General features: G+C 34.9%; 7 protein-coding genes across 7 annotated transcripts in view; 2 read left to right on the forward strand and 5 right to left on the reverse strand.

Moving 5' to 3' along the window:
• Positions 1 to 19, reverse strand: part of Smp_194920 (T-cell immunomodulatory protein) — a gene marked incomplete at its 5' end in the record, with an annotated part of 24,682 nt that extends 24,663 nt beyond the window's left edge. Inside the window, one exon of the mRNA XM_018789930.1 lies at positions 1 to 19. This exon is cut by the window's left edge and continues 423 nt beyond it. Within this exon, the coding sequence (XP_018655324.1) occupies positions 1 to 19 (19 nt within the window).
• Positions 20 to 889: 870 nt separating this feature from the next.
• Smp_194930 (TBC1 domain family) lies at positions 890 to 12,175 on the reverse strand (the record flags this gene model as incomplete). The annotated part of the gene is made up of 5 exons (XM_018789932.1): positions 890 to 1,246; positions 5,199 to 5,442; positions 6,835 to 6,926; positions 8,767 to 8,942; positions 12,001 to 12,175. The coding sequence occupies 5 exons, from the start codon at positions 12,173 to 12,175 to the stop codon at positions 890 to 892; spliced, it is 1,044 nt and encodes a 347-aa protein (XP_018655325.1).
• A 14,958-nt stretch (positions 12,176 to 27,133) lies between these two features.
• Smp_142320 (hypothetical protein) lies at positions 27,134 to 71,776 on the forward strand (the record flags this gene model as incomplete). The annotated part of the gene is made up of 10 exons (XM_018789933.1): positions 27,134 to 27,138; positions 33,126 to 33,757; positions 36,898 to 37,607; positions 39,059 to 39,286; positions 42,839 to 43,279; positions 58,338 to 59,217; positions 61,638 to 62,077; positions 64,783 to 65,126; positions 67,670 to 68,280; positions 70,464 to 71,776. The coding sequence occupies 10 exons, from the start codon at positions 27,134 to 27,136 to the stop codon at positions 71,774 to 71,776; spliced, it is 5,604 nt and encodes a 1,867-aa protein (XP_018655326.1).
• A 14,629-nt stretch (positions 71,777 to 86,405) lies between these two features.
• On the forward strand, positions 86,406 to 87,560 carry Smp_037380 (hypothetical protein; the record flags this gene model as incomplete). Its single annotated transcript, XM_018789934.1, has 6 exons — positions 86,406 to 86,508; positions 86,543 to 86,746; positions 86,788 to 86,883; positions 86,918 to 87,011; positions 87,043 to 87,113; positions 87,192 to 87,560. The coding sequence occupies 6 exons, from the start codon at positions 86,406 to 86,408 to the stop codon at positions 87,545 to 87,547; spliced, it is 924 nt and encodes a 307-aa protein (XP_018655327.1). The 3' UTR covers positions 87,548 to 87,560.
• Positions 87,561 to 91,186: 3,626 nt separating this feature from the next.
• Positions 91,187 to 100,456, reverse strand: Smp_142340 (hypothetical protein; the record flags this gene model as incomplete). The annotated part of the gene is made up of 5 exons (XM_018789935.1): positions 91,187 to 91,359; positions 93,149 to 93,405; positions 95,919 to 96,069; positions 98,860 to 99,145; positions 100,451 to 100,456. The coding sequence occupies 5 exons, from the start codon at positions 100,454 to 100,456 to the stop codon at positions 91,187 to 91,189; spliced, it is 873 nt and encodes a 290-aa protein (XP_018655328.1).
• A 471-nt stretch (positions 100,457 to 100,927) lies between these two features.
• On the reverse strand, positions 100,928 to 102,628 carry Smp_142350 (hypothetical protein; the record flags this gene model as incomplete). The annotated part of the gene is made up of 2 exons (XM_018789936.1): positions 100,928 to 101,170; positions 102,503 to 102,628. The coding sequence occupies 2 exons, from the start codon at positions 102,626 to 102,628 to the stop codon at positions 100,928 to 100,930; spliced, it is 369 nt and encodes a 122-aa protein (XP_018655329.1).
• Positions 102,629 to 104,168: 1,540 nt separating this feature from the next.
• Smp_037400 (putative cell division cycle) lies at positions 104,169 to 119,148 on the reverse strand (the record flags this gene model as incomplete). Its single annotated transcript, XM_018789937.1, has 9 exons — positions 119,126 to 119,148; positions 115,577 to 116,390; positions 114,743 to 114,898; positions 112,161 to 112,410; positions 110,570 to 110,727; positions 109,517 to 109,753; positions 107,642 to 107,903; positions 106,317 to 106,396; positions 104,169 to 104,606 (listed from the first exon to the last, which is right to left on the reverse strand). The coding sequence occupies exons 2-9, from the start codon at positions 116,363 to 116,365 to the stop codon at positions 104,169 to 104,171; spliced, it is 2,370 nt and encodes a 789-aa protein (XP_018655330.1). The 5' UTR covers positions 116,366 to 116,390; positions 119,126 to 119,148.
• Between the last annotated feature and the right edge of the window lie 25,031 nt (positions 119,149 to 144,179).

The raw sequence follows: 144,179 nt of genomic DNA on the forward strand, positions 1-144,179 counted from the left end.
AATATAATTCGGCCAGCATGATAAATGATGGGATACGGATTAATTTTATTGCCGTATGAAGCAAAATGTTAAAGTTCACTGGATGATTAGACAAATCTAGGGAAGTAAATAAACAATAAATTACTTTTAAGGATAATAGCAATGAATTTGTGTCAAAAGATGTGTAAACTAGTAATTGTCCTGAATGCCAAAATTTTAAGGGTATTGTAATCCCTTGATTTTTCTAAATTTGCGATATTTCCATATTTACCATACATAATCATATGAATAGATAGAGGGATATCTGTCTTGTTAATTAACTGGGGGATATTCAACCAAGGGATTGAATTCAATAAGCTTACGAAATTCGCTCGATTTACTCCTGCATCATGAAGACAATCATGCACTTCACACTAATAGAATCAACTCTAGGGGACATCAGTTTTGAATGTAACAGTATATTACATTCATTTAATAGGCAGAACAAACTAGTAAATTAATTGAAACAGTGTGTCTTTTATCATATCAGAACAAATATTCGTTCCATAAATTTATTTATCAAAAAGAAACAAAACAATCATAATAAAAATAAATAATGAAATTATTATCATCATAAAGTTTCCTAAGGAGAAAAACAAACAGATTCCTTTTTCCCCTTACAATTCACCAACAATAGCATATAAACATAGAATATTCATAATAATAAAAAACATAAAACAAGATGAAAAAGAAGGGAAGAAAGATTTCTGAAATAAAAGAGGTGGACATACTTCATACATCAGCTTTTGTTGAACACATTCTCAAGAAATAATAACAAGTTGAATAAAGTATTGACAAAATAACTTGAAAAATAATCAATTCTATTACGTAACTATGACCAGTGATAATTAGGTCTTTTTACATTTTTTTTCTAGTCTTTTAAACTTTTATTTAATAAATAACTAATGACAATGACGATAAAACTAAGAGAAAGAATAGTTCTTTGATGTTGTGTAACTAATCCCCATAATATATGTTTATTTGTAGATTTTGAAAATGGTTGACGTATTACTGGTGATCGGTTTAGTAATTTTTGTTCACGATATTTTAGAATACGTTTATTGCCTAATTCAATCAATTTGTCTGGTTCTAAATCAATGTAGATTTTTAAAGCTTCACGGATAAGCTCCTCAACAGGATGTAGTTTAGGTAGACGTGCAAGTGTTTGATACAAAAGAGCGAAATCCAACGGTGTTGATTCCACTTCTTTGGCACTGATAGTAATAATCTATGAAAAGGGGGATAATTTTAATTTTTTTTTATCAACAATAGTACATTAGTTATTAAAGAGTAAAAAGATAATCATAGAAAGTGTATAAAACAAAAAAAGTAAACAACATACAATCATTTAGTATTCTTGGTATGTGTCCAGTAGTAGAATACAGGAGGTACGTTCAATCGCATTTTGGATCCATTAGCTGGATGTACTTGGACTTCAGTATTGATGTGACATAACGGATAAATAAAAATCTTTCCTCTCGTTTCACGGTATACTACGATAAGACTGGTGACTGAGTTTATACTAGCACTGGATTGGATATTCGATTTACACGTTATATACAGACTAGATCACGTTATACCCGATACCCGAATCACGACCGAAAATAGAGAACCAAATTACGTCTAGGCAATACTTTATTCCGCACAATTACAAGGAATCACTCTCCGTATAAGAATTTTTTGTATCAGTATTAACTTCGGACACTGCTAGTCATAACAGTGAATATCGATGAATTCCAAACTCATGAGTTTGTGTACATCAACCTTATCGATCACCAGCCCAATGTAACTGATCTATCCTCTCAGGTGAAAATATTTAACACTATTATACAATTTACATGGATCTCACCGAACCACACCACAGAGAACCACATAGATCATATTTGTATCAACAAAAAATTCAGAAGGACAATGGAAGATGTGAGAACCAGGAGAGGAGCTGACATAGCTTCAGATCACCATCTGGTGGTGGCCAAGATGAGACTGAAGCTAAAGAAACACTGGACAACTGGACAAACAGCATTACAAAGGTTCAATACAGTCTTCCTTAGAGATACTAACAAACTCAACGAATTCAAGATAACTCTCAGCAACAGGTTCCAAGCTCTACAGGATCCACTGAAAGAACAAGAAACTACTATGGAGGACAACTGGAAAGGGATCAAAGAAACATTAACTTCAACATGTCAGGAGGTTCTGAGCTGCAAGAAGTATCATCATAAGGGACGGATCTCTATGGGAACCCTGGATAAGATTGAAGAAAGGAAGAACAAGAAGACAGCGACTAACAACAGCCGAACACGAGCACAGAAAGTCAAGGCACAAGCAGAGTACGCAGAAGCAAACAAGAAAGTGAAGAAGAGCATTAAAGCCGATAAGCAGAAATACATGGGAGAACTGGCAACGACCATGGAAAAAGCTAAAAGAGAAGGAAATATGAAACAACCATATGATACAACGAAGAAACTAGTAGGGAGATATAGTAAACCAGAGAGACCAGTCAAGGACAAGGAAGTAAAGATAATCACGGAGATTCAAGAACAAAGGAGATGGGTAGAATACTTCGAGCAACTGTTGAATAGACTAGCCCCATTGAATCCACCGGACATGGAATCAGCACACACAGACCCACCCATAGATGTCACTTCACCAACGATGGAAGAAATCAAGATGGCCATCAGACAAATGAAGAATGGGAAAGCAGCAGGAACTGACAATATACCAGCTGAAGCACTGAAGTCAGATATTGAAGTAACTGCAAACATGCTTCACTTTCTATTCAAGAGGATTTGGAAGGAAGAACAAGTGCCATTGACAGATTGGGAAGAAGGACACCTCATCAAGATACCAAAGAAAGGAGATCTGAGCAAATGTGAGAATTACAGAGGCATTACACTGTTGTCAGTACCACGAAAAGTCTTCAACAGAGTGTTGCTCAACCGGATGAAAGACGCAGTAGACGCCCGACTTCGAGATCAACAGGCTGGATTCCGTAAGGATCGGTCGTGCACAGACCAAATTGAGGCACTACGGGTCATCGTGGAACAATCAGTTTAGTGGAACTCGTCACTATACATCAACTTCATTGACTATAAGGAGGCGTTTGACAGTGTGGACAGGAGAACATTATGAAAACTTCTTCGACGCCATGGAGTTCCTTAGAAGACTGTCAACACGATCCAGAATTTATGCGACGGAATACAGTGCAAGGTTGTGCATGGAGGACAGTTGACAGATGTATTTCCAGTAGGGACCGAAGTCAGACAAAGCTATCTACTCTCCCCTCCCTCTTTCTTATGGTGATTGACTGGATTATGAAGACCCCGAAATCTGACGGGAAGCACAGAATACAATGGACATCTCAGAATTAATTAGACAATTTGGACTTCACAGATGACCCAGCCCTCCTATCCCACACACACGAACAAATACAGACGAAGACAACATATGTAGCAGTAGCCTCTGAATCAATAGGCCTCAACATACACAAAGGAAAAAGCAAAATCCTCAAATACAACATGGAGAACACCAACCCAGTCACACTTTATGGAGAAACTCTGGAAGATGTGGAAACATTCACGTACCTGGGAAGCATCATTGATAAAAAAATGAGGATCTGATGCAGATGTAAAGGCAAGGATTGGCAAAGCAAGGACCGCATCCCTACAATTGAAGAATATATGGAACTCAAAACAACTGTCAACCAATATCAAAGTCCCAATCTTCAATACGAACGCCAAGATATTCCTACTGTACGGAGTTGAAACGTGGAGAACTACTACAACCATCGTCAAGAAGGTGCCAGTACTTATAAACAGTTGTCTACGCAAAATACTCAACATTCACTGGCCTGATACCATAAGCAACAGACTTCTGTGGGAGAGGACAAACCAGCTTCCAGTTGAGGAAGAAATTAGGAAACAACGTTTGAGGTGGATCGGACATACATTTAGGAAATCACCAAACTGCATTACGAGGCAAGCCCTAACTTGGAATCCTGAAGGGAAGCGGAAAAGAGGAAGGCCAGAGAACACATTGCGCCGGGAAATAGAAGCAGATATGAAAAGAATGAATAACAACTGGAAAGAACTGGAAAGGATTTCCCAAGACAGGGTTGAGTGGAGAATGCTGGTGGGCGGCCTATGCTCCTCTATGAGGGGTAACAGGAGTAATTAAGTAAACAATAACGATAAATTTGAAAACTAAGCCTAAGTAACTCTAAAGGTCATTAATCATAGTCATTACCATAAGCAAAAACACTATCAATCCATAATTGATTTTGATTAAAGGTGTTAGCGGAATAAACATTGGCGGCCTGTTTAAACATCTGGGCTACCTGTTCCTGTCATCTAGACATTTCAACAAGTTATCTAATTTCGTTTGTTTTAATACATCACTATGCCTATTAATCGCACAACCTATCCAGGTGCGTTTCTGAAAAGTGTAAGACCTTTCGCTGTAAAGGTTACAGAAAGCCTAATCAGAGATATAGTGGTTGCTGGCAATATGCAGAGAGAAGAATGTACATTATCCAGATGTCGATTGACTGGGCTGCTAACGTCTAACTGGCGATCACTCAATATTTATTGTCAGGAAGGACGAAGAAGTAAGAAACGCAAACTTGTTGAAGTACTTTGTGCTGAGAATTCTATATTGTACCAAAAATATAATATTGGATAAAGCTAATAATAACAATAATAACAAGAATAAGAATAAATAAAGATTGGATTAAACACGTTCCGTGAAGGATTATGTTGGGGCACGCTGATTGGTTATTTCTTAACCAATCAGTGCTAGTGGATACTTGGAAAAGACTAGAATCTTTTAGTGTGAAAAGTATAAATATACTAACGTTTTTCTTATTGTACTTCTTACTTCCATCTACCCTCGTTATTTGGAATATAATTTCTTCCTGTTCGACCGTGTTCTGATTTGGGGACTTGTCGAGTGAATTGGTGTCCAAGATTACTAAACAATAGGAATAGCTGGGTCGTAATAAGAGATATTATAACAAAAGGTCATAAGGTAGTATGAGGTAACTGTCCAGAATAGAAACCATAAAGAAAATTCTGGAAAAAGATGAATCAACTTTATATTATTCACCCTTTTAATATCCTATTACATTAAATTAGTGAAATCTTTTACGAAATCCCATTTTTTTCAAAATAATACAAACTCACAGCAACTGAAACATAAACCAACATGATGGGATCTGTTGCTAAAAATAAATCGAACAGGCGTCTAACATCATCCATATTAGGTAGAACATGCGCAAACCAAGTGATAATCCAAGCAATAGCGAAATCTGGGCCTAAATCAACAGATTCTATACTATTCAGTACAGAAGTTGAAACATGTTCTAACAAAGCGAATATCAATTGCATGTATTCTAGAGTTACATCCATAGATTTCTGCATGAATAAACTATGAAGAATGTGAATTTAAAACAAAAATTATTTAATAGCTATCTTAAAAAAGAAACTCATAAGATATTTAGACAAATATATGACATTTAGTTGACTTATAATCCTAGCTATTTAAGGCTATTCTGCAAGTTTATTTTGACAAACGTTACTCATATATTAGAAAAATTTTTACATAAAACTATAATATATCTGCTTAATTAATCAACAATGAATTAATCAATTTGATTTAGTTATGGTTAGCGAGTTGCCAGTTATAAGCTTTGTACATTTTCAAAGTTTAAATTAACCAAATCGTTAGTTAATATTGCTATGTATCATCCTCATGATTTGACCATACTATTTCTAAGTTCTGTAAGCCTATTCAAAAAGTATCAATAGTATTCAAATGAATTTCTCATTGACTCTAGGTTAATGAACACCTTTTACTCATGGCTAACACTTTGACCTCAAAAGTCTTTATAGAGGTCAAGAGATAAATCAATCTGTGTCTATAAAGTATAATGATAGAGCTGACCAACCAGAGACATTTCAGTTTCACACTAATGTCCTACATCTGTACATAAAAGTGCTTCAAATAATCTGGGTTCCAAATTCTGAAAGAGGTTAAAACATTTTATTCTTATAAGACTTATGATTGATGGACAGTAATGCTTTGTAGACATCATGAATTAATTCAACATCACTTGAAAAATAAAAAGCCCGAGTGAATATTTTCATGTGTTTAACAATACAACTGCTTTATTCCCACCTGTATCCCTTGGGTGTTTCCAGGAATTGATGTTTGGTACGGCGTGGTCTCCAGTCATTAGGTTAACATATATGTAATTATAAGACTCAATCTAAAGGCTAATAACCTTCACGAATTACTTTGGCAATTTATTTAAACCTATGTAAATGGTTCCCCACCATTACCACTATCAACCACACCCCTATTTTATTCAGCAAATAAATGTCAGGTATCTAAATAGCACGAAAAAATCTACGTTTCCTTAAAGTATGTATACCATAAGACCTGATAACCATATAATTAGTTATTGATATATTGTAGTATGGAAATAAGAGGATGATATAAGCCGTTTAAAAAATTAATGTAATATCTTTGTACTTTAAATACTTAACGTTATTAGGAATTATTAATCCGCATATGTATAATGTTATGATATTCCAATGTCCTACTCTGAATAACTTTAGTTCACTATTCAAATTTCGCTTCTCAGTGTTCATATGAAGTATGATAAATCGCTACCTGTTACGTATTTATTTATGATATCAAATCTGAAACACCGTCATCCTGTATCAAAACTTGTCCAGACGTCGCAACAATACAAAACATTTAGTTATTGAGGAAGAATGGAAAATGTTTGCAATAATTTTCTGTATGAATATTTACCTGAAATGAGTAGGGATCAATTTATTTAGCAACATTCGAGATTCTTTTTCACCCAAAACCGAAAAGAACACATAACAAATATCATGGAAACCCTTGAAAATAAAGACGATAATCAGAGATGAAAAATGGCAATTAAATGAATAAATTCTATTATAACATTAAAACGAAGTGAATAATCAAAAAAGCGTTCAAACATAATTAAAGTGAAAAACATGTTGAATGAGAAACATTTGATCGAAATTTGTCAACAACAGTCATTATAAAAATCATGAAGTAATATTGTCGTGTGGTCTACTTATATCTACTTATCTCCTGCTTCAGTCTGGGAACCTGGGCAGTATCACAGCCCTCACACAAATCAAATGAGATTTGTGAGGCGCATATTTATCTGGTGCTTTCTTGTACCAATATTTATGTGTTTAAATAATAGTAAATAATAACTACTTATATCTATATAAGTAGTATATGGCGATGGTCAGACATAGAATGTATTTTGGCAGAAGACCGATAAGGAAAGAACTGAAATGAAGCGCAATCGGTAGGAAAATGCATGAACAATGAAATTAGAGAAGATGAACTGATATTAACAGAAGGAACAGTGAAGATTGAGACAATTGGTTGCTAATTTGCAAATTAACTGTTTGCTGCATGGTTATCAGAATTTAGTGAGATAGTCTGTAATTTGTGCTTAATTACATTTGATTGTCCCCAACAGTGTTCTGTTCACTACAATATCATACATAGGTAATTTTATGAGAAGGATAAATCATTTCCAGAACTTACAACATACTTTGAAAATAATCTGTTACATTCAACGATTTTTTATTGTGGTTCTATTTTGTTACTGATAAAACATTTAGTACGGTTGGAAATTTATAGTTACAATTGAGTCATAACATATGCCTTCTCCGTGTATTCCTATTTATCGTAAAATAATATCTTGGAAGAATTAACTTCATCGATTCAATACTAGTATGCTAGTGGTAATAATAAATTTGATATTATTAATAGGAACAGTATAAATTTTCACCACTCGCTGTCCAAAATGCCAGTTTGGAAATCTTACCGAAGGCTGTAAAACTCTCCACTCTGAAACTGTGTGTTAGCTTTCAACTTTTGGTCAGTAGAGTTGATTATACAGTTGTTTCCAAGATTTAATTATCATAAAACCATTTCTATGACTAAACTTTTATCCGAAATGACTGATTATCACTATCAAATCACTTCTAATAAATAAATTTACTAATTTCATTGTAATCATCATTACTGTTATGACAGTTGTACAGCTATATTTTATTGTACTTCTAATTGTATGGCCCAGAACAGACAAACTATTATGGATCAAAGAGACAGTTCAGAAGGAGTGAAATCAATCTTTTGCTACAATTACTTGCATATTACAAAAAAACTCAAAGTACCAAGTTCAACAGAGAAAATAACCACAAATTGCTGAAATATGATGGACATGTTGTAGGGACAAATGAGATATCCCAACGATACTAAAGCAATAATTACAACAAGTTAGATTTTAAGTTGAGGATTTGAAATATATATGATGAGACACTGATGAAAACCTCATTCTTTTTTATGGCAAAAATCAGGAAATGTAGTGCATATTGACAGTATATAATCCTAATTATGAGGTGGTTAGAAAGCAATAAGTAAAATACATGTAATTAATTTAATGACCAATAATATTTTTGGATTGTAACTGAAGAGGAAAATAAATAAGAAAACTATTTAATGGGTCGTGTGTTAAAAACAAATTGTGATACACTTAATATTTGATACTGTCAACTACAGTTAAAGGAACATATATTCTTAAAGATGATATTTAATGAAAAATTAGTGTAAAAACTGGTAACCAATTAGATGTAGCAGCCTTAAATTGAAGCAGCAAAGACCAATATGCATAGATATATTTACATGTACCTGATAATAATGTAAGGAAGGATTATCCACTAATACAGATATCACTAGACGAGTAACAATTCGTTGTATGCTTTCGATTTCTTCAGGATTTAAGTTCTTAGGCATTAAACTTGTCATACGACATGTGTCCAATTCAACTTGACGATAGCTTGGATGGTGCTTTACCATTTCAGGATCTAACTTTGAAAATTAAAAAAGATGGAACAAAAGTCATACTTATAAATCTGTTCTACATATAAGGTGCATGTACTTGAACTAAATGATTGTAAAAGTATGACAAAATGGATTATTATAATGCTAAAGTTGATATAATGGAAGAAACTTGTAAATCTTTCTCAGCATCGTAAGCGTCTATGGATACACTGATTCCCACCATTGAAAAAATAATAAAAAAGTAATGGTCTACAGTAAACAACCAAGAAGCATGAGCAGTAAACAAGGATAATGAATATTTACTTTGACAACCAAATATAAATTAATCTGCTAGTTTTAAACTACAAATACTACCAGATTAACCAATTTAGATACATGGAAATAAAGCAGAGCCTATCAACTTTTAACTAATTATTGTGGGGACTTCAAATTCATGAGATAAATATATCAACAGTACTTTCTCAAATTTGGAAATATTCACTTAGAAAAACCAAACATATATAAAGGTATTTTACTGGTTAAGTATCATAAAAAACTGGAGCTGCAACCCATCGGTTTAAGTTTTTGAAATTTAACCGGTTGCTGACAGATTCCAGTTCTAATACCTTACTGAGGGATGGAGGCATATAACTAACATGAAAAGATGTCCTTACAAGTAACTACCCAAATATACTTCTCAAGTTCCTGAACGAGACGAGAGTGGAAAAACTGTAGTCCACCAAAAAAGAAAAAGGAACTTCATCTAATGACTTAAGTTTCACTTGTTGTGGTGACGTACATCATAACAATGGGAATGACACTCTGATCCTTGAACTAACTAGACCTTAATTCAATGAAATAATGTCCCATTAGTTTTGAATGAAGCGACTTTCATAAATATTTTTAAAACGCATGATGTATTCCGCCTGAAATTCCCCGATGAGCATGTCTAATATCAGCTGCGTTTCAAATAAAGGTTTTCGCCACACCCCACCATTTCTAAAGAGCGAGAAACTGACCTATAAAGAGTAAGTGAAATTTCGCCTATGTCGTGGATGTATTGATCGTTTTTCCAGCACTAGTCGGGTGCCCAAGCATAATCACACACATTGGAGGTCAATAATTGTGTTTCACGACACAACGGATAACTTCAAATCACAGTGCGTGGTTGTGTACCCGGATTGTCTACTAAAGGTAGCTATGGTAGATAAATGTATTAACATTGCGAGGTACTTTTACGAAAAACACATCATGTGAGACGAATGTAGACAATTACTTCCCTCCATTGTTGCAAACGAACATTTGTGAAGTAGCCTGAAGATATTTCAAATCATCGAATCTCAAAGTACAATTATAAGGCCTGGTGTGTAGCGATGAATAAATCCTGCAAATCCTTGACATTCATGCTGACCTCATTAGTTTTATTAGACATACTCTAGCTGAAGGCGCTCGAGCACGCATCCGCACCAGATCACGAGTAGGTACGTCGTGCTACGTATCCTTTGCAATTACTGACCAACTTAGACCAAACGCTTTTCGACATATCGATGGTTTTCCAAATATATATTCGAACCCCTTCATTTCTGACTTTGATTATAAAGGCATAACATGTAAAGGCGCTGTCAAACTCCGAATACCTGTGACGTATTTAAGCGTGTGTACAACCACTAAGCCTAGGACACAATAAGTCAAGAAGTTCCTGGTTCTGAGTAGTTATAAATCTTGATGATGATACAAATTAATAATCTCCATATACCGAGCCAGAAAGGTTAACGCCATTATTCCCCATCGTTTGTCCCGGTTTCTTCACAATATTGTCATGTCGTTTCCTACAAGAGATATTCTGATCTGTTGTTCTAGCAAGTATCTCTTGAGTCATAAACAGGAAAGGAAAATAAGCTTCGAATTTTGAAACGGACAAATGATTCCAACAAAATCATTCTAACTGATTTCTTATTCCTTAACAATAGCTTAGTACGAGGGAATTTCAGAACAAGTACGATTTACTATCCGGTGAATATCAATGACTCAGAATATAAGTGACAATCTGATACGATGTGCGGACACTAAAGATAATAGTCTAGTCTCAATCGATTGGTGAATGAATGAATTACAAATCAATTTCATCTAATCGCTTATAACATTCTTTTATGTTTATTTATCATTCATATTCTGTAATACAAGCATGTCATTTCACTACATGAAAAACTATTCACCTGGCTAGTGGTTTTGTCTTTAATTTCTAATCACTCAAGTGGCTTAAGTTAATAATATGGTCTCGTGAACAGCCATCACTCGGTGACATTATATCATTGCGTTCATCTATCCATTAGCATTCTGTCCACTGATTTTAACAACCAAAAAGTTTTCATCTGGTCAGAAAATTTCCCTCCACAAAATATTCACACGTCAGAGTAAAGGTAGTGGCGGAGTAAAGATTTCTGTTAAGGAAACTACATATGTTGATGTTTTATCCCTCCTGTATTCATCAAATTTAGTACCATTGTCCTAGGTTCCTGTGTTTAATAAAAACCTGTACTCGTATATGAGGAGAAATTGGGCTCACTACATACGGTCTCCTTAGCTACAGGCCACTTTTATGGAAATTAGGGCTACCAGAAGACTGACATTTGTCTCTGAACGCGATAAGATAATTGTGATAGACTTCATTGCTAAAGTATAGTCCTTTTAACGTTTCAAGGCTCGTATGTTGTAATATGGTCTGGACCATTTTTCTTGAGTAAGAGGTACTAAGCAGCAAGTTACCACTAACACAGACAATGGTTATAGATGAAACCCCACCGAAGTTGATGACAAAACTTCCAAGAGTTAAATCTCAGGAAATCCGAGGAAGTTCTGATCTGCCAAACGCTGACTGGCACAGAGACTATGATGTATTACAAAATACTAGACCACATGCTAACCACAATGTTAAATATACTTTACTTTTCATTAAAATAAGGGTTAATAGGTAGTCACCTACGATTCGAGGCAAAAAGTGAACAAGTTTAAAGGTTCAAAGAAAGAAATCCAAACGAAAACTGTTAATATTTCAAAACATACATGACATGATATGGTTTACACACTGAGTATTGACTTTACCTATATCTGGTAGTTCGCGATTTCCTCTCACTAAGATTGGCCATACAATTTTTCTAACATCATCATCTACTAACCCATATCGACTGATTGAAAAGTGCCGCAGTTTCTTGTCATCTGCCTTTTTATTTACGCATTCAAGAATATCCTCTTTTTTGAAGAAGCCTTCGGAGCGCATGATACAATTACGGCGCCTCTTACGCTCTCAAGACCTAACCCTTCCAACCTCTAGTTCCAAAAATCAGGTTTCTTATGTTTTATGCTTATGTGGTAACTGATCGTTTTTGGTTACTTTGGTTATTAAATGGAAGATCCCTCCATGTACATAATGGGTCTTTGTCTTACTTTTCGTTTGTTCTTTCTCAGATACTTTCACTCATGTTCTTCATGCTCTCCCCTTGGAAAACAGTGTACCAACAGGCTGAACGCAAACCTACCAGAGGTCGAACATGTCTTATCTTCAGTTAGAAGAATTACAGATCGGTTAACTTCAGATAAATTTTGATGCCAGCCGAATTGAAAATACAGTGAAAAGATGCCACAAGTATTCAGAGTTTTACAACGCTTCAACCGGTAACAACTTCTATAATCGAAACGTGCCAACCTAGTGAGATCAGAAGTCAGAAGCGAAGGGGCTCAAAGACATATTTGATAGAATATCGATACAGTGAGAAGTGACTAGTGTAAGCTGGCTAGCGGTTGCAGTAGTGAAGCACGGCGTACTTGCAGTGACCTACTTTGATAACGAGAACGCGATTGGTATAATGGAAACAATTATTATTATAACCAAATGTGCCAGTGATTGTTTTACTGTACTAGTTTGTTTAAGTGTACCAAAAACACACATTGCCTGTGAATTTGTACGAACTTGAGTACGCTTGGTATTTCCGCTTGCAAACTTTGGCAAGATCTCGGTACTCTTTCGACGCCACGAGATCGCCGACAAATAAATCTCATTGCAACCGACAACAGCCTTCTATTTTTGGCTTGCGGAGGGATCCAACCTAGTACCTGGCACGTAATCTTTCTGTAGTGGTGACCACAGTCAATCGGGACTCCACGCCAACTGCATACTCATGATATTGTGCGGACGCGTGACCGAGCGTCATCACCTAGGTGAGTCCATTAAAACTGATATGGTCATCATCAAATGTTCAAGACTTACAGAGCTACTGATTTTAGGGGTTCATGTAGGCTACGGATCAATCTCTCACCCTAGTGGGGAACTGATGACCGAAAGACGTGGCCAGACGGACGTTTCAACCTAACGAGTTTGTCGTTAATAATCACTCTTCTAGTAGCTTGTTATGTCCAGCAGCGTCTGGTTGTCTTTCCTTACTATAAGGGGCCATGTGTTACAATACAATAATAAGGAAACAGGTACAAATTTCGTCGTTGTTTTCGTCTTTTCCATTCGTCCGGAGAAAGAAGAAAGAGGGATGTGTAAGTGTATATCGAATGACACTTGTGAAGATATAGAGCGTGCGAAAAAAGGAAAATAAACACATACATGTGTTTCATAAAAATGTAACACCGTAAAAGCGATATTTACAGAATTATTTATTTGGCTTTTAAAAAAATTTAAATATACGTATATTGTCGAGCATATTAGCAAACGAAATAAATTTGTTCTTTTGAAATAAAAATATCAGTCTTCAGTAATAAGGATAGTATGTTGATGAACCTGTAGTGATCCTCACAGATTACCTTCCAGTGAAGGTTCAGCTTCTTGAAAATGTTCACTGATGGTGCTGATACCACTTGTTCTGATAATGCGTTTCAGTCATTGACCACTCGATGAGAAAAACGTCACCCCATCTTTAGTTTATTAGATTGCAGTTTATGAACCTTCTTGCTATGACCCCGGAGATTATTAGTGCTGGAGGGAGCAAAAAGATAAGACATATTAACACCCAAATCATAATTAAAGATACGAAATGCCAGTATAAGGTCACCTCGTATCCTACCACAAGATAAGAGGAAAAGGTTTAGACATTTCAAACGCTCATCGTAAAGGAGTTTAAAAAGACCATTCACTAATTTTGTTCCCACATGCTGGACACACCCAAGTGATTTAGTATCCTTTATCAGACATGGGCTAGCTCCTTGGATACAGTATTCTAAGTGTGGCCTTACATAGGTGGGATATAAAATTCGAAACATATCCTCGTCAAAGCATTTAAATGCTCGGCGAAGTGACTATAGCTCACGACAACCTTTAGAAGCAGCCGCATTGCAGTGCATAGTAGTTTTCAAGTCGTGACCTATAGTTACTCCTAAGTTTTTATGTTCTTGAACGCGTAGAAGAGATGTACCATTAATAGAATAATGGTAACTGTTACTGTGCCCAATGTGTATGAGCATACTCTTCCTGGAATTAACTTCCAAGCCCCAATCATGAGCCCATCTAACTAATTCGTCCAAATCTGCTTGCAGATGACAACGATCAGCCTCGCTTCTTATTGTTCTCCAGATTTTGACATCATCCGCAAACAATAATCTGGACAACTTAAGTAATACATACAGAAGGAAAAGTAAAGGGCTTAAGATAATGCCTTGGGGTACACCACTTTCGACCGGTTTCCATTCGGATAGCGTTCCATTGACCCTCACTCTCTGTCTGCGGTCACATTAGAAGCTTCCTATCCATTCCTGTATAGCACATGTTATTCCAAAGCTCGAGAGCTTCTGCATACGACCTAAGTGTGAAACCTTATCAAACGCTTTGCTAAAATCTATGAATATCACGTCGACAGACGGGCCGTTGTCTAGGACAGCTGTCCAATCCTCTCTCGCAATGAGTAAGTTAGTTAAGCATGAATGCTTGTTACGAAACCCATGTTGCTCAGGAGTTAACAGATTGTACGGATCTATGTGACTCAGTAGCTTAGCCCGAATTGATTTTTCAAGTAACTTAACTACTATGCTGGTCAGGCTAACAGGCCGGTAGTTAGATACGATCCGTCTCTGACCATCCTTAAATATAGGACTAGCTATGGCGTCTTTCCAGTCTATATGTAGTTGGGCGTTTGAAAAGGACATGTTGAAGAGCGTCGCGAGCGGTCTTGAGATAATGTCCGCAAGCGATGACAGCAAACGTGGATGTAACCCATCGGGGCCCGGTATCTTACAAGGTTTGAGGTTAGTTAGCAATGGAAGGACAATATCCTCGGTCACGTGTATAGGTCCTATGGCTGGTATCTCGTTGTCAATGGGACAAGTAGTTGTAACACTACACGTGGAGTAGACTTCACTGAAATAGTTTGCAAATGTCTCAGCTTTCGCTAGATCAGATTCAGCTAGTCAATCTGAATTTTCGTTTAACAGTAAGGCGGGGATACCATCACTACGTTTCGTCCACCTTTTAACGTACGAAAACAGTCGCTTCGGACAGGTTCAGCTATCGTATGCCAACTGTCGTTCGTAAGCAGTACGGGATTTAGCTATGGTCTTTTTACATATATTCCGGGTTTTTTTATATTCTCACTTAAATGATGCCTGTCCTCTTGACAAGAATAGGTTCCAGAAGCATTTCCTACGCTTCAACAGCTTCCGGGTTCCCTTATTAATCCATGGAGGGCAATGTGATAGCTTACGTGCTGACCATGGGATAAACGGTTGAGTTACGGATTCGAACGTAGACTTAAACCTATTCCATGCATCATCGACCGATCCATCAGCATCGACTGACCAGTCAATCGAGATAACACAGTCCCTGATTTCCGGAATATTAGCTCTCCAGATATTAGGACGGGGTGGAGCAGATGCAAATTCTATACCATGTATCCGGAACTTAAAGGAAAGTACGACATGGTCACTATTCACCAGTGGGGGAAGGTGTTGAATGTCGACGACATTTTCACAGTGGTGTGTGAGGACAAGGTCTATCAATGACGGATTATGTTCCAAGTCAATATGTGTCAGCTTTACGATACATTGTACAAGTGCACATTGAATAATTGATGATAGAAGGAAGCTATCGAAACCCCCACCTGGAGCTGTGAGCTCTATCCAGTTGATATGGGGTGCGTTGAAGTCTCCAACGATGAGACAACATTCTGCCTTACTCCAAGAACAGACGTGTCTTAGGATAAAGTCGTCAGCGAGACAACACGGACTACGATATATTCCTTCTATAGTCATTAACCCGTTTCTAGACCTAATTGTTCAAAATGCTACCTCACACGTACCACTTACATGCGCCTCCGATATGATCGAGTGTATGCGAAAGTGGTCCCTAACATATAACATTATGCTTCCTCCCTTGCGACTTATATCTCTACCACTTCTGATACAGATGTAGCCTGAAATGGTGGGTGAACAGTTTATATCTACAGTGAGCCAAGTTTCGGTGACAACAATTATATCGGGATTTAATTCTTCCACCATCAAACTTAGCTCAGACATCTTATTCCGAAGACTACGGGCATTAGTGTAACACACATTTAAGGTGTTTTTGGAGACATACGTTTTACCCATACAGGTCTCGGAAGCATTGGCTTCCAAGACCTGACAACCCGAAAACCCTTAATCGTAAGGTTCGTTTCGCCGTTTAGCTTTCGAGTTTTTAACTCTGTCAAGGCATTCTTCCACTTGGTCCGATCCTCAAGTGGCCAGTCAGGTCGAATACGAATGTTTGAATCACGAATTTTGCGTGCGTTATTCAATACTACGTCTCGTTCCTCGAAATTACCGAGTACTAATTTTAAGACTCTTCTTTGTTGGGTCTCGCCTCCAACATATCTACTGAATCTGATTACTTTCGTGATATGTACCCATGAGACCTCTTCGGGTAGTACATTTCTGATGATAGATCCCACTAACTTCAGATCGTGGGCATGTCTCTTAGCAGGGTCGGTGTCTTTCGATTCTTCTAGATTCCAAATGATTACACTAGGGAATAAGTTGTGTTCACGGCTTTTGATCGTGATGTCAGATCCTGCATGTTAGCTACAGGCTTCTTACTGTTAGCTTTCCTTTTAACAATGTCGTGTGAGTCGAGCGAGTGACTCACAATAAAATTTGGTGAAGCCGAACTGTTCCCATCCACGATAGGGCTAAATATTTACTTACTTTTGAACTTTGGCGGAGTAACCTGATACTCAGGACGTGAGTCCAACACGGACTTGTCGACTATACGGGCGCTCTCTTTAGGTATCTTTCCTTCTCTTTAACGTTTCCGCGTTATCCATTTCCCACCAGTCTCAGCATCCAGATTAGAACACCTCAGGATGGTAGTGGTTCTAGCCGGGTCATCAGTCGCTGCTAAAGCAACTTGTCCATCAATATCTAATGGCGTGTCTCTCATTAATTAATAATAATAATAATAATTTATTCTCAAATAACAGATTGTTACATGAGGCATGCCGGTTTACAGGCAAGATCAAATTGTTAAAGCAGTTACAATTTTTACTGTTGAAAATTACTCAGCTGGGTTGATATTTCATAAGATATGAATGTAAATGTATTTCGTAAGAAACATATCAATATCACACTTGGCGCACTTTATGGAGATAGCGTTGCAACATACAACTGATAGTCGAGAATAGATACATGCGAAGTTGGGGGCTTTTAGAAGTTTCGACGTTATATCCCTCCGGAATATCGGAAGCTTTAATGACGGTGTAGGACGAAGTCACCCGTGCCATATCTGTTTTCGGTGGAGTATCTGCAGGAGGCTGAAAAAGGTGTAAGAAAAAGGAAGGACGAAAAGCAGAGCACACAATATTCATGGAGGAATAGTTAATGTATAACCATTTAGTCTATTTGTCTGTTACTGAAGTATTTATTAGGTAAGAACATACTAATGTGTTAAAGAAAAATAAGTGTGGGCAAGGTATGAGTGGGTAAGGAACTGTATAAATGAAGGTAGTTCAGAAGAAAGTATGGAATTGTGTAATTATAAAATAAAGTGCTGAAAACAGTATTCCGATACAAATGGCTGTCTCCCTTTTTTCGATTCTGTTTGAACCCTCTTTTTTGTTTTTAGATTTTATAGGGTATAGAGTGGGCTTCGTTTTTAGCCAATTGTCTAGTTTGCTTGTAATAGGATTACTCGGTAGGAAGTGGAACCAATTTAGCTTTTTTTTAAACATGATTTAAAGTGGTATTTTGCATGAATAATTTCGCATCAATACCATTGGTTCGTGACATTCCACTTGACATAAGGAGCCGTAATTAATATGTTCTGCCCTACAGACACGGGTGCATTGAAGTTATCTCCCCACCATCATGTTTGCTGGTCAGTAACGCCACCCACCCTCCTTTTATGATGTTAGGCTCTCTTACGTTTGTGGTCAGTATGAATATTGCTTTAATCAAGGACCATAGTTTGAATACACTGTCTCTACAAGTTCCATGTTACAAGCAAATCAGATGGTAATAGCATTTGTATTATGGGTTAGATATCCATTAAATATATCGTACTTCTATGAATATAACTAATGGTAAAGGTTATAAGAGACAAGTCAGATTATATGTGGTTATGAGATGGTAAGGACTAATAGCAAACCAGAGAATATGAAAGAGAATATTGTAAAATTTTCAGGGTAAGGAAAACAAAACATTGAACAACTCACAAGAATTTAGGACATTTGAGCTTCTTTTGATCGGCCTTAGTTGGTCAGCATCCATAAGATTAGTGAGTTATCTGTCTACTTGTAATAAGAAAAATAAAAGGACATGACACTTAGGAAGAATAATTTGGTTTTAACCATTAGAGAGATTCGGAAACTGAAAATGAGGGTTAGGAGCAGAAGGCCATGGTCAATAATCAATAAATAGTGGGGGAGGATAAAGCATGTTTTCTTTAGTTTGGCTATATTCAAGCTAACGACAATGGAGCTCGTTATATTCTTGTTCCGTCTAGATATTGGGCGGTCCATAATAAGGTGCCTCATTGGTAGGCGGGAGTTCGAGGAATAGTTGGTGAAGTTCTTTAGAGTTTAGTAACAGGGTTATTAGCCTTTTAAATTTGGTAAAGGTGTCACAGTTACGGATAGGTATTGGCAACCTGTTCCACAATAAACTATACCGAACTGTAAAAAACCTACAACGCATTTGTTTTTGATGTTTTTCGGTAAATAGTGTATATGCATTGTTTCTTAATCTATAGGCTGGGTTATTGATCGTAGTTTCGGGGTAGATAGTTCTGCTTCGTGTTGCACCATTGGGTGTCTGGCACATGCCATGGCGACATTTACGACACTGATACAATCTTCGTTATCAGTATCCATGTTGCCGGTACGGCCCTCGTCGACCTTTTTGTTAGCTAAAGCTAGAAGGCTAATTGCTTCTTGAATGAGTAATGTTTTGCTTGAACAACAAAACATAGAGAGCCAATGAGAATTAGGCTTCGAGCACCTTTTATAGGCAGTAGGACTTAAGCGGATGCACATTTTGTGGAACCACTTCTTACATTCATCACAATGCATCCCTTCTTCCACAAGGAATAGGCATTATGGCTGTCCACACTTGTGTGCAGAGCCAACCATCTTAAAATGAACCAAAAATGATAGACAAGATGGATATGTTAGACAAATCACAACCTTGATCAAATAAATCAAACCGAAGTCGACCAAGAATGTTTTGATGCAGTCAATACACAAAAGCAAGATCAAAACACACAAATACAGTATCACGTTAGCTGAAATAAATTCAATGAAAGTGTAAACAGTAGTTTTGATCAAAACAGTGAATTTAACTCAACGAGAAATAATACCACTGCCCTTTTAAATCGCGCGCGTGTACATAAGCATATGAAAAATAGTTGTTTTACATAATTTTAAGAAAAATCGAGACAGAACAAAGTCCTACGTGCATTAATTGTTTGTGTGTTCTGAAAAATTTACTTTTCTTCCAGAATGCGTTGCTTCGAGTCTCTTTTCAGATAACACCGACGTTTCGTCTTGACTGTTGGCTATTGGATGAGGTGTCGTAAATGTAAGAATCGTGTCTTTCGATTGTAATGGATGAAAATCGAAGTGAATGAGTTTCCTTCTAAATACGCGATTTTGATGCGATCGACGCTGATGCTATCTTTAGTTCCGCTCTTATCGGTTAAACAGTACTTAGGTTTACGCTGGAGAGCTTTGAAGGGTCCTTCGTATGCTGTTACCATAGGTCGTCGAAGTGAGTCGCGGCATACTAAGACGTGTGTACTACATCGTGAGGCAGGTTGAACGAAAACATAAGAAGACTGCGGTCGAGTGGAAACACGTTCAACTGAACGCATCGCATTTGTAAGCCTGCTCGTGTACGGGTTTAGATCCATGTTCCTTGAAGAAGACGAGGGACTCACGAATTCTCCTGAAAGTCAGACTGTCGTTCCATAGACTCGTAGAGTTGCAGTGTATCCAATGTCAGCTTTCACTGCATTGCGACTATCAAGTAAAATGGGTGGAAGAACGTCGGTCCACTGTGAAACGTTTGCATCTGACAGTGAACCCTTAAATTGTAAGTGAAATGGTTCCACCAACCCACTAGTTTGGGAGTGGTAGGCAGTAAAAATAGTGAATTCTCGGCCTTCAATGGAGTGTTGAAAGTGCCGTGAAACACAATACATAGTTAGCAGTTCCGTGTCTTGCAACGCTTTCAAGAAGAATATCAAAGGTTGTCATGTGTGGTTGGCCCAGGAATACATGACTCATCCTATGACGAATCGGATGCGTTTACTGAGATAATGATAGGTCATTGAGTGTCCTGATGTGCAAGCATGGTTGCCTCTGCGTTAAGCTCCTTAATTGTAGAGAATGCCTTTCTCGCGGTATTGTCCAAATTGATGGGTGTCCCATTCCCACAGAGTTGGTCGATTGGAGGTTTCATGAGGTACGCGCAGTTCGGTACCAACCGTCTATAGAAACTTACTAGTCCATTGAGCATGTGCAATTTCTTGATTGTGGTCTGTTCTGGGTAATCCAGAATATAAGCCACTTTGCTTTTCAGAGATCGGACGCCTTGAGCATCGATAGGATGTCCGGGGAAATCTAGGGATTCGGTTGCGATTTGACATTTCTGAATGTTTACAGTAATGCTGTGCTTTTGTAGTCGTTCGAAGGCAAGGTCCAGATGCTGAAGGTGAGATTCTCTATCTGAACTTACAATCAAGCAGTCATCAACATACTCATGTACGAAGTTGAGACCTCGTAAGACGTCATCGACGAACTGAGACAAACGATGGGGAATAATGGCGTTAACCTTTCTGGCTCGGTATATGGAGATTATTAATTTGTATCATCATCAAGATTTATAACTACTCAGAACCAGGAACTTCTTGACTTATTGTGTCCTAGGCTTAGTGGTTGTACACACGCTTAAATACGTCACAGGTATTCGGAGTTTGACAGCGCCTTTACATGTTATGCCTTTATAATCAAAGTCAGAAATGAAGGGGTTCGAATATATATTTGGAAAACCATCGATATGTCGAAAAGCGTTTGGTCTAAGTTGGTCAGTAATTGCAAAGGATACGTAGCACGACGTACCTACTCGTGATCTGGTGCGGATGCGTGCTCGAGCGCCTTCAGCTAGAGTATGTCTAATAAAACTAATGAGGTCAGCATGAATGTCAAGGATTTGCAGGATTTATTCATCGCTACACACCAGGCCTTATAATTGTACTTTGAGATTCGATGATTTGAAATATCTTCAGGCTACTTCACAAATGTTCGTTTGCAACAATGGAGGGAAGTAATTGTCTACATTCGTCTCACATGATGTGTTTTTCGTAAAAGTACCTCGCAATGTTAATACATTTATCTACCATAGCTACCTTTAGTAGACAATCCGGGTACACAACCACGCACTGTGATTTGAAGTTATCCGTTGTGTCGTGAAACACAATTATTGACCTCCAATGTGTGTGATTATGCTTGGGCACCCGACTAGTGCTGGAAAAACGATCAATACATCCACGACATAGGCGAAATTTCACTTACTCTTTATAGGTCAGTTTCTCGCTCTTTAGAAATGGTGGGGTGTGGCGAAAACCTTTATTTGAAACGCAGCTGATATTAGACATGCTCATCGGGGAATTTCAGGCGGAATACATCATGCGTTTTAAAAATATTTATGAAAGTCGCTTCATTCAAAACTAATGGGACATTATTTCATTGAATTAAGGTCTAGTTAGTTCAAGGATCAGAGTGTCATTCCCATTGTTATGATGTACGTCACCACAACAAGTGAAACTTAAGTCATTAGATGAAATTCTTTTTTCTGTTTTTTGCACACACGGTTCTAATTTCTGTTCTGATAAAATACTTTAATAGTATAAAATGTCTTAGTTTCGTTTATCAATCATCTTTATAACTGTGATAATTTTAATCTCGATGTTATTTGAATCTAGAACGCAATAAGAAGCTAATGCTATACTTTATTACAGGAAAATATACATACAGTTACAAGCACTTCGAACGAATTTAGTGGAGGGAGGCTAATATGTGTGAGCGAGTGAATGCATACGAAAATTTATTGTCAAATCTAACAAGGCGCAGCTAGGCAAGGCGAAGGATATTAAAAGGATTTGGAAGCATATATGCATGGGAAAGATGATGATTCATTGAGCGATATTTAAGCTATTAACATTTCAGCTAGTGAGAGATATGTGTGTTGTTTGTCACATGTGAATAAAAGTGCACGGTTAAACAGACATTATAGTGATCATAATATCACAAATGAATAGACGAATTGCTACCGTTCCAATAACATTTTCTGTTAATTAAGTTAGTGAAAGGGCTTAGCAAAATTTAACCATAATTTAAATTAACCGTAGGAGTGCTGCTATAGCATCTTGTCACTCTTAAGTGCTTTTTCGGCCACTTTTCAGGACCAATTTATTTCCAAACAATTTCACTTTTTTTCATCACACTCACAAAAATACAAACCAGTGAATATAGCCGATCGATTTTATATAGTACGCCCAGCTGACAATCAAAAAGTGAAAATTTGAAGCTTTTGGAAATCGTTAGATTAGTCTCTTGATATTGAAATTTAATGAGGTAAACATGTGCAAAGGCTCGAGAATATTCTTCTACATTTCGGATGATTTCTATCTTTATTCATGAAAAAAGGCATTTATTCTCAGAGACATATATTGTACATCTTAAAACTGACAAATAATGAAACAATGCAATCGATCATCCATCTTAAAGGTACTCAGAAAAAATGTCCCGTGACCAAATAACCAAGTGACTTGAGTTTAGTTGTATATGTATTTCGGTCAGAAGTTGTTTTTCTGCTTTGATTTTGATCACAAATTTGTTTAAGACCGCGGAATTTGTTGGTCGTCATATGATAGACAAATTCCTTAAATTTGGTGTCTTATTCGTAAGTCCACTTTTGAAAATGGTGACCGTGCACATCTAGTTGTTCTTGTTTATCATTCGTTTTTGCTTTTGATATATCGGATGGAGATGTAAAGTGTTGGTATGTTCGGTGCGGTTAAACGGCAGTATCCATTACAATCCTAGAGATAACTACAGATCCAAGTCAATTATGGAACGTTTGTTCTCCTAATCTTAAGTGCATTTGGAAAAATACAAACTCGATCATCTTTAAATCACTATTTTTTGAGAATTCATATAAAACCAAGAACACTTCAGTAAATGACAATAGTTGTGTTGTTCGTTTCCCATAGTTTATAAATGCATGCCTCACGCTTCGTGTTTGTAAGGCTAGATGGTTTTAGTTTCATTTGTTAATCCTTATAGTGCGTATTAAGTCAAGTTTGTCCCGAATATTAATTCTTAATGATTGTGCTTAACATTATCACCACACCATATTACTTTTCACGTGGTCTGCTTCCGTGCGATTAGCCATTCTGTGTCATAGATTATGGTCCATATATTTGTAAACCTCGGTTGTTCCAGTAACATTGTGTCTACTCTTATGTGTTTATCTGTTAGACAAGATTCGTCATTTGGACTACACCCCAAATAGTTGGGGCAACATCTTTTTCGAAGTTTAGTGGTCGTATTGATAAATAGGAATGGTTGTGAGAATACAGATTCTAAATTTGAAGAAAACATGAATAGATTGGTGTTTAGTCTACGTATTCGAAACCCCTCACAAGGGACAGCGCTAACTCCTTGGTTATGGTTATTGATTTTCCTTAATGATAGGAAGTGTAGCCGCATAAACTCGTGCACTTACAAATTTCCGGAGGTGTTTATTTCTTCGTCCCTAAAAGTAGTTGATCATTGTTTAACTTGAGTAGCATTTGAACTAGGAAGGCCATTTCAGTATTACAAGAAACTAGTGTATTCGAAACACGAGACGGAAATAGATCCTTTCATCATATCCTGCATCGCTAGTTGACTTAGAACAGCTAGCTACAGATTAGATTTGTTTACAAACAAATTTTATCGCGCTAATTACCCAGCAATTTTGTGTCAAGGTCTGATAATGGTGTCCTAAAATCTTAAGACTAAACATTGACTTAGTGATTTTTGGATTCCCTTGCCTGAAGTTCAATATATTATTTCGTGTTAAGTTAAATAGGCCATTTCTTTCCCTCATCTGGGAACTAGGTTTCAGTCTCATTTTCATCTAGGGATGTGAATTGTCCGGTATTTTAGATTCGTTTCCGAGAAGTGCCAAACTGTATGTTGTTTCGAACGCATGTTTGCGTCATCTCACTTTATTCATGATAAACTGGTTTTGGTGACGAAGATACGTATGACTTTTTTTTGCAATATATGAATATGATGAGCTGGCATTAAGGTGTCACGTTAGATTGCACTGTAAGTTGAGCGTTGGAAGTTAGACCCTGGGTTTTGCGAATTTATGTTGGTCAATCATATGTAGCATACAACTCGGCTCAAGTTGGCATACCCCAGCACAACTGGACAAAACGACTGATGCAAATCCCAGTGTAGTTGAAAAAGTAATTGCACCCATAGTTAGAAAGGTGGGTATGACAAAAAAAAGTGCGAGATTTCGGGACTTAAGTTCTAAAGGAAGACAAAGAGTGAATACACCTATACCATTGCAAATGGTTCTGGGTCATTATTCAAAGTCTAAATTGATTACAAAAATCATCCGAACCCAAATCAAGTAATCTGCACCTACTTACATGGCTCAGGCCAGTCGTCGATGACATTATGGACTGGTGTCACGTCTATTTGGCGACCCCTATCTTCTAACCTATTCCTACATCAGACAAAGTCGCTAGTCGAGGTAGGAGCTTGGGGATGCTTAGCGCATCCCAACCACCTTATTAATCAATTTCCCATATTTACTTAGAACCATATGCCTAACCTAGCTATTGATTACCCAGTAGTACAAAAATCCCTCGAATACTCATATGATTGGATACTACTAACGTACAACTAGCCATTTTTTAAAAGTTAATGATTTCATCAAACTCAGGCTAAACTATTCCAGTCATGAACATTAACTACTAGGGAAAGTGAGTCATATACTAAACTGATTGGGGAGGATGTATTAAGACATCCTGATATGTTGCTCATCGATTAAATTTGGCAAGAAATGCTTCAACCCGTTAAAAGCCTTAATCATGTCGACTTCTTAGTGGCCCATTAAGTCAGTCACCAATAACCCTGGTCTTCAGATTAGTTTCAACTATCAGCTTTAAACAATGTTAAGATGGTATCCTGATGCCACTTTATATATATATATATATATATATATATATATATATATATATAAGGATAATTTTCCTTTTTTTGAGAATACTTAAAATATTTATTTTTTGCTTTACTCTAGGTCACCACATAGGTAGGCTATCGTCAGGATTGTTAGGATCCCCTTTTTTACGACCTTTTACTCATTTTAATAGCATCTGATAAATTACATTAATAATTATGTGTTCCATTCATGGCCCATGTCCATTTTTGAAAATATTTCTAGTATAAATAAAATCCATGATATTAACCATATTAAACGATCATTACGCTATATTTTCTGGACGTGTCTAGATGCACAGTAAGGGATATCTGTAAGCGATTATTGTGAAACAAAACTGAGCACCTACATCAGTTTCAACGTTAAACCTTACTACCAAAGTATACTAAGACTTCAGCGTTTTCCTTGCTTCCCCTGCAATGACTTATTTCACAGGATACTACTCCTTGTCCTAATTTTCCCTTGACATCACCGCCCTGCAACCTATCAGACTGACTTTTCTGTTAGGTTCACTGTTTTTTGTTCTGTATTCCTCACCATTCATTACAATGCACTTTGATGATGGCATGTGTTGAATAACTAAGCACACAGGTTTTATTCGAAGTTCGTCTGGGAAAACGAGTTAGTTTAATCGAAAACACTTATCATCCTTTTCAGACCATTAGGCGGTCATAGAACGATAATTGCACTATATGCCTTAGCCTCAGAAACATGGGTAATATCCTACTCAATAAAACTTTATCGGCCTAGTTTCATCTATGTAGATCTGGCCTACTAAAATCAACTTATTCCAGTTCATTAATTAACTAGTCTTATTGTTCGTCAAAAAAAGATAGATTTTACCTCACTGAACTGAACAAACTATTTAAAAACCAGGTGCATCCTGTTACTTGTATGTAGACGGTTTTTCGACAGTTGCCTCTAATCTTTCAGTTACAATATTCGTTGCTCAGTGTGTAATAAGCTCCGTTGTAGTGAAATTCAAGTAATATATATATACATTATTGATCACTTGTGAAATTGTTTGATCTGTATTCTATAAATGTGATAATTGCATTACATGACTGATTTTCTGCTGCTTTTCTAGAAATTTAAAATGTTTGTCGTTTTGTATTTTAATTTCAGGAGTGTTTGTACCTACATGTTTTACTCATTCACAGTTTATTTCATTTGAAATATATTCTTTTGAGTATCAATTTGTTAACATTATTCTATTATTCATTTCATACCATTTTTTGTTTATTACAGCTTTTAAAACCTAGCTTATCAAGCTTTATGATATCCTGGATTATCAAGCATAATATGGTCGTGTTTGTGTTGAACTACTAAGCCCTATTCCCTTGGTTCCGTGTAAATTATATAAAATAACTATTTTTCATACAATTTCCTGTTATAATATGCGAACGATTCCATATAAATGAACATTCTTGTCTCATACGGACAGTGACTACTTCCGTCCTAACAACCTTTCATTCATATCTATGATTCTACAATGAGGTGAGTTTTTCGCTTTTTTTCCTGAGAAATACTAATGAAATATTAAAAATACGTTTTGATCTAAGAAATATTTTTTTCCACTAAATCAAGTTAGCTATATTACTCACTGATTATTATTTATTATTATTTGAACACAAATATTGGTACAAGGGGGGCACCAGATATATATGCGCCACACGAAAAATTGTCATTTCGTTTGATTGTGTGAGGGCTATGATACTTCCTGGGTGCCCAGACCGAAGCAGGTGGTTTTCTTAGAGGGCCACACCCAGAACCTTTGACCTGAAGGTCTGATCCACATGGCAGTGGAGCATCGTAAGGAGATGCAGTCCCATGGTAGTCGGTGACCAACGATAGGTTCACACGCCATTTTTACCCTCAGGATACTGGAGCCCATGTGCACCATTGGTTTGGAATCAGGGTTTTCCAACTTCCTTAGGTGGACCCTCCGTATCCATCAACCCGGTTAAAGCGCTGGACATTCGCCTTTCGTCCTCTCAATTTCGTAAACAACAACCCCATCGTGAGAAGGCAGTGAGTAGGACTTCCCTGGCAGTGGCTATATACGCGTGACCGTGTGAGAGCATTTGAAGAGAGAGGGCGGGCCCTCCCCACTCTCGGCCGTACCAGGGCATTCTTAACTTGACTCACCATAACTTGCTAGGTATATATAACATACTAATTTACTTGATTGTAAAATATATTAGTGAAGCCTTGGTGCGGAGCTAATTAAACGAATATTTTTTTCGCTCAACCTGTATTTTTAACGATTCGATAGGAGTATTTAATAAACTGAATTACTATTGGATTGGATTATTTAAAAGTCATGGACACCTAGATTTTACCTCACTGTCGTTGTCACAGCTCTACATTAAATAAAAATCCTGAAATTTTTAGTTTACCGATCATCGCGAGCAATAAACAATAGTATTTATGTTTGTGGTTGCTTTTATCACGGTTGAACGTAATTCACTAATGCTTATAATAACCACCTTTGGGGGTTCTAGTAATTATTGTATTTTTTGTCTGCTCTTAGCCCTGAAGATAGCTTGCGACCCTAAAAGACTGATTACTTTCTTAGTCTCACTTAATTTAGCTGCAATGAAGTTACTATTTTCGTGGAATCCTCGAAAACAAGCAAAAATTCCTAAAATGTGGGTGGTCTCAACTTGTTCCATTGCTAACATATATGTCAGTTTCAAGTAATGTCCATGGGAAACTGAAATGACGAGATCCTATCCAATGTTCTTATTCCATTTTAAGGTGTATTTACAAGCATAACTTAGTGAAGCCGATCATCTTGTGAATTGGTCTCTAGTGTTTTGAGATATATTTCATCTGCGACTTGAACAAGTTCGGTGTGGAACACGTTTTCTAGTCCACATAACTTGAATGATTTGTCACCGTATGCAATCCCAACCGCCGCATCATGTTAACAGCTATAATTAGGTTAAATCTAATCGTAGTTACTGCGATGATCAAAATGAAGAGTTTAGTGGTTTCCAACTGACCACACGTACATGTTGTAGTGATCATTAGTGTCTGGTTTAACCAAGAGCAATTGGTTATTGATCGAAAATTTTCACATCAGGTCCAACAAATCTTATAATACACTGAAAGCATGCCTTGCACCTAAATTTCTGAATTTCGTAATTGTGATTTGGTATAGACATTGTCAAATGGTGAAATGTTAAGGTGTTATGCGTATCGTGTAGGTAATTTCTGTCGAATCATAAAATATGTAGACCTCAAAATCGTAAACCAGATACTCATTTAGACATTCTGGTTTTATTGTTGTGGTACACTTGTTATACAGTTAGGTTTTCGTTTCCCTGATCCTTATGAAGAATGCAATAAAACGACCCGTAGTCATCCTCATGTTCTTTAGTGTATGATTTAACAAATCATTATACTTTATAATACCTAACTTGTACATTCTATTCATAGCTTCGATTAGCCTTTTTAAATTATCTGTATAGGATTTTATTCTGCTTTGACATCTACTTGTACGTAAACCTACCTTCTATACTTCCAGTTTATTAAAAAAGAATTGCTGTCCGTTAAATTAATCTATCATTTATGCACATAAATGTATGTACGTTCATGTCCTTAAAAGTTTGTCTATCGTGTATCCTTAAATAAGTATTCAAAAATCTGGTTACGCCTCAAGATTTGTTTGTTTATCAACTGAGTTTGCTAGTGAACAAGGGACAGACATGAAAGTAGTAGGACATATTCATCATGCGATTACCTGATATCTGTAAACTAGTCACACCTATAATTTTTTTTCTTGAAGTTGAATGTATGCATCTTTAGATACCAATTTCACCTTATCTCCCGTGTGTAGACTATAGCTATCAGTTTTTGAACGGTCAAGTTTTAAAACTCGATTTTAGTTTTATAGACCATAAAAATGCAAGTTACAGTTAGACAGAAAGGCAAAAGTTATATTCTTCTTAAGACTGATAACAACCATACCACGGCTAACGAATTTAAAATAACACCCAAGATTTCCTTTTCAGTAGATACCCTTAAAGAGAACTGCCATTTTCTATATAGACAACAACTTTCAAAGTTACATGCATATGTACAGTATCTTGATCTAACTCCTAAATTTCTCCTGTCCAAGTTCTATTCCGGTAAGCATTAGACTTCAAGGTTGACACTGATTTTATATGATCAATACTCAACGACCGACGGGATTGTCTGAATAGTTTAGTATCTATCCTCCCGGAGCTTTGAATTTAACACCGTACAGGTAATGACAGTTTATTTTGTTTCCGTTTCTATCGACAAAACATTCCACTTTTCTCCTCACTTCGATTTCCGTCTCGTATATTTTAACCTTTAACTGGTACTTTCATATTTTCATGATTATTAGGATTAGTTCATCTGTATCGAATCCCTCCGGGATTCGGAGTTGTCAAGAGTTATAGTTTTGTCACTAATTTTGGGACCTTTTAATGGTCGACTTAATGCTCACTTGTTTCAGAGATATTTGATTTCTTTTTTATTCTTATCGAACACTTTCCCTGATTTTGTCCATCCTCCCCCAACAATTATAGCACTTTATTCTATACTATGTACAAAAAACATTAGTTATTTCATTAAAATACCGCTAATTTCCTGACAGTCTATCAAGTTAACCGAATACTTTCTCAGTTCATTTATGAATATTATTTAGAAGTCATTCACATGCCTCTGATATTTAAGCCAAGTTGTGAGATTATTCACTGTAGTTTGTGAATACAATGTATCAAAGAACTGGCTATTCGAACGTCATTTTCATTTCACTACATCTTATCAATTTATTTATAATCAAGAACACCGTTCGCAAATTGTCGCATCAGATAATAACAAAAAGTGAAATAATTTCAAAGAAAAGAAAGAAGTATCGTCATCAAGATATAAAGGCACGCTTAGAGACCACTGAGGTAAAGCCTCTCTATCAACCAACATGATTTAAGCGCCGAAGACCTGTCTCTTTACCTTCTCGCTTGTAGAAACACTTCCGTCTCGTGAAGTCAGTAGAGCTTCTCTGGGAGAGGTTATGAACGCGCGACTATATGAGAGCATCCCAAAAAGAAGAGCAAACTCTTCTCAACTCACATTTGGGCGACGATTTTTTTTCTACGCACAAATATTTCTGCTTATTCATGACAAGTTAATCTTCTCTTTGCTAGATTAAATTTTCTGCATTTGAATATGTTAATTGATTTTGTGGGTAAATTTATCATGCTAACCGCATAGTACTTCTCCATATTTTGGAGTTCAACTTTTTTTGCATATTCCTAGCATTTCTTCACTACTAAATTTTGTGAATGCTCTAATTTAGTGCATATCTATTTGTTTTATTTTACTACCCGATATCATTTGTTTTTGTATTAGTTTTTCATGTAGGCGTGTGTATGTATTTCGATAGTGTTATAAGAAGACTATACTTACTGTTGATAAATCACTAATCTTTTTCTCTTCTACAGTTATTTTATATTTATTTTCTCCTACCCTATCATCTCTTTCATGTAACTAATAATCTTTTTAAAATGATAATATTTATCTATGCCTTGATGATTGGTTAATTTTGCCATAGTTCGTTGTCCAAACTGGTTTTAATTTTTCTGCCAGTTCGGTTTTCAATCTTGTCTCAATGATAAAGTTGTGGTGTGCCATTGTCTCTCAATACTTTACAAAATAAACTGCACTTGCCACCTACTACTACTATTGTCCGTTTCAAATTTTAGTAGTAGTAGTAATAATATGGCATTGATCGGTCTGTTGATTGGTCTGAATTAATCAAAGTAATTCACTCTCATTTTTATTAATTTATTGTTTTGCCTGTCTGTCTATCCTACTATCTGTGTATCCAATTTTGTATGTATATGTGTGCGCGTGTCTACAAATTTTATGTCCTGAATTTTAATCTCATACAAACATCAGTATTTGTATTACTCTAGGTGTTCCTTTTGATTGTTTGTATATTCATCTCTGTGTACATTCTTCTTATTACATGTTCTTCGAATTTTTTTAAAAATTGATGTCCTTCCTCGGGCAGTCAAATTAGCTGCCCTAGATAGATTAGAGATGTTTCTCGTTTATTTGTACTGGATACTATTCTTTATTCCTTGTGAAAGTTAATGCTATTGTGTATTGACAAATTAAGTGTAATAGATGACAGACTAATCATCAATAATATTGAATTTTATCAATAAGTAGTATATCTCATAGTTCAGTCATACTTTCTCATCCTGATCTGTCTCATTTTGATTGAAAATATAATGATATATACTATATACAAAAACACCATCACTAGATTGATCATCTTGTATTTTAATGATCTGTGGTATTTGTAGCTAGATTTCACAGTTGTTAACACTCACGAATATGTACATCTATTAACTCTCCTCTTTTCACTGGTGTGCTAACAACATATTGTGTTGTCTGTTGTAATAACTGGAAAAGGCCTCCCGTAAACTCACTTTGTAATTTTCAAAAGCACGGAAATTCTATCCTTTCTAGCCTTTGTCCATGGTTCGAATCATTACATTAGGAATCGCCAAACTAAGATGTGACATCAGTCAATGAATTTATAACCGTTATTATACCCAATGTTAATAGATCACACGACAACTTCATGATCACTCAGTTACTGGAGCCCTTGAGAGGGATAGTTGACAGTCTATCGGAGTGATATAGGCAACATTTATTTCACCTCAAGTCTTGAGTTCCACCATTCCTCCTGAAATACCATCCTTATTCCTTTTTAAATTATTTCAATAGTTAATCTCTTTCACTATCAGTAATGCTAATATTATTTTGGCTCCATTGCTGTCTATCTTGTTGTACTTACTTGTGGTATGGGAAATTGAACTCACTCATATTTCTTATGAGCTCTACGTTAGTCATGACTGACTAGTTTTATTTGAACAGTTCTCTATGTAGTTTTTTTCAATGCATTTATTTCTGTTTTACTACTCATTTAATAAAATGAAGTCTCTGTCTGAATCGATACATTTATATCACTAATTATGTTGATTAATGCCACATTGTATCTTAGTGACTGAATTTATAGGCGTTAGCTATTTGGTTTACAATTAAATGAATGAGGGTGTAGTATCCCTTCCACTATAACGGTAAGCACTTGGTTTGGATTTAGTTGTAGTGGTAAGTGCACGTTGATGAAAATTCCCAAACTAGGAAAATCACCATGTCCCGCTTCTTTCATGGTTTACGATAGATCTTGTTGTCACTTTGGGATAAAAAAGTACCTTCATATTAAAATTATAATTGAACATACGTTTAACCATGACATTTACTGAAAAGCTGTGATTTTGCAAGAATTCCATGCTTAAATATTAATTAGCTTTTTTCAGTCACATATTATGAATGATACTTTGTTTATTTTAGTTTAAAATGATAAGTTATTCTCTCTATTATAATTAATATTACTCCTATTCCCGAATTTTGTTTTTTTTTGTCACAAAATTTAGACCTGCTTGTGCATATCCTATCCTTCAAACTAATATTACAAATGGACCAGACTTGTACAGGGAACGTGATACATTTAATTATGGTGTTGCCAACAGTCAACCACTACCTGTACAACCAATGGGCTCTAACCAAGCTATGTATCATGGTTCAGTATCTGCTCCTGGACTTAGTTGTCCAAACACAACAATGAGCCCTCAGCCCCAAATGCCAACACAACAATCTCACTTTCAAATGCAACAGTATCCCCAAATGCAACAATCTTATGGTGATGCTATGGGAAACTGTCAAGTGTCTTCATTTCAACCACAACAACAGTATCCGACCATGATTTTGAATTCCAACTTAGATAAGGTGGCTTCTCAACAGTTATCTACATCTGAATCACCGCCCAATTTAAATTATATTAGAAATTCTAATATGAATGGTGCTTTGCCACATTCTCAAATCATGCCCAACACAACAGTTTCTTATGGTCTGCCTTCAGCTCCAAATTGTAGCACAATAGCATCACACCAACCAAGAACACCTCTTATTTCAATGGGAACTCAGAACATTGTCAACAGAAATATTCCTCAATCACAACAAATCTGTCGACCATCTGCCACTAGGGTTGTTTCATCTGAATCAGTTTGTAAGTTCATGGAATTTATATCATATTACTTAACAGTAATTAATTAGTATTTTCGATTTCACATTTAACCCTTTAATATCTAGTTTGGAATAATATTTAACGATTGAATTATAAAGTTGTTGTTTGTTCATTGTATATAGTTACACTGTGGAACTCAATTATTAATTTAAATATGATTATCACGCGATGTGCAATAAGATAAATGCCTTATATAACAATTGTACTTTATAAAACGTTTCACTATACGAGAACATATTTCATCTGTTTACCTGTCAATTGGTAATTTATGCAACTTATTTTATTGTTGAGGGAAATTTGAACTATAAAATTACCCATCACTCATTTTCCAAGATTTAAATTATGATTTTGTTGAATAGTTCCGGTTTTATAGCGTCTAACTATGTGTAATTTTGATGAGAAAATTGTTTAATTATTCTTCGATTTCGGTAGCTTTACAACTTCTGAAATTTTTCTCTTTCTTCTGACTCAAAAAAAACGATTACCCTTACTACTACTTATTTGATGATATCGTAATGCAATTGCACTTTACAGATTTATTAATTCTCTGTTTTTTATTTAAATTTATTTTCAAATATCTTATGTGTGGGGATTATGGTTATTTCTCTGGTTTCAAACAATCAGTAAAATTTAATTCTACAGATTCATCGTGGAGTCTTGATATTATCCTTTGTTCTGTTGATAAAATTTATAAAAACCATTGAAAATAGTTCGGTTATTAATAAGTTCAGAGTAATTGTATTCATTTAATTCTTCTAATTTCTTTGTCTATGTAGTGACGTTTGTCAAAGGATAATGATTTCTAGTTATAAAAGTGTATACTGTTAAGAATCCAATTAAAATTTGTCACATTACCATTCGATTTATAACATTTTACAATGTTACTTTTAAGCTTTGCAATAAAGGATTAAATAAATATATTTTTATCTCTTTCATAGAAGCTACGTAATTAGATAACATGCAATAGTACGTTTAACCTTGAGATCATAGTAGTAGTTATATTATTTGAAACGTACTTTTTCTCATCAAAACCATTTTGTAATTCATAAATCTTCTTGAATATGAACAAGTGTTTGTTAATCTGTTTGTTTCTCTATTAGTGCAAAAATGCGACTTTTACTACTCGTTTACTCAAGTCTTGTAGGTGAATAAAAGAAGCAAATTAACTCCCTCATCAGATACTTGGGTATGAGCCTCAGTTTAAAAGTGTGAGTGCTAATGATACTATCTGTTTACTCCTAACCAAAGTAGGTGGGGTGGAGTCCGGACGTGGAATTTGGTGACTTGAAGTCAATTGCCTTAACCGTTAAACTCGTTACCCCTCTCGAGGTATATGTCGCCAATCAGGAAATCTCTAGCCAACTCTATCCTGAGCTCTCCTTTTCAGTTCTGCTCATGATTTTGATGTCTGCCTTCAATTTCCGACACCATGAGTTTTTTTGCTCTGCCTTTTTTTCTTTTTACAGAGAGGATTCCAAGTTGGAGCTTGCTTCGTGATACAGTTTGATGACTTCCCTATAGTATGTCTACCTTCAGCTGGGAGCTGATTTGTTCTCTGCTGTAGTAAATTATTGCTGATAGTCTCTGTTAGTGGGTTTGGATTATCTTGCTTAAACAGTTGTTTGTGAATACCTGCACTTATATAGTGATGGTGGTGGTAGTTCTCCAAGTTCCAGCTCTATATAGTGGAATTGTTTCGATGTTTTTGTTAAAAATGCTGACTTTGGTCTCGGCTGACATTTATTTTGAGCTCTAAATATCCTTCAGCCGTAGGAATGCTGCACAGGTTTTACCAATCCACGCTTTAATTTTTGCATCAGATCCTCCATTCATATAGATATTACTCAAGCATATTAAGGCTTCCATTTCTTCTATGCCATCAAGTGTGATTTAGATGGTACTCGCACTAATGCAGTGGAGTCCTTTTTTACGAAGTGGGCTCGCTAACCATAATACCCTTAACCTTCTTCTACCCGGGCTTTGGACCGGCAATAGCTACAGAGGGGCTCTGGACAATGTTGCAATATCCACACCATTAGTAATAATAATAATAACTATTATTATTATTTTGCGGAGTATTATCAACGTAAATTAATCTTAGTGGTATTTGTTTATGGTGTTATTTATGGAAGTGTCTATTGTTACAGCATAAAGTTAAAGCTTGTTTATTTAGGTGTTTACTGGTGTTAGCAATTATAATACTCATGATGTTTGTTTTCTTCTCTACTAATTAATATAATAAATAAGATAAACATGATAATTCAAATCTTTCCGTCGTTATTGTTTTGTTTTTCTCTCCTTCCTGTTCATGTTTATTATTTAGCGATTAATCAATGTTTTCTAGTGTTATCATTCCTCATGATATCGTTGTCATCATCTAACATTAATTGTGCGTAGATATTGATCATTCGTTAGCTTCAGTGTTTTCTTTCAATATTGTAAAATAAAAGTTGCTACCTCCGAAATGGTTTTAAATCACAACAAAATAGACCATATAATCTGATTTAATTTTAATTATGATCAGCCTAATTTACTCATTTGTATTTGTTGTCTTTCTTGATCTATCCCATTTTTAAAACGTAATAATATCATTTGTTTGCAAGATTTAAGGTCATTTCACGATATGTTTAGTCTCCATATGTTGGCTTTCAATCATTTCAGAAATTCCGTTTGTTTGTTTCTCAAGTTTTCATCTCCCAACTCATGAACATTGTGACTCGTTTTGTCAGAAATCGACTGTGCAAATAATAAGTCAAGGTGAATGATTATTGTATGCTTACACAAATGTAGCAGAGCAAATACGATATATGACCTTATCTCATATGTCGTGTTTGATATGTTTTCCAGTTAAATATGAAAATGTCTCTAAAACGGAGAAAATATTTAGATTTAGCCGTTCGGATTCCCGCCAGACGGTTCACCTTCTCGATAAGAATTTTGGGACTAATTTCAAATTCCTTATCCTCATTTTTACGTAGAAAAATCTGTGTGCTACTAATTCTTATATGAAAATCTTAGATAAAGAAAAAATTGTTAAATCTCTTGGTAACTTGTCCCATCAATTTTAACATTTAAACAACTCTAGAATTTCCAATAATTTTAAGAAACCTATTATATTATAGCTTTCCAACCATCTTCAATGTATCTTCCATATTCTTCGGAATGTCCAGTTTCGCAACCAGGATCTGGGATAGCTGCTCCATACTCTGTGGCGATGTCGACGTGCAACACAATACCTCAGGTGATTAACAACGCTATGGTACCAGGCTCAGTCGGTTGTCCTGGGCAGTCACCCAGGCCACCTGCTGGTTGTCGGAATCAAGTCTCTTCTAATGCCCCAACTTCAACACCTGTAATGCAACAACAACAAATGTATAGCTCGCAACAATCACGTTCTTTAAACAATTCTAGTGTTTACTCAGGCTCATGTTATGGAAATCAACAGTATACACAACCATCACCAGCTTTCCGACCAAGCCCAAGTACTATGAACTCCCAAACAACAGCATCAGTAGTAACGCGTTCAACTACTCCCAGGGACGCTCAGGGTAACAACTGTCTTACTATGCATCACACCTTACCGCAACAACTACCAGTCTCTCAATGTTCTTCAAATCCTTCATCAATTGTTGGACCAGGATCTTTGCAGTCTGGTGTTAGGTCGATTGGTAGTTGCAATGTTAATAGTGGTACTACAATATACAATCATCCGTGTACTCCTGCAGGACATTCCGTGCCTAGTGCAATAGGGAGTAACCAAACGGTTGCACCTAATCCTTCCACTCCTCCATATGTAATGCCAACTGGAAACTCAAGGGTTATGGGATCTCATGTAAGTTTTGTAAATTTCAAAAATCTTGTTTCGAATGATCTCTGTAATCTTTTCTATCATTCATTGGGTATATTTCTGTAACAAATTAGTCGTTTTATAATTCTCTCATACTCAGGTCCTTTAACGTCTCGTAAAAACAAAACTGTTATCTCTTGATTTGCATCAAATTACAAATCTGTCGTTTCACGAGTTACTCTGTATGTTCTGTTACCGAAAAGTCAAGAATTGTAACTCCATAGATCAGGTAGACTATTATGATCTCGATCCATTATTTGAGCTAGATGGTTTACCTCTAAAGCTTTCATTGTCCTTCCGAATAGTATCATCCGCACAAACCTCAGACAGAACTGAGTTGTTCGAATTTCTCAACATATGACTGACAGTTTAGTCTCTCAACCTTGATTGATTGTTTTTTACCTTTGTTCTGTCATTATCTACATAATTTTTTTGACTTCGTAACTGTCCATTATTTTTCTAATTATTTGATATAAGTCGGATCTATTTCGACATGTTTACTGATTGCTGTTAGACCCATATATAAGAAATATATTGGGAATTACAACAAGATTATTGAGGTCTTTTAGAATATGTGTCTGTGTAAATAATATTGTCCAAAAGAATAATGAAAGCATGCATATATGTATCTTGTCCTACGTTGTAGATGACTGACTGACATGTTTTCAATCCCTCAAATTGTATGGACAATATAGTCATTATGTGTTCTCACTATAGACTGTGACTAAATTTGTTTATCTTTCATAGTATATACCGAACTCAGTTCACTTTGTCCTAGGTTAATGAAAGAAATAATTTCAATAGATATCATGGTTGGAATTTTTCTCAACATTGTGTTTAACAGGATGATATTATCCAACTTTAACCGTACAGATTAACAATTAACCAACCTTTCTGTTCCAATAGCTTAAAGATAAATATATTTTAATAGTTTTATTCATTAGTCTTTGAGCAAAACTTGTAAATTGATGAGAGGATACTGTCGAGCTTTTGAAAGTTAATAGGATTGGTTTAAAACAAAAACCTTTTAGTAGCTGATTGCACGTACACATGAACTTTCCATGTTTAAACCAAACATTTGTAGGTCTTAAGAACCCACAATAATGATTAATGTACCGAAATATGTCTGAAATGCACTTCTGCTAATATTAATTAATAAATATTTACTAACTATATATAACCTCTTATAAAATTAAACACTTGATTTCACATTAGATGTTGTCTAAGTGGAAATGAATTACACTGGCTAACGAAAATAAATTAGTTTTCTAGGTAATATCAGTAATTTTAAGATTTTAATTTCTTTGAGTTGTTAAAAAATATTTGTCTATTTCCTTTTTGGCGAATTGTTGTAGCTTTTCTATGGTAGTATTATGTAAGTCTACCATTTTTGTATGATATATATATTTCATTTTTTGTTTTTCTGCTTGCTGTAGGTGAATCCAGGTGTTGGTGATCTCTGCTACTTACCACCACCCCCTAGTCGGCCAATTTCTTCCGGTGGTCGTGAAGTTGTCATGACTGCAGTTTCAGTAGGCAGTGGTGGCGGTGGTGGTCCTGTAGTAGCATCGTCAGGTAATGAAATGATGTTAAATTCAAATTTCCACATTTCAACTGGCCTAAATCCATCCACGTCGACATCTTTCAGTGGAAATAACTCTCAGGTATCTGTGTATTCGATCTAAACTTGTTCTCTTTTTTATTTTCATTTTCAGTCATATAATACAGTTATTGTATTTTTGAATTGTGGATTAGTATCTAAGACATGGGGTCGGGTTTTTACCGTTTTCATTACGATATTATTTTTTACTGATAGATTGTACGTGAGCTTGAAGGCCACCTTGATTTCGATATCTCAGGTTACTGTGCTTAGTAGTAATCAATTCATAGGTTACCTGTCAAGTATGTTTCTTTGTCAGTGAAGATACATCTTTCTTAATGTAGTAAAAAGGTTACTATTTCTGTGCACATAATATCCTAACCTCTGCATGAGTGCTTGTCTTATGAATTTGTTTTGATAATGTGTCACTTTAGTAACTTAAATCACATGGGTAACCTGTTCTGTAAACAAAAGGCTGACAGTTCAGCTATGTTGTTTTAAAAAAGCTCAATTCCTATCAAGTTTTATTTGTAACGTCTTAAATCCAAGTTGCCTATACGTTTTACATTCTTTCTACTAGAAATCCTGACCTATTGATAGAGGTAAAGTCACTAAATAATAACTTTTCAAACGTTAATGCAGAATTTGTTCCTTTTCCTTTGACAAATTAAACAACCCTAGCTAAAGCCACCTGAATGATACGTTTGCCGTATTTGAATGTCTTAATATATAGCTCAGGTTAGTAACTATGACAATAATTCAGTCTATGTCGCCAGCTAGGAGCATCAGGTTCAGTGGTTTAGATGTCTTTCCAGCATTCCCCATATCGTGCGTCGTTTGGACTGGGTAGGAAAAACAGTGAGGTGGCCAGTTTATGAGATGGATCTGTATATAAGAGTTACATCTGTTGGTTCGTCATGCCTAGTGAAGGATTGTTCAGATGTGATAAAGGTCGTTTTTTCCAGTTATCACCTTGGGCGTATTATAAGTCATCAGCTTTCATACTGAGCGCTGTATGTTAACTGTGGAATTCATATCGCGATGTAGTAACATAGTCAATTTACGGCTTTACGTTTTGTGATGAATTAAAGTTGCTAATACATACATTGACTGATGTGTTTCCAGGTAACTTTCAATCCGTTAATCATAACGATCGTAGGACGTGTCAAAAGTGTTTATTGTTCCAAGTATTCATACTTCATAGCGAAAAATGCAGTTTACGAGATGAATAGACAAAAATTACTGAACCTATATTTATCGATTGTCATAGGAATCTAACGTAAATTTAATTCCAAAGGAAGAAGTATGACTGAATATGGCAAGTAAGCAATAATATTAAGCTTAAAGTATAGTTGTAGTTAAAAAATGATTGCAACATCGTCACTTCAAATTACCATAGATCGAAACAGAATTCTGTACTCATCAATACCGTTCACTTCAACAATCAGTAACACTTTCCTGTTTGTCCGACCTTACCATTCTTTCAACCCGTTCCAACCTTACACAACATTATTCATCCTTGTAGTTTGTGACTAGCTTTGAGAAACATTCGAATTATCTAGGTCGAATAAACTTTATGACCTTGTCAGTTGACCCTACTGCAAATTTAATGTGTCCACACTACGAAAGCAATCCTGCTAAGATCTGTGTGATCAAATACTACCGATAAATTTTCCTCCTTTCACGTCACATCTCATAGCTGTTGAGCTGTACAAAAGTGACTGCCACGGAGTATACTCGACCTTAGACATGTTAATTGACATTTCACTCAGGTGGAGTTTTGTTCTCTGAGCAGGATGGTTTGCTTGTAGTGTTCTCATTTTTCTTCTCAACGACATCATCAGCCCAAGCTTGAAGTAGAAGTGTTCGAATTTTCTAATCTCCACTATCTCAAAATTTGGCTGCTGCTACGGGTGGGCTCGAACCACCAACCTTACGGTTAACAGCTGAACGTGCTAACCGATTGCGCCACGAAGGCGTAGACAGGACAACACTATGCAGGCTTCTTCGACACTACGGCGTGCCTGAGAAGATAGTCAATATCATACGGAATTCTTATGATGGATTAAACTGCGAAATCGTGCATGGAGGACAACTCACTGACTCGCTTGAGGTAAACAACGGTGTCAGGCAAGGTTGCTTACTCTCACTCTTTTTCTTTCTCCTGGTGATTGTCTGGATTATGAGGACGTCAACATATGGAGGGAAGCATGGGATACAGTGGACAGTTAGGTTGCAGCTGGACGATCTAGACTTCGCAGATGATCTGGCTCTTCTATCACACACGCAACAACAAATGCAGGAGATGACCAGTTTAGCAGCAGTAGGTCTCAATATACATAAAGAGAAAAGCAAGACTCAGATACAATACAACATGCATCGATCGAATGACACTTGGTGGAGAAGCTTTGGAGGATGTAAAAACCTTTACATATCTGAGCACCATTGTTGAATACGGTGGATCTGATGCGGATGTGAAGGCATGGATCGGCAAAGCAAGAGCAACATATCTACAACTGAAGAACATCTGGAACTCAAAACAAATGTCAACCAACACCAAAGTCAGAATTTTCAATACAAGTGTGAAGAAAGTTCTACTGTATAAGGCGGAGACGTGGAGAACTAAGAAAGCCATCATCCAGAAGATACAGGTGTTTAATAATAGTTGTCTACGCAAGATACTTCGGATCCGTTGGCCAGACACTATCAGCAACAACCTGCTGTGGGAGAGAACAAACCAGATTTCAGCGACGAAAGAAATCAAGAAGAAGCGCTGGAAGTGAATAGGACACACATTAGGGAAAGCACCCAACTGCGTCACAAGGCAAGCCCTCACATGGAATCCTGAAGGCCAAAGGGGCAGAGGAAAGCCAAAGAACACATTTCGCCGAGAAATGGAAGCAGATATGAGTAGACTGATTTCAAGAGATATTTCCTGGAGTTCTTATGAAAAGCAGTGACCAGTGGATTTCAACTATGTCTGTTGTGAGATATCAACTTACTGAAGACAATGGTGAACGGTTGCTCAACTTCGTTGTTTGGTTGAAGTTAGACATTAATACCGTTGGATGCCGGCGCAGTGGTCTGGTAGTTAAGCGCTCGCGCGCGAGACTGATATGTCCTAGGTTCGAATCTCGTGAGGCGGGATCGTGGACGCGCACTGCTGAGGAGTCCCACAATAGGACGAAACGGCCGTCCAGTGCTTCCAGGTTTCCCATGGTGGTCTAACTTTTATTGACTCATGATTTCAACCATAACATTACCGAAATCTCCACAAAAAATCCCTTCAGATATGAGGAGAATAAACAACAACTGGATAGAACTAGAAAGGAAGGCCCAGAACAGAGTATGTTGGAGAATGCTGGTCGGCGGCCTATGCTCCATTGGGGGTAACAGGAGTAAGTAAGTACTATCTCAAAATGACATTCCACCGGTGCTATTGCTAGAAAACTTAACCAAAGTTAGGTATGCTTTTTGGATACATTATTCAAACAGTCCGCATCCACCCGTCATAAGTTGACTTTCTATGTAAAGTATTATGTATCCCACCGCTAAATTCTGTGTGCTCATAAACAGAATTTTTTTTATTATCTTATTTCATTTAATCCGATCTCAGATCCCCGGGCTTCATAATGATTTTGATGGATCTGTTCCAAACAGTTCCCCATTAATGATGATGACTATGCCTGTTTCTTCACCAATTCCTGGAAATTTCATTAATGGTCCAATTCATGCGAATGTAATGAATATGTCTATGGTTAGTTCAGCACCAGCCCCTCCGCCATACCATCAACCTACTTCTATGATGCCTTGCCGATCAGTGGGTCCATCGTTTTTCAGTCCCACCTCTATGTCAATGCCTCCCATCACAGTGACCTCCGCTGTCTATTTAAATTCAATCCCTACTTTTTCAACTGTACCGGATCCTGGTAGTGTAAATAATAGTGATCGTGGTATGTATGGAATTACCGGAGAAAATGTAATTGGCTCTTCTGTGAACAGTAAGCAAACATCTGCAACAAACAAAACTCGACCCAAAAGAGTCCGAGGCAGTAAGGTCAGTATAGTATCATATGTATATTACATGTCAACTCTTTTCCAACATGTTTGTTCTATTTTAATTTTCATACAAAAAGTATAGCACTCTCAAAAATTTATTTTATAATTATACATCTTCCCATCAATTTTGTCCATAACGTCATCATTTGTATAGTATGTAGTAGAAAGTTTAAACTTCCCAAACCAATTAAGTTTATTAGTGGAGAACAGATTAGTAACGTTTTGCATTAGAAAGTTGTAAATTATTCGCTTAACGTATTTTATCTCTGTAATTCACATATTTAACATGAGGTTATATATATATATATAATTGATATTGTTATAGATTGAGGATAGATAATATGGACATTTTTTCATGAATGTTAACCGAATTGTTCCTGTTTGTTTCTCTTCAGCATAAACGGTAAGGTGGGATGAACATGATAGGGACATATACCTCCTCTTAAACTAATCTAATCTCATTATCTGTATCACATAATAAAATTCTTATGATGTATCGGTTTATTGTAACTCAACTGTCATGGTTTTCTTTTTTATTTCCGTTCATAGCTCTGGTGTATATGAATGAAAAGAAATTTAGAAATTTCGCTAATTTATTTAACACATTCAGTTACAAGCGTATATTCTCCAATCATATTTTTTCGCTACGAACTTCATTCTTTTGATATGTATGTATAATTTCGTTAGTATCTAAGTACATCCGAGCGTAATTCAAGTAAAAACAATATGTTACTCTCTGTTATCAATCACTTCCCTCATTTGGCTTGTTGGTAATCTTTTCTTATTCTGATAGAAAAAATTCTTGTTAATCAATTTTACCACTGATAATCCATTGAAGGTTCAAGATCAATCAGTTTTGTGGTGATTAAATTGTCTTTTTTAATTTAAAAAAAGGTTTAATATATTCTCACTTTGAAATGTGATGTTATGGCAGAATAGTGTTCTGTTGGGATTTCATATTTATTTATAGAGAGTTTAATAGTGTTATAACACCACTTCATTTAGGATTTTTTTCTTACAGTATTCGACCATTCAGTTTTCCGCATCATATATTCTTTGCTTCATATACTTAGCTTTAATTAAAGAGGAATTTTAGATACATTGGTTTATATATTCACCTCTTTTCGTGTTGTTGTCGTTATTATTATCTGATAGATGTAACATGTACCATCGTACAGCTGAATGATGATAGTATCGCGGAAAATTTATTTAGATCGTATCTTTATTTTGTAGTTCTATGACAATAAAGATATTCATATCTACATTGGATATGCTTACTAATCATTTGTTTCAAATTGGTATTTAGTAATGGGTTGGAGAATGCTGGTCGGCGGCCTATGCTCCATTGGGAGTAACAGGTGTAAGTAAGTAAGGTATTTAGTACGGTATGCAAGAGATTCTCATAAACATAATTAAACCTAGGACAGATTTATGCATCAGTTCAAGTTGGCATTTTTTCGTCAGAACATAAAAAGAAAATTAAAAAGATAAATAAATGGAATGAAAATTGTGGTGGGAAACTAAATATCGGAACTTTTATTTCGAAAGAAATTAGCGTAATATCATCAAAACAACGCACAGTGGTGTTATAAATTTTAGAGTTGTTGTTTTTCAACAATGCTATATTATGCAAGTTATGTCGACTTGCTGTTGTTTGTCGGTCATCATCATTGCTACGACGTTATTTCAATGATCTTTGCAATTCATTTTCTTATTTTCATTACCTCGTACTAATGCGATCTGTCAACATAGGCCAATGCACGTCTTTTCCAGGCTGTCTTGATAATCTCTGTCTTGATATAGAAGACTATAATTTATTTGTTTATTTGAACACATAAATATTGGTACAAAGGGGCACCGAATACATATATGCGCCACACAAGTCACTTATTTTGCGTGTGAGCTGTGGTACAACCCAGGTGCCCAGACTGAAGTAGGTGGTTTTCGGGGGGGCACTCTCCGAGTCTTTGATCTAATCCACAAGGCAGTGGAGAAACGTAAAGAGATGTAGTCCAATGCTAGCCGGTAGCCAACAATTGGTTCATATGCCACTGGTTTCTTTAGGATTCTTGAGCCCATAAGCACCATTGGTTTGAAATCAGAATTTTCCAACTCCTCTAGGTGAATCCTCCATATCCACCAATCCTGTTAAAGCGCTGGACATTCGCATTTTGTTCTCTCAATTTCGTAAACAACACCCCCCCTCTACGAGAAAGCAGTAAGTAGGTCTTCCTTGCTAGTGGCTGTATACGCATGGCATTGTGAGAGTGTTTCGAGAGGGAGAGAGTACTCTCCCCACTCTCGGATATACCAGGGCATTTGGGGGCAGAAGACTAGGAACTGAATTAAAATGAAAAACGACACTCATATATCCGCTTTTTCTTGCTTTAAAAATTCAACATTGTACTATTATTCTTTTCCAGTTTTTTACATACTTTTCTCCTGTTTCATTTTAATAGCTGTAGTAAAATTCAACAATTTTTACAGATATACAATGATGGAACTTTCGTCATTGTTTCATTTGATTTAATATCTTAATTTCTGTATGGTTGTGTCGCTTTATTAAATCTTAATTTCACTTCCTTTAATGGGTCTAAACGCTATTTCTTTTTATCTCGAAATCCCGATGATGCAACAAGTTACATTACAATTTTTATAGTCTTCAGTAACTCAACGGTTAGATTTCATTTTCAAGTCCTTCAAGATAAATACAATATTGCTTCAAAACTTCAGTATAGTCAACAGTAGGTTTCACTTTTGGATTTTCGCTTTAATTTTAAGGTCTTGATATGATAATATTTTTTAAGAATAGTCATGTTTTCAACTATCTTCTGACATGTGTCATCAGCAATGCGCTGTTTGCTAGTTACATACTAGACAAGAAGACAACACTCGTAATACTTTCTTAATCATATATTATTATTACTTTGGTTTTTGATCATTCTGAGACGCGTCACAAAGGTTAATGACTAGCTGTGGACATTTTGTGTAGATGAATGTATCTCTTCATTAGTTATCTCTGTAAACTTATCTCCCATACAGCTAATATCTTTGCTTCGGAAAATTGTCTACGAAATCAAATTATTTTTGTTACTATAATTGCTTTCTGTGTGTATCTCATTGATGATGTGGTTACGTAGACTGTGTGTGCATGTTGTTATCTTCATTAACTGTAGTGCTTGTGCATAAAGACTAGTCATTGTTCATTATCATTAATGGCATTAATGATAATTTGAATATCAGAATCTTTAATACTACTAGTTACTATTTGATTTTGAAGGTCATTTAAAATACCCGTCATATTGTGTAACCAAAGTGAGCTATTTTTTTCGTGTGAGAATTGTTTTAAATCTATAGATGTTTTATTTGTATCGTTTGTCGTTTGTTCTTTTTTTCTCTTGTATTTACTGCTTATCACAAATTATTGGCCATTTCTGACTTATTTTAGTCAATATTACACTATTCACTTTTCAATCGACTGAAACAGACATGTACACTATGCATCCATCACATATGTGTGAGCCTGTTTTACACACATATACACCTTTCATGCAACAAAATTATGCTGACAATATTTTATACATCAAATCGTATGTGTACATAAGTGTATTTGTCTTATATAATTATGTCTTTGTGTTTGTGTGCGCGCATGTGGATCTATGGTGTTTCTAGTCTCCGGTCTGATAATATATATATTTATATATATATATAAAGAGGATAATGATAACTATAACTAATTCAAGAATTTTCCATGAGGTTTCACTTCGGAAAAAAAACAAACAAGCATCTCTTATACACATATACATACTCATATTGTCTGTGCACACAATTTTTAATTTATCTACAATACCTACTTATTAATTGTCCTAAGGTTGATATATACATGTACGTGCATAAATTGTACGTTTCTCTTTCTTTGTATCACTCTTTTCACTCTCATAGTGCTAGTGTGAATATTTTGATAATGTGATAATCGATCTTTCAGTGTTTTTAATTTATACCTTTTTCTATCTATCTCTAAGAAAATAATGATATACAATCACTTGTTTTGTCTGTTGAATTTTTAGCTTATTATTGTTTCTTTCTACAAAAATAGTATGTTATTATGTCTACCATTATTATTATTATTATTATTAACTAATTAATTAATTTGTGGACACATAATTTGCCCATTTCCTTCGTAAAATGATTTGAGTGTTATGTTGTCAAACTTTCCTCGTTACTGTGCGTTTAGGATGCCATAATCATGATTCATATAGAATAAAGTCATGCTAAAATACTGTTATATTATTGTTACTATAACCCGATTAATTACAAATTAGTTGACTAAACTTTTTCGACGTGTAGTTGTTGTTCTTAAATTATATAAATATTACAAGTTCTAAAAGCACATATAGTCCGTGTTTAAATATTGATAAATATTCCATGTTTTCTTTATGGAATAAACAGTATCACAAGTTCACCGATATGATGAAAAGATAATAAAATGTATGTTTATATATTTCACAGTTGTTGTATGCAACTTTCATATGGTTCACCTGACAAGAACACTTTAATTGTGAATTATATTTCGTCCAAAACTGCGGGTACTTTCAAGGATTATCCATCGCCAACTCAACAGTGTGAATAGGATTGTATTTGTCTTCCCTCTTGTGATTCATTCCCATATTGTGTACTAGTATTCTTGCCTAGTCACTTAAACAAGCACTTCCAATCAAATCTCATGTCTGATAATCTTTTCACTTAGTTGATTAGAAAAAACTTTATTTCCGAAATTTCTTTCATCTTACTACAACCGGTCATGCATTGTCAGGTTGAGTTACATAGTATTTTTAGTGTTTCGGAATTTGAATGTATATTACATCCTTAGGAGTATTTCATTATAGATACTTGAAATGAGTATTCATCTGTCTGACTTAACCCTCACTCACATTATCAGTGGATCAGTCCGCCATCTATGGTAGCAATACTAAATAGTCTAGTAAAAATGTTTATTGTTTGTTAGGGTTAGCCCAAGGTTTTGAACAGCAATCTCTTCCGTCTTCACTTTTTATGCTTTTTTGGATTCAATTCAATACTTATTAGTTCACTACAATCTTACTACCACCTGCGTATAAACGAATAGATTCCCTATTACTTTTTAATCGACACTTTTTGTTGAAATGTAGCTATGTTCAGCTGAATATGATAATAGCTAGAGTCCGTAAAATTATCTTTCATGTCAAATTTTAAAATTTTTTGTCAACCCACTTATACTATGCTTTGTCAGTTTTTTTTTGTTTTGAGATTTACTTAGTTCACACCATTCTAGGGGGTGGACGATGAATATAAGCTCTATAAATGTCCAATTGTTTTGTTACTACTTAACAAGTTGACTATCTTTTGTGTTTCACATGCCCAGGGTCATCTTTTGGGTCACATATAAACTAACCTACTACTACTAAAGGCATGCCTATATGTATATGTCTCACCGTTTAAAATCTATTAATTTTGAGATTTGCTTGATTGTATGTCTGACCTCTATCTCGTGCCCTTAGATGACACAGCATTGTCTATGTGCATACTATGTCCGTCCAACTCCTTTTATTATTTTTTTAATGACTGAGTCAGCCATTAAAATGTCATTTATTCACATTTATTTTATGTGCTTTGTTTCACAGTCTAACTAGAAGTGTTCACTTCAAGGTTGGATAAATCATATGATTCGACACTAGAAAAACCTTATTCGGGTATATAGTAAAATAGCCTCGTGTTTTGTCCCATCCAATTTTCCATATTCAAGACTGGTAGTGTTTGCCATATAAGTAGCATCTTCATCATGTGTAGTCTTCTTTTTTGAGTTTCAGCACGTTTCCATCTTTCAAATTTTGATACCTTAAGCATTGTCATTTAAGATTTCAGCGTCAATGAAATGTGATTGCGCAATATCATCAATTGATTGAAGTTAAACTTGTACGCCGTTGCATCCCGGCTCAGTGGTCCGAATGTTCTGGGTTTAATTCCCGGTTGCATATCGCAGATGCGCATTTTTGAGCTTATACTGGGGCGAAACGGTCATTTAGTACCTTCGATTTTCTGATGGCGGTCGAAATTAGGTCTGTTTTGATCTCAGTGAAATTCCACATTACTACTGAGCATTCAGTCTAGTTTTAATAACTGTAGTCAAAATAAATGACACTAGCTGGTTATTACATATATGGATTTACATATAGGTTACGAAGAGAGGAGTCAGCTTAAGCGCAGCCTAATTAGAGGTCTACGCAATGATCGCAAACAGTGGTGGGTAGCGAAAGCAAGAGAGATGGAAAAGGCAGCGGCAATAGGTAACAGCAGACAGCTATTCAGATTTGTTAAAGAAACCGGTATTAGGAACCCAACTATCAGCGAAACTATCTCAGAAAAAGATGGACACATTATTCATTCTCAATCCAGGAGATTGGATCGATGGGCAGAACATATTAGAGATCAGTTCAACTGGCCTTCAGCCACACTTCTGTTTCCCACGATTCCCAGTCATCCTGAATAACAAGTTAATGTAAGTCCACCAACTCTTTACAAGGTTGAAAATGCCATAGGAAATCTGAAACGAGGGAGGGCAGGAGGCTCTGACAGGTTTAGCCCTGAGATTTTTAAGGATGACGGTCCAGTACTAGCAGCGAGATTGACTGAGGTCTTAGGTAGAATCTGGGAACTGGACGCAATCAGATCTGACTGGTCCCAAGGACAAAAGTCCTCTTGTTACAGTTTGATCACTTTGACTAATATAGTGTATAAAATGTAAGCTTCAATAATACTTGGACGCCTAACCAAAGCTCGTGAAGAACAGACTAGAGAAAACCAGGCTGGTTTTCGACCTGGACCTGGTTGTATAATGATCAGATATTCACTCTACGTCAGGTCCTAGAACATAGACATACATTCAAACGTCCCACAATAGTAGTATTTCTTGAACTTAAGGCGGCATTTGACTCCGTGGATCGTGAGGTTCTATGGCAGTGTTTGTCAGTGAAAGGAGTACCAAAGAAGTACATTAACCTCATAAAGGCTCTCTACTCGAACACTACTGGTCGAGTTAGAGCCTATGGCGAACTGTCATCAGAACTGATTACCTCAAGTGGTGTTCGTCAGGGCTGTCCACTCTCCCCATTCTTGTTTAACTTTGTCATTGACATACTTTTAGAGATAGCACTTTCATCAGCCAAACCTCCAGGAGTTGAACTTTTACCGGGAGATTCACTTGTTGACTTAGAATACGCCGACGACATAGTTTTACTTGGTGAGGACGCTGGCAACATGCAGAGTCTTCTGACCACTATAAGCAACTATGCAGGCATGTTCGGGATGCGATTCTCTCCCTCGAAGTGCAAAATGTTACTTCAGGATTGGGTTGCAGCGACACCTGAACTAATGATAGGGAGTGAAGTAGTTGAGCGTTTCATTTATCTCAGGAGTCCCATCAGCCCTTGTGGTCTGGTGTGTGACGAAATCTCAGCACGGATACAGAAGGCTCGTCTAGGTTTGGCCAACTTTTGTCACTCCTTGAATAACATCTTCCATTCCTAATCTTTGGGATTACTGCCTATACTATTACTTCTTCTACCACTATAGGATTTGAATCGACAACTGCATCTCTGTGCTAATGTGGTATGGCAACTCGAACTGATGTACGTACGTACGAAGTTCTACGTTTTGATTGACTTGTGTAGGTTATTAAAAAAAGACCATATTTATAAGACGAGTAAAATGTATTATCGATTAGTAGTTAAATAAAAAGTGACAACACTACAATCAGTACTCTTTTTGAAGTGAGATACCTCTGACGGATTTATTTATGGAGCACAAATAACACATCAAGTAATTAACACATGGTTGGACATTTTCGAGCAAGTCCCATTGTATTATTCAACAATCAAATAAGAGTGTTATCAACGTTTTTTCAAATTCATGTAATTATAAAAGCGGTAATGTTGTCAATCTTTAATTGGCTAATTACTTCAATTTCTAATAATCAGTTGCATAATGTTAAAAGTTCATTTGAAAATCCTTTTTTGTTCGTGCTTAATCGAGTTATTTTACAATTTATTTTAATCAATGTTATTATCATAGAGTTATCCAATATGTTGGCATAAATTTCCTTCTTTTTTTCAAATCTCTTACTTTCATTTATTTCTCAATTTCTTATCTCTTTATAGGACATTTACATATTTCTTTAAAAATCAATGATTTTTACAAATCCTTTTTTACCGATCGCATTTAATTAATCTACATCTAAATCTTTCTTATCCAAACTTAATCAATAATTACTTGTAAACGTTATACAATTATGTATGTATATCTTCCTATTTTTGTTTCGGAAATAATATTGTACTATTGTTTTTTAGGTATTTGATAATAGGATTTTATGAAGTATGGATGAATGAAACATTAGTTACTTTCTTGTTTGCTTTCCTCTTTTTTTTAAAAACTTTCTGCATTCTATAATCCATTTTCTACCCACTTGTTGAATATTGAGTAGTACTAGTAATGTGTGTGTGTGTGTATGTAATATACAACCAATTAACAGAAAACTACCTTTATTTTGATCGTGTCAATGAGAATATCTGCTCATTAAAAAGAATAAGTTATATTCAAATGTTGTTGCTATTTTTCATCAACTCAGATAGAAAAAAAAATTCAAGAGTTTATGTAGTTTTGTGGCAGCCAAAGATATGTTCTAATGAATTTATGATATCTTGGTGTTTCTAAATCGAATTAAAGTGAAAAATTTTAAATCTTAGTAGTAGATAATGGATTACCAACCAATATTGTTTCGATTGACAAAAAAAATGGTAATTATATACACCGATTATGTGTAAAGACTAATGTCCATTTTAAATCAATATTTCCCATTGTGGAAATTCAAATTTTATTTTATTATTATTATTATTATTATTACTATTTTTGAGTTGTACTACTATCATGTTATTTAATACAATGTGTTAATAAATTTTCTGTCAGTTTAAACTTAAATTTCAAATTGATCATCTTACAGATAGAATGACACTTTTAACAGTAAAGAATATATTATCTCGAGTTTAATATGGTTGGTAAGAATAATTTTGTCTGTAATTCAAATGAAAAAGAAAACTAACTTGAAAGATTTTCCAATAGTTGTCTAACCATACATAATATTATTATTGATTTAAATAATTTAACCTGGTAACAGTGTTTGTTTATGAAAGATAACATCTGCAGTCTGATAGTCTTTGCATGACATACAATGATAACAGAACTAACAGTTCTGTCATGATGAATAACTGGTTAGGATATTATATAGAGAGATGATAAATGGATTTCTTGGTTATCAAGACCTCAGTTGGTTAATTATTTTGTTACACTTTAGATACTCAACATAAAAAATGTTTTTAGGCTTAGATCTTGCTTCGCGTTGATGTGTTGCAATTTAGGAATGCATTATAATTTTGTTTATCAATCATGAGTATATTATGTAAATGTTATTCATATTGATTCTCTGGTCTGATCCAATTCAAAATAACCATAGTTCCGTTGTACAATCTGTCGATTAAATGTTAAAGTCAATTTTCTAAGGTTCCTCAGAAAAGTCCCAAGAATCTAAAAAGAAGTAGAAAATACTTTGTCCAATCATCGTTCGATAGAAACTTCTCAGTGTTCTTATAAAAAGATGGATTATTTTTTTATCCCGGGTGAATAATTACTGATTTTGTTGCTCATTTGAACATATTTCTAGCAGCTTCCAGGATATCAAAGTCACACAAGACTGTGTTTATCCTTGTTTTCGGTACTTAGATTAACCTTAGAAGTAATTTTATTTGTAATGGTTTGAATCATCCTGATTATGATATTTTGGCTGGAATTTAACCAGTCTTATTTGATATTTTCATCCTATGCGGATTCCCTCCATATAACCATTATAACACAAGTTTATATATAATAGATATTTGGCTAGCAGTGGAATCCAGGACTCCGTCTGAGTTCACTTTGGAAGTAAAACTTGTGTTTATAGTTTTCGCTTTTTATCTATAACTGAGGGCTCAAATGTAGCAGATTTCCGGGTGACTAGAGGGCAGAAATTTATTTTTAAACGTTCAATTATCAGGCACATCAGTTGAATGCTCAAATCAATGGACATTAATAAATAAGTAAAATCCAGTAAAGTCAATTAAAAAAATTTGATAGCTTTCATATCTAATCATACATTATTCTAGATAGAAACGGAATATTAATATAAAGTGCATTTTAGTTAAGATTTAGTTTTCCATTATAAATTATATTATTGATTATCACACTATTTGAGTCCTTTATGGTAAATAAGGATATTATGTTAATCATGAAAGTGTTATTGTTACATGGAATAATATAATTTGTAAGATTTTCTAAACTACATATGCACTTATTACCTAGATTATTGCTAAATGAAGGATAAGGAAAAACTGAGAATAATTATTTATGCCGCTGGCAACTATATTTTCCACTGTTTTATATAGAATTCTTATTTTATCAGTAAAAAACAAGCGGTTTAGTTTACTTAATTGTTCATCAGTTAATTATTTCCATTTTATCTGTTATATATGACTATTTGTAAAAGGCTTTATGATGATAGTATCACCACTCAAATTTACCTAGTTTGTCAATTTTTTTTGTTTGACCTTTAATTTAATCGATTACCTTATTCAAGTATTTAATAGTAAGTCTAACATTCTGATGCATATTTTAAGTGGATTTTTATTTCTAATAATTGTTGACATCTTTTTTTGTGACACTGTTCATTCTACCGAATAATATACCTGTTTATTACAACTTCTAATTTGTGGGCTTACATTAATAATTTATGTCCCGATCAATCATCTCTGTGCTAATGTGGTATGGCAACTCGAACTGATGTACGTACATACGAAGTTCTATGTTGGGACTGACTGACTGAATAATTGATGTTTCTTATCACAGCTTATATGCAGTTAATTCGTTGTAAGTATATCATTCACAACAGTGCTGACCGATAACCTCAGACTGAAACAGAAGCATGAGGGATTGTGGATGCTCACTGCTAAGGAGCCTCATACTATGACAAAACGGCCGCTCAGTGCTTTCAGGTTTTCAATGATGGTCTAACATCGATCGGTTCATGATCCCAATCAAAAGAATTAGATAGGTTGTGCTTCCTTATGTTTTTTTTTTAGAAAAAAATTATTTTAGAATATCAATCTGTAATAAATAGTTCACTTTCAAATGAACGAATCTCCATAATCCAACTAAGATGATACCCGTCTTTAGGTTTCTTAAAATTTTAAATGTACCGATGATGTATATATGCACAAAAAAACTGGTAAAGTGAAGTGATGAATCAGATGAACAAAATAACATTACAAAATTCTATCATTGAAGATGTTCATGAGATTTCATCTTCCTAACTTATCGTTTCCCTTCGATAATTTATAAAGATTGAATGAATAGTATACATGTACGTATATCTGTGTGCATTTATTTATTTATTTTCTGTGCACATATCAAACTTTATTTTCTGTACCAGCTGGTTGAGTTTTCTATTCGCTCTAAATTAAACTAATCATCATTTACTATTTCATATCTATGTACGTATTTCATACATTTTCTTACTTCCTTGTTTTTTTTTCTTCTTGCAATTGAATATGCTGGTTTTTGGACTGAAATTTCTGGACTATTTAATTTGTGTGTTCTAATATTCATTATGATTATTGAGGTGACTTTCATTAATCAAACTATTATTATAATTATTATTTTATACTGTTTTAAAGGACATAATTTCTAAAAGAGTTTATCTTTTAGTTTTATTTGTATGTGTGTGTGTACCACTTCACTCACATACACACGCACACCAACAGCTTCATTAATGCATCGTAGTAGTCCGAACTGAGGTTTTTATCCTACCTTCCCTTTTTTATCTTATGCATCAGACCGACTTTTTTTCATCATCTCTGCCCTTATGTCGATCACTAGTAGATTCTATATCTATTTCTGTACATCCCTTCATAATTTATGTGTTTTGTACACATAGAGAAAAGTTTGAGTATTTGCTAGTGTGTGTGTGACAATTCTTCAGCATCGTTTATTATGAAAGGATTTGTTGAATTTAGTAAATTTCAATATGTTTATTAGGATAACCAACTTCAATTTGGACAACTAAAAATGTTATCATTTAACCTTGACACTATAAAACATCCAGTTTAAGACTGGATACGAAAATATACCTATATAGCGTTATCGAATTGAATAAGAAACACTATCCTGTATAGACTATACTCGTTTAATGAGAGCTAAAATGCATAATATTCATTGTCGAAGTCTAAAATCTTACTAATAACTTTGAACACGATTATTCCATTTGTATCATATAACCGCGGTTGTTCAGAGCTGAAGTCATTAAACTTTCACTAAAAACCTCTTGTTCACCTGAATGCTGTTTTTTTTGTGTGTGTATGTGCGTTGTAGCTAATGAACAGGTCATTTTCACATTTACATCGGTTTCATCAATCCAGTCTATAAATATTCAACCCATATTCACTAAAATTTTAGTTACCATTAATTTCCCCCATTTTTTTTTTACTATAATCGATTTATAATGACATATTTTAATATCACAGTGGATATCGTATTTAGTGTGAATGATCTTACTATTAAAGACTACTAAACCATCTGTTGATGACTTTATGCAAGTATAATAGTTTTTGGTGACGTAATTCGAGTCCTTTAATCACGTTTATGAATTGATTTGAATGATCACGGGTATGAGGCAGTTAGCCACCGAAGACAATGGCAGATAGTTGCGTGATATCGTGAATTGATTGAAGTTAGATATCAATACCATAGGATTCCGGATCAGTGGTCTAGCGGCTAGGCGTTCGCGCGAGAACAAAGGCTCTAGGTTCGATTCACATATGCATAATTTAATTTGGATGAGAATTAATTTAGTCAAAAATAACACGAAATTTCGGGTTGGATAAGATCTTTTGCCATGCTTCTGCTTTTTCATTCAAAAATACCTGATCCACTATTGATCCTGTGTGTGCCTAGCAACGATTCATCATATTTGACTAGTACAGTAGTATTACAGATTCTCTTAATACTTAAATACCGAGCTATCGTTTCCTTAGAATTCGTTTTTAGATTCTACCTCAGATTATCAAATTTTTTATGTGTATCATGTAAGCGATGACTTTGTGATTAGGGAATGTCAATCATATCAATCAGTAGATTTCAGTTTCAAACTCCAATCCTTTTATACTCCAGTTTGAGCAATGGCGAAGGTGCATCCACTCTTTGTGTTCTACGAAATTCTAATTCTCTGAATTCCTCATGTCCCTATCCTTTTTCTCTTTTCAAATTTATCTCACTGTATTATACTCCTTCAATAACATCTTCAAACCCTAATCTTTCACATAATGCTTATACTCTTACTACTTCTACCACTATAGGATTTGAATCGACAACTTCATCTCTGTGCTAATGTGGTATGACAGCTCGAACTGATGTACGTACGTACGAAGTTCTACGCTGTGACTGACTGACTGACCAGTTTGAGTAGCCAGTTAGTATCATTTTCCCTCACATCAACTGTATGTACCTCAAAGTCGATTACTTGGTAAATTAATTACATTATTAATTATCAGTAGTTAAACGGTCATGTTAGTTTTGTGTTTCTAAAGATATACTATTTACTATTTCAGCTATTTTTATATTTAATTATAGACATTATTCTCAACAGAGATGTCTTAACTTCCAATAATCTATGAAAGTCAACTTTGAACGCTTGTTATTATTACCGGAATTGTTTTACTCTCATATATTTTGCCTTCTTTAATGGATTACTAAATTTCTATATTCATATTTTTCATTGAAAATATTACTTTCATTAATTGTATTATTTTTATTCTATTTCGATTCATTTACGTTACTTTAAGATGTTTTATTTAAATTGTTTACATTTTCTTGTTATATAAAGTGTTCCTTTTGGAATTCTCCTTTTTCACACCATCATTAATTCTGTGTTATATCAAGAAACCCTTAATATTACATAGTTATTTATTATTTTCTTGTAAAAGGTTTGATTTTTAACAGTTTAATTATTATTAATACTAGTTTTGGTCATAGGTTTGACTTTTATCAATAATAATCATTTGTTTTATTACTCATAAAGTGTGTATAAATCAAAGTTAGTATAATTGGTAAATCAAAATTAGTTTTATCAGTGAATATATTAGTTAGATTGTGTGAATTGTTTCTAGTACCTATAACTAAAGCAAATATTTTTTCCATCTACGTATGTTTTCGACTATATTCATTGATGAAAAAAGAACAACTTAAATATCTTCGTATTGAGAATAATTTTTCTTAGAAACAAATCTAATTTCATTTGTTTCCAAAAAAGTTTTCTAAGAGTAGTGTAATCTCTGGTCAAAAATAATGTTCATTTGTTATTAGCAGATTCACATTATAATTTTCGCTAGGATTTCCAGAACTCAAACTGATATCTAAAAAAAAAAAATCAACCCATAGTGTCAAAACAAATCTATCGGTGATATTTTTAATGACTGTAAAAAAACTGGTTGTGATTTCTTTGTGTAAGAGCTGTCAATAGTACATGAAGAATAGATGTTATTAATTAGAGTAGATAAAACTGTTCATGATCATTAGCTGCAATATCTTCCAACATAGAATTCCTTAGGTTCATACCGGGCTTCATACAACAGCTTGTTGATACAAATGTTAATAAATACTATTGATGAAAGATGATTATCAGTATTGTATTATGGATTAGTTATTAACAACTTTGCATAAATCTGTGTTGTTATTGTCTAAAATATATTTTATATTCATTTGAATAATTGGTTATTTACACATTTTTTTCATCAGTTTGCTAAATACTAAAATTAAGAAAAACACTTGATATGCGTTTCATGCGAATTCATATATCAACTAACTAATGAAAATTACCACCTCGAGCATTTATAAAAATGGCTCTTTTTTTCTTTATTTTACTTGCTATCTAATGAATTTTATAGACTTCATCCGGAGTAGGTCGTGGAAGTCGCGTTAATTCCAAGAAAAATTTAACGGCCAATACAATACCATCTGTATCTTCCTCAGAATCCTTTTCCCCTGGTCAAAGACCAGTTAATCAACAATCAAAGAAACTCCAGTCATGGAATAATGGGTCCTCAGCAAATGTAAATTTTAACTCCACAATGATATCACCAACCCAGTCAATGGGGATTCCCATGGTAAATTCTGGATTTATTGGCAATGTAGATCGTCGAGAATCTCCAGTTACTTTTGCCACACAATCAAACGGTGGTAGTATAAGGCCGAATTCAGGTCCTCCAGCTAATAATAATTCAAGCATATCTACAACTGGGATAACATATAATGAATCCTCAAATAATTTAGATACTCAATCCAATCATAATATGCGTTTACCAGTCTCTCCTCAGCATTCATATTGTTCTAGTCAAGTGCCTATGCAACAGCAACAATACTCAGTGTCTAATACATCAAATAACTGTACATCGTATTCTTCTGGCCATGGTAACAATGCATTTTACAATCAAATCAATCAACATGTTTCTAATATAAATATGAATACATCACAGCAAACATTAACATCAAACAATAATCAAATATGTTATTCGAATGTTGGACCACCCAATGGTAATACTCAACCTCCTCCACCAAATGTACATTATCAATCACATGCAATACAACCTAATTCAAATGTACAAACTATTTCATCTTCTATGACTTCTAACTGTAATCGAATTTCTGCACAATCGAATTCTAATTCTCAGAATTATCCTCCACCTGCCCCTCTACCACCACCTCCTTCCAATAGTAGTAGTACTACTACTACTAATACTATGGCAGTTGGTACTGCGTCGTATACTTGTGAGTCTTTTTTTATTGTAGTCAGTTATAAAGATTGTTTTTCCATTAATTGATCCATTGCTTTTGTAAATAGTAAAATATTCTTACTACTGATGATTGTAAATAGCTATAATTTAACTAGTTGGTAGTAGTAATATAGTATTGTTTTATGCATTGATTTATTATCCTAGTGAGTTTTTCATTTCGAAAAACCTTGAAACGACAACGGAATTCTTTTGATCACTTTCAATAATGTAACATTTTTAGTAACTGGAAATCAATGTCACTCTGTGTTTATCTTTTCATTAACCACTTTATTATCATTATCATCATTATTATTATTAGTCCTGTTGTGAAATTACTGAAGTAGGTACAAGTCGTTTTGTGTGTGTATATGTTATCTGTAATTAAAACGATTCCTCAGTGTTGTGACTGAACTTCGCAGTCAGTATTATTGCATTGTATATTAACTATATAATTGAGCCGATAGATATGACAAATAACTAGGTTGCGTATTGGATTTCCAACTAAAAGAAAAGTGTTTCCATGAGTTGAAAGGATAAATTAGACTTAAAACACAAATATTTGGAGAGAGAATAAAAAGAGTGGGTTTGTATGCCTTTTATGTGTTATCTAAGAATTATACTTGCTGATTTTTACTATTTTTAACGACTAGTGCGCCAGGACAGGGCGCTTATAGTGTTATATTTGCTCATGATGTCGGCTAAACTTTTTCACTGGTTATTATGTAAGAGATAGGTTGGTAAATGCAAATTGTTATTTCTATGTTTAATATATTGATTTTGAATATCCAGTCATGCTGGTGTTTAGTTATCTCACGTAATCTGCATAACTGGGTTGGGCTATAGATACATTTCATTTATCGAAATCCTTTTCTCTAACTATAAATAAGAAAACTGTTATTCAAGTTGTTTCAACCATATACAACTTTTTATTCTGTCAGTCATCACTTTTGATGTTCCATATAATTGCTATCTGATGGATGGTAACATTACGGTTCATCTGGCCACTGTCGGCATTGTCGAATCATGTAGACTAGCAAACACATTGAAACTTGATCAATAGGATTCGTTCAACATTAAGTACTAAACAAACAAGAAACTGATCACTACTTAGCGATCAATCAATTGTAAATATCTCAGTCTTCCAGGAAATCAGCAGTAATGTCCAATCCCACTGGGGAAATCAATTCCTTTAAGATTACCATGCTTATGTGCACTAAATAATTCGAAACTTAGTTCCAAGGTTTCCTAGGAACTACTTCCAACTACTTATTAAAACCTTTCGTAGGTTATCCTAATCTGACCTATTTTTGACACTGTTGTGATGGCAGTGTAGCTGTAAATAGTCAGGTATACAAAAAAATCAGTGAAAGCAGTTCTTCTCTATGCATATTAAAAACCTCACTTCTACGAGTTGATGGTATTCGCGGACTGTGTTTGATAATCGTTGACTTTGAAGAACTCACATCCGGCCGCAACACCATATTAGTTATCTGAGAGTGTGTTTGATTGAAGTTAAGCACTGGCTTTGGTGGTGTGGACACATTTTGTGCATGTTTTCTATGTGGCTTTCACACCATACACTGTCAATGCTTTTACTGGATGAGAAAATCTGTAAGGTTGTTAGTTGGTAATCTAGGGTCATGGAATGGAGACTAGTTGTTTTGAGTTAGTTTTGATTGCTCTATCATGACTCTGATTTGGATCTTAGGTATTATTATTATTTGTGTCTTTATTCAATATTATTTTTTAGTACAATAAAGAATTCCCAACACGAAGTATTTCGACAAGTTTCTTTTTCTTATTTCATGATCGATCCTTGCGATAAATATTGAGTGGTCGCCAGTTAGGTATTAGCACTTCAGGAATCGACATCTGAACAATTTATATTCTTCTCGCTGCATATTGCTAGCAACCACGATGTCTCTGGTTGGGCTCTTTTGTAACTTGTACAGCGAAATGTTGTAAACTTCCCAAAAACGCACCTGAATAGGTTATGAGCATAATTAACATAATGATGTGTTAAAACAAACAAGGAAACAGATAAGTTGTTGAAATATATAGTTGACAGGAACAGGTAGCCCAGATATTCAAGCGGGCCGTTGTCGTGAGAGAGGTGTGCAAATTTGTCGCTTGAGAGGTTCTCAGATATCTGTAAGGGAAACCATTGGTGATCCTACTGTAGTTTTCCGTTATATTCTTCATAAATGTCAGATAACCTTTTAACTGAATGATGTCTTTTCCGATTATATTCGTTGTGTCCCTTATTAAGTACTATTTCTTCCCACTTATTGGCACACTTTTTGGTACCCTATTGAACTGGGATTTAAGTGCTTAAATAAATCAATAAAACATGTTTCGTATATACTTTGGTTGAATATATGATTTCCAGCACCCTATTTTTTGAATGTAAATTAGATACCGATCGCTTGGTCTGTCCAATCACCAATGGTATGGTTTGGGGTCCTACTCAAATGCAACTTAATGACGTCATGCATCAGTATCTTCCCGAAGGAATATATGTACGTCGCTTTGAATTTGATCTGACTGCAAACCACCTGAGTACAATCGTCGGACGTAGTGATTTGGATATTGTCGTTTGTAGTCATCTTTTATCAGAACCATTACAAGTGTGTCATTGGCCTCCTGATGCTGTACAGATTCGTTTCAATGACTACCTTCTGCGTTTAGATCGTAGTTCTGTGAACGGTGGTCAACCTGCACATAAAGTAGCTTGTGTCAAACAACTTTGTCGACCTGGTCGTAATCAACTGGAGATAGCTATATTAGGTCTTGGTGAAGATCCTAATCAACCATCTACCATGGCTAAACGTCGAGCCACCGCTCAAACACTTGAAGTAAGTTATTTCCTTTTTTCTGTTTTCATGTATTCAGTATTGATGTTCAGAATTATTATAACTTGTCTATAAAAATATAGTTGGTTTTTGCAGAATCGATTTTATTATTAAATCAGTAGTATTTTCTATTTCATAAATTGTTTAAATTATTATTAGTCTCACGATTTTCTGCGTATGACGAAGCTTAGCATTAAGTTTTACTGAGTGAAAAAATATTTTCCTTCTACCATTCTGTTATGTCGATGATACAACTTGCCTTTTACTGCATACACTGTACTAGGTAACACGAGGAGAAGGTAACTGTTTTAGAGTTGAAATTGATTTATGATGCTTATCTCACAAAGGGGTAGGTGGGAAAGTATTATTGGCGGGAGATCCTAGACATAGCGCTAATTTATGGAGTCGTTATATCGAGGGACATTGACAAGTGCACTTGGAGGAAGGGGGCGTCTATTGAAATACTCGTAATCAATGGTTTGTTATTATATTAGATGACGTTATGCGAAACCAGTTGGATTGATACACGTGTATTTATTCTTTGATTTCTTGCAAAATCTTCAGTTGTTTCATCTCTAACTTTTAATTCCTTCAATCATATTTTTCCTTTTGAATCTTATATCTTTATCTTTTGGATTTCTGTTGTAGTTATAATTAATTTCTCTTTTTCACTTCTAATCTTTATTTTTTTGTCTCCCATTGTCCTGATTTAAGTTGTGGCGGATACACATTCATGTTAGTTCCTGATGAACTGATATCTGATTATTTCATTTATTTGTACATTATGTTATTATGCATGTTATAAATATAACTCGTACTACAGCGTCCAATTTCCAAATGATTCTTTTTTGTCGGTTAATAATTTGTATGCATATATTTATTGCGAAATATTGACTAATAAAAGAAATATACAAGAAAGCGATGGAGAGAATAAGAAGAGGATAGTTTTTTCACAACTAAACGAAAACAAAAGTGAGGAAAGTAAAATAAATACACATTCTTGTGTTTTGTTTTTTATCAACTTGAAACAAGTGAACTGTGCATGAAAAAGAGTGTAGTCATATTTATAGTGCATTAGGACAAAACATTCGTGAAGTCAAGTTAGATGGTTGTCATCTATCAATGTAGGAATGTTTTGAAAGGTTAAACAAATTATCATACTGTAAGGTTTTGGTTAATAATTGAATTGCTTGATGCTAATAAGTGTGAGAATACCTTTCTGTTATTCAGGTTATATTTCATTTTACAGCATGCAAAATATTTGTGAATATGTAATATGTTTAACAATTTTAGATTAGTTACCTGTTTTTGAAAGATTTCTAGAATCAGTATAATTTTAGAATTGTGTTCATTTTATAGGCTCAAATTGTTAGCACTGGTAGAGCGTGTGAAACAGTATAAAGCCTAGAATAGAAAGGTTGATCACTGGAATCAGATAAAATCTATTAGATAACGTAAAAGGATAATATTGAGCTGTATGAGCTCAACTACTGTTGTTTGTGTACGGTCTTTTGAGACTTTCAAGCTACCATATCCTTGAAGATATGGAATTAATATTCACGTTCTTATTGACCTGGAATAATAACTACACATATGAAAGGCAATGTTTCAAGGCTGATCAAATGTGGCATTTTTAGTCCTGTATATATTGCTTCTAACTACCGCTTCAGTGTAACATTTATAGCTGGGTAATTCATGTTTGTGCAATGCACCGTTCAAGTTTTCTCTCATTTTCTCTTTACTTAATGGATACTATTTTGTTATTAATCTCATTGATTAATTCTTAAATGTCATCCAGTGGTATCACAGTAATGGAAATATTATTTAAGCCTGTATTGATTACAGTTATCAAAAGTATGAATTGATGGAGGGGGGGTGTTAAAAATTACTTCTTAATCGATTACAAGAGGTCATTAATTTCTGGATTAAGATATGTCAGAAAATACAGATTTCTCGGTTTGGGATTCATTAAGTGTAATATGGTTGAAGTTCGATGGTAGTTTGTCACAGATCCATTCATTATTCATCTTTCTCTAAATAATTCCTGATCTCTGTCGTTTATATTAAACTGTAATTTCTGTTTCATTTACTGTAATTATTATTGTTGCTGTTATAATAATAATAATAATAATCAGAAGGGGTTTTGTGGAGATTTAGTACTTTTTTTTCTAGCTTCAATTGACTCATGCTTTCTACTATGAAAAAAATTAATAATAACGATATTGTCATTATTATTTTTATCCTTACTATTGTATACTTCACTTTTCATCCTGTCAATTTATTCTCTTGCATCCTAATGGTAAGATACATACGTATGTTATATGTTCTTTTATGACTGAGATATTGATCATCGACAGTAACACCATTGTTATTCAGATAAACTACATCTGTGCGTTAAACTGTATCCTAAATTTACACTAACCTATTGGGGCGACAATGGCATACTTGTCAATTAATAAATGGTTGATAAAATCACTAGTAGCGTATTATATGATAGTTTTAGTGTGGATGTTGTGTTCAAGCCTGATACTTGAAGTAGTGCAATAATATTTGTCCGAGAAATCCTAATTAGGATCAAATTAACAATTAGTATAGTCATTCCGTTAAAATTTAGGAATATGATGGTAATCACCTCAATTTCTGTGTATAAAGCCTTTATACCATAGGCTGCAGTTTCCCTTGGCTTAAACCAAGTGTTTTACTTTTAGGCTCATCGCTTCGCAGCATTTATGGCACATATGCCAGCTCTTAACGTTCTGCTTGATGGACTTCAACGACGCCGTCCTGCTGGTGTAAATACTCTTTGCGACATTCTTGAAGGTCGCATCGGTACACGAAACTTGAATGAAGACGGTAGCGTAACTCGGAATACAATGTCTGGACCTTCTCAAACACCTGTTATTGCTGAATTGAATTTAGTATGTCCAGTATTTCGTACGAGAATGCGTATACCTGGTCGTATTGCAGGTTGTCAACATGTAGAGGCATTTGATATGGAAGCTTTTCTACGTAGAGAGGTTCTTTGGCCCAGGCTGAATTGTCCAATTTGTGGGTAGGTTTGGTCTTGTCTTCATAACAGACCGATTTAGTTTTTTTATTTCCAAATTGATTTCTTGTTTTGTTTTTGAAATACTACTGGTTTTGTGGTAACATCTATAAGATACGAACATTACTTTTATCGATATCATATTGAAAATATAGAAAGGGGAGAAATTTTTGGTCAAATGTCAATCATACCTTATTACTGCGTAATTGTTAGTTGTTTCTTAATTACTTACTTACCACCGACCAGGATTCTCCATGCGGCTCTGTCCTGGTCTCTCGTTTCCGGTTTCTCTTAAATACTGTTCACACTTTTAATGTATCTGCAGTTCCTGGGGCAATGTGTTCGGTTTGCCTCTTTTTGAACATTCTATGTACCTATGTTAATTGTTGCTATGGTTGTCAGAAGGGGGCAATGTCGTCGTGATTTCTAAAGAATCACGGTTTTCACTATGAGGCGTCCTATTTTCTGACTTAAGGTCCTTCAACTCCAAAAGCAGAGTTTAAATGATTTTCTTGTTAGCGTTTTTTAGAAAGGTTCTTTTCTACCTGATGGGGTTGTTAATCCCATGCTCAACCCTCTTCCTTTATCCGTTCTTGGGACTGGCAGTAAATCATAGAAGGGCTCCAAGCGAAGTTTCGTTCGTTACACTTGGTGCATAATACTCACTCATCTGTTTCCTAAATTTCTGAGTAAACATATGACTTACTTATAGTTGGAATTTTCATTTTAAATATCAATGTTCATTACTCAATTATACCTAACGAGTACGTCCATCTTCCATTACAGAGTTATTTTGTTTCTATTATCAATTTTTACACATTTTAAGTATTGATGGTGTTATCTTATAATATATTGAGAATTAAAATAGTACGTTTCGAGTCAATTTAATAATAGATAATGTTTCAGCACATGTACTCGATAAGACTATGTACTTACGATCCATCGTACCGCACAATGTATGCTATCTGGTTTTAATGAACATTCCTTTCATATTTCCATGCTGTTTAACATAAACAACATCAGATGGTTTCAGAAATAATTCTAGCTTAAAATAACATGTGATCAGGGTTGAAGTACGCCAAACTTCTATAAACTATGCTTAATGTGTTTATGTTCGAGATAAATTATTTTCTTGGTTTTAAACTTTGTTTTCAGGAGTAGAATTACATACTTATTATAAATCTATTAATTCTCATAATTTATAGGTGATTATTCGAATAGATAACTCTGGTTGATGAACATCTCCATTTAATTAATAAAGATGATTTATTCGATTTTTTTAATGTTAAAAAAACGCTTAATGAAAGTGTAAAACTCATTGTAAGAAAAGGCCAGCACCATATTAGCTTTTATGAGAATCATAATAACTGACACACCCAACTTGTCAATCTTTTCTGAACTGTATTTGTTCGTATTTTCATTAATTAATGTACATACATTACCCAAGTTATATATTCTTAGATTAATAATTATTTGTATGTATATGTTTACATAAATTGTAAATTGGTTTTCATATTACATATAAGATTACATTTAGTATGTGTATGTAAACACAACAACACCTATAGCTACCCATTAAAATCTATTTATTATTAATATATAGAGTTAGTCAATTAATATCACTTTTTCAACAAAAAAAAATTATTCTACTCACCTAATATCTGATTACTGGACTCTAAATAGCTAACCAACTATAAATTAGTTTGTACAAGTTGTAAAATCGATTTAAAATGTCAGTAATTCGATCAGTTGCCATTTTGGATCAATTTATTTGTTTGTTTACCTTAATTGGTTGGTTGGTCGATTACTTGTTGTTATTGTTGTTGTGACGATGATGATGGTTTAAATCTCTAGATAGTAAGTGTTGCGCTTATTTATTATGTACTGTTTTTATGTTTGTTTACTTTTAATCACATTTACACTCACCTATCTATCTATCTATCTATCTTCTCTCTCCTATGCCCTTTGAAAGCTTTTTTCGGTCTTAATATTTGGACAATGCATTTGTTTATCCATATCCATCTATCTAAGTATATCTGAATGAAATTACATGGAGTTGTTAGATGAATATTGATGAAATTTATTAGCTTTCGCCATTCCATCTTTTTTTAATGAACAGGAAGAAAAACGTGAGAGAAAGGGAGTTAAATACAAATTGACCACTAACCACTTACGCTACATACCCGTTTATTTACCCATACACAAAAGATTATTACACGCAATTTTAAAACAGTTGGCGTTTTCCGTATTTCATCTAACAGTTTTGCATTTTCATTAATCTATTTTTGATACTATTTCTGTTTATGTGTGGTGAGAGAGTTTTGCTTTTCTTCTCTTTCGTTTCGATATTAGTCATTTTTGTATTTAGTCGAGATTTAAAATGTGAGCAAGTTTGTTGTTTACTCTAAGGAGGAATATATATATATATATATCATTGTCTAAGATCATGTCGGGAATAAAGTTATCTTCGGTGTTAGCTTGTTCAGTCTCGTATTTTCCCTTGTTTTAACAATATTGATCCCATTCAACTGTTTTTTTCTAAATTGTAGACATAAAAGCCCTGCTGGGCTGGATGGATTATGCATTGATACCACCATATTGTATGCTTCGCAATTAGTACCTCAGTCAGCTGAAAGTATTCTTGTACGCTCAGATGGTTATTGGCGATTGGTACCCCCATTATGTTTAGATCTGCCTAATGAAGTTGATCAATGGCAACCTTTAATTGGTCCACTGACAGAAGTAGTATCTCAGGCTTTTAATCAGATCTCGTCAAAAGGTTCACTTCGTGGACAAAATCCCAGCAGTGTTGGAGTACGACAAATTACTACTCATTGCCATACAAATGTCTCTCAAACAATACCTGATTGGAATCAATCGCCTTTACAAAGAATTTCACCTCAGCAACAACAACAACCACCACCTAAAATTGCGTCAACATCGCGTAAGCCACAACCATTGCATGCGACGAGTCAAACAACAAAAGTCGTCACATCTCAACAAGACATGGTGAATTCTCCTCAATGGGTTTCTGATTCTTGTTCTCCTAGTAATCAAACTAATTCGGAAAATATTTGTTCTAATACTAGTTGTGGACCCGTTGGTGAACTAGTTGATTCTGCTTACTCATCAGCAGCTTCACGACCTTCATCACAACCTGGTATGTCGTTCAAAATTGTTCGATTATATATATATAATTATTACTAATTCTTTTCTGAAGAAATATCTTTCGGCAATGTTATTTTTCAAATTATAATATTTATCTTCATTGTTACAGAAATCAGATAGTTGGATGTAAATAAGTTTGTTGCGGTTGAAGTATGTTCTCGTGTTGTTCAGAAGAACAATGAAAGCTTCACAACTCAACCATCCCGTTCAGAAATCACAATAATTCTAACATCTCATCCCGAACAACAGATGTTCTCCATTTTTTTTATAAACAAGTTTCTTAAGTGTTTCCTAATATCCATAGAATGTACCCTGTAAAAATTTACTTGATTTGAGACTAACAATGAAATTTTTAGTTATTAACATCTAAAGCACGCATTGTAAATTTAAACAAGTTTTCTGTTAAAATGACGCTTCATTTTTCGGATATGATTAATTACCAATAAAAAGTGCGATTCAGAGAAACTCATGACGAAAATCGATATTTTTAGTAATTTATATATACACCTAATTCTGAATATAGTCATTTATGTTTCCTTAGAGTGTCTAAATTGACAAGCATTGTCAAACAGATTTCAGGTGAATGATTTTACATACAATTAGTTAATGACAAAGATACTTGCTTTTGAGAATTCAGTAGAATTTGTTCGTGTAAAAGCTTCAATTGTAGCACCAGTTTTGTTAACCTCATTATTCACTCACTGTTTCAAAACAATACAATTCATTTGCTAATTTAGTACTTACATATTCTCTAAAACCCATTTCTTAACGTGAATTCAGTACATTCCAATATATCGTATTTTACATAGAGTGTATATTTTATTGGACCTGGTAAACTATGTTAAGATTCTATGTTAGTGGAATGAGGTGATGGGGGCTCTTCAGAGGAGATTGTTTCAAAAAAGAAGGAAACAATCACTTCTTTATGTTATCATAATTCATGAAGATATCAAGTAAGCTTTGGACTTTTTCTCAACTGAGTCCACATTGAGTTTCGACCCTTATTTTATTGATAGTGGATTGTTAGGAGAACAAAGTGCTTATATTCAAATATTTGTTAACTATAAATATATGACTTATGAAAAGTGTAAGCTACTGACTTTTTAACTAACACTAATGTCAAGGATTCATGTTTATATGAGTTAGTTCTCTTTCTGTTCAGTATTTTTCACTTTCCGATTGTTTTTAATTCCTGAACAGGTATAAGTGGATTGTGTTGTTTTCGTTCAAGCAATCATGATGACTATAGTGTTATGTAATTGATCATTTTAAAATAGTAAGCGTAGCAAATTAATTCATATTCATGTAATACTACATACATACAGAGAGATGCAATAGCAATGATTAACTTGTGTAACATGTTCAATTTTGTGCTTAAATAATCTCTTATAATTCACTTAAAATTTGGTTACCAATATTGTTTCACTATATAAGATGTATTATTACTAATATGAATATTAGTATTATTATTAAAGATAGCTTTTTTTACTTGTGAAAATTTGTAAATTACTTTATCGTTCCATGGTTTACAGATCACCTAGTATATATATATATAGAGAGAGAGAGAGAGAATTTAGATTACTTTCTGAAATCTAGTTTTGGGACACCCACATTTTTACTTTTTTTTGAAAGGGTGTATATGTATACATATTCATGATACTCGTTCATGTTTTAACACTGGTCGTTGTAGTAATAATAATAATAATAGGTCTCTTTCTTATATAATTTTTATTCTTAGCTCTATTTGTTGAGTTAGATTTTTCTAATTATTATCTGGTTTTCCGGCGATTTTTCTACGGATCCCATCAACGTTACTTAAAAAGTTATTCAAGAAAAAGTGACCTCTGTATTAATGCTGTATTTGTCAATAGTGATAAACTCACTACCTTCAATCTTGAAATCATTTCATGGATTATTTGTTCTACTCTAAGATTGTTATTAGAGCAACATAAAATTGACAGACTTGTTTATCATTTTTGTCGTCAGTTTTACGGGAGTTTTTTGACTTAAATTCATTTACAATGAAAAATTAACTGGCAAAATTATACATTGTGATTTGCGTATGCATTTTATTCCCAGTTTTGTTTTGTTGTATAATTATATCTACGATTGTTGAACTGGTGATTATGCTTCATCTATTTCTGTTTCTTATTGTATTACTCTCATTTTCCTTAGTCTCATGGATTGGAACGCAATCCTCTCCGGATAAGATTAGCACTTCCATTTCACTGCCATCTTCACCATCAATTTCTACTCGTTCTGTTAGTTGTTTTTCAATGGCTGCTATACCAGGTGTAAATATGTGCGTTGTTGATAGCATGTCATCTACATCATCTAGTTTGTCGACTGCATCTACATATACAACAATGATGACAAAATCATTTCTTTCGACATCTGTAAGCTCGAATATAACTAAAGGAGTAATCGCTGAGCAATGCATAGACATCGGGAGTGATAACTCTTACCATACTCCCATGACAACAACAAGTACAACAGTAGTAACCACTTCTTCAAATGGTTTTTCAACTGATGAGATGTCATCTAAAAGTGTTGGTACTAGTGAGTATACTAGTCCATCAACGATTAACCTGGAATCATCATCTAGTGGCTTAACATCATCAACCAGAAGATGCCCAACATCGTCACTGAATATGGGGTTAGATTTTTTGTTGACTGAAGATCAAACAATTACGTCAACTGCTACATGTTCTGATCAAAGAAGTCCACAAATGTCTTCAACAGTTGTTTCTGACGCTGTTCGTTCTCTTCTTACGTCAACGTCTGATACCGTTGGTAGTAGTATATCACCAACTATTTCTACATCAACTACAAACTCAGATGATTTTCCTGTCAATAAAATGAAATGCACTTACAATTCGTGTAGTGAACAGTCTACCTCACCTAAAAGTGAGAATATTTCTTCTAACCGTGAACAACCAAGTGATTGTGGAGATACAATAATTGTTAGTTCGTTTTTAAATAAAGAAGAAAATTGCAAACTTAGTAATCAACTAATAAGTTGTACACCTAAAGTAGAAAATGATGTGAAAATTAGCCTAAATGAAATTAATGATGAAGAAACACCATTAATACTTAATGAAGTGGTTATACCAACTAAACGAATAAAATTAGAATCACCACAAATTAGTCCACAAATATCTCTTCATACATGTGTTGCTGAACAAATTTCAAATCTTCCTGACAAACAAGATGATGACCTTTCTTCAACTAAACAATCCACTGCGAGTTCACTAACAACTACTACACTGAATGATGAGTTATACAAAGTTAAAAATGTTATCTCAGGAAATTCAAATGAAATTGAAAACGGTAGCTATCCTGGATATGTTGGTTTGATTAATAATGATTTTGATGAAGAAAAAGTTTCTATAGAATTGATACACTCTGTATCTTCTAAAATTGATCAGCTAGACTTGTTCCTAGATGAATCATATATTCGTTTTGTAGAACATTTTCCTTGTGTTTAAACAACAATGACATCAACAGAACTTCAACTATATAAGTCATCGATTATTTTCCTATTGGATTTGGTTCTTATTCAATTATCTTCGAAAAGAAATCTGTTTGTTTAATTGAAATTTTTACATGTGACCATTCCTATGTTAATATGTATATATAAATATATTTACTTAATTTATTGTATAGTATGAATTAGGTTATTTCTAATTTATTCAAATGATATATAATGCTCAACATAAAGATTCTTTATCTTAAACTTTCTTCTGATCTTTTACTCCTTTTCATTATACTTAGAAAAAGAATTCATTTTCGTATTTGTTTTTAGGATTAATAAAAGGTACTTATCATTTCATGAGTGTTTTAAATAAATAACATGCATTTTTAACTTTTGTCATATTTATACACTTCATTGTTTTAAATTGGTCATCTTATGTCTCTTCTTTTTATCATAAAATGGTGCAGTTTAAAATTTCTCAATAAAATGTAGAATGTTCTTTAAATATGTCAAATTTCTTCTGTAATCCATAATAAGTTATCGACTAGCTAGTTAGAAGTCTCGTCTAACTTCCTACAGTTCAGTGTTATTTAACCAGAGGTCTTTGGGATCATGAGTGCATTTATGTCTATTTATTAAGGTAGTGACATAAAACTACTTAAATGTTTGCCGCATCATAGTCATATATATATGCACAATGCGGAAGGATGTGGTTTAAATCTCTAGTTTTATATTGAATATATATAAGTAATAGTTTAGAATCTTAGCTACCACATATGTTCTGTTTCTACGGAGTTCGATTCATGTAACTGCTTCATTTATGGATAAATATGCGCAAATAAACCTATGAAGCAGTGTTGCTGTAGTCATAGTCTTATTAAGAGGTTAGCACTGAATTCCTATTCGCTTTGTTAACTATTAAGTAGAATTTCTAAACGTTCTGAAGCATTCCACTGGACATGTCATTGTATTGTATGTCGAAACATCACGGTACTGAGTCACTGTTTTTTGTGTTTCACAACACAAGACAATTCGCTCAAACACCATGGATTAAATTTATAAAGATTTACGAAATGTCAACATGAATGGATACCAATTTAAGACTGTCAGCGTACCTGGAGAAGTATGTAAGTAGGTCAGCACAAAGAGTGATCCGTTTTTACACCCAGAAACTTGTCATATATACCAGTTTAGACACTCGTACATTGTCGAGTGAACTTATTTACTCGGGCAACTATCCTTAGTATGCAGAACCTGATGACTTGTACAAGAAATTTACAAGTGACATGCGCGCACAGAAAGTATATATATATATATATCATATATTGAATTTCATGTATGAATTTAGCTGACCTTTTATGTGGTGAAACTACAAGCCGCATTACGAGCCAGCGGCAAAAGTACGTCTACACTCTGGAAACCTTACCTGAGGATCATATAGCCATGGTCCGTGTGGTTGTCCTCAATCCTAATTTGCCTGTCGTCTACGATCGTCTCAAGGAGGCGATTCTCAGACACTTCCTCCCATCGAGATAGGAACGATTGGGGATATTATTAGCATGTCACCCCCTGGATAATGCTAAACCCAGCCAACACACGCGCCTGCAGTCTTCAGAAGGACCCACGACAGTTGTGGAATTGTGTCTGGAATCATTACCAGCACAAATACAACCTTATTTATTTATTTATTTAAACACATATATATTGGTACAAAAGGGCACCAGATACATATGCGCCACACAAAATAATGAAAGTAGGAAGAGAAGGGATGAAAAGATAAGGCAGACTGAAATGTACAACCAGAAGAGTCTTTCAGTTAAGAAAGTTAGAACCACTCTTTATGAAGAAGGTTACAGCAGGATCGCCACTGGCTTCTATTCTGAGCCATATCTGATAACGTCTCTAGCCACTGTGTTGCACCATCTCTCGGACCCCAGTCAGGGAGTCGTGAAGGACCAACAGAAGCTAGCCCTTTGCAGCTTCCTTTCACACCACGACACCATGTCATACACTGACCTCCTCTCCGCTTTTTCCAACCAGTCCCAGAGTCGGCAAATAATGCACGACGTGGAAGTCTCTGGGACGACATTCGTAAAACATGTCCAAGCCACCGAAGTCGGTGTTTCAAGATGGTGACACCGATTGAATTATCGTCTCTGCGCCCGAACACACGATGCCGAACCTCTGCATTACTAACATGGTGTTGCCACTGAATGTCAGCAATCCTTCGGAGACAACGATGATCGAACACAGAGAGACATCTAACATCCTCAACTCGGAGAGGCCAGGTTTCACAAGCAAAGAGCAAAACTGCTCTCACCGACCTTTTACAGCCAGACTAACATCACGAAGGCGCCAAAGATGGCCTAGATTGGCATAAGCCGCTCTGGCTTTCATTATACGTGCATCAATCTCATCACTCACGCCACCACCAGCGCTTATATAGCTACCTAGGTACACGAACTTCTCAACTACTTCGATCTCCTCACCATCCAGGGTGAGTACAGGATGAGAATCCTGCCAGTCTTGTAGGAGTACTTTGCACTTGGAGGGTGCATAGCACATACCGTACCTGCGGACACTGATCGCCAACTGATTAAGTGCAGATTGCATGCCTTGGGCATCATCGCACAGTAAGACAATATCACCCGCATACTCGAGGTCAAGAAGTCGTTCTCCAGGCAACATATCCACACCGCCATTACTTACATCCATCAGAGCTGTTTCCAGGACGTCATCGATGGCAGTTGAAGAGGAATGGTGAGATCGGGCAACCCTGCCTAACCCCACTGCTCAAATGGAACAAGGGAGAAAGGTGGTTGTATGCCCTCACTCTACCTGAGGTGTTCGTATACAGGGCCTTTAAGATGTTAATAAACTTCTCAGGCACACCCTTCTTCAATAGACAATCCCAGAGAACAGTCCTGTCCAACGAATCGAAGGCAGCCCTGATATCAAGAAACACTACGATTGTTGGCCTGCGATAAGTATGACGGTGTTCTAACATTTGGCGGAGGGTGAAGATGTGATCAATGCATCCTCGACCAGAACGAAAACCAGCCTGCTCCTTGCGAGTCAATCGTTCTCGGGTTTTAAACAACCTACGAAGAATGATAGAAGCCAATAGTTTGGACCCAATCAGAAGTAGACTTATCCCCTGATAGTTATTACAGGAACAACGTGAACCCTTTTTAAAGATAGGGACGACTATTGACTCATTCCATGATGTTGGAACACTTTCTTGCTCTCAAACCTTTCCAAACAACACAGTCAATTCCTTAGTCAGAAAGTCACCACCATCTTTAAAAAGAGCCGGAGGTAAGTCATCTGGGCCCGGTGATTTGTAGCGCTTCAGGAGTTGGAGTTCCTTGCGGACTTCCGCCTCGTTTGGTGGATCAGTCGTCACCGGCCATGGGGGCAGGACAAACTGGTTGATGTTGCTGGAGCGGCAGGCCAGTTGAACTGCCCTTCGAAAAATTCCGCCCATCGTCCAAGACGTCGACAGATGTTAGTGATTGGCATCCCGTCATCCTCGTAGATTGTTTCACTCACACCAGACTTCTTGCTGCCAGTGGCTCGGATGAGTTGGAAGAGCTTCTGGCAGTTACCAGATGCAGCTGCTGCTTCCATCCCATTAGCACGCTCCGACCACCAGGCTTCTCGGTCCTTACGCAAGCTTTGCCCGATTTCATTACGTAACAGCCTTCGTTTGTGGTCAAACTCACGGTCACCTGGAGTAGACCGACGGGCTTCGATCAGTTGTAAGGAGCCAGAAGAAACCCAGTGCTTATAAGCGGGACGTTTCGTGAAGCCGCAAGCGACTTTACTCGCCATTTTCATGGCGTCATGAAGTTGCAACCAATGCTCATCCATACTTTTCGGTGGGATGGTAGCTAGCCTAGAGACTAACTCCGCTCGATACTTACTTGCAACAGATGTTGCAGCCAGTTTACTAACATCGATCCGTTGGTGGTGGTCAATCCTTCGGCCACTGAAAAGTAAGGTGAGATTGGCGCAGACCAGGGCATGATCAGACTCCAGATAGGTACTCCAAAAGGAGCGGCAGTCTTGTACACAACCACGCCAACGGTAGCTGATCGCGATGTGATCAATCTGAGTCTAGGCTTGAGATGCAGAGGGAGGACGCCAGGTGGCACACCGGCGATGACTGCCGGAAGTTACTGCTAACCAGAAACAGGTTGTAGTCTATGCACAGTTGCAGCAAACGGTCCCCGTTATCTGTCCTGCGACCAACAAGTCCCCATCGGCCACCTAAAGGACTCTCTTCTGTGCCTAGACGCCCGACCTGTGCATTCAAGTCTCCGGCTAATACTACAATATCTGTCGAACGCGCTTTCTGGAGAAGAACTGGTAACTGATGGTAGAACTCATCCTTGATTGCATCCGGGCTACAATCTGTTGGGGCATAGGCGGAGATGACGAAAAGACACCGTTTCTCACGCCGGTTTCTTCTCACTTTGGTGGAACTTTCTAATCTAACAGCACATAACCGACTGTTAATGGGGATCCAATCAATTAGTGCTGCCTCAGCCCTAGCGCTTAGTGCAACACCAACGCCTGCAAGACCAGACGAAGATGCCACAGGGTCCCCGGATAAGCGCACGTGAAACAAGCTTTTCGAAGTGACAGATGGAGAGCGAATTTGTAGTAGTTCACTAGAGTCTTGAATACGGGTCTCGGATAGACAACAAACATCAAGAATTTCTAAAGATATAGCCAGCCCCATCTGTTGTCCGATCTGCATTAGTGTGCGAACGTTGAAGGAAGCCAGCTTGAACGGCGTACGTGGTTTCAGAAAGACTGCTTCAGTATTCGTAATCGGTGGAAGCATTCGCTTTCAACCAGACAGTGACTGGAGATCGTTTAGATAGGACAGAGTTTCCACGATGGGCGAGCTACTGCATAAGTTGGAAAGGAAGGATACACAATTTGAGACTAAAGGGAGTGAAAAAGCGACGTAGTAAATAATAGTAATAATAATAATAATGGTAATAATAATAATAATAGTGTAACTTGTCTTGCTTCTAGTGTGAGCGAGAATAGTATCGTCAATAGAATTCATCATTTCATTTATTTGTGTGTGGGCTGTGATACTGCCCGGGTGCCCAAACCGAAGCAGGTGGTATTCTTAGGAGGCCACACCCCGAGCCTTTAACCTAAAGGTCTAACCCACAAGGCAGTGGAGCATCGTAAGGAGATGCAGTCCCATGGTAGCCGTTGACCAGCAGCAGGTTCATTCGCCATTCGTTCCATCAGGATACTGGAGCCCATGTGCACCATTGGTTTGGAATCAGGGTTTTCCAACTCTCCTAGGTGAACCCTCCGTGTCCACCAACCCGGTTAAAGCGCCGGACATTCGCTTTTCGTCCTCTCACTTTCGTAAACAACAGTAATGCCACGAGAAGGCAGTGAGTAGGACTTCCCTGGCAGAGGCTATATATTCGCTGGCCGTGTGAGAGCATTTCGAGAGGGAGAGTGGTCTCTCCCCACTCTCGGCCGTACCAGGGCATCGCTGGAGGATACACCACTTAACCAGGTTGCTCTCATAGCAGGCAAAATATTAGCGACGACCAGCACTCAAGACAATTATATAGTTGCCTCAACGCCACACTCGAACGTGGATCTCTACGCTAGTCACTTTTCGGCCGAAGGTGATAGGTGTGTCTGTATTCATAAGTCTCAATTTTCGAGACTGTTCCATTATCTCAGGACCCCGCGAAACAGGCTACGGTCACGTAAAGCTGTAACTACTTTCCATAAGCTGGCACATTCGAAGCTGGCTTCGGAAGCGAGTACTGGTTTATGCTCGTTCCACCGAATTTCCGGGCCCGATGCCAATCGTTGTCAAGCCCCCTGTTCATACAAACGGGAAACTTCCGTTGCGGCGGATAGATGCGGCAACACTCGCCAGTCCCTCACATCAGGTTGGTTGCTTATTTCAGGTCCACATTTTGTTTCAGAATTCCCCCAATTAACTAAACATCTCTAGGACATCTCATCGATGACCAATTGTGTGGCACACCACATAGTTACCGGCGGACCCCCAGTCACGGCAAAACCTTGTGGACTGGCACTGGACAAATTATCTTTCGCCTGACAATTTACTAGCTATTGGTATTATTCGTCCTTCTTACAGTTCCTGGACCTCCACATGTTTCGCAAAAAGGACGGCGTTAGTTGGAGACCATGCGGCGACTGCCAAGCATTAAACGTGGCTACACCTTTTTATAGCCACCCCATCCCCCACCCACATGACATCATGGAACCACTCAGGGGCACGACTATTTTTTCTAAGATTTATCTGGTACGAGCATATCATCAGATCAGAAATCGTGAAAACCGTTACCATAACTCTGTTTGGTCTATTTGAGTTCCTACGAATTCCATTTCGATTGCGGAATGCTGTCCAAACTTTCAAAAGGTTTATATGATGGAGTACACCGTACTATCCACACTCAAAAACTGAAGGCATTTTTCTGTTTGATTAACTTCTAACGTCGTTTCTTTTCGCACGCGGCACGGTACCAATTCAAGACAACTCTCAACAACAGGTTACAAGACTTATAACATCTACTGAAAAAATAAGGAAACACTATGGGGGACAGTTGAAAAGGGATCAGACAGGCACTGTAGCGGTAAATAAGTCCCTACATTCAGTAGCTCTGTAAGTCTTGAAAATTTTATACAGACGACGTTAGTTTTAATGGACTTACCCAAGTGAAGGCGCTCGGTCACGTATCCGCACCAGATCACGTGTTGGAATGACGTGTTCAACATCTCCTACGACCGCTAGCCAGTTTAGATCAATCCCTTCTCGATATATTGGCAACCTAACAAATATGTCTTTGAACCTCCTAAATTGTGACTTTTGATTTCACTGGGTGGACACGATTCAATTATAGATGTCTCTGGTTTAATGTTGTCAAACTACAAACACTTGTGGCATCGTCAGAACTAGCTTCGTGTTAGGAGGTTCTGGCCCTCAGGATGCATCATAAGAAATGGCTCTTCATCGAAATACTGGAAAAGATTTAAGAAGGGAAGAACAAGAAGACAGTCATTAACAACGGCCGAACAATAACAGAGAAACTCAAGTCTCAAGCTGAATATACAGAATCAAGCAAGCAATTGAATAAGGGCATAAGAGCTGACAAGCAGAAATATGTGGAAGACCTAGTAAAGACAGCGGAAAAGACTGAAACAGAAGGAAATATGGAACAACTATATGACAACACGAAGAAACTAGCAGGGAAATATAGTGAACCAGACAGACCGATCAAAGACAATAACTGAAATTCAAGAAGAGAAGAGCATATGGGAAGAAAACTTCGAGGAACTATTGAATAGACCAGCACAACTGAATCCACCAAAAATCGAGGCAGCACCTACAGACCTTCCTATAGATGTCACTCCACTAACGTACGAAGAAATCAGGATGGTTACCAGACAAATCAGGAGTGGGAAAGCAGCTGGACCTGACGATGTACCAGACAAAGCATTGCCACTCAACAACTTGATTTGACGAATAACCTTAGAAATGGTTTTGAAATGCGTTTTGACTGCTATAGATGAGGCTCTTGTGAGAAAACTAACAATAACAAAAAATATACGGGTATCACGGGGGTTGACCTGCAATGCATACCTCTAAAAAACGATAAGGTAACACATTCGATTACAACTGAATGCTCATATTTTTGTCAATATTAAGCTGCTTCACTTTTTCATATCGAGGCATTCAGACTTCAAAAACCATTTTTCTGTTTATTTAACAAGTACATTATAGTTAATAAGAAAAATAACGAAATCGTTAAGCGCGTAGGTCGAAAGAATTGGTCTACGATCGAAGGTCAGTTTCAGTGCGACTGACCAGATAACAGTTTACTCGTGTAATTTACACATAGAGTCGATAAACTCTGAAAATGATATGGTAAAATAATGATCGGACATTCGAATCAGGTTTTCAGCTTTGTCCTAATTCTGAAGAACGTTCACTTTCCACCCCAGGGTGGAAATAAAGGAGCTCCTTTATTCTTACGTTAGATGTCAAGTAGGATCGGTCACAAACGTGTAGCAAAGCTATATACAAAAGGGCTCCTGGCTTCGAGGTTTACAATGTGGCTAATGTCCTGAGTTTTGTGTTAAACATAGAATTGTCTTACAATACCGTTTGAATATTCTCTTGGAACTCACGTTAGTTATCTCTGCCACGCTCCTAGTTTTAATTTTAGCTGATGGGGAATAAAGAGAAATATTAACTCTGGTGTTCGACCTCTTTTAATCGGTCTAACATTCTAATATTAAAAAAGCTATTACAACTTTTTAAAATCCAGATTTGCACCTGTTGACGCCTCTTTGCAAAGGTTGGTAATTAAGTATCCCTGTGGTTGTGAATTTTGTTTATTCTTAAATTTATCATTTTTATGGCGAGCAACACGGAAGCGCTCTCTAACCAAGTTCAAACCATACAAAAACATTGTATGGTGTTCTTGCCCCCAAATGTCCTGGTACGGCCCAGAGTGGAGAGCTACCTCTCCCTCACGAAATGCTCTCACGTGGCCGCGCGTATACAGCAATTACCGGGGAAGTCTTACTCACTGCGTTCTCGCGGCTGGGGTGCTGTTTACGAAATTGAGAGGACGAAAAGCGAATGTCCGGCGCCTTAACCGGGATGGTGGACACGGAGGGTTCACCTAAGGGAGTTGGAAAACCCTGATTCCAAACCAATGGTGCACATGGGCTCCAGTATCCTGAAGGAACAAAAGACGCATGAAACAGTCGTTGGTCACCAGTTGCTATGGGACTGCGTCTCTCGACGTCGTTCCACTGCCCTGTGTATCAGACCTTTAGGTCGAGTGCTCCGAGTGTGGCTCCCTAGGACAACCATCTGCATCTGTTTGTGCACCCGGGCAGTACCATAGCTAATGGTGCACACCTAACGAACATTTAGTATCTTTCGTAGACCATTGTTTGTAATTACTTGTACTTTTTTGATGATGGTTGTAGTAGTTCTCCAAATTTCAGTTCCGTGCAGTAGAACTGTCTTGACATTCGTATTGAGGATTCTGGCTTTGGTGTTGGATGACAGTTGTTTTGAGTCTCATATATTCTTCAACTGTAGGAATGCTGCCCTTTCTTTGCCAGTCCTTAATTTTACATCTGTATCAAATCCTCCTTGTTCATCGATGATGCTGCTCGGATACGTGAAAGTTTACATCTCTTCCAGAGTTTCTTCATCAATTGTTATTGGGTTGGTGTTCCCTGTGTTGTATTTCAGGATTTTGCTTTTTCTCTTGTGTATGTTGAGGCCTACTGTTGCAGCGGCTGCTGCTTGTATGAAAAAGTTCGAGAGATTATTCTGTCTCAGAAACGAAATTAAGCAGAATCGTCCAGTCCAACTATTCCTCGTCAATTTTATCATCAACCACATTCTGAAGGCTGCTCTGATGGAAGTAAGTACTCGTGGTGTGTGTCTGCTACTTGAAAGACTCTTCTATCCTGAGTATAGTGACGATATTGCTGGTAATGATGTAAGTAGTGAGATCAGTCTGCGTAATGCGGAACCCAGAGAAGCTTGCTCCAATTCAGACTTTATTTAGTGCTATCGCGATGTTAGTTTGGTTGTAAGAGTTTGGGTCTACAACGCGTCGGTGGAAGTAGTTTTACTCTATAGTTTTGAAACTCGATCTCTATGATACTAGGGTATGTAAAAAGCTACGTAGGACTAGCATATGTTAGTCCATTAAGACTAGGGCCCGAGATATGGTGCAACTCAGTGACTTGCCCGACCGTTGCTGCTACCTTGACGTGGTGGTCGGGCTTGCCTATCGTGATGACCCAATCGGGCTATGCTGGCTGGAACAATCGTTCCTCAAGGTCCTACCATGCCAGACAGGTCGGTTGAAGAGCGGTAAGACTAAAAGCAGCAATCCCAAGGTCCGAAGGCGAAGTCGTACTGCTGACTGTACAGAGGTGTGACAGTAGTAAGGTGTTTCCTTCAGACAACCAGCATGACAGCGATGCTGCCTTCCCACAAGGAGGGGTGGGGTTAGAAAAGGTCGACCCTAAAAATGCACACCCCGCCTTATCCCACGGATTTCCGTCTCCGGCGGTAAGGTCCTTTGAAGAACGAAGCTAACACGTCGAAAATCCCCCACAAAAAGGCCGTGCGTGACCGGCCTTAAGCAGTTGTCCCTTGGGCACTGCGGTCACGCTCCCAGGTCGTTATGACCAACACTAATCCAACTTCTTTTTCAGGTCCCTCAAGAAATACCCTTCCACGGTGTGGGCAGCCGGGAAGTGATACTAGCCCTCATACCCATAACTGCACACGAGACCAAGTTGGTCACTTTCAAATCCTTCCTACACCCAATAACACTCTTATCTCCACGACTAACCCTCCCCACATCCTTTTATCACCTCGCACCGCTAGGGCAAACGATTCGAGTACACGGAACGTTATTCCTGGTCTCCTGAAACCACGCTCTAAACTACATATAGGAACTTTTAATGTCCGAACATTGTGCCAAATAGGACAACAGGCTTGTTTAGTTAGGACTTTAGAATCTTACACCATCGATGTGTGCTACGTCTCCGAAACGCGCATACAAGATCCGAGTAGTGTCATTCATTTGACCGCACCTAATTAAAATAAAGATTCATCTCGATACACGCTTCGTGTATCTGGAAGCCCTGATGCTGCTTCCCGTAGCCTCGCTGGAGTAGGTATAGCATTAAGTCCTGGGGCAGAACTAGCTCTTTTAGACTGGATCCCAGTAGGCAGTCGTCTATGCGCTGTCCGACTAAACGGATCAGTAAGGACCCGGAAAGATAGGGAAACTCGTCGTTGCCTCTTCGTCGTCTCTGCCTACTCTCCCACTGACTGCAGCTCAGACGATATAAAAGATGAGTTCTACAGGAAACTTTCTGACCTTCTCCGAAAAGCTAGGCGTTCTGATGTAGTAATAGTAGCAGGTGACTTTAATGCTCAAGTAGGTAAACTAAGTGAAAGGGAAAGATACCTGGGTGGATCTTATGGTGTCATGGCTAAAAGAACAGATAATGGCGACCGTTTGTTGCATCTATGCTCAGATAACCGCCTATTTCTTGCAAATACTAACTTTAAGCACAAGGAAAAATATCTTTTGACATGGCGACCCCCGAATTCGTCCCAATGTTGGACCAAATTAGATCACATCGCTATCAGCCACCGATGGAGGAGCTCGATAGAAGACTGTCGCTCATTCTGGAGCACATGTTTAGATTCAGATCATGCTCTAGTGCGAGCACGTATCTGTCTGCGTCTTACTGGACGTAGGAACGACACTGCAGGGAAGCCTCTAAGGGTTCTACTTAATGATAGGCCAGCTAAGAATATATTTCAGGAGCAACTAGAAAAACAGTTAGGCAGCCATGTAAGTTATGCCCACCCCGAGGCAGCGTGGAATGACATCCGAAAAGCTGTGGAATCAGCAGTGATATCCGCTAGTAAGGTAAACCATAAGGTTAGGGAGAAACAAAGGATCTCGGCAGCATCTACCGCACTGATAGATGCTCGAAAACTCATTCCACCTGGCTCTGAACATAACGAAGAGCGGAGTCAACTTAAGCGCAGGCTAATAAGAAGCCTACGTAATGATCGTGAACAGTGGTGGGTAGCGAAAGCAAGAGAGATGGAAAAGGCAGCGGCAATAGGTAACAGTAGGCAGCTATTCAGACTCGTTAAAGAAACCGGTATTAGGAACCCAAGTATCAGTGAAACCATCTCAGATAAAGATGGGCATATCATTCATTCTCAATCCAGGTGATTGGTTCGATGGGCAGAACACTTTAGGGATCAGTTCAACTGGCCTTCAGCCACACTTCAATCACCCACGATCCCCAGTCGTCCTGAATGGCAAATTGATGTAAGTCCTACAACCCTCTGCGAGGTTGAAAAAGCTATAGGAAATCTAAAGCGAGGGAGAGCAGCAGGCCCTGACAGGTTGTCCCCTGAAATTTTTAAGGATGGTGGTCCAGTACTAGCAGTGAGATTGACTGAGGTCTTAGGTAGAATCTAGGAACTGGACGTAATTCCATCTGACTGGTCCCAATCGCTGATTGTGCCAGTCTATAAGAAAGGACAAAAGTCCTCCTGTGACAATCACAGAGGGATCAGTTTGACTAATATAGTGTCTAAAATATTAGCTTCAATAATACTTGGACGCCTAACCAAAGCTCGTGAAGAACAGACTAGAGAAAACCAGGCTGGTTTTCGACCTGGACCTGGTTGCATAGACCAGATATTCACCCTACGTCAGGTCCTAGAACATAGACATACATTCAGACGTCCCACAATAGTAGTATTTCTTGACCTTAAGGCGGCATTTGACTCCGTTGATCGTGAGGTTCTATGACAGTGTTTGTCAGTGAAAGGAGTACCAAAGAAGTACATTAACCTCATAAAGGCTCTCTACTCGAACACTACTGGTCGAGTTAGAGCCTATGGCGAACTGTCATCAGAACTGATTACCTCAAGTGGTGTTCGTCAGGGCTGTCCACTCTCCCCATTCTTGTTTAACTTTGTCATTGACATACTTTTAGAGATAGCACTTTCATCAGCCAAACCTCCAGGAGTTGAACTTTTACCGGGAGATTCACTTGTTGACTTAGAATACGCCGACGACATAGTTTTACTTGGTGAGGACGCTGGCAACATGCAGAGTCTTCTGACCACTATAAGCAACTATGCAGGCATGTTCGGGATGCGATTCTCTCCCTCGAAGTGCAAAATGTTACTTCAGGATTGGGTTGCATCGACACCTGAACTAATGATAGGGAGTGAAGAAGTTGAGCGTGTTGACTGCTTCACTTATCTTGGTAGTCTCATCAGCCCTTGGTGCCTGGTCCTACGTTGTAGCTGACTGACTGATCAGCCCTTGTGGTCTGGTGTGTGACGATATCTCAGCACGGATACAGAAGGCACGTCTAGCTTTCGCCAACTTGCGTCATTTATGGCGTAGGCGAGATATCCGTCTAGCAACCAAAGGACGGGTTTACTGTGCAGCAGTTCGCTCCGTCCTACTCTATGGCAGTGAAACATGGCCAATAAGAGTAGAGGATATTCGTAGGCTACTAGTGTTCGATCACAGGTGTCTTCGAAGCATTGCTCGTATATCCTGGGACCACCGGGTAAGTAATGCAGTTGTTAGGAAACGAGTACTAGGTAGGGATGGCAAATCGATTGATGAAGTAGTGAAACTTCATCAGTTGAGATGGCTGGGACATGTGTTACGTATGCCCGACCACCGACTGCCCCGACGTGCAATGTTTCATGGTGTAGGAGTAGGTTGGAAGAAAGCTAGGGGCGGCCAGACCAAAACGTGGCACAAATGAATGAAGTCACTGACAATTGGACTGAGCCATGTTGGTAGGTGTAGACTACCTGGTTGGGATTCGCGAGATGATAGCTACCGATGGTTAGAGACCTTGAATGACATGGCTCAAAATCGTTTGCAATGGCGTAGGTGTATCCACTCTTTGTGTTCTACCAACTTCTAATCTTCTGAATTCTTCATATCCGTATCCTTTTTCTCTTTCCAAATTTATTTCACTGTACTATACTCCTTCAATAATTTCTTCAAACCCTAATTTTTTGGATTTCTGATTATACTCCTACTACTTCTACCACTATGGGATTTGAATCGACAACTGCATCTCTGTGCTAATGTGGTATGGCAACTCGAACTGATGTACGTACGTACGAAGTTCTACGTTGTGACTGACTGACTCAGTGACTTGAGACGTCAGAAATGGTTCAGAATCGAAGCCAATAACTAACCTGTCAGACCGGCTTTACATGTAGGATATACCCAATATACAATAATACGGTGTTTTATCATCATGACCGTTATCAAACATTTTCTTAGTGTATTGGGTTTTTTACTGAAGACAACTGTGACTCACTTTACAGATTGTATAGGTAGTGTGAATCGTTAGCTCATAAATTCTTGTCAGAGTATTAACGTAGCGATGTATGATTACTTTCCGTTTGCTAATCAATTGTAAATATATGTCCGGTATTATGTTAAACCCTTTCATCTAATTTAGAATTTTTGAGGGTAAATTGGAACTATTCCATACTTGACATAACAGTGTAATAGGCTGGGTAAAGGAGAAGTATGAGACAAAATATTAGTAAACTGAAGAATGTGCCCTAGTGATATCAGTTTATACTTGTCCTCAAATACATCAACTAACTTATCTTTGCATTAGGAAATGGTTTACTACTTGTGTCTTGAACAAATTATATATTACAACTTTGTCATTATCATTCATTTGATATAACTTTGTTCCGCTGTTGCAAGAGTATTTATGAATTTGGGTTTGCACAAAAAGCTATGAAGATAAAATGTTGTCGCTTAGAAACGATCTACAATCTTCATATTCATTAACAAAGAAGTTCTTCATTTCGCGAAAAATGATATTAGCGCGCTCGTACGTATGTACTCATATTCCTTAAAACCTCCAGTTTACATAAGATATCTATAGAACTGGCCACCAATAGACTTCATTTTCTTTCTGTATCATAAATATGCAAATAGTAAAATCTCATTTGAATTTGGTCTTTTGTAGATAATCTTGAGATGGACAATTTAATAGCAGATGTATCAGACATTGACTTTATTATTGAGAGCCAACTAGAAAATCAAATTGGATTAGGATGTCTGCCTTTTTCAAATATGAACAGTTATTTAGATTTTATTTAATACGGTTTCTTTAGAGTCCGGTGCTGGCGTTTGTCGTTTTTTTATTACTAATCAATGTCCCCTTAATAATTTATGTCCTTTGAGACATATCAAAGCTGACAGAACAGTTGTATGCAAACATTGGCTTCGCGGATTGTGCAAAAAAGGCGATGACTGCGAGTTCCTACACGAATATGATATGACTAAAATGCCAGAATGTTACTTTTTTTCGAAATTTGGTAAGTTGAGCTTCAGATTATTTCTTATTAGTGGTATATAGGAGAGTGTATGAACAAAGAATGTCCATTTCTTCATATTGACCCCGCTTCTAAAGTACAGGATTGCCCCTGGTATGATAGAGGGTTTTGCAGAAACGGTAATAAGATCCTTACTTCTAGAAATATGTCTAGGTCCTTTGTGCCGGAATCGACATGTTAGACGAGTAGCGTGCAAAAACTACATAAATGGTTTTTGTCCCAAAGGACGTGAATGTAAATATGCGCAGTGAGTAAACCTCTATTTCTAAACTTTGTAGCCCTATATGGTGGCCCCTTCCAGGAAGTGATCAAGATACACAGAAAAGCCGCTGGATATGTCACTACTGCAGTAAGTTTCCTCTATATCGTATACTGTATATTAGTTTCTGTCTTTCGACTTTAAAATGTACTATATTCTGCATTTTAGATGAACGTGGACACAAAATACAATTTTGCCTCAAACTATCACCTGAAGAACGTCTTCGACTACAGGAGCAGCAGCGAATGCAGAATATTAGCACTGGCGGCGCAGCGTTACCTCAACAAGGTGTTAATCCCGGGTCTCGTTTTGTTTCAGAACGTCTCAAGTTCGGCGGTCTTATGGGGACCTCACAGGCAGCTCCTACTGGACCTCGACAAGGCCCACAAAAACCACTTGACGAAGTGACGTGTTTCAAATGTGGAGAGAAAGGACATTATGCGAACCGATGCAACAAAGGCTACTTAGCATTTCTCAGTAAGGTTTCACTACAACCTCATGAAATGGAGAGTGCTCGTGGCTGATGCAAATATGGAACTGGAAACCGGTGTATTATAACCTGTACAGCTCTTATCTACATGTTTTATTATTTTCTAATGAATGAAGCTAAATTTCTATAAACCAAGTTCTAGCTTTTGACTGTACTAGCCTCTTAAAAAATGAATAGGTAGCGACTTCTCAGAAGTAAAAAGCCGTAATTATCGGTACTTGTCAGTAAAGTGTATCTGAAGTTTTGAAAACTAACTTCCTCTAAGAATCCCCATAAAAGAATTTCTGTCCGAAAGTTCTAAACGCTTGTTTGCCAGTCATCTTCCACGTAGCTCAAATGACCTTCACTTCCAGTCCATATGGTAGTTTGGAGTTTAAGTTGGTCATTATTCCCGGTTATGAAAAAACCTTTTATTGTTACAACTTCGAATGAAACATTTGTTTTCCGAACGTCTAACCACACACGAGCCGAAAGAAATCCTTAGACATTCAGTTCATACAGAGTTTAAGCATTAAATTAGTTCCCGCTAAATTTTTAGATATCTTTGCCAATGCACGATATTAACTTTCTTTATTTATCAAACTGACTATTAATTCTACATATTGGTAGGTTTGGTCAATTAGAAACCATTATATTTGTGGTCAGTTAATGACATGGTACCACGGTATTGTAGACTACTGAATAGAACTGGCATGTCGAACCATAACGAATCTCCATTTGGGGTCCTGGAGATGATACAACTTGATGGCTTAAGATGTTATCAAATATAGCTCAAAATAGAATCCACCGACGATTACACTGTAGTTTCGTGTCACTTCATAAGTTAAGTGAACTCGACTGGATGGTTTCTTTTTTGGATGTATTAAAAATTGAACTATATCTTACTACATACTATTTTTTATCCATTTATTTAATTATTGTACTGCTATTTCCTACCCTATTTCTTTTGTGATGCGGTTTTTTGTCCTATATTGTACTCGGATTCGTATGCATGCAATGAATAAAAATAAAATTTTAATCGGATCAGACAGCTTAAATTGTTTTCCTGTAGTAGTGTGATCCACCTTAGTATATTGTGTTAGTTATATTTCAATAGTTGAGATCATGAACCAATTGAAGCTAGACCGCCGTGGAAAACCTGAAAGCACTGGAAGGCAGTTTTGTCCTATTGTGGGACTCCTCAGCAGTGCCCATCCACGACCCCGCCCCGCGAGGTTCGAACCCAGGACCTATCAGTCATGATCTCAACTATTAAAATTACTATTATATCCACAAAACCCCTTTTGATATTAATGGTATATGTTAACAATTAGATTTGAATTTTTGTGATAACACGTTCAAAATGTCTCAATATCATCATGTAAACGACGGGCATGGTCGTTTAAAGTGAACCACGTTTCTTCCTATTTGGTGCTCAGCAGAAATACTTTATTTTTGTTTAGTCTTCAAATCATTCGTTCGCTTATTTTTCCACTAAGGTCATGAATTTATGGAACTTCGAAATACAAATGCTGCAATACATGCGTATAGACAAGCACTTGTTTATAATATTTTATTTAATGGTTACACTTCCCTTTATTTTTTCGCAATATTATCGCTTCATTTGTATGGTCCCCTACTGTACCAAAATTCACATGAGCTGAGTAAAATAAATGTAGGTTCTGTGCGGCATCAATTATTGTCAAAAGCTATAGCTAAAAAAACGTATCATGAATTCAAATACTCATAGCCTTGGGACACGATGTAGTAATCTCGTGCTAAATTATGCCCAAAGAAAGTGAGCTGCATGCATCTTACCAATTGATGTAAAGTGGCTAGATCGGCCGCTACTTCATTTCTATTAGAACGCGACCAAGGCACTTTTGGTGGCAACTGTTCCGAGCTGTTTGTAAACATAGAATAGCAAAGCCATTCATTATAGCAAAATATGAAGATTTCAAGTTACTAAATAGTCTCAGTTTAAATATTGCGGAAATGTCATTGTAACAGCTTTTTATTATTTATAATTATAATACGTCTAATCAGTTGCGAATAGCTTCATAATTATCAGGGCGAAAGTCTCGGTGAACTACTTATCAAACTTAGATGCTCAATTTAAGAAAATCCAGTCGGACTAAATATAATGTTTTGAAAATTACTTCGTCATTCAATCACTTACACGTCCATGATGCATTTATATGTTGATTATCATTTTCTATCTAGCAAATGCAGCATTTAAAACTAACGGGAGCTTTTGAGTGTATATCCTATGATAACTTTCAAATAAAATACACAACTTATTTCAAAATTGCACCAGTCAGTCTTATTCTCTGAGTCTTAAGAGGAAACTTGAAGACAGAATGTCTTGTAACTGTTGACTATAAGATAACACTAGAATCTCTTTAAGGCTAAACAATGGCGAAGGGAGTGGTTTTGTGCTTCAAACACTCAGACATTTTCATTGATGCTGATAAATGTGAAGTTATTCGCATGTCATTAATGATACAAGAGACTTATTCGACTTTTCTTAATATACTCTACAAATGGTTCTTGTAGGATATCAAATACTTACTAACACTAGGGCTTTGGCGAAGTTTGTTTTATTCTGATGTACAGCTTTTTAGCAGTTGCTGAAGGTTAAAAAATATTGAATTATAAGTATCCTCGAAGTGCTGCTTGTGTGTGGTGGAGTTGCTGGGTAAAATTAAATACAGAATTTTAATTTAAAAATAAAGACTAATAAGTAGAATTTTAAACCTACGAAGAAAATCAGCACCTAAATCAATGAGCTAAGTGAAGTAAAAGAGCTCATATGACAGTTACACTAAAACATGATATCAATGCACGACGTTACTAAGTATTATTCTACAGCACAGAGGCCTCCTGGTAATGTTCTAAAATTAGTATTTGACAACGACATGATAATATAATATGCAGGCAAATTAACTCGTTACCTCCTAGCATATCTCCTGATTTGTTTTTGTTTTCAGTAATTTTTATCTTAGGTTGTTAGAACATGTGACGACTTAGAAAGATCCAATGTTTCACAAAACGTAACTACTGAAACCTAGTCTCGGAACGGTATTTCTAGCAAGCATATACAAATATAAAAGTACCCGAAAAGTCTGTGTCAGTGTGTCTCTGAAATATGATACTTCAGCTGAAAAGATTCACTTCATGCAAGAAGACGTTATTATTCTTATCTACACTGAACTTTTTAAATGTATCATGCCCGTCCAGTCACTGATACTGACCGAATTCTGTTGATCAATATGCAACGTAGCCAACTAGTCTAAGTAACTCGACATCGCGAACTGTGTTGATACTTTTTTGTTTTATGCTAATTGGAGCCTGTTAACAAGTAGCATTTGTAGCGTAGAGGTAAGTGATATTTGATACTCAGTCACTCACTGTCAGAGATGTCACCACTTTGTTGTTCGGACGGCAGCTGACCTGTAGGATTGATACATTTATACCAATCTATCGCTAACCTCTCTCATATTTATCTAACCTTGAGTGGAAATTGAATCCCATCGACGAAGTTGCGACGTAAAATCTTTGGACTATTAAAATGTACCAAAACCCGTCACTTGTCATACAAACAATAGTGGAAAACATTACAATGAAGAAAATACAACACAAAAGGCGATAAAGCACTCATTTTGATGATGATAATAATAATAATATTCCACATTTAATACAAATACACACTACAAGGAACAGTTTGTAAAACAGCATCTGAATGGCCACAAACTAGAAGATTATTGGAAATATCAAAAGAAATAACATTTCTAGCTGATGTATCTTCGGGTAAAGCAGATGATACAGTTAACTTACGACGTGAACCTTTGAATCCAACCCATGAATCTTGAAATAAAGAGTAATTTTTTTTAAACAAACGAATTTATGACATTTATAGCATATAGTAAAATGAACTAGAAAATATAAGTTAACAGGATTGATGTCGCATAGGAGCTCGATATTTCATGCTGACCTGTCTGCCATTTTGTAACATCATGGATAAAAATACCAAGTTATCAGAAAAGTTAAAAGTAATTCTATCAACACAAACTTCGGTTAGTGAAATAGTCGGGTTTAACAATGAGATTTATATATACTGACAGCTCGCTTATTTAAGCACAAAGGGGTACCAAAATATATATAGACCACACAAATGTGTGATGGTCGGGATACTGCCCGCTTGCCCAAACCGAAACAGATGGTTTCCTTAAGGGACTACTCCCTTGGCCTTTGATTTGAAGATACGGTTCATTTGTTTCCTCAGGATCCTGGAGCCCATGTGCACCACTGGTTCGGGATTAGGGTTTTCCAACCCCTCTAGGTGGGTGCTTCGTAATCGGTTTAAGCCCCGGATATTCTCTTTTCATCCTTTCAATTTCGTAAACAACCCCCCCCCGCCGCGAGAAAACAATGAGTAGGATTTCCCTGGGAGCGGCTATATACGCGTGGTCATATGAAACCGTTTGGAGAGGTAGGAATGACTCTCCTCACCCTCGGCCGTACCAAGGGCATTACTGATAGCATTCACCTACATTCAATGGAATTTGACTGTGGAACAGAAACGGGACGAATCAATAATCTGCAATATGTTCTCAAACATATCTAAGTACTTAGAACTACTATTTTGTCTGTGTAACATGTAACAATGAAGGAGTATTACTGAATATAAGTAGGAATATGAAATGATTTGGTACATCTTATTACCATAATCATTACGGCGTTTGGAAATTACGGCTATCACATTTAATTCTTTCTTGTTATGAAATGCCATGTCATGTGCAACATAGAACCTGACAGATATCTGCACTAGTTCAAGTTGTCATACCACATTGACAAAATGGGATAGAATTAAAACAAATTCCAAAGTAGTAACATTATCAGTAGTACTAGGAAAGGTTACGTACAAAAAAAGGGTGAAAGGCGGTTTCGCGAATCAGGTTCTCAGGGAAGACAAAAAGTGAATGTACCTATGCCATTGCGAACGATTCTGAGCCATGTCACCCAAATTTTCGAATAATTAGTTACGACGATCACACGGATCCCAATTAGGTAGTCTAAATCTATTTACACGACTCAGCTTAGTTGTTAATGACTTCATGAATTGGTGTCACGTCTTGATTTGTCCGTCCCTAGTTTTCTATTTAAAGCGTGCCTGAAAATGAGTAAAATATTTTCTGCCAATCCACATAGTTCACAAAAACTTTATTTTCTTCATCTCGTTTCCCATACAGTTAGAGTCATCACTCACTTAGTCTATTAACTGAATGTGAGTTGTGTTGACTAACTGGCTCAAATACGAATTTGCTCTCTACAGTCAAACTGCATAGACAGGTTATGGGAAGAAAGATAAAAGTGTACTTAGCAGTTATATCATTGCACCTTTGACTACAGTTACGTACATACGAGGAAATAGATTTTAAATAGTGCACACTAACAAAACTTGAAACTATCACGTCATTTTGGGAAAAATTTCAAAAGCGAGTAAATTTTCATTTATAATTATGAGTTTAGGTCTATAAACTCATTGAGCCAGTCAAAATTTCACTTTGAATAAATGAAATGCTATTAGTTTACATTATATGTACAACTGTTAAGAACAATGTAAGAAAAAACCCCAAAATATTGTTGAACTTACCTGATTCATCACGACTACTAATTTGCAATAAACCAGCTGTTTCTGTAGCCATATATAAATGTTTCGGTTGACGTGGGTGAAAAGCAGTTTCCCATATATATTGACCATCACAGGCTACTTCAGTTAATGGATATTGTTCAGCTCGTAAATCCCATATATAAGCAGCTGCACTAGAGGAATTAACACCACCTACAGATAAAAGATGAGGTTGTCCAGGATGCTGACCCAAGCATAATAGAGGTTGGGTTTCTCCAGGACTTTAAGTAAAAAAAAACCAAAGTGAATAGGCTTATGATGTAGTTCTTCAGCAAATGCTACATCCAATACGAAAAGGCAGATCAAGTAGAAATATAGATTGAATCTACATTAATCTAAGTGATAATATAATACGTGTAACTGAAAGCTTTTTGAATATTTTGACAAAATTTTCATTGAATAGATTTCTGTTTACGATTATAAGATGTTTGGGTTTTCTAAGTACAAAACTCGACTCCTGAGAAATAGTGGAATGTGAGTTTTGTATGCATAAAAGTATAACAAAGTTGAATAGAAATAGAGAGTAGGAAAATATAATGAACACTTATGAACTAGGTCAATACAGATGATGGCTCTGTAAATTCGCGCGACTTAACGTGAAAAGATGTAATCGTTTTGGATTACTTTTTAGTGATAGATTGCTATAAAACCTTACCACCGATGGAGTTACATATGCATTCAGGCAGAAGAATACAGTTATATTTGGGTATTAGTAAGTATGCTGATGTCTTGAGACTTGAAGTAGACCTATTATCTGGAAAATACCTTTTTATTTTTATTTTATTTATACACATAAATATTGGTATAAGGGGGTACCTGATACATATGCGCCACACAAATTTCATTTGATTTGTGTGAGGGCTGTAATACTGCTCAGGTGCATAAGCTGAAGCAGGTGGTTTTCTTAAGGGGCCACATCCGGAGCCTTTGACCTAAAGGTCTAACCCACAAGGCAGTGGAGCATCGTGAGGAGATGCAGTCCCATGGTAGCCGGTAACCAACAATAGGTTCATACGCCATTCGTTCCATCAGGATACTGGAGCCCATGTGCACTATTGGTTTGGAATCAGGATTTTCTAACTTCCCTAGGTGGAATTTCCGTGTCCACCAACCCGGTTAAAGCGCTGGACATTCGGTTTTTGTCCTCTCACTTTCGTGAACGACACCCCCGCCACGAGAAGGCAGTGAGTAGGACTTCCCTGGCAGAGGCTGTATAGGCGTGGCCATGTGAGGGCATTTCGAGAGGGAGAGCGGACTCTCCCCACTCTCGGCCGTACCGGGGCATTTTGGGGGACCTTTTTAGAGAGGTCTGAATCCTACTTAGGTCACTAAAAGTTTTTTAAACTGTGTTACAGTTGAATACCGAATGATTATAAAAGTTATAATCCTAGAAACCATGCTAATCAATCGAAATGTGTTGCGAATATTACATAAAAACCGTCATATGTTCTAAACTAGGATGACCATAAAGGAAGGTAAACACATACGAAAAGAATAACGTCTGACCGTTAAGCCCTAGGTAAAAAATACCTAGACGACTATCCTCAAGGAATTTTAGAGTTAACTCGTTAATATCCACATTTTTCTCTGGTTTCATTCTTGTATGAAACATCCAAATAAAAAAAATTAGACAAATATTATAACAGAACGAATATTGAGAAAGTCGGAACTCCCAGTGTTATCTTCTGGGTAATAATTATTGATATCTTTATTGTATAATCAGTAGACAACTATATTGCTACATTTCTGTATCCGCCTTGTTGTAGGCTTCCAAGAGAACTTCTAACTGTTGTCATACATTTTACTAAACCTTAATTATTGCTAATTGATTATGTACTGTTTGTTTCACCCACTTATAGTCTGATTGTGCTTAAAGTATGATTTATTATTTGGTATGTTGTGTGGTTAGGGATCTCCAGTATATTATTGCATGAGATTTTTCATCATAATTGAGTTGAGCACAATAGAAAACTAACGTGCCTCCTATAATTGTTTTCTGAATCGCCACTGGGTTGGAAAGGAGCTCGAGAAACAATAAGCTATAAGGCTCCGGTTGTCGTTCATTGGTCACTGATCCGACTGACAATATAGTACATGATATCGATCAGAAATTTTCAAGCTTTAACAAATCCGTAGCAACTCTTTTCCCATTATACAACAAGATCAAAGTCGTTTATCATTCACAGATCAAAAAATGAATTTCCGAGCGGTAGAGCACAGTTAACTGTGTAGTTAAGGTTCTCATTTACAGGTATTCGTTACAAATCTCCAACATAAATATACCCTCAGGGACTTTATATTTAGATTAAAAACATCCAAATACACCTTGCTGGTGAGTACCAACTAATATGAAACTCACGTCCAGAACCGGCAGTCAACTACCTTCAACCATCGAGTATAAAAACAGTACACCCGATGTCAAGTTAGCTAGACTAGTAGCCATATTGCAACTAGATCGATATAATCCGACGACCATTAAGGATCAAACAATGACATGACATTTGGTACTAGTCAGCAACCACTTAGTGCATATATCGATATTCACTTCTGGATAGCAACTTTTATGACTCAATCTACTGAACAACAGAACATTTTATTAAAGATACTTCAATGAAATAAAAGAAGAGCCTACAAACATATCGACCAATGTTAACAGAATAGTCTAATATAAAACAATATCAAAAGTTAATCAAACAAATTATCGGGAGAAAGAACTACTTCAGTACATAATTACCGTAACAGTCTACGTTGTGGTTTATTTAAACCAGTACGTAAATCCCATAGCTTCAATTGACCTAATTGATTGACACTAGCCAAGGTAGAATTATCTACACGTTCAAGTGCATTCACGGTAGATATATCTGCTCCTGATGTTAATATTGCATCTAATTCACAATTGATTTTTTTTAAAAGAAAGAAAATAAATAGAAATGAATGAGAAATTGGTAAGATAGAACGAAGTCAGCATATTAATTTTGGAAATAACATTTAATATACTTGCCTTCATGATGAGAGTTCACAAATATCCATTGACAAAGTCTCTAGAGGGCCAGAAAAGGCCGAGAACGTTTTACATAATCAGCATTGATTAGAAGTTCTCGGAGGGATTTGGAAAAATGGAGAATTATGTGTCATGTTTTGACTGGATAATTAATTGTATTCTTATTACATTTAGTATGTTTCCAGAAATTTCTAGAAGATCAATGTCATCTGGAAACTTATATATAGACTCGATCTTATGTACATAGATAGACCTTGAAATAAAGCTTTTGCTCTGATTTTGCGCCTTTTCTCTACCGTTCGAGTTTACGGGCAGTAGTAGTCCGGGAATGTAGGAAGCAGTTAAGTCAGCAACCAGCATCCAAGTACAAGAACTATCACTTTACAAGGTGACAATAAAATTGATAGCTTGAAGAGGTATTTCAAATAATTAGTTTGTACAATTAGGTGAGGTGTGTAAATGTAGTTATTGTTGGAAACCAATTTTTAACACGAACTAGAAACAAATTTCTATCAATGATAATAGAGAATGATTGAGTTTCTGCTGGAACTGTATGATATATACAACTGGATTGTAGCTAGCAGTAAGACTTAACGTTTTTGAGATCCAATATATATATATATATATGATAAAGTCTATAAGTCTTATGTTCCAATAAGACAGAGATCTGCCACTCCTTGGTTGAAGAAAACGACAAGAGTTACGAAACACAAAAGATAGTTTTAATTTTTATTAATACAATATTTCAATTTTCCCTTGAACGTAGAACTGAATAAAATAATTCTCGACAAATATAAGTTTGTGAATAACCCATTTCAATCAACACATTATGAATGAAATCTAGTTACTTGTTTATAATGTCGTCTGAGCATATCTTTCTAGCTTTACTAGCAAAACATCTTACCTGGTTTCTCTTATAATGAATGAGTATAAAGCTCAAGAAAAGTGTGTACTGACTTGCTGAAGAACCTTTCCTATACACACTTCTACTGACAGAACCATTTTCTTGTCTGTTTAACAAAACGTAGAGGAAATTTAGTTTGTTATCAAGTAACTCCATTTCCCTATTCTTTTAAAAAATTGAAAAAATAACAGGATCGTTACTCCAACCATTCACGATTCACTTAAACCCACTGGATCGATCACAACACGACCCCATGGTTTATCCCAAGTCCACAAGTCGGGGCTTCCTCTTCGTCCAGTTTTAGATATGTATAATTTCCCATACCATAAAGCTGAAAAGTGGTTAGTTCGAATCCTAGAAGTCCTACACAAAGTGGTCGTCAACAAAAGCGTTAAAGACGTTTCAAGTTTCATTTCCCAGGTGGGCCTTATAAACTGAAAAGGGAAACTGATGATATCCCTAGATGTTGCTGTCTTGTTCACCAATGTACCATTAACTGATATAGTTGACTTTGTGTGTCAACAACTACATGAAAAACAGATCAATATTAGAATTTCCGGGATTCGTCTCAAGGAATTACTTCTGAAATGCACAACGAACGTTTGTTTTGTCTTTAATAACATATAGTATAGACAAACTGATGGAATATTGATGGGTTTACCGCTAGGTCCTATCCTTGCTAACGCTTTTCATGCACAACAGGAAAACGGACTACTCAAGGAGAGTTATTGACAAACATGACTTTTCTGGAGGTTACATTGATGGTATTTTCATTATCGTCGATCAGAACATTGGAAAAGGACTTTTAGAGCTACTTAACAATGAATACTTGGCAATCAGATTTATGTGTGAGAAGGAACTCGATAATAAACCACATATTCTCTACGTTTTTTTAAACAGATAAGAAAGTGGTTCTGTCAGTAGAAGTGTGTATAGGAAAAGTTCTTCAGCAAGTCAGTACACACTTTTCTTGAGCTTTATACTCATTCATTATAAGAGAAACCAGGTAAGATGTTTTGCTAGTAAAGTTAGAAAGATCTTAGGTTTCGAAATAATTTCTACTTTTTATTCTGCATTATTGTCTTCATTTAAAAAATTATATTCCCTATGTTCACTTTTTAACAATTAGAGATACTACTCTCAATCCTAGTTGGTTCAAATTAATTGTATATTTATAAATTAAGAAATGAATTGTTCATCACAGAGAAATCGAATTGTAACTACGGTTTTTCCAACAGAGCATTTATAAGGCAGCTGAAGGTTAATCAATGACTCTTTCTTGATAAATAGATCAAGTTTTAGTTTTTGGTTACCATACCCTTCATGAATCTCAATATAACTTAATTATATTGTCTAGTGATTAATTTTATTTGGACACCATCGTTTTGCCCACTTTATATTCCATGTCCTGTAGATGGTGCCTAAATGAACTAGAAGAACTTTTTTTTATTCAAGATGTTTTCTTAATGTTCATCTATGAATAATAATGACTGATGAAAAATATAAAGTCAACATCCAACCATGGAATTTGACATTTCTAAACTTTATAATTTTTAACTAGATACTTTTATTAGTTCAAGTGAATATGAATTGGACCGTTCTAATGAAAACATGCATGAATAAGAGTTGATAGAAAATTGTAACTCATATATTTTATTATTAATACCATTATTATTATTATTATTATTATAGTATTATGCCAACAATAGAATTTAAAAGATTTAATTAAAATTACAAAACAATCATAATTGTAATGAATACATAAATTACCATTATTAAATTTGATATGATCAGTTTTCTGAATATTAGGAATACGGTTTACTTGAACAACAGCTAATTGACCAAGTTCATTGCCTACATATGCATGTAGACCATCAGTACTGATTGCTAGACTAGATAGAGCTGATGGAATATTACCACATAAAATATTCTCTCCAAAAGGCATCCAATTAGTTGCAGATATTCGAACTAGACAAGGTTGAACATGACAAGCTTGAAACAACTGTAGAGTACCATTAGAACTGGCAGAAAAAATAATTTTACTTGGATGATGAACCTTAAAGTAAATAAAATAGATCATAAGTTAGTATTTTTAGTTAAATAAATGTTTGGCTGATAGTTCTCAATTAACATAAAGTTAATAATAGAATATTGATAAAATACAATATAAAACTTCGGTTAATAAATGGAAGTCATTCCAGTTTATAATTACGACGATTACATTTTAATAAATCTGTAAGAAGCAAGAAATGTATAAGATGAGAAATTGAGACTGCTGTATAAAATGAAGTAATAAAACAATCTTCCAGTTAAGTGTACTCGCCAACGCCATCTCATATAATATTTTTAACAGAAATGTAAATGTAATGTAACGACAAGTCAATCTGAACATCAAAACTACATGTTAACTAGTTTAAAAATTATAGTATCGACAAAATATAGACAAACCTAATATTAGAATGATTTCGATCTAATTAGGTTATACACTGATGGACGAGTCAATCAAGTAATTTCTTCTACATCGTACAACATCATATATTTGAACATGAATGGTAGAAAAACTCAGTAAGTAAGAATATAAGTCTTGGAGACACCGTAGTTCTTGTAAACAATAAAACAGTGACTGAATCACTACTGATCTAAAAGCTACCAATTGACAACTGGTGAACAAACATTTAACGTTCACTACTCATATGAGTACTAGTAGGGATAGTCAAAGAAATCAAAGAGATAATAAACAGTTTAACAATACCCATAGAATATTCAAAAATAAAGAATATTTAAGCGAACAATTATTTTCAATAACTTTATCATCAGGTTCTATACAATTATAAGTCCCTAATTATTATATTTTACAAAGGCCGAAATAAGGCATTCATTAATGAATTAGACAACGTTATATGTTAGAAATGCAGAAATACTTTTTTATCCAAGTTGAAATAAGTATAATAACCGTCATAAATCCTTATTATTATCAAAACTAGAATCATAAGCTCAGAATTGAACGTTGAATGGCTCATATACCTGACGATCGATCATCAAGCAGTAGCCAATTCAATTACTTTAAACGTTTGAAGAATACTGCACCCAGTACTTTACAAATAACAAATTCTAGTAGGGTTGAAAGAGACCATAACGTTTAAATTGGAAGCTGAATCCATAAACGACTGGTTTGAAAGACAGATATCCAGATGTAATATATCATTAAAGGATCTTCAAATTAAATTTCTTTTAAACAATTCCTACATATTAGGAAAGTCACTGATAACACAAAAGTTATTTTTTCGGTATACCCTGAACTTAGACGTCTTATTCTGTACCTTATCAAATTAATTAAGTATTGAAGGACTAAATATATTACTTTCATTTTAGAATTGTTCTCTTTTTATAACAAATTTGAGACGTGGAAAAGTACAGATAATGAGTTTTTCCTGATGGGGATGGGGTTGCTAACTGTACGCGAAAACCTCCTTTACCGGGGCTTGAGATCGGCACTAACCTTGGAAGGCCACTAAGTAGAGTTTATGGATAAGTTAAATATTTGAATAAAAAACTACTTTGGTAATATTAGAAATATACTAGGAAAAATTTTGATAGGATCTGATGTTATGAATAAGAAAAATTGCAAACTATAATAGAAAACACAATTCAAAGGTGAAATTTTAAAAGTTGAATATATAGAAGCCGTCACTAATGATGAAAAACATGACCGGTAAAATTTAAATAGTAATAGGTATGAGACAGACATAGTATTGATTACTCATCAGTGATACTAGGCATTGAGAGTCGAAACCTAATAGAGAGTGGAGTCAGTTCCATTAAAACTCTCCGGTACATTTCACCGATCTCTTCGACGATATATATATATATATATATATATATATATATATATATAACATACCTTCAAATCTTGAACAGAGCCCGGATGAACAAGAGAGCATAACAAACGTGGATCATCAACAGTATCACCGAGCACACCAGCAGTAGTACAATCTTCATTCTCTGACATAGGTCTAACTGTTTCATCATGGTTATTAACAGAAGGATCACTGCTATATTGCCATAAACATACACGATTCACCTAAACGTAATACAAAGTGAACATAATGATAAATGATATAAATAATGATTAATTAAATCTTTAGTTTTATTTTCAAAAATGAAGCAAAACAGAAAAATCAAAAAATAAAGATATAAGTGTTGATGCATAAATTACCTTTAGATTTCGGATGGAAACACCATAAATTATTGAACACTTTATCACAAACTAAGAAAAATACTGAAATATTGTTTTAGCGTGTATTTTAATGTAAAACAGTAAAACTAGTAAAATGAACTACTGTGGTGTGTGCTACTTATACGGACAGATAAAAGTAGTACGTGTCAAGAATTGAGAGTACGATTTTTATTGACAGAAGAGGAGATAAAGAAAACCAGAAAAGGTATGAGTAGCAACAGGAATGGTAAAACGACGGAGTTTGTAAGAGACAATTCAAGGAAGATGAGCAAATCGTGTATATGATTTAGCATAATATAATTGGTTTAAATTAACCAAGTCTTCGTGTATTACATTACTTGATTCTTTAAAGGATTCTATTCATATGATATTTTGTGTATGATCGATTGACTCGATAATAACTGAGAAATAATTGAATTTTTTGTTAACATGTAAAATCGATTGGATGAGTTTAGTTCCAAATAAAATTTGCTTAGAAACCGTTAGAAAATGGATTGCACGGAAAAATTGTCCTATCCTACTACTGATGAACATATCCAGTGTTTATTGTCAATCTAGAGGCAAAATCAGTGTCACAACATTTACAGTTCTCTAACCAATAATCAAAAATATTGTGTTTGCCTGTTCCTTGGTGTTAACCGAATTCCATCTATCAAGGACTATGAAGTAACATTTTAAGCTGTGAAGCTGGGTGACACAGGTTTGAATCCAAGAAGAAGTATTATTCCCCTCAAATTTACAGGTACGCCTTGTTTATGAGTGCCAGATAGCTCCAGGGTTTCTTGTCGATTACTTTCAACCATCTAACATTTCATCATAGTGTACGATATGTCGAGTCATGTAGAATAAGAGTCACATTGCAATTTGACCGATAGAAATCGATTAACACTAAAGGAATAGACAAACATGACATTTGTAGCAACTTAGTGGTCAATCATTTATGAATATCTCACTCCTACGTAAAAGTCATTTGCGGCCGAATAGTCCAGTGGTATTATTTCTGAATACGCGGTAGTGGATTTGAATCCTACGTGGATCATCAAGACCATAGACACTTACATCTAGGGATACCTTACGATTTTATTCGACCAAATAATATCAAGTCCTTTACTTTATTATATCAAGATATAAATCGAATAAAATGAAGGCAATAAAATAAATAAGGAAATTTATTACCTCTTCCAACCAACTACCAGTAACAATTAATTCTTGGTACTGCGTCTCTGGTTTACTGACAAATCGAACACGAGATAACTTAAATGAAATACACTTAACACTGGAACGATTAGAACATTGGACCATTTTGAATTTGTCACTATTATTCAGGAATAACTTTCTAAAATAATAAGATAACAAACAGGACATGTAATCAGAAATCTGTCAAAAAGACGATGAATAAAATAAATCCAGATCATTTGGCCTACTGGTTATTCAATTGTAGTTCTTTAGTAGTAAGTAGGGGTTAAGTTAGTACTTAAAGTTAAAATAAGAAATCAGCCTTAAAAGCAAATTAGTAAGTATGAAATACTTTTACTAAACAATCTACAACTTTATTTACATTAGTTGTTTGAATCTTCCTGTTGATGTTAAGGACTGAAATTGATCAGTTTCTATTTAGTCTATGTACATCATGGAGGCATTGCCTCAATTTATCCATTAAGTCACAAGTAACCAATACAAATCAATTCAAATTCAACCCATTCAATAAGTAAGTGATTATCTACACTCCATAGTTCAGTGGATAACGTTTGGATGGACAGTACTCAATTCGAGTTCCGGAGTGAACATCAACTCTAAGATGCAGGTAAATCCAAATGGTGAGACCCAAATAGGAGGAAATGTGAGTTTCAGATTCCACTGATAGTCATCATCTATCTCTGCTTATAATCTACAAGCTATCATCTCCAAAGAGAACCAGTTTATTGGATCTGATCCTCATACGTAGGTTTTCATGATCAAATATCTCAATGCTAATAGGAATATGCATATTGATGATAGAACAATGTAGCTACAAAATTATTGCTTTAGGCGAAAATCGCTTTTTCCTTGTCGATAACTATTAAAAAACAATTAAATGTTTAGCAAAACTGTCGATCACGAAGGGGTTAGGGATAAACGGATAGATAACAGTATCTAACATAATAAATTACTATCTTGATGTCACACAAATTGCTAGTTTTAGTAGGTAACATTAGTCATAGTAAATCAGATTTATCGACGGTGTAATTCTGATCATTAAACCAAATGTGATGAAATATTCTATCCTTGAATTAAAGAGAACACCATGAAATGTTGATTTCCAGCAATTATTTGCAGTACTTTATTTACATTTACATATCCGTATACTCAGCTTTGATGTATACTTTAGATGTAAAGGTTCTTGATACTACTCGGTTAGCCAGACAGAAATAGGTGTTGTGGGGCTAGAAAAATCTAGAACTATCAGTTCAAAATTGAATGAATTGACCAACAAAGGTACTACACTTCACTTTCCAACAATACTGCTGGGAAATTTGAGAGTGATGGATATTTTATCTCATATATTTAACATATGAAATTGTAATTTCTTGAACATTCAGTACAAAAAAAGATGACCAAAGTACATAAATATAACGATTCCAACGCTGAAGATGTAATTATATCAAACAGAAAAAAACTTTTAAAATGAACCAAGAAAAAAAGATAGAAAAGAATCATAACTTTATTCAATATATGGATTTTTATAAGTCGATATCTAACATCTTTACAATGTTATCATTTTGGAAAAAACAACACAAATTAATTAATGTACAAATGGAGAACATTGAAAATCTACAAAAAGCGATAATTGTGTGTGTCCTCTCTATGTCTCATTACCACTATATCCCATTGATTCATCTCCCTGTTCTGATGATAATGTCTCAAGTTGTACATTATTATTATTGTTATTATTATTATCATTAATGTTATCAACACAAGTAGTCGGAGAATTCCGGAATTTTGAATGTACTGCCGAAGTGACATTATTAATTGGTGTTTCACAAGTAGTATGATTAAAAGATTCATTGTCACAAGGAAGTGATGTTGGTGGATGCGAATGATGAACCGGTGTTGCTACATTAGTCATTAATTCCATTGATGAAGTAGCAGTAATAGAAGTGAGATTTCTAGCACGATTTCTATCATTAGTATCATCTTCACCATAACAAATGCTTGAAGTTAAGTGACCTGAATGGATTGTAAGTGCTGCTGATGATGACGGAGTTTGCTTGGAAAGATGAAGTCTCCTCGATACTGTTGATTCATTGAAAGAAGTGAGAGCCTCTTTCAATGAAATACTCAAGGGCTATAAGTAAAAAGGATAAGTTAGGGAAAATATTGCTGAACAATAATGAGGTCTTATAAGCACATTTTTACTAATTACAAATACAAAATTTTTTAATTAGCCTGATATATATATATATCCACATTTTGAAAGCAGAAATCTTATACCAACCTCACAAATTATACAAGGCATAGCATCTCTACTGTATTTCATGCACATCCAGAGTGAGATGAGGATAAGCCTTATAAGAAAGAATGCTTAATTTTTCTACAAAAGACACCGTACATTCTTTTAGTGTATACAGAGTGTAATTAAGTTTGCAAAACATAGGACAAAATAACTTATTATAAGATAAAATCAAGATTTAACCTAGAAACTGGTACAGGTAAAATAAAATCGATGCTGCAACAAAAAGTGCCATTTTCATAAAATCAACGACTGCTTAAATACTTATCTATTCAATAGATTTGAGATAGTTCGACAAAGATCGAACATTATTCCTTGAAGATTTATTCACAATTTGTTCAATACTTGAGAGAAAGTACTCCATTTTTCTCTCAAGTGGATCACATTTTATTTCTATCACAGATTAATTTAGCAGGGATGTTGAGGTACATTTAACACACACACAAAAAAACACCAAACAATTAAAAGAAATTAAAATGAATTGGTTCCACTTTTTAAAAAATTGCACTGTTTAGCATTTTCTACGCATTTACATTTCATAATAGACAACAAAAAATGTCAAAGTTTTCATCGGAATTCAAACTACAAATGTAACCAAACTGACAGATGTCATAATATATGAAAGGATATTAAGTAATGATATAGGCAGTTAGAAAGTCAAATAAATTGATAAGTAGCTTATATTTCACAGATCAAAATGGTCTCTTTTACCATCACACTGACCGTTTGGCTCGTTTCAGATTAGATTTATTAATTCTGTTTACATAAACGAAATTATACTACATTATAACGCTATTAATAACAAGAATTAATGCTACGTTTATTATATTTCAGTCTGAATTTTGAACTGCTGATGAGGAAGAAGACGGAACTCTCCTATATTTTGCTGATTTTGTGCTTGTTAATGAGTAGTTTCCAGATTGATTCTTTCAAAATTCTAGTTGTAAAGTCAAGTCGGGAATGAAGCGGTTAACTCGCTGATAACATTGGATAAAGGACCGGTATTATGAATAAAAAACTAGATGAAGTTGAAAATATAAGCCGTTTGATGAATCAAACACAAGAGTATCAGAGTTATACTTAAAGCTTCTAAATTTGATCTTACTAACTCATTTGCCAGGTACGCATTCATGTAATTAGCTTCAAGCTATGCTCCAATTATGAGAACTGGTGATAATAACAAGTTACTCAAACCGAAGTAAATGGAACGGATTTCAGACCTGTAACTTAGTAGTTAAAAGTCGATCACTACAACCACTGAACTACCAGTCCAAGATTTTTCGCGTAAACATTTATAAGTCGATTACAATTATCAAGAAACATCTTAGTTGAATTCTAACGGTTTTGTTGCAAATATCAGTATTTGTAGTAAAGACTGATTTCAAGCAGTTTTCCAATGAAATATAACGTATAAATTGATAGTAAATTACTTCTACCTAATTGAAACCAGATATTATTAAATTACTGAGGATTTTGTTAAATATGAATTAAAAGAAAAACCTGAATTTCTTTCGCAGCAGATTTTGCAACTTCTGTTCTGGAAAACTCCGATTCTTCTGCTTTTCTTGATGTTTGTGAGTCTAGAAACAAGAAGCAGAAAAATGATACCCGTAGGTTAAAATGATAAAAGATGTTTTAGTCTGAATACACACATAATGAAGTGAGAAGGAAAGCGTTTTCTCGAAAAGAGATAACATTCAAAATAAAGCCATCTGTTGGAGAATGACAACTCTCCAATACAAATTCAATGGATGGAACAACCTTAGCATTGTGGTGAAACGTTACTTTAATATCAAGAATTACATCTTATATGAAGATAATTTATGTATGATTGTATTTTACATTCAGCAATAAATCTTACAAAAAAACATTTAAACAATCTTCAATAGAATGCCGTTTCCGACAGCGATGTTATATCGGCCACATTGATTAAGTATACAGAGTTCTATGGGATATGGTGTTCTATCGTATTCTTATGCAGCTTTCATGAGATTTTTACCACCTTGAATCACAAAGTACGATAAATACACTGAAATCATATGATTAAATGTAAAAATTTCAACACGGAAATATATTCGTTGCGAACATTGCGTTAAAGATAAACATTGTGTTAAGATAAAAAGTAATGAAGGATAACTGATTGTACAGAATCTATGCGAGGATTTGAAGCCAAAAAGAGCCAAGCAGGAAATGCTGGAAAAAAAGATGATAGTTGTCTGAAAACAGTAAACAACACACACTAATGGTTTATAAACTTCCAACCAAGGACTCCAGGCGCTGATTACTCTATCAAAAGCTCAGTCAAAGAAAATGTATGCTCCAAATAAGTGAATGAGGATTAAATTATAATCTATACTATGAATCAGAAAACAGTACTTGGTTGTCAAATATTAGTGAAAACAAATTAAGCACATAGTTCGGTAAGGTATCCAAAATAAACAGGATCTTAGAAAGCAGTAGACACAAGGCAGAATGCATGATGGGGTGGAAGAACAAGTACTGTTGGGATTACGAAAAATGAATTAAATATTAGAATAAGAGGAGAACTGAACAAAATATGGAATCCGTTACGAATACTACGTTACAGCACATAGACCATAAAACAATTGTCTAAAACATTCAAACTACTGGGTGTTAATAAGTAGTGTGATGTAATACACTAAAACAAAATCAAATACGTAGGAAAGTTGGTTGGAAAAGGAATGGTAGATTCAAGTTTTATAAATTTTATTCCATGTATCGATTAATAATGAGTCTAAGCAATAATTTCCACTTTGTATCCACTTAGTTATAAATAGAATTACTAATTTAATTTAAAAACTTACTCTGATCTAAATATTCACAATGATCAGTTTTACTTTCTTCAGTATGTATATCGATATTATTAACCGAATCTAATGGAGTTAATTGTTCAATATCTCCAGCTAATATTGTAATTTGACGTAGCATAGCTTTAGCTTCTTCACGTGTTTCCGGATATTCAAGACATTTATTAGCAGCTAAAGCTGAATCTTCATAATGTCCTTTACGTAAATGATAATTTGCTAAATATTTATAAGCTATAGCTAAATTTATTTGTTCATTTACCTAGGTCAAGAAGCAATAAAGAGATTAAAACGAAATAATGAAATTGTATAAAGTATTTAATTACATTAGTAAATATTGAATGATAACATTAAAATAATTAAAACCTGGTATTATGAAGGAAATTGTAAGTATAAACTACATTAAGATATATCATTATTCCTGTAGTTTCATTAAATGATGAGTCCTATGGCATTATAAATTCAGATGTAATCTATTTGTTATTATTATTCTTAAATAAATAAATTGTCATTAGAAGGGTTCTTTTTGGAGATTTCAGTCATTTTATAGTTGAAATCATGAGTCAATTGAAGCTAGACCACCATGGAAAACCTGGACGGCCGTTTCGTCCTAAATTTTTAACCTTAAACAGGAAGAAGTTTATGAAAGAACTACCTTAGTTTAAAACATTAAGAAACTTATGAATACAATAATCTTTCTTTAGTAAATTTGGTCTGAGAACTAAACTATTTAGACTGTGTTATTTGTTTTAATCAGCTACTGTAGGGTATGTATCGTAAAACCGTTGCAAGTATGAGGCAGATTTATCATTCAAAAAAAATAATAATAACACAACTAGGTGAAAAATGATCGCGAAGTTTCACAAAGTTTACTATTTAGTTACTATATTTTAGCTATTAAATGAAGCTTCAACAGTTATATAAATTTATGCATCATAGTGTAGGTCGCATATATTGCATAATGGTACAGTTGCAAAAACAAAACATTTTTGGATGAATTAGATTTGGATCATTTAACTTACTGGTTAGAAATATATTTATATAAACTGGTTGCTTTGAATAAGTATTTACCTGAACGATATGACGATGAAAGGTTTGTTTATCGTCTGACTTGAGAGAATAATTTAATGACTCGATAAAATATAATTTTGCTCTACTAAGTATTATTGAGGTGATAACAATAATAAGGAGGCCAAAATTTGATCTTTGTATTTAAAATGAGCTAATAGTTCGCCTTTCAACCATCATACTGTCATTAATGATGGGAACGACGTGGAAAAATTTCTTCTTTTAATGATGATCACAGATCAGGGAGTTTATCGGGCAATAAAATTATCCACCAATATGTGAGAGTTATTAAACCAATCATATGTAAGATTAATTTAACTTGAGTCAAATTTCAATTTTTTGTTCCTAACAATTTCCGAATACGTCAGTACTTATAATAGTATTTCGTAATTACTAGTTTGTATATGGCTGAGGAGAATGCAACCACCGCGTTACATCACAACATAGTGCACATAATGTCGGGGTATTTAGACTTGAGACTACATTGCAACTTGATTGATAGAATTCAAACAGTATTAAGAATAACTTAACATACATTACATTGATCACTACTTAGTGATCAATTAATTGTAAATTCAATGAACTCCTTGTATTCTGTGAATAATGTCGTTTAAGCTTTAATGACATTTCAGAAAAAGAATCAACTGAATTCATAGTATTCATTTGTTCAGTTTAGAATGATATTTTCTCCCTTTAATAATTTTTTATAGCAGAAACTAGAAATGATACTTGTGTTTTGTTCTTAAAACATCTCAGCATATATATATATATATATATATATATAAACACCACTAAGAGACAACTTACACCGTTTCGTTGACATAATTTTATAAATTCTGTATAGGCTGCGGCAGCTTCCGCGTCTTCACCACATCTTTCAAAGCAGATAGCTAATCGCATCAATGCTTCACCTTCTATATCACCAACACAATATGCACGCCAATAACACTTTTTAGCTTCATCAAATCTTTTAAGTCTGCCATAAATCTCTCCCAAAGCTACAATTAAACGTGAATCTGTAGGCATAAGATACTGAGCTTCTCTGAATGACCCATAAAAAAAGACAGAAATGGAGGAAAAGAAGAAAAACATTAGTAATCTATACTAATGTAGTACAGTATTATACACTAAGGTTTGAGCAAGTAAACACAACTGATACTTGGGTTACAATAGTCAGTCTTATTGTTAAATAAATTTAATATTAAATAGACCAAAAAGAAGTGATACATACAGAACCTATAGAACTTAAAATGCAACCAAGTGATATTTATTTCAATTTCAATTGTCCAAAAATAACCAAAAGGTACATTTCAAAAGCTATCAAGCAATAAACATATTACGATTGAAACAGTTATCATTAATTCCATTGGATAATTGATGCAAATTGGCTGAAGTTGATATGGTATCATCGGTTAGGTGTTTATCGAGAGATTTGAAGGTTCTGGATTTGATAAGTGGCGAGATCATAGGTGTGTACTATTAAGTCCTACACTAAGATAAAAGAACTATCCAGTGCTCTTTGGCCTCGAAATCCAAAACTTAAGTACCAAGGCAATAAATGATAAAAATGAAGAAACATATATTGTATTTCAAATTCGCAAGAGGAAAATCACAACAAAACAGTGAATCGACTTGAAAGTGAGTTTAAACAAGCATTACAGTCAATCAGTCATGTATGATGATACATATCTGACAAATAAATCATAAAAGCAATGAAAAAATGCTTAAAAAACGTTTAACCTCACTAAAATTATGCACGATTTTTAAACTTTTATACAAATTACTGATCGTTAAACTATGTTAGTAATAACCATTAATTTGTATAAATAGTAAACATTTAATATTCTGACATATTGAAACTTGCCTATAATAATAAAGTGAAAATGATGGCAAATTTAATACTTCATACATTTGCCCAAGACCATACCATGCACGGTAATCATGTCGATTATAAACAAGTGCTTGTCTATAAGCATGTATTGCAGCATTTGTATTTCGAAGTTCCATAAATTCATGACCTTAGTGGAAAAATAAGCGAACAAATGATTTGAAGACCATACAAAAAAAGTATTTTTGCTGATAACCAAATGTGAAGAAACATGGTTCAGTTTAAACGTGTTATTACAAAACTTCGAATCGAATTATTACATATACCATTAACACAATATACTACGATGAATATATATATATATATATATATATATATATATATGCAGATCAACTGAACAGCAAGTAAGTGGACAGATATGGTCAAATAGATCACACTACTACACGAAAACAATTTAAGCTGTTTAATCCGATCATAAGTTTATTTTTATGAAGAAAGTGATAGAAAACCACAGAAGAACCGTCATTGGCTTCTATTTTGAGCCATATCGGATAACATCCTAAGACACTGAACTGTACCATCTCTAGGACCCTAACTGGAAATTAACGACGAATCGAAAAATCCCAGTTCTATATAGATATATTTTATACCATGTTACCACATCACAAACTGACCAGATACAGTCGTTGGAGAACCTATCAAGTAAAAAATGAATGCGAATGAATAATAAACAAACCCAATAACTATCAACTTAGTATTGTTTGTTTGAATCTTCCCATCGATTTGTTAGGACTGCAACTGGTCAGTCTCTAATTGGCATATGTGCATACTGTACGTATTGCCTCGATATAGCCTTAATTCACAAGCATGGTAAGCAGAGATGGAGCGAGGGTACTGGGTTCGAGTCCCAGAGTGAACATCAACTCTGAGATGCAGGTACATTCAGCTGACGAGTCCCAAATAGGACGAAACGCACGTCCTGGATAATAACCAATAACTACCATCCATACTATTTCTTGTCAAGTACTTAATTGAAGAAGTCAACTTTTAACCAGTCTACAAAGAGTGTATTATTCAAATTAAAGCTATCTATTGTAACTTATCAATAAAGAAATTGTTTTACTAGAACCTATCAGTGATATAATCAGTAATTTATAAGGTTTCGACAACAACGCTTCATTTTACCCATCATTAGCTAAAAATATAATTGGAGCTACTGATTTATATAACCGTTATTTTTGTATTATATAACTTCTGTCGTAAAACAGTGTCAGGTGGAGAAACGGTTCACGTTACTAAATAGACACTGAAGATTGTACAAATACGAAACATAGATGTAAATGAACAATGAAGAAAATCTATTCAATATCTTCAAGTTCAATCAAGTAATGATAACAGTTGATATAGGATAGATGGATGATGGCTAGCAGTGGAATTCAGGACACACGTTTCATCTTAATTGGGACTCTTTAGCTGGATTAATCTGCATTCGAGTTGACGTTCACTCCAGGATTCGTACTCAGTACCATTCGCTTTAAACGCCATTGAGTTACCAATTTAGATCATTTAAACAAATTCAAACTGAATTTATAATAATAATTAATATTAAAACAACCGACCAACCAATTAATGTCCAGACTAATGAATAAGCTGGTTTTAATTTAAGAGCACGCCGAAAATAAATAACCGCTTTTTCATGTTGTCCACGCAGTCCAAAAAAGTTTCCGACAACACAACAAGTCTCTGCACGATATCTATCTAAATTAACGCAATGATGTGCTAAATAAGCCAGTTCATTTGAATCTTCACATACAAATAAAACATTTGAATAAGTATCCACGTTGTCTAATCGACAAGGGCAAGCATTGAATAACTGTAACAGTATAAAGAAGAAAACAGAACGAATTGGATACAATAAAATAACCATTTAGGATATATATATATATATATATATATATAGTAAAAATAGAATTACATTTTGAAAAATTTTAACGGTTGGATTATTATTGGGTGATTTTAGATTTTGGATTATCTCCTATGAAGAAGCTCAGACTAGGCTATTGAGCGAAACGTTGAAATTATTTGATTTCAATGGCTGAGACTTCTACAAATATTTGATCTTGATTTTCACTGCCTTTTATCCACTGTGTTCGACAACAATGAGATTAATTATTTAAATCTTGGTAAGATTTCTTAGAAGTAAAAACAACGGGGTTTGAGAAATGACATGAATTCACTCATGTTAACCTGACTAACTAAGATATGTTGAACTTTTATTTATAATTATATTAATCGTTGCAATTTTTTGGCTGTTTGCTACTGATTAGAAGCCGTGAAACCAAATGGATTGACTTTATTCTCTAAACCTTGTTTTGTTGATTTTAAATTTATTAAGGGATCTGGTTGTACGAAACAAATGTAAATAAATTATATTGTAATTCTCGCTTTAGTCGATGACATACAGTAGATTATTATAAAGAATTTTCAACAGAAAATACGCAGAACTGCAACTGAAGTTTTGTAAGAAATTAACTTGTGAATATTCGAAAAAATATATGTATGAAATTTTTAATATGATTTGTAGCCAGTAATATTAATTCATAAGTGTTTATAACCATTTCAGTTCCCGTGACACCCCTTTTCTTTGCCGAATACATCTGATATAATTCAGATCACTCCGAGTGTTTTTTGATTTTCTCAGTAATTAGACTAGTGATATGTTGTAGAAATTTTATAAAGACATATGAGTACAAGCGATTAACAGATATGAATTGTTAACTAAACCAAATAAAAAACTGTAAAAGTGATGGCAATTTATCCACATCTAGAAAATTGATGATCCAGAAGCTTGAGCATGCCATTGTATATATATATATTTGCAGAAATTGACTAGTGAGCAATTAGTCAAGGATTAAAACTCATCCCATTTTGATCTTGAAAACTGACTAATAGCACTGACCCATATAATACAGATATATTTACTAGGTTTATACATGAATCCGTAGTTCTTAAGGTGACAAAAAAGAGTATTCAATCGGTGTTTCCTGAGAAGTTAACAATGATGGTAAGAAAAGAAGTTGAGCACTGTGATACCTTTTTATTTTGACATATGAAAAAGTAAATAAAGGGCTAAAACGTTTTGTGCCACCATTGAGAAGACTAGTGGAGATTTCGGTGTAAACTTAATGCCATGTAAAATAGTTAACACAGAGAGGTGACCAAAAACAATAACTAGACGAATAATCAAATAAGAAAGGAAGGACATAACTTGATTCCTGAAAAATAATTTATCTCTTATACATATGCTAGTGGATGACAATTCGATATTTGAAAGGTATGTTAGGATGAAGTGTGCAATAGAAAGATCGAAACTCACTGAAGTACAAATTTCAGTATAGAACAAAATTTATATTTTAAATTACATTCCTGAACACCGTTAAAATATATTAGTATCTTGAGAAGAATTTATTTGATTTATAAGGTATTCAAGAATAACCACTTTGTCCTTAATAGAATGATTCACTTAACAAATTAAATAACTTTAAAGTATCTTTATCTGTCTTACAACTGAAAACCTTCCGACTCAGATAAGCAATACAGTTATTTATAACTACACCGAAAAAATCTAAAAGCAGTGTTGTTTATTCATAATACTACTTCAATTCATTAAGATATTTTAAAGTCAAATGTATAGCATGAAACCAAAACCGAATGGAGTTAAATATCTATCATTCATTCATCCGGTTATGATTTAGAACTCTAATCCATGTATTTTGACTGGATAACCTAGCAATTAACACCAATCTTCGAACAACAATAATAATCACAGTTCAGCACTTAAACATAAACTTAGAACTTAGTTACTGAATAACTTCTTTACCATGAATTTCGGTGGAGCTGTGAAAATCAGCTAAAATTATGAATCACAAGATTCTAATTCAGTAACATAAAAGTAACGCACTCCAAACGATTCCTGAGTATTCTGGGTCAAATACCTGATAGAGTGACCATAAATGAGTACTCTAGAGCCACAAACTAGAACGAAATATATTTACAATTTTTACTGGCTTTTATGATTGTTTGATTGATGCTAGTCTCTGGTCTAAACCATCTTTTCGATTGAATACGTTGTGTTGAATTAGATACAATTAGTGTTTTGAAGTTAAATTAAAACTTATGGTAAAAGCAGTTTGATGTATATTTACCTGTTTGAATTGTTTCTTAGCCAATTCCATAGCGCGTAATTCATTGTATGCTAAGCCGATTTCGGCTTGCAAATTGTGACTTCTACTAAATCCACTTTCCGAGAGTTTTAATAGAATTTCTAAAGCTCTTTCGCCTTCATGTAGTTTCAAAAACACCTATTAATAGGGAAAAGATTCTAAAATTACTGGTAAACGAATAATCAAAAAGTGGTGTTGAGAATTTACATAAATATCATCACTTCAAACAAAAACGAATAGCAACATTATAGGTATAACAAAATTTTTATATTGTAAAAGTAATACTTTGGTGGGTTGATGAGTTAGCTCAAAGTTACCCACAGCTCGAACGTAACACAGTATTTAGTGTCCGTCAATAGAATCATATTCATTTTATACATTAGGACAGCGTATGAATTCGGTCTACAATTTCTGGAGCCAATTCTCACTAGAAATGTGATTCATTTACAGATTTATGGGCTAGTAAGTTTTGCCATATCTGAAATTAGCCTAGAAACGAGTCGTTTCACATACAAAGCATTCTAAAAATAACAATATTATTCAACTTTAGAAAACTCCAAGGTTCTTTAGAACTGATGATTGTAGATTCTGAAGCACTATGAGAAGTTATTTCGCACAATAAAACAAGATCCTAAGATTTTTATGTAAAGAATCAAGTATTCCAGCTACACTGCACAAAACAGCTCTAGTTATTAGGTAGTAGAAAATGAGGTGACATGAATTTCGAATGAAAACGATCTGTGTACTGGATAGAAAAAAACAATCAACAGTAATATATAACATAAAGGATCGAAATAAATATGAAATGTTTCTGACCTTAGCCTCAAAAAAATATCTCATCCAACATTCATCATCTGTAGGAAGATTTAAACAATTCATTTTCTCTTTATTCTCTATAAGATCAACCAATTCATACCATGCAGGCCAAAGATAAAAATTTAAATTAATAGCTTGAACTAACAATGATGCAGCAGTTTCTTTTATTCCCAATCGAAGACAAATCAAAGAATGAACATACAGTAGAAAAGAATCCCCAATTTTATTAACTGTTCTCATTTCATTCGATAAATTTATGTTATTTGTATACGGTTCGATTTCACACTTTATTGATAAAAGTTCTTTATTACATTTAGCCATAGATATGCATGATGATTTTGTCTCTTCATCTTGTTTTAAAACAAGTCGTGATTCTACTGAATCATCAGCTCGACGTTTTTCACATGCCATATAACGTGAGTATATATATAGGAAATAATAAACATGGCCGTATTTATCAATGAAATTTTTTGGATTATCATGAATTGGTTTTTCAAAATTATGAGATAATATTTCCGCACAATGATCATACTCTTGTGTATCAAAACAACTACGAGCGAGTAGAAATGTGGTCAACTTATCTGGTGGAATACTTTGATAGACATTGCTTGATGAGAAAACACTATCAGGATTAGATATTATGGGAAGATTTAAAGACCATAATAAATCTGTAAGCCATTTACAGCTATGACGAAGTCCTCGAAGTTGACATTCGAAAAATGATTGTAATATGTTTCCTTGGACGGTGCATAAAGAAATTGGAAATCCAATAACTGTACTTCCATCCATATTATACAATGAGAAATGATTTTATCTAGAAAATAAGCAGCAAGATGATAAACAATCCAAAGTTATGCTATTAGTATGACTATAAATTATTACTAATAATTTTAGCTACTCAATACTTTGAGGCAATAACGTGATGAGTATCAAACTTACGTTTAAACAACAAACTTATTTAAAAACATATTGAAATGTGGTGTTATGCAAGAATGCAAAGGTCCAGGTTGTCGGATATTTTGTAATTACATCAAAATATACGACAAAATAATATAAAATGTCAATCAAAATGAGGATATAAGTGGATCCAACAAAAACTAGCGACATTGTGTGGAACGGTACGTGTCTACATGTTAGCGATGTCATTATTTAAATTAATTTAGAAAGTTGGAAATAGTGATAACAAGCAGTGAAGAACTAAGGAGGAACGCGAAGAAAAATTAAAGGTAGGAGGAGAAATGTGTAATAAAACCGAATGTTTGAAATTAAGTCGATACAACGGATTCAACTGAGCTAATGAGAACAATTTTGACTTATTTCAAAACCCCAACTAAGAATACTAAAGTTTCTTGTACAGCTCAACTTAGTCAGTTCAGTTTCATTTACCCGCCCAACGAAGTGGGGAAGCCCCATGGCTCTTCAATGAGAGAAGGGCTTTGAGATGACAGTGTGACTGGACGCTGGAGAATATGCGTATATAGGGATTCTGATATCAGTAGTATGGGTAATTAACTAGACCCACACTAAGTAGTGCAGATGTATTCTTATTGGCCTATACTACTTTTCCTATCACTTTAGGAAGCTTTTATGCAAACCAAAAGGGCTGATTAGCTAGTAGTGAGTTCACCAGTGGAAAAACGTGGAAGCTATCCCCAAGTATGCTTCATATGCATATACTCAAATGTAGGTACCAAAGATACATACGTTCCAGTGATATACATATTGGCATAGATAAATGCGGTTGTTAATATGCTGTACATGTAGTTATGGAAAGCGCAGGCATGTCCGCACATACCATAAATGTATAAAGATATGAAAGTTTCCGCTCTCAAGTATGCGCGACTGTCATGCTTTCGGTATTGGCAATACTTCCCCAATCACTGGATTCCTTGGAACGATGCCGTTGATAGATGAAATAAATATTGACTTCAACGAACCATGTTGTAACCTAATGATAGACGGATAGGTCACGAGGTATTAGCTGACATTTGATAGACATTTATTTTATTCTATTTGAACACATAAATATTGGTACAAGGGTGGGGACCAGCTACATATGCGCCACACAATAACAATGAAAATGGGAAGAGATAAAGAGTGTAAGGTGCGTATAAAAGAAGAACGACAACGACAACAAATTAGTGTATGGTAGTGAAAAAATAATAGTAGCGGGGGAAACAGAAAGGTACAGCCAGAAAAAATTCTTTCAGTTATAGAAGTTACGGCCACTTTTTATGAGGAAAGTGAAAGAAGATTACAGCAGGATCGCCACTGGCTTCTATTCTGAGTCATATATGATAACGTCTCTAACCACTGTGTTGCACCATCTCTCGGACCCCAACCAGGTATTAGTGAAGGTCCGACAGAAGCCAATCCCGTGCAGTTTTATTTCATACAACGACACCATGTCAAACACTAACCACCTCACAGCTTTTTCCAACCAGTCTCAGCGTCGGCAAATAATGCACGACGAGGAATTCTCTGGGACGAAATTCATAGAACATTTCCAAGTTATCGAAGTCGATGTTTTAAGATAGTGACACCAAGTGAATTATCGTCGCTGTGCCCGGACACACCATGCTGAACCTCTGCATTACTAACATGGTGTTGCCACTGGATGTCAGCAATCCTTCGGAGACAACAATGATCAAATACACAGAGTCGTCTAACATCCTAACATCTCAACGCGTTTGGCAAATACGCACAATGTTTTTCCGATGCTGACAAAACCACAGATGGTTATACCGCTTTTGGAGACTAACAGAATATTTGTGTTTCTTATTTATATAGACATCAGTTCTTTATGTAGGTCAAAGCACACCTTTGTACTTTGAACTTGAGATAATTTAGCTTAGCGATATAAAACGGTCAAACTTTACAGCATCCAAATCAGTTCATTAATGGCATAAATGTAAAAGGTTGTCTAGCATTTAAAATATCACACTTACCACTAATTGCAGCTTTTCCTCACGGACAAGTATTGACAGCTACGTATGTCTAAAAGTATCAATTTTTTTATCCTAGCATAAAACATTACAACAGTTGTAAAAATGTGTAATTTGACCGAGGAGAAAGCCTTGAAATACAACTTCGAATTATCTTGGTTGTGATATCTGAGCTCGGTGGTTTAATTGTCCTCTCACCGTCGTTCCCAAAAAAATCACAGCCTACCTCGTTAGATAAGTGCCGTCAACAACAAAGCCTCTAAATAAGGGGTACTCAACTAAGATACCAAAACCGCAAGGATTCATCTGACCTGAAATAATTAACACTACGCTAATCTACTGTTCATATTTGTGAATCAAATTTTCTGACTTGAGATTTCCAAAGCTCACTAAGCGGTGCCGTAGTTCATTTCCTATTTTAGACTCATACAACCAAGTATATTGGATTCCTCTTTGAACGAAAGAGACGTTAATAATGCGCTAGCCCTGCTATACAGTCAGTCAGTCCTCGTGGACATCTGATCAGTTTTATAAATTTATTTCGAAGGATGGTATAAGTATGTTGTTTAACAGTGAAAAAGAAGACGAGAACAAACGATCTCACATGTGCGACGCCAAACGATACGCCCGAAGGTCACAGCCTTGAGAAATTAAATAACCCACCTTTAGGAAAGAATCATTAATTGTCGACCTCTATCCATTTGGGAACTGCGACTCGTTGATAAACAACCATTATAACTGAGTAGTTTTCCTTCTCATGACAAAGGATTATTCTTCTTGGCTCTTGACTTCATAAACATTTTTAAATTAAAGTTAACGAAATATTGTCCTTCAAATTGCAGGATGTGCCGAGTCTTATATATGTTTAGGGCATATAAGGGGCTTCATTCCTACTTAGATTTGTAACGTTATTATGACTAACCTCAAAGCAATACAGTCACAATTTCGTCCCTGAAATAGTGCGATATAAGGCAGATAGAACTAGATGAGCATTACTTAAAGTATTGTATTTGGTATTCTTAATGTGTACACAATAAAGTAAAAAGCAATCGTCAGTTAGTACAAATACCACAGAATATCTGTACCTTTTGTGTGCTGGTAGTTTTCCAAGGCTCAACCCTGTACAACAGAACTGTCTCAACATTTGTGTCGGAATTTCTGAATCCGGTCCCGGATGCCAACTGCTTTCGGTACCAGATATTCTTCGATTGTGAGATGCTCCCTTTTCTCTACCAATCCAAGCCTTCACATGTGTGTTGGATCCTCCCCGCTTATAGACATTGTTACTGAGGTACTTGAAAAATCTCTTTCTCTCAGAATTTTGGCACCAAATATGATTTGGTTGATGCACACCGTATTGTTTCAGGATATTGATGAAGTAGATGCTATACTGGATGTCTTCCTCCTGAATATGGGATATAAGATCTAAGTAACAGTCAGTGTCCAATTCGTCCATAGGTTATTTTCCGTGCACCATTTTACAGTTCAGCTCCACATACGGATTCCGTGTGCTGATGGCGATTTCCTCAGGTACATCATTGTGCTGAAGGAGATTCTACAAGGTTCTCTTATCCAAGTTGTCGAATACCTCCTCATAATCAATAAAGTCGACGTATAGTAATGGGTTCTACTCAGCTGATTGTTCAAGAAAAATCTATAGTACCACGATTTCATCATAAGCCACCAACCCTTGTGGAAATCAACTTGTTGATCATGAAGCTGTGCGTCTACCGAACTTTTCATTCGATTAAGGAATAGCCTGTTAAAAGTTTCTCCTGGTACTTATTGTAGTGCGGCGCCTCTGAAGTTCGCACACTCAATAAGATCTCCTTTCTTTGATATCTTGAGGAGGTATCTCTTTCTAATCCAGAGGTACTTATTCTCCCCACCAAATTATTCTGAAGAGAATGTGTAGCATCATTGCAGTTACCCGTATACCTGACTTCAGTGCTTCAGTCGGTATGCTTTTTTGTCCCAAAGTTTTGTCATCATTGATTTATCTAACAGCCCTAATAATTTCTTCGAGTGCTCGTGAGGAACGTCCATGAGGATCATGATTCCCCTCTGGCAGAAACTGAGACATACTACTGCACAAGCTGTTACTACATTGTCTAACTTCATTTTCACTTGTTGTTGTGTATGAGATCAAAAGACTAAGTCATTATCATAGTTCTTATATTCGTTATCTTTATACCCGATGACCGAGGGTAAAAGAATTAAGTAAGAACTAAAATACAAATGTTCTTGGATATATATTTCAGTAACTGAACTCGCTAGCACATATAATAGTAATAAACAATTATAGTTGGATTGAACTGAAGTACTGAATTGAAATACGAGTAGTATTGAAATAACACTAGAGGAAGCTCCTTTGTACTTGGATTAAATTTATATTGAAATTGGCACTTAGTATCACCAGCGATTATATCATTATGGAAATAAAACTGTTAATAGAATATCCACCAATTGTGTTGTTATGAAATAAATCCAAGAATGTATTTGACTGGTCTGATCTGCATTGTAATGAAATTAACTCGAATTCCCCAAAGTGTCAATTTTTTCATGTGTCTCAGGTACTTGTGGATCAATATGGTAACAGAATATGACTGACGGATAAATAGATAGATAGATGGGTAACCAAATAAAGGAATGTTGGTAAGATTCACATAACCCAGGACTGAGCTCAAGTTACCCAATAGAATTGAACTGATGTATTTAATAGCCACATCCTAAGTTCGGTGTCATGTCCAAAAATTCGTATGGATCTAGAGTGTCTGTACTAAATACCATAAAATTCCACATCTTTCAGTTGTGTCCGAGGTGTTTACTGTATTCAGGGGCTGAAAAATGTGACGCACGTACATTATAAAATATTAAACATCTGACTTCAATCCAGACGTGTGGAGTTGATTTGAACACGAGAAAGCACTACTGTATTACCTAAGAATATTCTCTCAGACAGCTAGAATGACAAACTTTTATATCTATATGTGCTCAATTGTGAATCATCAGTGTCTTTAGTCGATCAATTTTTGAGACACTACACACTGGAAGTTGCATACTTCTGTCATTAACTTCATTACACGGCAAAATCTTCCACCAGTCGAAGCAGACATCATTTACAAGCAGCCCAGAAAGTGCAAATATATAGACAACAGGTGTTTAAAAGACTTGGCGTCCGTTTTTCAACTGGATTTGGATAAGAGATCTTCGACTAAGTGAGAACTCGGTTTCTTGAACAACACAAATCTTATGATATTACACTATGATATATTTTATTACCTGTCTATCTATAATTTATCACACCCTCATATCTAATTATTACAAATAAACAGAAGACACTGATGAACTATGGTGGGAACCTATAACCTTCACCTTTATAACATTAAGTTACGCAGCTATCTATTCCCTTAAAAAGATCATCTGATGATAAAAAAAGAGTTATTCACTGAGATCACGAATCAATGTGTAGTTGGCATCTATTCTTGATCACTACAGAAAGGTTACGTGCCAGATAACGAGTTGGATCTTTCCGTAGGCCAAAAAAACAGAAGGCTGTTGACAGTTGCAATAAGATATATTTGTTAGAGATCTTGTGGTATCGAAAGAATACTGAGGCGTACCCAAGTTTACAAACGGAACTACTGGGAGCACTCGAGTTCGTGCAAGGTCACAGGAAACGGAAGAAAGTGTGTATTTGGTACACTTAAACAAGCAGGTACAGTAAAGCAGTCACCGGTACAATCGGTCATAATAATAATTGTTTCCATTATACCAGTCACGTTCTCGTCAGAAGTAGGTCACCACACATTGCTGTGGTTTGATGATATTATCGATGGGATTATTGACGAGTCCATCACTTTAGTAGCCCTATGTCTGACCCCAGTTAGATCGTGTGATGATCGCAATTGAAATGTACATGCTGCCAACCCTTGTATATTTTATCGACTCAATTCGAGTTAGAGAATGATGAAATAAGTGAGGTCAAATACGAGAATGAACTTATACTTATGGACCAGTATTCAAGTCATAGAGAACTCAGTGAGCACAATAGAACGTAATGTATTTAGAATTCGATTCATGTACAGAATAATATACAAAGAACTGATCAGTTAGTTCAAATATCACGATTTTATTATATTCAAACAAGAATTTCATCTGCTAATAAACTCAAATCAACTCTAAGAAGGCCTAAGGAAAAGGTGACCAAGCCGAAAGTCAAGATACCGGAAAAGCAAAACGTCACTGTAACAAGAAGCCAGTAACTAAGACCATGAAGAAGTAAGCAGCACATATTCGCCGTGGTATCGTACATGGTGTTGAGAAAGGCGCCTTTGTATGGGTTGTGAGTTAGAGTAAGGGTGCATCTGGTATCTTCAGAGGAGTAAATACTGGTCTTAAACAGAATATGACTATTTGGAACCAGAATAAGATAGCAAATGCCTTTTTGAAAAAGAGATTGTGAATGGCACTTTAACCCCCCGAGAGCTCGTAATCGGGATGGTGTATGGGAACGAATTATGGAATCAATAAGGAAAATTCTACGACCGCGACTGTTTCAGAAGGTATTGACGGACGAGTCTTTGGATAATTTTTGAATAGAGGTTCAAGGAATATTGAGCAATCAACCACTCGTGACGCTAGTTAATGACTGTGATGATCTGGATGTACTTACACCAAATAGGTTATTGTTAATTAATAGAGGTTGTAAGATTCGAACTAAAGTTTGACTGACGAATGACTGTCCAGGTAGTTTAATCACGCGTTATCGCCCGGTTGAAATCAAAGCAAGGGGAATGGGAAAATAACTGTTCTAAACAAATATTACCGCTCATTTATTCAACCAATAATTGTTTCCTCAATAATCGGTCTAAATTACAATAAATAGACAAATTGATAAGGAATGTAGGTGTTATATCCCCTGGTGAATTATGAATGGTAAATCTGAGGTCTATGTATGAACAAATGTAATATGCCTATTTCCTATTGTATAGCTGTTAACTAACTGACCTAATCGTATTCGTGTTCCTCTTATCATAACCTTTATTTTGACCTTTGAACTATTATTATTGATTACTTTCCCCCTATCTACAGCCACACTGGCCAATTATTGTACAAATGTTATTTTCCTATTTTTTGGTATAATGTGGTCTGTTTGGTTTGTATATAAACCCAGTATGCTTGTGAATAGTAATTCATATTGCCTCGTACGATTTCAAGTATCATTTGCGTCCGATCAATAAATCCACTCCTCTCTAATTGCATGTTCGTATATATTACGAGTCCATACGTTATAACAGCAGGAAAATTACCGAGCGCGTCAAAAGACAATAGTTTGTTGTTTTGTAACACAAAGTGTTTCCGATTCTGGAAAAATACTTCAATTCACAACCAAAATGCACAATCCTAGTCAACTCAAGCAACGCAAACAAAGGAGGAACAATCACTATGGCTGCCGCTAAGATTAAGTATCAACTAAAAAAAATAAATACTGTTTCAGCAGAAACATATAAACTCGTGAAGGGAGAAAGAAAAATGAGAAAACTATAATAAAATAAAATATTACCGTTTTAAATGGCACCAAAAAGACTGACAAAATGTACAACTAAAGAAACCAATAAGAATAAGTTGCAAATGTATGCATGGAGGGATTATAGCAAACATCCTACAATCAATTCCGATTATAGTCAATTTTGGTTAAGCCCTTTTTTATAACTTGCTTAACAGACATCGTCATTCGGATAGTAACAATTTGCATATTCTTTGCACTGCTATACCACTAGAGCACATGACACTCTAGCCGAAATGTTGACTGCTTAAATATCATTCGATGACTCATACTCCACCCCATATATGTACGCACGCAAATATTATTATCAGCCTTTGTTTTGCTTTGCTGTGCCCTTATTGAATTTGACTATAAATTGCCTATGTAATTGCTTGCTATTCTCTCGCTTGCTCCTCGTTCGCTTCCTTTGCTTATTCGCCTGTTCACTCGCTCGTTCATATTCACTCAGGTGTTGTTAACTTTCTAACCTGAGTTATTCGACAATAAACTGTAGTTGCTGCTATCCTTTGTCTTCTGATTTTACGCGCCGTTAAGATTAGAATTATAACGGTTATCGAAGTAAACGATTAACGAATCGCGGCATTACAGGATTTTCACATACAAAACCTTCAAAATGGATCTTACAGAGGTGTATCATTCGAAGAAGCGCAGATGAATAGGTGTGCTTAAATAACAGAAGATGGAAGGATGCTCAACAACTAGCCAACCTATTCTGGAACCGATGATTACGAGAGTACCTACCAACCCTTCATGCGAGATCCAAGTGGTTGGACGTGAGGAGAAATCTACAACTTAGAATAATATTTTAAAGTCCTTTTAAATTTATATTTATTTATATTTATTTATCATATGATTTAACTACTTTTACACTGTGTTAAATGACTTTAGGCATACTGAAAGGTTTCCAGAACTCACCTAATTTTCCTACATGATCATGAAATGTGTAACTCTCGCATTGGAAAGTACTCCTTACTATATTAGTGAGTGCATTGTCGGTCATTATGTTAAGCCCATATACCTTATTCTAGCCTCTGAACAGGTCAATCTATCCATTTTTCTTGGGTCACGTTTTGACCTTGTTAATTATTCACTTACCAACCATGACTGTTTTAATATGAGTGTTTATGTGTGTACACTTCTTATCCTATTCATCACATGTCTGTAACCTATTTTTATCTGTCTATAAATATCGACTAACGCTTGAATAAATGGAGTTGGCTTACACGCCTTCTCTACCGCGCGTCATTTCGCTTCGCTCTCTTCTATTCACTTCATCCCTCTGATTTCCTGTCCAGATCAGTAAGTGTATAAAATATGTGTATTAATAGATCCATTCTCGTATTCGACTCATTTCATCCCGTTATTCACCAACGCGACTAAAGTTGATGAAATATACGAGAATAGCCGACATGTGTATTTCAACGACAATCAGCATACAATCGGATTGGGGTCAGATATAAGACCACAAAAGTGGTGAGCCCGTCGCCAACATCGTGAGGTCTAAATGATGTCAAAGTGAAGGGCACAAATAAATGAACACACACTGAATCAGATTGACAAATTGTCTGTTTGATTAAAAATAGTAGAAATCTGTGTTAATAAACAATTAGTACATTTACACAGGATAATTTATACTGAGTGATTGGTGTTTGAAGCTTCATTGGTGATTGGCTAAAATGATGTTACTATACGGTAATATCCAGTTACCTTGTAAAATAATAATATGATGTTCATCAATCCACTGTCAATAAAAGAAAAACAACTTTTCCATTATTCATTGCTCATATCAATTAATAACAGTTAATAAGGAAAATTTAAGCAGATTAAGTCAGCTTGTTAGTGAATTACTAAATTTATGGATAAACTGAAAATAATGATTAACACCAAACACATCCATATGTGAGAAAGAAGTTATTATGACGGTATCATTTACGGACTAAAGAAATTTATAAAAAGAACTAACTTGTTTGAACTTCTCACAGTTCTCTATGTACTTTTATTTATTCCCTCAGGATACTGGAGCCCATGTGCACCATTGGTTTGGAATCAGGGTTTTCCAACTTCCCTAGGTGGACGCTCCGTGTCCACCGATCCGGTTAAAGCGCCGGACATTCGCTTCTCGTCCTCTCAATTTCGTAAACAACATCCCCTCCACGAGAAGGCAGTGAGTAGGACTTTCCTGGTAGAGGCTGTATACGCGTGACCTTGTGAGAGAATTTCGAGAGAGAGGGTGGACCCTCCCTACTTTCGGCCATACCAAGTCATTTGAGGGCCTAACAGGACATTTAGGGGCTCTTTTTTAATAAACTATATCAACTATGAAACATGTGTTTAAGTAAAATCCCATAATTTACAGAGTAAAATGTACCCATTCAACTTGCCAGTTTCTTATTAGATGCAGACACTCTCAAGTTACGGTGAATAATATGATTTGAAAGAAAATTTCGGCAGGCTTTAGTAAGTTTATTTATGATGGATGTTCGAAAGTGGATATAGGATCATATTAAAAGAAGGAAGACAAGAATATATGATAATACATGTATGTTTGGTCCAATTATCTATTTTTAATCTATCCAAATAGATTGTAATGAAAGAGTCTAAACTCTATTTTGAGTGAATTCATTTATATTTAAGCGACTTTGTATCATGTGAGATAAAAAAAGTTGTAAAAAAAACATAGGTAATATTGACGCGTATTTATTTGTCTAAAAGATAAGGCATTAATCATTTTCAAGTTTTGCAGGAGAGACTATAATTACTAACAGTCATGATAAGTAAGTACATAGTTATAATAATGAAAAATAGCAAACTGTATTTAAATAGTCAATCGATAAAATTTAAAACCAAAGTTAACTTGATTGGTGAAAATAAATAATGTTATTGTAACAGATTAGATTATTGGGTGATAATCATATTTACCACCGTAGCAGTAAATAAATCCTCATAATAAATAGTTTTGTAGGTCTTCAATATTAATGCTGACTTCTTTAGTTTAACTGGACACACCTGGTTGAAGACGCTTGGTCACTCATCCGCACCAGATTATGAATGGGTACACCATGCTATGCATCCCTTTCAAATGTCATCCAACTTAGACCAAGCGCTTTCCGACACATCAGTAGCCCTCCAAATATATCTACGAATACCTTCATTTCTGACTTCTGATTTGACCGGGTCGGTATACTCCGATTATAAAGGTGTTACGTTTAAAGGCCTTGTCGGATACCTGTGACATATTTACCATCACAAGGAGAGGTTCATCATTCTTTCTCTTGTGCACACAGATCAGGTCAGCAAAATATGGTCACAATCGCCTCTACAAATATTCAGTAGAAATGTTGTTTGTTATCTCTTAATTGTTTCACATTGTATCAATTTTCTTTAGTGAATGAACTTGTGAAACTTCTTTCCCTATGCTTACATACAAAAATACGTGTAAATGCATAAATATAACTGGCGGTGATATCAGAAGGGGCATTGATATACTTCTGAACATTTCAACAACCATATGATTTTATCAAAAATCGATTAGAAGTGATGAATTCCTTCGAAATTTCGTTTTTGTTGTTGCTCTACTCAAAAAATTCTCCAAGAGTCTTCAAATTTATGTTTACAAAGAATTAAAATTTAATTTTGTTACATTCTTATCAACTTTTATTTACACACGCCGATAGTCATAACTCATGTGTAACAAACTGAGATTTATCCAAATAAACCCAAAAAATAAGATTATTCTAAATGTAAGGAATTCATTTCAAGTGTCATAAGTGCTGTGCTAAAATTGGAGTAATAAAATAACAACCTTTAATCATGGTTCTTCTTATAATAAGAGACTTCAAACCCAAAGGATCCAAAACTTTTTATAGATTACATCAAGGGAAGACGAAAAACAAAATCAGATAAAATAATTAGTTCAAGAACTCCCGACAGAATAATAATGACTACATTTCAAGACATCCAGATCATTATCAAGAAATGAAAGGTAATCAATCACATAATAGGTTAAATGCAATCGAAATGAAAGTTACAATCATATGAATGACTCTGGAGAAAGAGGAATATTATTTATACAAGTGGAAAAATGTAGAAAACAACAAGATAGAATCCACCACGGCTAGACTACAATACATGACTAGACCAATGAAATTAAAGATAGAAAGTGTTGGATTTTAGGGTGGAATTCATTCATCCATAAGGCTACGTAGCAGTTTGGAATTATAGCTGATGTCGGCTTGTGATGAAAAACTTAACTCTAATTCGTAACCCTGACTTCTTACTTTCAATCCCAATCTTAATTGCTTGCGCTAATTTATAACCTTTATGACCTTAGAAAATAGGTGTGTTTCCTCAAGGTCACTCTGTTGTTGCTCAAATTTCATTAATAAATTTCAGTCTTACCGATAGAACTTGTGAAATGCGAGTTATGTACACAACTTTTAGATTCATTAATGACAAAAAAGTGGATACTCAACAATATATCTAAGCCCAGTTAATTTATTTAAAATTAAAGTATGATGAACTGAAGGGGGAGATAAATTTCCCAGAAAAAAAAAGATTCTATGAGTTAAGAACAAGAACTAAAAAAATTTTATTCTGATAGCAAAGAAAAAAATGTGATAACCAGTTTCTTGGACTTAAAGTAAGTCATTTCTGAGCATACATAACTACAACTATATAGATCATTAGATAACTAATTTATGTCCTTGATTTGAATACAACCTTTATAACTCAATACATTTAAATATTTACATCAAAATTTCAATTTTCGTCCATAAACATTGACAATTATCTTTTTTGTTGTTGTTGAGGAAAATGTTTCTTATCATAAAACTAGTTATTTCATGCATGTATAAACCATAAAAGATTATATATAAAATTATATATAATGAAGATTATTATAGTTATTACATTCTGTTCATCACTTATCTATTCAAAACAAAAATGAATGACCTCATTTCAAGGACAACTGATATATTCATATATTACTATTTATTTCTGTACTTTATACTGTAATTCAAACAAAAATAAAAAATTTAAATTTGTTTATTAGAATATATTAGCTTATTTAAACAAAACGTTAATTAATATATTAGCACCATATTTGAAATGTATTATTGGAAATAGAAAATAATAATTATACGCTTATTGTAAAAAAAAAGTGGGTAAACACAAAGAAACAAATGTGAAACAAAGAAATACAGATTAGTGGACATAATATCATTGATATCTACCAAAATTACATACGTACATATACTTTTATATATACATAAAATGAAATACGAGAATATATGTTCCATATCTAATTGTTACCTATTTATTCAATTATATCAGTCTTACGTTGTTGTTTTTTTTAAAAAATAACAATATAGCGCCCAGATACTGTGAAACTATTCTCTCTAATTTAGACGAAAGTTCTTATATAGTGAAATATATACAAAACGTAAACAATGACAAATGAAATTACTAGTATAGAACAATCTGAGCTATTCGTATAATATAATATTTACTGTTAAGTGATTAAACTTTGATATTATCTCATATAGTTGAGGTCATGAGTCAATTGAAGCTAGACCACCATGGAAAACCTGGAACCACTGGACGGCCATCTCGTCTAGCTTCAATTGACTCATGATCTCAACTATGTCAAACTACTAAAATCTCCACAAAACCCCTCTTTTGATATTATTATTTTAATTAACAAATTCATTTAAACAAATAATAAAGTTGAAATGATAAATTCTCGATTTCATTATAGGAACTATAAGAATTTATCTTATAGAACGTTTATAACGAAACCTAAAATAAAAACTTAATGAATACATGAAAAAATATCAGTTGAAATACTCGTCTATGTTATCTCCTAGCGAAAACATAAGTACGGGTAACTTCCGGGATCTATTAATGGGCGATTATTCTATGTATATTCTTATGGTTTAACTATTGAGTAACTAGATTGTGTATATCTATATTTATCTTATTATAAGCTTCATTTTGACCTATGAATTATTACTATACGTTTCACTGTTTCCAAGTTATGTTAATTTAATTGACCACTGTACCCCACATTCCCAGCCACATTTGGCTTGATCGTGTACAAATATTATTTTCTGTTTCATGGTGTGATGCGGTCTGTCTGTCTGGTATATAAACCGAGTATGTTTGAAATAAATGATTCGTACAGCAGAAGCTGCAATTGGTGTTCTGGACTGCATTGGAAGGGCTAGGCGGACAAAGGATCAATAACGACGCTAGACTACTCATACTGGTCGAACGTCATTGATTGGCACATTATTGAGATCGGAAAAGTCGTATTTCGCTTGGTGGATAATTCACGTGATAAAAGCCGTACATAAAATCGTAACGAATTGGTAACGGCCTTCCTGTTCTTTCATAAAGATATAACAGTCTAGATATCCATACATGTATTATTTCTATAAACCAATAACACAGATTGCATAGTAAATGGAAAACACATAACAGTCAAAAGATAAATCAGTGCTATAGTCTTTTACAAACAGTGGTACAAAGTATGAAAAAGTGGCAAAAACAATCATTATGATATAATTCGATAAGTCTCTTTTGGTATATGTTCATCCTATGTGGGTTGTCTCGATAGTGTCATTAAGTCATAAGCATGTTAAGCATAAATGGATAGTTACTATCATTGGAATCCAAGACGTGCATCCAATCCTCTTTGGGACCCTGGGATGCAAGTACATCCACTTGTAAAGCTCGAACTAGGATGAAACACACGTCCTGGTCTTCACCGTTATTCACCATCCAACTCTATTTATTAAATTTAAAAGTTAACTATATGTTAACAATAAACAAACATTGAAATTAATACTAAGGTTATTTCAGTTATTTTATTTGAACTTCTTATGAAAAAATTATCTACAGGATGATGTCATCAATACAATTGCTTTAAACTTCAACATAATTTACAGTTGACTTCCATTAAATTTAAATGGTTGTTAATAATCAACATTTCTCTTATTGCTAAGATACATTGTTTTCAATAATAATAATAATGATAATAATAATAATAATAACAATAATGGTAATAATAATAATAATAATACGTCTTTAGACAAGAAACTAAACTCTAACAAGTGGATTGAGTGTTAAGATTTTAAGGTCAAATGTGACCGGACTTATATTACAAACAGAAGGTACTATTGTATTTTTACAGAAAATACCAATAAAAACCTACAGTTATAAAATAGTGAATCAACCAGACGTTAATTACACTGTTAAAGTTAGTTACATTCAAGTAATCATGTTAAGCAAATATAATATAAATACAAATACACATGTGTACTATTAACAAGAAAGTAACACATAGATGTTTCAAACGATACTAGTGACGATGAACAAAGAAGAAAGATATAGTATACATTATTTTCAGGATAAATAAGCTATTTGAGGTAAGAAAATCTCTGTAAACAATTCACAATGAAGAGATACAAGAGAAAATCTAATTACTGTTTACAATTTTTATTGTCAACGCTCAGGTTCAAATATTACCCACGCTTCCATCCACCTTAATACCTTAACTAGAGAGGCGGTATGAAATAGGTCTATATAGCAGGTTATGCAGAACAAATTTAGTTCTCAGAAGGGTTTTTGTGGAGATTTTAGCAATTTTATAGAGTTGAGATCATGAGTCAATTGAAGCTAGACCACCATGGAAAACCTGGAAGCACTGGACGGCCGTTTCGTCCTATTATGGGACTCCTCAGCAGTGCGCATCCACGATCCCGCACTCGCGAGATTCGAACCCAGGACCTACCAGTTTGTTGAGAGATATCAACTCACTGATGACATTGCTGAATGGTTGCTCAATTTCGTGGATCAGTTGAAGTTAGACATTAACACCACTGGATGCCGGCTCAGTGGTCTATCGGTTAAGGGCTCTGGCTCGAGACTGATAGATCCTGGGTTCGAATCTCGTGAGTGCGGGATCGCGGATGCGCACTGCTGAGGAGTCTCATAATAGGGCGAAACGGCCGTCTAGTGCTTCCAGGCTTTCCATGGTGGTCTAGCTTCAACTGACTCATGATCTCAACTCTATAAAATTTAGTTCTAGCAGATTTATTGGTAGACATATTAGCTATGGCCGGGCATGTAATCTACTTACCATGGCTCGCACACGCTTGAATCTAAATTACTATGCAGTCTTGAGATATTGCATGAATTGCCCTGTTTCATTGGTTGTTTCAACAGTAACCTGTCTAAAAATGGTGTACCGAATATAAACAAAAAGAAAAACGTATCTGATTCAAGACATACTAACTTAAACATTAAGATGGTCCGTATTGTATCATGAAACATAAAGCAACTACTTATAAATAATAAGTAACGCAATGTAGATTACAAAATAAATAAATAGTTTAACAAGTGTTACAACTTATCAGTTTATGGCTTTCCATACATATATGCGTACCTGGAACATGTCGTGATCTTTGTAGAAGGTTCTAAGTATGATAACTGAATTAAACTATAAGAAATTTCAGACAGTGATTTAATAAATCACCTCTAAGCTGTATATTGTAAAGCCAATGAGAAATGTTATCACATGCATTCTAGATGTGCCGTTAAGATATAACTGACACTTGTCTTGAGCATAATTTCAATGTGCCTTTTATAAAAGGTATATTAATTAGTCAATGTTCAGTATCAGTATAATTCTACACTGTATATAATGATAAATGCGATTTCATCAACAAAGCAAAGATTCTGAAAATGAAACACAATGATTATATATTTATTTATATTTCAGTTTCTGTTTATTAGTTGAAGATAACCTATGGTAAGAAATATACTTAATTTTCATATTCATCGACTCATACCAGTGGGTTTGAGTAACTCTTATCCAGACCTGTTAACTTCATAAAACTTTCATACTACCATATTTCTTGATAGACTTAAACTGATCAAAAACAAAAGGGCTTGGAGAATAAAATGAATTCATTTTATGTACATATATACTGCGCCATTACAAGGTACAATCCAACTTTCTAAGATACTATGGCAATCAAATGCAGTGTAGTTGCTTTTTGCATTTTCTAACAACACGAAGATTGTATTGTAGTATTTGCGCTTTGCAACAAATGTGTACTTAACAGATTTCTAATTCATCATAAATATATATATGGATTACCTGTCCTATCGAGTAATATTTAAAATTTGTCAGCTATAAAGTTTCGAACTATGAGTTAAATCATAGTCTGTTATCAGTTATAAAACAACTGTTGGTTGTTTCATAAACCGTAGCTTGAGAAATTATCAATTATAGCTCAAAATATAAGTCAGCGGTGTACCTACAGTAATCCTCTTTTATATTTTTCATTAATTAAATGAATCATTTGTAGTCGCTTGGCTTGGAGATAATTTCTTAGGTTTAGTTTATCAATCACCCGATAACCGTTATTAAATAACCCCCAACGGTATATACATTCAGATGTCAACAATAAACGGCGAATACATTTTATGATTGGATGGCTCAGATAACAAAGTTACAAGCACATCAAGAGAATTTAAGCATTGAGGTCAATGCGTATGAGAAAACGAACACAGAGACGGACTCTGAGTCAAATCGAATCGAGGCGAAGCGAAAAAGGCAAAGCAATCAATAAGATTCAAGCATATATATATATATATATATATATATATATATAATAGGAAAGAGAATGATTCATCTAGCGATGTTTAAGCAAGAGAGAGATATGTGCGTAGGCTATCACATATGATCAAGACAGACATGATAATGACTATAATAAGGCAAAGAAATAGAAAAATTGTTACTATTTGAATAACACTCTCTGTTATATGAGTTAATTGAAAGGGTTTGACAAAATTAGCCTTGAATAAAACTAATTGTAGGAGAGTTGCTATACTCTCTTAATTGAAAGAATTCTTTCTGGTTGCAATTTTTTCTACGGAAATTTTTTTTTCATTATATATTATTCTCGTTCATTTATATTTATTGATCATTTAAGTACTTTAGATTACGTTCACTCATTTATCTCTTAACAATCAGTTTTTTCTTATTTGAATGAGGCATCCTTATTTTGGTACCCAGACATATCTGTATTTACAAATAATAAGTAAATTATTTCACATACCTCAGTGCAATATGAATCATTCAGAACCTGATATACAGAAATAATTCCTGGACTTTTATCTCACTATATTGTATCAAACTAATTGGTAAATCAAAATCTAACCATACGTACATTTTTAACATTAGTTAATACTTTTTGATTTGTCATATTATTTATAAGTATAATAATAATAATAACTTGGTTGATAGGATTCGATATACACTAAGAAGGACCTGACATGCATGACATTGATCATCACCTAGTGATCAATGAACTGTAAATACATCTGAGCCCTACAGGAAGTCAGTCACGGCTCGGATAGCGTTTGACTATGAAGCTGGTTGACACGGGATCGAAACCTCCAGGAATTATCAGTTCCCTCAAGATTTCAGGTACACCTTGCCGAAGACTGTCAAGTAACACGAAACCTAGGTTCAAGGTTTCTTGTTAACTACCTCTAACCACCATCTTACAATGATTTTCTTGTGGTTTGGTTTTCTTCACTTAAAATACTGAAATAATTTAAGGTTAAATAAAACACAAATGTGTATTATACGACAATTTATAAAACTGCTCATATGAACTAATTTTAAAAATGTTCCTTCCACCTACAAAGAAGAAACATGTACGATATAAAATTAAGAAAAAAAAATCTATTTTTACTTTGGTAAAATGAATTTATGGTTAAATTTATTTTAAAAGTACTGATATTTTAATTGTAAAACAAGATTAAAATTAGGTCAAAACAAACTAATGACTAACCTCTAGAAGCAACTACAAGATTTGTACGGAGAACCTGTGATTAGTAGTGTTCAACCATATCGTATATGAGACAATTATCCATCATATACAACAGAATCTGGTCATGAAACATCAAGAATTAATTAGAGTTAGGCATTAACATCATTGAATATTGTTTCATTGTTCTAGATGTTAAGCTTTCACTCACAAAACCAATAGTTCGATTTTCGATCACTTGTGATGAAAGTTGTGTATACTCACTGATATGGAGCCCCATACTAAGACAAACACCTGTCCAGTGCTGCTTCGTTTTTAATAATACCCAAACTGCAATCGATCGTCAATGAATGTAACTATTAAATCTATTATGTATTTCGCATTGATAGTAAAAATAAAAAGGAGTACAAGTAAAACTTTATCATATGAAAAAAAACAGACAAAAACATGCATACATAAACCTTTATTACTAAGTAATGAATATATCATATAGAACCTATCAGTCAAATAAAATGTTTAATGTACACGTCATTACTTATAAAACATAGACTAGTAATTTTATGAGAATAATATTTAACACCACCTACGCATCTTAAAAATAGTAACTCAGACAAACTTAATCAGTGTACATATCATGTGATTAAATTCTTTGATGAATAAAAGAAAAAAAAAACATTTTAACTTTTTTTTAATGTTGAAACTTTACTACTCAGTAAATGTTTGTAACTAACATGAAGAAAAAAAAACAAAACAAAACAATTTCACTATAATCAGATAGACATAAAACTTACAGTATAGTATTGAAAATAGATTTTTAATTGTACTTTACGATTTTATTATGATTAATACTGTTGTAAGTATTAATTATCAGAAGGGGGTTTTGTGAAGATTTAGTATTTTCATAGTTGAAAGCATGAGTCATTTGAAGCTAGACCACCATGGAAAACCTGAAAGCACTGGACGGGATCGTAGATGCGCACTGCTGAGGAGTCCCATAATAGGACGAAACGGCCGTCCAGTTCTTCCAGGTTTTTCATGGTGGTCTAGCTTCAATTGATACACGCTTTCAACTGTTGTAAGTATTAAGAGAAACATACTACAAACATTACAGACTTAACCTATATATTGTCATGAAATTTTAAATAACTACAACTTTTAAAAATCATTTAGTTGTCATAATTATAATCTTATCAATGACCATTATAAGCAGAGATGGATAGTGACTAGCAGTAGGATTTAAGACGAGCGTTTCGTCCTGTTTGGGACTTGTCAGCCAGATGTACCTAAACCTCAGATTTGATGTTCATTCCGGAACTCTAATCCAGTACCGCTCGCATTAAACACCATCACGTTATTCACTTAGCTCCTGAGTCCGGATGGCCTTTAGCTTGTGCAATGGAGTGAAGTTTTTAATTCATTCTTACATTGGTTGTTTGAATCTTCTTACTGATGTTTAGGACTGTAATTGATCGGTCTCTTATTGGTATATGTACATCCTGTATGGATTGCCTTGATATTGCCTTAAGTCATAAGCATATATATCAATAATAGACTGATCAATTTCAGTCCTAAAACCTGATAGGAAGATTTAAATAACCAATATAAAAATGAATTATCAATTATCAGTTGAATAATACCCATATAAAATACAATGAATTGTTCCAATTTTACCTCAGATTTATTAACTTGAACTGATAGCTAATAGAACATATTAAGAAGTTGAAAAAAGTGTTTCCATCATCGAGTTATAAAATCTACTTGATAATTAAGACTTATTTAAAGAACTGAAATTTGAAATAGTCACATTTAAAATATCTTTTTAAAGTTTCCTACTCAATTGAAAGCGTTTGTAAACAAAACAGGGATTATCAGAAGACTGTTTTGTGAAGATTTTAGTAATTTTATATAGTTGAGATCATGAGTCAATTGAAGCTAGACCACCATGGAAAACCTGGAAGCACTGGACGGCCGTTTTGTCCTATTACGGGACTCCTCAGCAGTGCGTATCCACGATCCCGCCTCGATAGCCAGTGGAGTTCGACCAGGCCTGTTGGGAGATATCAACTCACTAAAGACATTGGTGAATGGTTGCTCAATTTCTTGGATTGGTTGAAGTTCGATATTAATACCGTTGGATGGCGGCTGGCTCAGTGGTCTATCGGTTAAGTGCTCGCGCGCGGGTCTGATAGGTCCTGGGTTCGAGTCTCGCGAGTCAGGTTCGTGGATGCGCAATACAGGGATTATTTAAGTCAAAGTTACATTTGAAAATAAACTAAGATAAAATTTAAACAATCGGTTTTGTATGTAGTTGAAGCAAAAGGAATAAAATATAGTGAATTCATTGTATTTTGTAAATATCGTCACTCTTGACTTGTTTAAATTGTCCTTTTGTCACAATTAATTTATTAGTATGTAAGTGAAGATCAATTTCCATTATCAGTTAGATATTATTACTTTTTTTCACAGAAAGGAAGTGAGTTGAACCAATTTAGAAGTAACATCATACGCTCAATTCCACTCAATTATTTAGGTTATTTGATTTTGATTCAGAAATAAACATCTATTAAAACTTGACAGTAGACATTTTCAATTCGACTTCTTTCAACTTATCAGTACAGGGTTTCGGAGATTGTTGAGTTTCGATTGAGATTGCTGAAATAAATAATAATTTGGCAAATAAAATGGTAGATAAATTCTTTGATATTTGTCTAATATTTTACAAAATGCACTAAATCATTTTATCATGGTACTAAGAATAGTGAATTACACTCTTTAGGAGTTTATTTGCTTATTTGTTAAACTACACTGCTGGTCTTATAATCCATAAACAATCAGAAATTGTAAAATTTTCATTTAACTTGAAGAAGTAATCCTATTCTAAGGTTGCTTGTTCAAAGGTTTGAAATAACTATTTTTCCTTCTTGTCTATACGTTGAAGAAAGGAAAGATGAGTACATTGGAATTCATGAATCTCATATATGATGAAATAAATAATTGAAACGATTGAGCTGGTCGAAAACTTTCATGACCGATGATGATTAGGAGATACTGACTGTTAAAAATATTTATACAATATGCTACCTAGCAATTAAAACATATGTTGTGGTAGACAGAGGTATTTTAAAATAAAAAACAATTGGTGCTGAGGATTCTATACTGCAATATTATTATGATTATGATGGTGAGTAATTAGCTTCAAGATGGATTTCTTGTAGTAATAGACAAATGTCATGACCTTTGGAAGCAAATTATTTGCATGGATGTTTCATGATAGAACACCAAATTGGAAGACATCACAAATTTAGTGAAGTGAGAAAGTATGAATTGTTGATTTATAACTTGATAGTTTCTTTTATGTGTTATGTATGGGCCTGTATTTATAATAAGCTTCTTCTTATCACTTGTTGTGTCGTAAAAAAATTAGATACACTGTGGTATTGGGATTCATGTGACAGAGCCGTAATGACAGAAAAGAAGTTGTATGATCGCTCTCTATCTCTGTGTATTCTTATTTTCGTTTAATTCACTTATATCGCTAGTAGAACTATTGACCTCCTAATTACCGACTGAGTCACAGATTAGTCGATAACAATCAAGACGTTAACGCTAATTGGTCCTCGATCTCCTTCTAACACAGTATTCAATTAGAAGACGGATTTAGACATCAGACCGATTCTCTATTGTACTCAATTCAATTGTAGCTCAAAATACACACAATAATATATCTTGAATGTCTGATCGCACAGCAATACGATAAAAATTACAACGTATACAGAAGCTATTCATAAGCGATACAAAATCTAAATAATGAGGAGATAATCAATAGGAACGATTTGTGAACTAAATAAAGCTTACATATAAGAGAATATAAAAATACCACAGTTTAAACATTTTACAATATAAATATAATTGACAATATTTCATATGATAATCTCAAAAGTAAGACCTTCGTACAGTATTGTTTTGTTTGTATCTTCTCATTGATGTGTTAGGGCTGCAACTGGTCAGTCTGTAATTGGCATGTGTGCATACTGTGGCTAGCAGTGGAATCCAGGACGCGCGTTTCGTCCTATTTGGGACTCGTTAGCTGGATGTACCTGCATCTCAGAGTTGATGTTCACTCTGGGACTCGAACCCAGTACCTTTCGCTGCAAATGCCATCATGTTATCCACTCGGCCACCTTCGTACTATTTACTGCATTATATCATCAATCATAAAACGATGTAACTAATAAATTAACACTTCTTCATATATTAGACTCTAATGGAAAGTATTTGTTTTCTTTCTGATAAAAGAATTTTAAAAAATTCCTTATGTTGATCTTGATCACTTCAGTAGTATAATATTGTTTAACAAATATTCACATATTCACTCAATGATTCTATATTCTAAAATTTAATTGGTTAATACTTTAGGTTCGATTCTTTACATTTCTAGAAAAAAATTTTAAAGGATCACAATGTTGTTTAATATTCAATAATTTCTTTAATACTATCTTCATTATATATATATAAAGTTGTTACTAACTGATGTATATAACCTGCTTTTCTAGATTAAACTTATTCACAAAAATTAAATAATATCAACAACAGGTGAAATTCATTTTATTCAAAATTCTCTTGTTTATCCCATTTTAATGATAAGTTACGCATGTTTTTATGTTTAAATGATGTTTTACTATAATTGAATATTAGAAACAGAAATAGTCAATTATGTATTATTATTGTATGGTTGAAATCATGAATCAATTGAAGCTAGACAACCATGGAAAACCTGGAAGCACTGGACGGCCATTACGTCCTATTGTGGGACTCCTCAGTAGTGCATATCCTCGATCTCGCCTCGTGAGATTAGTGCCCAGGACCTATTAGTCTCACGCTCGAGCGCTTAACGACTAGATCACTGAGCCGGTCTAGCTTCAATTGACTCATGATTTCAACAATAAAATTACTGAAATCACCACAAAACCCCTTCTGATATTATTATTATTGTGATAAATATTTTGTAAAATTATGATTACCCATTATATGAATTTACATATTTTTAAAAATTTGTATAGCTTAAAGATTGCTTTTTTTCTCTTCTTTTCTTTTTTTTTAAGAAAAATATAACTGAAAGGTATCATTACTAAGTTTCGATTTGATAATTTCGAATAAATTGAGCATTGGGTAGATTGTTATAAATAAATAAATATAATCTAGAATATTATATAGTTAAGATCATGAATCAATTGAAGCTAGACCACCATGGAAAACCTGGAGATACTGGATGCCGGCTCAGTGGTCTAGTCGTTAAGTGCTCAGGCGCGACACCAGTAGGTCCTATGTTCGAATCTCACGAGGCGAGATCGTGGATGCGCACTGCTGAGGAGTCCCATAATAGGAGGAAACGGCCGTCCAGTGCTTCCAGGTTTTCCATGATTGTCTAGCTTCAATTGATTCATGATCTCAACTACATGAAATTACTGAAATTTCCACAAAGCACCCTTCCGATAATTAAGAATATCCCAATGAGTAGAAAAATGATATTTTTTGACGTTTCGTAATTCATTGTAAACCACTTCTTCAGAGAATAAATAACCAACCAATTAAACTGATAAAAAAAATTAACTTGTATTCAATGTATTTTTATTGGTTAAATATGTTGTTTAAAAGAAAATACTACTGAGTGATTAAAAGTTTGTAATTATTCTATAAAATTAATTTTTAATTTCAATATCATGAAAGAAATTACGAAAAAAAAGTTGAAATCATGAGTCTATTAAAGCTAGACCACCATGGAAACCTGGAAGCACTGGACGGCGGTTTCGTCCCGTTGTGGGACTCCTCAGCAGTGTGCATCCACGATCCCAATGATATCCTCTATCTTTATCTAATTATTAGGTTAAATAATAAATTATACTTTTGACTTTCTAATTTGGTTTATTATGCTTGATAATGTTTAACTTTTTATTGTATTTGATTTCTTATTGTACTGATATCATATATGATAAACTCTATGTTAAATTGGTAGTTCACAACTATTCAGTAGAGAATTATTTTGATAATAATAAATGTATTAATAGTTCATTATTTACAACATGTGAGGAGTTACTAAACTGTTCAGACATTCTACCATCTAGATTAAAGGAATCGAGATCATGAGTAAGGAATGTATTTGATATTGATTCAATGTATCACTGTTGAATGGTATGAATAAGAAACTGATTAAGGTTTACATTTTATTTTTAAAATAGTTCAGTAATTAAAGTGAACATAGTTAGAATAAGACTTTTCATGATGTCTTTTACAACTTAAATCTCATTGTTTTTGCCGATTTATTAATTCACATATACTGTTAAGTATATATGGATAAATAAATTTCAAGAAGTTAGCTTACGTTTTGTAACTGATCGATAATTATTAGGAAACCACTGAACTCACGTAAACACTAATTTAAAACTCCTTCAGAAGTGTTCCCTCACAGCCACACTAATTGTCTAACCTACAATTCTCATCTTTCAGTAAGGTAATTACTTTTCGATAATAGATTCAATAACAAACCTTCCAAATTCCCATTTGCAACCGCTTAGCGAAACAGTCCAATGTCATCCAACAAAACTTGTAGGTAGCTACCTTACTTTCAACAAAGGTGAGAAATTAATCGCAAAACGAGTCAACAGTGAACATACGACTAATATTTGGTTAATCAAACCGTAGTGAATAATTTAAGTTGAGGAGGTAAGATCGAAATATATTAATAAATCAATGTGATTTTAAGACCACGGGATAGAGTTCAAATAAGTATTTTATGTATCAACCATTCGTTTTGAAATTTCGGTAGAAATCTAATATCAAGATAATTATCAAAGAAAGGACTCATTTGGGAAATCAAACTAACGTAATTATGTTACATTCCGATACAAAGAATATGAAACTTATTTTCTGCTGGTTCAAAAGGGACTTTTATAGTTAACTGGATATGAAGAATATTTTATGAAGTACTTTGAAGAAGATGATTAGGTTTATTTTGGGTCTCCACATCTATAGTGGGTGAAGTCCAATGATATATATTCAGAAGTCTCGATAAGAACAGTACCATCCATTGGGGGAATAAGTATAAACAGTATAAAACAGTATTTAGAAAGAAAAGAGATATTAAAGGAAAAAATATCAGGCTTGATTAGATAGTTGTTAGACATTTTCAATGATATATATGAATTCCCAAGTTACACTTTCTTCAACTCCATGCGAATCGTGAGCGTTTTTCATTAAACTTAAGAAATTTATAAACTATGTAAAAAAATCTTAACCACATTTCAATTTTCCTTATCGGGTAAATATTTTTTCAAGATCATTTGGGATGTAGCACTTGGGATGTAGTACTTCTGTCTTAATAGCTGGAAAATTACAACTTTAACTAAATCTTCTTGAAGGTACTATTTAATGGTTACATTGATCATGCTGATATGATAATATTTTTCTTCTTGTTTATCTTACTTATTTAACTATTCCATTGGAATAAAGTTTATAGAATAATCATTACGGATTAACTATTTGTTAGAAAGTCATAGATATTATGTAATCAGTAGTCGAGATGACAATTATTTATCTGCATGACAAACAAAGAAAAACTTAATATATATCTTGAAAAAAATCAATATCATCAATTCAAAGTGACATGGAACAATCTATAAGCATGCTGTTTGATAATACTTTCTCTATTTACTACTTAATATAGATGGATTAAAGAAATATTATGTTTAAGTCAACCTAATCGCGGACAGAAAAATAAAACACAATATTCTATATCACTTTTGTATTGATAATGAAATCTAAAGAATGAAGAAACTGGATATATTCGGTATCTGTAAATAGTTCTATTGAGATTTATTTCAAGTTTTGTGATTTGAAGTCTATAGCAGAAGTGGAAAGTTGCTTCGAAATTCTAGTTTACTCTAGTTATGAATACCAATAATAAAAAAAAACTTATTTTCATAGCTAATTTTCAATTGTATCCAGTTATCCTGATATCGAAGACTGGAACTACTTAGTGTTGAGCCATTCAATTTGTTGGCTATATCATATAATTAACTATTTAAACTTGACCGCTTCTTTAAAATAAACACAATTAAAATGAATGCTCTTTCATAGATCTAATAAATCTCTCTACCTACCTACTAAGCTATATATCTATAATTATTCATTTATTTGTGCTTGTTTTGCTATTTGATTAGTTGTTCATTCCTATAACCAATATTAAATCACTTTATATGTGCTAGAAATGATGACAATAAATAGCGAAATAAAATCTTTTGTTCCACTTGTTATTGTTTGTTTGAATCTTCCCAGAGTGCACATTAACTCCGAGATGCAGGTACATCCAGCTGACGAGTCCTAAATAGGACAAAACAAGCGTTCTGGATTCCACTGCTAGCCACTATCCATCTTTGCTTATAAAATCTTTTGTTGTTTGCACAACAAAATATAATTCAAGTTTCATACTGATGAGGGAGTATGAATTTGTTTCTTTTTTCTATCTTTATACATAACGAGTTTGAATCTCGCGAGGCGGGATCATGGATGCGCACTGCTGAGGAGTCCCACAATAGGACGAAACAGCCGTCCAGTATTTCCAGGTTTTCCATGGCAGTCTAGCTTCAATTAACTCATGATTCCAACTATTGAAATAATTAAATGTTTTAAAATTTTTCTAATGATGAATCGGTCTAGAATTAGATCTTTCTAATTTGTAAGCAAAGATGAGTAGTGGCTAGCAGTGGAATCCAAGATGCGCGTTTCGCCCTATTTGGGACTCGTTAGCTGGATGTACCTGCATCTCAGAGTTGATGTTCACTCTGGGACTCGAACCCAGTATAGTTCGCTTCAAACGCCATCATGTTATCCACTCGGCCACTGAGTCCTGATAGCTACTTGATTATGCAATGGGGTGAAGTTGAAATTTGCTTAGTATTGTTTGTTTGGATCTTCCCATTGATGCTTAGGACTGAAACTAGTCAGTCTGTAATTGGCATATGTGCATACTGTGCGTATTGCCCCAAAAAAGCCTTAATTTTCTAATTTCTAATTTGTTTATTATCTACCTACCTCAGACAAATTTGATAATAACAAATAGAAAACCAAGTCATCATTCTAAAAAAAACTCTTTCATAAACGTCAGTTTATCTAAACATATAACATTGTATAACATTTGTTTAAAATAAGGTTAGATAATATAACCTACTTATGTATACAAGTATATGAAT

The sequence above is a fragment of the Schistosoma mansoni genome, chromosome W (genome assembly GCF_000237925.1).
Source record: "Schistosoma mansoni strain Puerto Rico chromosome W, complete genome".
NCBI classification, from domain to species: domain Eukaryota; kingdom Metazoa; phylum Platyhelminthes; class Trematoda; order Strigeidida; family Schistosomatidae; genus Schistosoma; species Schistosoma mansoni.